Here is a 115,710-nt window from a genome sequence, read left to right as displayed (position 1 = left end):
TCGTGTTTAAAGCGGTTTAACATGTATTTTTAATGTGGATCGAGTCGGTTAATGCAGCGCTCCGTCACAATTGTGACACTTCTTAAATGTGAGGCAAAATCAAGATCTGTATCTTGTTTCTCTGTGTCGGTGGACTCTCACTACTGCCATGCAGACGGACAGCGAGGAAAACAAACAGAGAGACAAGTAAACAGACAGACAGGCATGTAGACAGATAGACAGACAGGTAGACAGACAAGAGTGCTCTCCCCTCTCTGTCTCCAGCCAACCTCCGTCTGCTCTGGTTGTAGGAATCCAGGGACCACGATCGTGTAAACAGAAACCCAATCTAGTCCTCGGGTCTTGGGTTTCGCCCCCTTGTAGACCCGCTGATGATACCCGATCCAGCCCAGCTTTGGGAACACTGCTTATCTGATGCCTCACAAAAGGCCCCTCTCTCCGGCTCTCCATAACAGCGCACATCTGGTGCCTCTGCAGGGAGTGATGTCCCTTTAGGTTCTTGGGGATGGAGGGGGTGGGGGGGAATCCACTTACACAAATGACAGGGGACTAGAGACTGTCTTAAGGTCTAAAGTTACAATCCCTAACATCTGGATAGAATCATAAAAATGGGCCACTTTGTGTATGATTACTTGCATTATTGTCCATGGTTACATGATAACAGTAAATTTAGCCAGTCAATTTGGAAGATTGCATTTGAATATGTGTGTGTCTTCAGAACATAGAACTTCGGAGTTCTATGATTCTAAAACTCCAAGTAATTGAAGTACCGATAGGGGGCAGTGTCGAGCCGATAACCCAACCATAATGCTTGGTCAAGCTCTCTCTCTCTCTCTCTGTCTCTCTCTCTCTCTCTCTCTCTCTCTCTCTCTCACACACACACACACACACACACACACACACACACACACACAGAGGGGTCAAACTCTATTTGCATCTAAAAGTGCAGTACAAAAGTGTAAAAAAAGCACAATTACAATAAAAGACATTTCTCCATAATTCCATATTGGGTTTTCCGTTCCAATTTTGTTTGGCTACATTAGTAAAGTTAATTCATATACCCCCCCACCCCCACCCCCCACCCACCGAGACACTGAGCATTTCTTTCACAAACTAATAAAGCCTAATTGTCTGTATGATATAAGAAAATAATAAAATACAGCCCATGACAGTAGTCCACGGTCTCATGGACTCGGCCACATAAAAACACACCGACTCAGGACCGACTCAAAGAAAGAGCCAGTTGATCTTTGCACCTGCCCTTTTTTTTATTGTTATCACATAAAAAAACAAAAACAATTGCACCTTAACTCGTTTTGGACAATAACCCTTATCTTAAATTGCTGCTGTCTGAGGGATTATTTATAGTTTTTGTGCTTTTGCACCACGGGTCTTGGAGAAACGCTATTTCAATCCTCTGTATGTATGAAACATTTGGCAGTATTGACAATAAAATTGACTTTGACAAATTTCATTTTTAGAAATAACTAAAAGTCACATTTAACCTCCTAATCATCAAAAAATTACTTCCTTGCATGTTATTTTCCCATTCATGTCATTTAAATGTAACCTGTGTTTGGTCCATAGATTGACCATAGAGATGTCTGCTCACAACATAGTCTGAATTTTCTCCGCTTGTTCTTTTCCTATTGTCCCCAAGAAAGAAACTTCATAAAATAAGCCGAGCCCCAAGAAAACATTTATCATTTTATAAAAGTTAGTGTTGTATAGTGTTTGGTTTTTTCCACAGCCCAACACATCTATCAACTGTATCATATTCCAGGAGAGGCTCATAATTCAAGGCAACTGTAATGATAAATATATAGCATTACAGATAACAAGAAAATCAATACAGATGTATTTTAATTTTGATGTTGAGGCATCCCTCAGGGATGCAGTAAATGCTGTACTTGTTGAAAAAGAGCCACAAAACTCACCCCAACTCACAGACCACACCCCTCACAATCAGGCCCAGATGTGTTGATTGAGCAGCACACAGGTGCACTGATTTTCCACCCTACATTTATTGTCTTGCCTCAGCAGAGGTGTTAGTTCTCATCTTTGCAGCACAGTGAGTGAGTACCTGCTTGCTAGTGTGCGGTTTAGAGCCTTTTATACAAGGAGCTTTGTTTTGTGGCTTGACTTATGTCTGATCTTGCTGAACAATGTGAAGTTGTTGTCTGAAACTGATATATGAAAAAAATATTTATGTTCTAGTAAATGGAGGGAAATCTCTTCCTTGTATAACCAAGGAAGTGAACCCCTGTTAATGTGTACATTAGAACTGTTTATGCCTGCCATGGATGAGGTATAGTAATTTCACTTAAATGAGATGAGAACAACTTTATTTATCCTGAAGGAAATTTGTGTCTGAGTTTCAAGCAAAAACATAATAGTAGGAAGGAGGGAGAATAAGAAATGCAGTAAAATATAAATTGTTAAGGCTATCAAGTGTTTTAAGGTCTTAAGTACAATGCTCTCTGCCAAGTAGGTAGTAAGTTTTTTTTTTTCTCTTTAATGAAATGTGGCTTGATTTAGGCAATAACCTATTTCTATAGGTTTACCAAAACTATGCACAAATGTGGAAAATCTGTTCATCCTCCTTTAGCTCCCTTGTCTCCTAGTAACTGAATTGTCATGGTGTATTTTGAAGCGTCCTCCAAGTGACCACTAGATGGCGCTATTGTCCCGTTAACCAGTCTGCCACAAGGCTACTCAACAGGTTGAAAACCTCTCGCCCCCTTGAAGCGTCTTAATATCATTCTCTGCGTGATGTCGCGCTCACCACAATGCATTAGTTCAGGCGGTTTATAAGCCTGCGAACTGTTACCATGACAACAGACTCGGCAATGCTGTCGATGGCTCTGGTTCGACTCACTGGCCCACGTTAGATTTATCCAAGCACCCCCCCCCCTTGGCCCCGCGTTGTCAGAACTAAATGTTGAACGGATGTCTTGTAGCTTTAGTTAACTCTGTTCGCGTGGCTTTTAGATTTTTTTTAATTTACTTTATTTTTTGGGCCTCTCTGATTCAAAATTTCCCTCTGGATGATTTGAAAGCCACATTAGCGGCTGTTTCCACGGTGTCCAGGACCGTGTCCTGCAAGCTACGTCACGGACAAGCAGCTGGTATAAAACGCACCGTCTGGTGCAGCGACCACATTAGAGAAGCAGCGTCTAAGGGGACCGTCGTCCAGCTGGCCAAAGCATCGCAGGAAACATGCCCAAAATGACCATCTTTCACCTTGGAGTCATTGTGTTTGCCATTTGTTTATCAACCCAGGTAGGTTCACTTTTTTTTTTTTTTAAAAAGCGATTTGACTTTTTTTTTCTAGGGGCTTCTGTTCTAGCGATTCAGTTGCTCATCTTAAACTTCTCTAAATGAAGTGTAACCGTCACATTTGAAATGGAAACAGCGTTCTTTATTACGTCTCGAGTTATTACTATAGTCGGAGGTTGTATTGATTTGTGATCAGCGGATACAATGGGGAAAGCAAGCTACGTCGATCGAAACCACTCACCCCTTTTTGTTTCAACCGAAATGTTAGCTTTTAGCTATATTCACTTATGAAACTCGATCACTGCCACTTAGGCAAAGACTCATTTGCCGACCCTCCTGCTATTCCGTTGCTGCAGGTGGTCTCCCAGAACAACACAGACCCTACAGCAGGGGGAAACTCCACCACAAACTCCAGCACGACCACGATGGCCACAGACACCTACAGCAGTTCGACCAACTCTACTTCCCCAACTGGCGCAGGTGTCACACCGCATGCAGGCATCCTCTCCTCCCTGATCCCTTTCCTCCTGGTAGCTCCTCTTCTGCAGTGGTCCTGTTGAGGCTCGGCTCCCCACAGCTCCCTCGCTGCCTTAACACTCCACATGATCCCACCCAGTCCAGCCTCTCCCCTTCACTGCATTGCACAGAGACCACAAGATGAACATGGATGGACTCCACAACCCTCTTCGTCCTCATTGCATTATAACAAAATGTGTAATTCAAGACATTATTTCAATAATGAGGGTGTGACTCTTAGCTGGAGATCCTCAGCATAGCCCCTTGCATGGATTCAGAGGGAATGGCGGGGCACCCGGCTTTCTTTTTGGCTTGCGTTTCCATAGTCATGCTACCAAATTTTGGAGATGCTCAGGGCTGCGGTTGTCATGTCACACGTCTTGATATGCGGACCACTTGAGTGTAAAGTTTCTTCGTGGCTTCAATTCCACCTGGCACTCATTATCAGAAGGGTTTTGTCTGTAAAGTTTGACACATAGTAGATAAATTTAAGCGACCCAAATGGCAGTTGGATTAATGGGATTTTCCGGATTTGGCTAATCTGGCTTTATTAGAAATGTCAAAGATATGTAGCAAATAGGTTGCCACACGATGTGTCCGTTTTGCCTTGTGATTTTTAAAGAGTTATGGTCTTTTACAATGAGGGTTTAACATCTTTCGCCCTTCCTCAAAGGGTTAGACCAGGAGCTGACTATGTGTAACCATATGGGAAGGGTTATGTTAGATTTATATTTCCCTCTTATAGTTTATATTTTGTATCAATGGAAATGTTGCACTGTTTGAATATAAGATGGACAATAAATTGTGGAAAAATAATTGTTCCTGCTTCTTTCCTGGATGGCCCAGTGTTAAGTGACTGCAATAGGATTTCCATTAATTTGCTCCTATGGAAAGACCAGCTCGTCAGGTGACAGCAAGTAAGACTAATGTGAATGAACGCTACGTCGAGTGTTAGGGTGTGGTGATGTCAATCAACATTACCGAGCTGCCAGAGAGTCTAGACAAGCAGCTGGACTCTCGCTCCCTGATGGCCCCACTGATCTCTGGATTACATCCAGAGCTGCATGGACTGCCAGGGTTTGAAACCCTAACATTCGCTATGGTATCATTTTGGTGCTCAACATCTAAACAAATTGCATAACATTTGGGTTGTTTTGACAGGATGGGACTGGCTTCAAATCAATGAGGAAAAGCCCAGAGAATTCAAGCCATTGAGGGGGAAAATGCACCAGCGTGATCAGGTTTTAAAGTCCATTACTGCTTGCAGAGTTATTTTAAATGCACTGTCCCACCATTACTCACAAAATGTGAGCTTACAGGGAGAATAGTAATTCAACTTCTAGTGAATAGGTGGGTTGTTTGCAGCGTCAAATGTGTTTTCCCTATTTCTAAATGCTTTTTTTTTTTTTTACCCCATCACTGTTCTTGGCACAGTGAACAGGCTAACCTGTCAAATGTGGTGACTGAGTGGACACTGGTGGCAGTGAGTGGCGTGCAGCTCGGAAATGCCTCAGCGCCAGTAAAGCCAGCCTCACGGCTCATTATCCCAGACTATTGTCTCCCAATCCTCTCTGCACTATTAACCTCTCCTCGCACAACTCCATCGACCACCTCTTCCCCCAAACCCATTTAAAATCCCTTTTCCGGATCTATCCATTTACTGTCCACCAGTGTGGTCTTCAGGGAAGGCAACTGAATTCTCAATTGTTTTCTGTGTAAATACAGAAGACCCCATCTTAGCTAATTTCTTTTTTTTTTGCTGAGGTTCATAATCTGACAATATGAGCAAACCTTTTTTTACAATCATGTAATCAGACTCTTTTTCATTGTTGTGCCCTGAAGTGGGCAGATAGGATGTGGAGCACATATAAAAACTGTCCTGATGGTTAAGGACAGGTTATTGTCCTGATGGACAATTCGGCTTTATTTACTCTTCCTTAAAAATTTGGACCATGACTTGACTATCTGGTTGAGAAATTTCATATTAAAACAGAGCCACATGGTACTGCGGTAATATGTAAAAGATATTTTCAGTGCAACGCTACACACTCTGTTTTGTTGGTACAGTCGTGGGTACTTACATTTGTGTTGTCAGTTTGTTTTTTCATCTCCCATGTATTTTGCTACTATCCATCTTTAGCAATTGAATCAGTAATTTTTTTTCATGAACTGTCTAAAGTTTTGAGCCTGATAGTATAGGCAAATTAATACAAACACTCATTCTAAAACTGGGAGTATTTTAATATCTAGATCAAATATTTAGTCACAAATTAAAATCTAAGTAAATAATTTAATGAATAAGCAAAATACATTTGCTCAACAATTTTAGATATTGAGTAACAGGTTATACAAAGGTCTAGATGTTTTTCACAGTGCAGGGCCAGGGCTGTTCACTTTTAACTGAAGTCTTTGAAGCCATAATACATATTGTTGTTGTTACCCAATGGCTTTTCACTGAATAGATCAGTAAAATACCCGAGGACAAAATGCAGTCAACAATTGACACAGTGAAATATGACCCAACACAGCGTCACAGCAACCACAGCTGAAACCAGCACCCAAACACAGGGCGGAACCAAAGAATTTTATACAATTAAATTGTATTGCTGTAATGCATTAGATTACATTACAAAAATTCTGTCACCTCCTTTACATTTGTGTTAGAATAACTCATTTGATTCCTTGAAGTAAAATGAAACTTCTATGCTCAACAAAAGTACCCCTTTGAAAGAAGACCTTAAGCTCAATGTGATGATCTAAAATATTCATTACTTTCTGAGCATCTCTTATGCTTAGAGCTATTTACTATCTTTTTTAAGTGAAGCACTTCTCTTTGTTCACATTGTAAGTAGCATCAATACATTTTGATAAATGTCTAGAGAACAGGAAAAGAAACATGAATCAATTTTAAATGTCCTTTTTTCTTTGACAGCTTGAAAGACCATGAGGAAAAAATATGAATGTAGCAGTGATTATTTAATCTCTCATATTCATCTGGTCACATTGCTAATTCACATTAGTTTTCAGAACAAATGACAATAAAAGACATAAGACAGGAAAAAAAAATCTACCTGGAGGCTAAAAACTCAAGTCTTTTCGCAAAAACGGTTTGATAGTTTGAAAGGATGAAAATGTAAGACATGTCCTAAACTTTCAATGTAGGGAAGAGAAAATGATATGGCTCTGTCTTTAGATCCAGATCTACACAAAAGTTACATAGGATATTGGATTCTTTACCTCCAACTCATTTTAATGGATATCAGCCTGACACTAAAAAACAGAAAGAACGTTTAGCTGGGAAAAGAAAGCAGGTAGAAAGAAAGAGAAAGAAAGATTGTGAAATCATCAGCTGAGTATCACTCTTCTTTTTTTCTGTCAGTCGTCCTTTCTTCCTCCTCTATTGTATATTAACATTCATTTAACTTCACCACTTATACTCCATGTTCCACTGTAACAAATTCGCCTCTGTCTTGAGATTTGAGGCCCGACACCAAACAGACCTTTAATCATTGATTGGACTCATGAATAAATAAGATGGGTGTCATTGGGAGTACAACATCCCAAACACATTTTATGTTCTACCTTCAGCCTCTGTAACGGTTCTTTCATGCCTTGTTTGTTTGAGTGTGTGTATGTGTGAGAGCAACTGTTGCTGTCATCGTCACATCATTATTCCAGTTGTGTAATGGAAGAGGGGATTGTGCCAACAAAGAAAACAGTACATTTTTGTGCCCGCACATGTCTTTGTGTCACAAGTGATACCAGTTCATATTACTGTCACTCTGTCCGAGCTAAGAACTCCCCCAACCCCCAATTGTATTCATGACACTACTTTAGTAAGAGCAAGCAGGCTCTAGCTAGACCAGAACTTGTGTTTGTATTCAAGTGCAACTTATTGAAAGTCTTAGTCCGAGGTGTCTAAAACCAAGGTTTTAACCAAGGTCCCTGCTTATGAATATTATTTTTAGGAACTAGACCAGAAGTGTATGGGAGAATTTGTGTGAGGATCATGAATAATTTAGTGCACACCTCAGACAAATGGAAATGTCGCTGCTAACTGGCCAATGCAGGGGAAAGATAGTCTTCTCTCCTGGTTCCAGTCTTTTACAATGGTCAGGTACTCGTTGCAGGTGAGACAGCAGCCAGACCTTTTCCCAGAAGACAGGAAACTGACAAATTTGAGCAAGATGAAATTGAAGCACAAACCTTGATCTCTGGACATTGAGTGGAAGATAACTAATTTTGCACTTAATCCGAAGTGGAATAAAACAGTGCTGGACACTGAAATTATTTTTTCAAGGATGAAGGACACATGATGATATGGACTCTGTGGAGGACAGCCTCGGTCTATTCTTATTGTTTTTTTAAATTTTACGGTTTTCCAAACTAATGGTGCTAGGGTGTAAAGGCAGCGGATTATGTGAAACTTGAGATAAATGTTAATCTCTGCAGCTCATTATTTTCTGTATTTCATTGTCTATTTATTAATTTATTCTGTTTCACATCTTTGACAAGGGGTAGCTCATCCCAAAGTATCCAGTACTTGTCTGGCACACTCCACAACAAGAAATGGCCAGGTGAAGTTTCCTGGGTAACAAAACCCTGCCAGTTCCACACATAAAATGATCTACCTTTTCGCAAATGATTAGTATGAAGTCATTGGTTTCTTTTTCTATTGTTATTTTTTGGGTGCAGTTCACTTCAGGTGTTATTTTTAGACTTAATACAGTTTTTTTAAGTTAAGAAATGTTGGCCAAAAGAATAACAGCCAAAGAAACTGCACACAGCCTTCTCCCATGAGTCAGAGACAGAGACAAAATGTTTTTAAAGCGTTGGTTCATTTCTAATATAAATAAATATTAATGATTTTCACTCATTTTTGACCACAGATAATGCATGTGTTGCAGGTGGGTTGTTTTCCTCCTTTCCTCAGGAACAACATGACAATCAGGGTGGTCATTAGTTACTGTTGGCTGGACAAATCATGTTACCTGGGCACGGCGCAATTCATTTCAGGGTTCTAATCTAAATTTTTTTAAGTTTGTTTTTTCTTTTTTTTTTTAAATCCATATTTGGGACTCTGGGTGTTCCTTCTAGTATGAACCCCCCAGGTTTAGGAAATCAGAATTCAGGATATCCCTTTTCATACAAGAATGAAATGGCTTAAGAATGTATTCTATTTATTCCATGTCGAAAGAGCCAGCTTCTGCACCCCAACCCAACATGGTCTCCTATTCCTGCCACCACATGGCTCACAATGCACCCGGCCCCCTTGGCCCTGCTTAAGGGTGGTGAACTCAAGGGAACGGGGCCCCTGTTGTCTTTTCAGGCAGTGCCCGACTGAGCCCAATGGGTGCAGGCCCGTCACTAGGTGCTCGCCATCGGGCCCCGCCCCCAGGGCCTGGCTTGGGGGGTGCCCGTGTCCAGGCAATGGAAAACGTGGTCCATTTCTTTCAATTGTCAGTTGAAGGTTGACTGAGCCATGCTTTGTCTGGTCCCCTTACCTGGGACCTCTTTGCCTTGAATGACCCTTTCAGGGGCATTAAGTCCCCATCAACTTAGATCCCAGGATCACTGGAACATGCAAACCCCCTCCACCACAATAGGGTGGTAGCTTGAGGAGAGGATTTCAAGTATCTCGGGGTCTTGTTCAGGAGTGAGGGAAGGATGGTGCAGGAGATCGACAGGTGAATTAGTGCTCTGCAGTCTCTGCACCTGTCTTTCATGGTAAAGAAGGAGTTGAGCCACAAAATGAAGCTCCCAATTTTAGGGTGGATGTAGGCTCCTACCCTCACCTTTGGTTATGAGCTGTGGGTAGTGACCGAAAGAACAAGGTCACGGATCCAAGTGGCCGAAATGAAATTTCTCTGCAGGAGATATCCAAACTCTCCCTCAGATATAGGGTGAGGAGTCTGGCCGTCCGGGAGGGGCTCAGAGTAGAGTTGCTGCTCCTCTGCATTGAGAGGAGTCAGATCAGGTGGCTCAAGCATCTGGTCAGGATGCCTCCCTTGTTATGTATTCTGGCCATGTCCAACCAAAGAAAACCCAGAACACGCTTGAGAGACTATATCTCTTTCTGGAGAGGGATGTCTGGATCTCACTGCTTTGTTTGCTGCCCCAGAGACCAAACCCTGGATAAGCGGTAGACTATAGCTGGATAGATGGATGGATGGATTGATGGTACTGTATTTATTAAAAGTTGATGAATAATTTGCTTCTGTCCTATATATTATTAGTTAATCCTCTTTGGATAACCCCTTGTTTTTAGTATTTATCTACTTACAGTACTTGAATAGATGTAAAGATCTCTTCACATACCCTTGCTCCACTGATCAGGCATGTAAAGTTGAGGGAAAATTGGACTTAAATTCAAATTCTCTTGATTTTCGTTCAAGAAGGCACGTATTCAGTTTGTGCATCTTTGAAGTGTTTAAGAAACATATCCCAAAAGGACTGATCTTGTTCCCTTCAGTGAAAAATATCTAGCCACCACATACATTTGACTATTTTTGCATAACAAATCTTCGGTTGCATGGCTAGCAATCAGTTCAATGGGCATAGAACTACACAGTGGCAGGAATTCATCCCTTCTCCTCCAGTAGTTATATGTATAAGTGATGTCTCAAGAAGCTTAAAAAAAATCCTTCACATTTGATTTTTTATGAACTTGCTTTATCAACCTGAATCAATATTCATTTTGTTCATGACTGACTCCAGGCCTAACATTCATTCAGTTATTATCAATACTGCTCATCCTGCATCCTGTGTTGTGGGGACCGTAGTCTATCCCTGCTGTCATTGGTTGAGAGGCAAGGTTCACCCTGTTTTTTTGTTTTTTTGTATGACTGCGGGAGGAAACCCACGTAGATACAGGTAGAGCACGCAGACTCCACACCCACCCTGTTAGAGTCAAACCAAGGTACTTCTTGCGTGGAGGTGGAAGTGCTGCACCACTGTACTGCCCAGAAAGACATCATTTAGAAAAGAAAAAATTGAAGCTCAACACACAAAGAGAAAAAATTTCCCAAGGGCAACAGTGTGTTTTCCAAACACCTCATGTCATTCAAATCACTGGGAGCTCTGATGTCGAAGAACCAAATTCTTTACAGTGCAAGAAGTTAACAAAAATGTACCTTTGTACAAATGCTCACACTTAGATTTCACAAGGTCTCAATTTCAGTTTTTACATGAGTTTTATCACTTGACATTTCTTGATTGTATGCTCTTCATAAAGTTGTGATAAGCCTCTAAGACGAGTAAAGACATCAATTATAGAAAAAGGAAATCAAAATATATGATGCTTATCCTTGTTGAAAAACATCCTTTGATGGACATGGAAAGCATTTAATAGTTTCGGAGAGCAATATAAATTCTCCCATCATTGCAAAATTCAGCACGAATCCCCCGGTTGTCTTGTCGAGTCAAGTCATATTTCATTTATTTAGTGCCAAATCACAGCACAGTTGTCTCATGACACTTTTCATGTAGAGCCATTCTAAATCACACATATAACAATTATTAACAGAAAACCAATATCAGCCATGAGTAAGCACTTAGTTCAATTGGCAAAAAAAATCTGCCTTTTCAGGATGAAACCTCAAACAGATCCAAGCTCAATGATGATGGCCTTCAGTCTTGACCAATCAGGGTAAAGAGAGAGAGACAGCCAAAGCTTAATATAGGCAGTGGGGGCTAAGAGGGATGGGAAGGGCAGGCACAAATACACATAAATCAGTTACTACTCGTTCAGGTAACTTTACAGTTAAGAGGTGAGGTGAGGTTAAGAGGTAAGAGGTGGAATGGTACAAAATTAACTTCATTACTCATTAAAGAAATAGAAATGGTTTACCCCTGGTGAGACTGCTGCAGCACATAAACCCACATGCCGTTTGAGGGCGAGGATATGAGGTTGCTATGATGCACTGATGGTGAGTGGAGATTGGAAGAGTGGCAGGAATGACAGGGGTGCATCATGGGATATCCCTCAGCAGACTATGACAGTATATCTAGAGGCAAGCCTAACCCAACCCTAACAAGAGCTTTCAAAAAAAGAGAGGTTTTGGTCAAGATGGCAAGACTGTCCAGAAAAGAAGAGGTTTACTAACTGAATGCTCTGGCTCCCATTCAGCTTTTGAAGACCCAAGAGACAGCAAGAAGCACTGTGTTCTGGGAGCGCACAGATCTCACCGGATGATGGGGCTCTAGGAGTTCTTTGAGATATGACACTGCCTGGACATTTAGGGCTTAATGGATAAAGAAAATGATTTTAATTTCTATTCTGAATTGTACAGGGAACAAGTGCAGGGAAGCCATTTTAGGAGAAATAAGATCCCTCATGCTAGTTCTTGTATAGCTTTTAACTCAGCACCAATAAGCATTTACCAGAGCACCTTGTTCAACCAAGTTTGTATCTATTGTGTTGCCTAAAAAAACTTAGGGCCAAAGCTGATTAAATGAACCCGAAATAAAAAAGAGATTTTTTTTTTATCAAAAAATAAATTACAATTCTTTTGCCTTTAACCCATCCATCCATCCATCCATCCATCCATCCATCCATCCATCCATCCATCAATCTTCCTCCACTTATCTGGGATCGGGCTGCAGAGGCAGCAGCCGCAGCAGTGAGGCCCAAAACCTCCCTCTCCCCTGCCACATGGTCCAACTCCTCTGGGGGGACCCCAAAGCTTTCCCAGGGCAGCCTGGAGACATTGTCTCCCCTGCATGTCCTGGGTCTTCCCTGTGGTCTCCTCCCAGATGGACATGCCGGAATACTTTCCCTGGGAGGCGTCCAGGAGGCATCCTGACCAGATGCCTGAGCCACTTCATCTGGCTCCTCTCTGTGTGGAGGAGCAGCAGCTCTACCCCAAGCTCCTCCCAGATGACTGAACTTGTCACCCATTGTCTGAGGGAAAGTCCGACCACCCTGCGGAGGAAACTCATTTTGGCCGCTTGTATCCGCAATCTCGTTCTTTCTCGTTCTTTGTGGTTACCACCCACAGCTCGTGACCATAGGTGAGGATGGGAATGTAGATCGACCGGTAAATTGAGAGCTTCGCCTTTTGACTCAGCTACCTCTTCACTACGACAGACTGGTACAGAGTCTGCATCGCTGCAGATGCCGCACCGATCCGCCTGTTGATCTCCCACTCCATCCTTCCCTCATTCGTGAACAAGACCCCGAGATACTTGAACTCCTCCACTTGGGGCAGGACCTCTTCCCTGACCTGGAGTGGGCATTCCACCCATTTCCGGTAGAGCACTTTAATCCATTACATTATATAACCCACAACCATTAGTTGTGTTAAGACCTTAAAATGCTGAATAACAGAAACCCCAATGCAATCTCTTTGACAAGGACCAATATGACATAAAAAGGAAGGAAAAGGGAAAAGATAGATTCCTGCCAAATTGTCTTTTCTGCTTTTTTTTTTCTATCCTGGCCTTTCAACAAAGCTTGTTTATGCATTTATTTTTTCATTATTATATAACATATATTATAAATGTAAGACTCACCTTTGCTGGATCATCATGCAACTGAAATGAATCAATCAGTGGAGAGAGAGGGAGACATCCGTGTGATATTTCTGCTTTCCACTAATCATATGTAGTTTGATAATTAGGCGCCATAAATGGATGCACCCTTCCTGTCTGTGGTTTCATATCCTGAGGCTGCCGTTGCCATAGAAAACAAACAATGAAATGATGTTTGACACAAATCCTTGAAAGTAGTTTTGTGACATTAATGTGGTCTTGTTAAGACCATGCTATGGGTTTTTTTGTGGGTTGGAGTGGGTTTGGAATGAGCACACTTAATAGCATACAAGACAAAATATTTTCTCTGCTGTCATAGAATTTCTCATTCCTCCGTGATTTTTGCATGACCTGCTTAACATGACAGGAGAACAGGACCAGCTAACCTGATTTCACAAGCAAATCAGGTTATATCCCAGTTTTAAAGTGCCACCGTCCCTGCTGTCCATGGCTACCAAACTGTGTCCTCAGAGAGCAGGTCTGATCTCACTAACTGCATAAATAGGACAAACCATCTTCCAAGTCTCCGTCTAACCTTTTGGAAGGACACCTGATGCCACATGATGCCACCTGTTTGCTGGAAATAGCTTCAACCCACACCAAGAGTGATGAAAGATAGCCATATGAGAAGCTCTGCCAGAAACCGACAATGTACATTGACTAATCCTGAACACAATGACTGTTGAATACATTTATGCGTGAGAGAAAGAGCCTGCATGTCTCAGTACCATCTGGTCTGGATGGCACAGAATTGATGTTTTTACCTCAAGCTGCACTTACCTTTCAAAAACATCTGATAAAATTAAAGTTACACACAATAATCTCTCACACACAAAATCAGTTTTTCAGACAGGCTTATCACAGGGACTACCACAAAAAGCAAATGAGACATTAAAATAGTCCATTTCATAACGAAGCAAAAATGGTGCAGCTGGAAAAACACAGACTGAGACATTTAGATGAAAGATTCTAATTTTTTGTAGAAATTTCTGATGTGTTTTAGTGATTAGTGTTACACCATTCTATTGACCCAGTTTTTAAAGCTCATAGTTTGCGTTGGCTTAAGAAGCAAGCTATGGAAAAAAAGACTAACAGGTGATGTATTTTTGACAAACTATTTTACAAGAGTTCACACAAACTTGTTGTATGAAAACACACAAACTGCTGAAAAGCATACTTTATTGTCTCCTTTTTTTCCTTTTTTTCCCTACAGGGGTTGCCACAGCGAATTAGCCTTTTTCATCTAACCCTATTCTCTGTATCCTCCTCTCTCACACCAACTACCTTCATATCTTCTCTCACTACGTCCATAAATCTTTTCTTTGGACTTCCTCCAGACCTGCTGCCTGGCAGCTCCAATTCCAGCATCCGTCTACCAATATATTCACTATCCCTCCTCTGTACATGACCAAACCACCTCAGTCTGGCTACTCCTTTTTCTCCAAAACATCTAACATGCGCTGTCCCTCTGATAGACTTATTCCTGATCCTATCCATCCTCGTCACTCCCAAAGAGAACCTTAGCACCTTCACCTCTGCAACCTCCAGCTCTGCTTCCTGTCTTTTCTTCAATGCCGCTGTCTCCAAACCATAAAGTATCGCTGGTCTCACCACTGTCTTATTGACCTCTCCTTTCATTCTGGCTGACCTTCATTCCTCTTCTTTGCAGAGCATACCTCCACCTCTCAAGATTTTTCTCAAACTGTACCCTGTTCTCACTACAGTTGGCAATGTCATCTGCAAACATCGTGGTCCACGGAGATTCACATCTAACCACGTCCCAACTCTACCTTGAACTTCTCTGTTCTACCTACAGCACACCTCACCACTGTCTCAAAGCTGGCATACATGTCCTGCACCAGTCTAACATACTTCTCTGCCTCTTATACAACCCATAGTTCCTCACTTGGCACCCTGTAACATGCTTTTTCTAGGTCTATAAAAGTGTTATGCAGCTCTCTCTGACCTTCTCTGTACTTCTCTTTTAGTATTCTCAAAGTGAATACTGCATCTGTAGTACTCTTTCTAGGCATGAAGCCATACTGCTGCTCACTATTGCTGACCTCTGCTCTCGCTCTAGTTTCTACTACTTTTTATCATAACTTCATTGTATGGCCCATCAACTTTATCCCCCTATAGTTACTGCAATTTTACCGCTAGCCCATTTCCAATGACGTTGGGACATGGTGTAAAATGTAAATAAAAACAGAATGCAATGATTTGCTAATCACTTTCACCTATATCCTGTTGAATACACTCCAAAGGCAATATATTTAATGTTCAAACTGATAGAAGTTATTGTTGGGGCAGCTGTGGCAGAGGCAACAAAAGACTGGGTAAATTGTGGAATGCTCAGAAAACACCTGTTTGGAATATTCCACAGGTGAATTGGAAAGAGGTGAGGTCGTAATTGGGTATAAGAGGCTCACAAGCAAGAATGTTCACAAGCAAGAATGGAACTAGAAACTGCCAAGGAGAGGCGTCGACCCTCAGGAACTAGAGACTAATGAGGGGAGGTGTCGATCCTCGGGAACTTGGGACTGGAGAGGGGGGACGTGGACCTTCAGGATCTAGGAAGTGGCGAGGGAAGGTATTGACTCCCTGAACTAGGAAATGGTTAGGGAGGTGTCGACTCTCTGGAACTAGAAAGTTGCAAGGGAAGGCATCTTCACCTGAAACAAGGAAGTGGTGAGGGAGGCACTGACCCTCTGGAACTAGGAACTAGCAAGGAAAAGCAAGATGTAGAAAAAAATGGACAATTTGTATGAAATTTGTTGCCACACCTCAACAATAAATCACACAACTATTGATAATTTAGATGGCTTTCAAATTTCAGTCTCATCATGGTAAATTTGCCAAGACAATATCAATAGGGCATACAGTATGTGCTGTCTCCTATTGATATGGAGCCTTATTATTACAAGAATGACAGGCAACCAGAAGAGACAGAGGAAAACTGGAAAAGTTGTTTTTTCCTTTCTTTACATACGAAAACAGGTTGAAAAGAGCAGTTAGTAAGGCTGGGTCACTAACTCACCAGCTGATCACAGGGTAATTTAGACTCGACTGGATGTTTATGGGCTGTGGGGCAAACAAGGGGAAGAGAACATGCAACCTACACAGATTGAATCAAACCATGAATCTTCTTGTTTCATACCCTGTTTACTAAACATAAAACGAACAAACAAGATCCAGATTAAGTCGATTTTTATAAAGTGAGTTGATTGGCACATCTCATGACAGAATTGCAATGGTCAGCAGATTGACACTGCACACTGTTTGCAGTGTCAAAATCAGAGCTTTCAACTCCGTATTATCAGTCCCTGACAATGCATACAGCTGAATGCATTTAAAGAAAGCTAGATATTGTTTTTCCATTTATCATTCAAATATTAAGTATTTCAGAATATAATCCAAAATGATATATCTAGTGATACTCCGTGCTGTTCCTTTTTCTAAATATAAAGGATGGGGGCTTGTCCTATGATGTTAAAACTTAATGTGCACCTCAGATTATGGAAATGAAAGAAGATTGCTGTCATAGACCTACAACACATACACACCATTTCCCTTTTGTGGTGTACAAAATGATACAGCCAATTGCCATGTTAGAAACTGTGCCTCTTAAATAGACTGAGGCACCTTTTTCTTTGATGGTATCTCATTAGCAGCCTGTCAGCTTAACTCAGAGCCCCTCTGCAAGTCCTCTGGGCCCTCTTGTCTGCCTAAACTCAACCAGCCGGCACTGACATTTGTATAATGAATGCGGTCCATTTTCAGATGTCTGCCCAATTATGTGTGAGACACTGTGGACTTTGGAGCAAGTTCTGCTTGCTCACATAGACTAAAAAGAGCTACGTGGATCAGATTATGAATTCTTTTCCAGTGAAAAGTACAATTTTAAAGATAATGAATTCAGTGGAGCTACCTTGAATAAATGTGAAAGAAAACCATGATTTACTCACTGCACAAACACTTCAAATAGTGATAATTGTTATTAATATATTGTTAAAAGTTAATGTTTCAATTTATTAGTTAACAGGATGATTGCTCTTTGGGTGGGCGGCATAGAAACTAAGTGTGGCTTCACCTTGTTTGACTTGGAGTAACCCTAATCCTGAGGGGCAGGGGTTGAAAAATATTTTAATTCATGCAGATTGTCAAGGATGCTTGAACAATTTTGCTTAATTGTAATATTTTGGTTTCAACGGCTAAAGATGGGCAATTACTTTCATCCTTTTCTTGTTCAAACCAAAAATAACCTTATGAGAAAACTCAGGCACTTGACATGTTATTACATAGAGTATAATCTGTGAATGTAAAGACTGTGCTGATGAATATATGCACTGACCATACTGCTGATTGTCATCTGCATTGCGATAATAACAATTGTTATACTATCTTTTATTTTGAGTCAAGCCAGGGACAGTATGTATATATCCAACTTGAGATATCTGAGAATGGAGCCTTGCGGAATCCCTTTTTAATTTTTATGAATTTTAACGACTTCAGACACCACTTGACATAGGGTAGTATTTGTCCTATAAAAAATGTCTAAAATAATTTTAGAATAAAAATCTTTTGATAATTTACATTCATGGTCAGATAATTGCAATTTAGTTACACCCCAGCTCAACATCAATGGTGTTTATTGGCCGTCGAGAGGGCATTAAAACCTTTTACCGAGAAAAAAAAAGCCTCGACCAGAGTATTAGATAATAGGAACTAAGAAAGACAAACAACAATTTCTTGAAAAAAAGGGAAAATGCAAAAGAGCAGTTGAAAAGCTTGGGTTTTTTAAACAATTTTCATCAAAACCACAAAATTTAGGGATTTAAGGTGTTCTTTTAGGTATTCTTTGGGAAAACTGCGTGCACAACATCTTCACTCACTCATTAAAGATATTTCCACATAAAGAATGACCTGGTCAATCATACGTAATATGTTTAAACTTCATTAACTTGCCAAAAAATGTATGCATTGATAATTTGTAAAATTAGCAATTAAGTTTCACCAAATACTAAACTAAGTATTTTTTTTACATTGGCCAGTCAATTGTGTTTCATTTTTTTAATTTGAGGGAGTGTACCATTTGCCTAGAAATGGTCTATGCAGTCCCAGCATATTATGCTCATTGGGCTTTGCTGTTCTTCTTGACATTTAATTTGAGTTACTCTGCCTGATATTTCATGTGCCTGACCACAAATAAGATGGACAATGAAACTGAAAGGCAGACAGGGGAATGAGAATAAACACTGACCAACACATACCCTCTGCTCTTTACAGTATCAATTCGAGAAAAAGGTCTGTTGCATGTAAGTGTGTGTGTGTCTGTGCGGGTGTGTGTGTGTGTGTGTGTGTGTGTGTGTGTGTGTGTTGGTGTGTGTGTGTGTGTGTGTGTTGGATAATGATGCATCAGCCAGAATTTCAAACTGACAGCGATTACTCTAACATCAGCAGATACAGTATAGTTTTCTCCTAATCCCCAGGATAAACAGAGACTGAATGGTGCATTATACATCCACTGCTGCCCATGCAGAGTGGAGGAAGCTTGTAGATAAGATACTATCTGTGTTTCTGTGTTTCCTGTGTTTGCTATAGAGAAGTATGTCATGGGCTGGCTCACTGACTCTAAATAGTGTCATGCTCTGAATATTACAGTGATACTATATAAAGTCATCTAATTTAAACTGTTTTGTGAGACCAAAGTGCTCATATCACAGGGGGGCAATACAGTGCAAATCATTTTGAATCAATTTTAGATCACCAATGAGATAAAATAAAGCATTTCAAAAAGTAGACAACTTTTGTTGTCCTTTTGCTTTTACTCTTTACTATATTGTGTCTCACAGCAGTTTTTAAGGAAAGATACCAACTGTTGACCTCAATTTTTGAAGTCAACAGAAGGTATCTTTCCTTGAAAGATTTCTCATCCAAACTCAATTAGTGAGAGGTCCTCCTTTCTTTCTCTTCAGTAGCACTGTAAAGGCAAGTCCATGACATTTTAAAAAGGGCTTAATCGATCATTATTTGATCAGTGAGATGCCCTTAGGAAGGAAGAATGAGAGGAGACCTCATCTGGTGACCCTGCGGCTGACCCATGGGCACCGGAGGAGGTGCGACAGGCAGGGATGCCCAGGTGGAATTTATAGCTACCTGTACTGTATGTTTACCGATCAGTGCTTTCTGATACTTTCTGAGGAGGCTGAAAAAGTTTCGCATATCGGCTAAGACCAGGACAGTGACTTCTAAAGCTACATTTTCAAGAGCATCTTTACCAGCTGCATCACCATATTGCATAGCAGCATCATTTCTTCGGACCATAAATGCAGTGAGTGAGTACAGTGAGTTGTGATGATTGCAGAGAAGATCACCAGGACCCCAATGCCTGCTCTTGCAGAGCATCTGCCACGACAGAGTCCACAAGAGAGCTGCCTCCATCACAGTGGACCACACCCAGCCCCAGCATGGATTGTTTATATTCCTGTCCTTTGGCAGGAGGTACAGTAGTGTGAATGTTGAACCTTACGGCTATGGAAATTATTTTGCCAAACAGCCATCAAACTCCTGAACTACTGTCAGGAATCAACAATTATGTTCTACCTCACAACAATTAGATGCACTTCATCGTTTACATCTCTGCCCTTTCCTTTTGGCACAAGTCATCCTGCGCTTAAGTGTTCACTGACCAGTTTACAACCAATCTGCACTTTGTGTATTTGCACACGCAAAGCTGCGCTCACCTGTTGACATGTAAATCTGCACTTTTTCAACCTGCAAATCCAGTGAATCTGTGGAAATTTTAATTGGCACTTTCTCAATTTGCACACCTAACACTGTCCTACTATGATTATTATTTATTGTTTCGTCTCTATTAACTTACCTATTTATCTTCTATCCACATTCTATCAAACTATCAGTCTTCACTATGGACAGCAAAGTAAGAATTTCCTTGTACGGGGAAACACTGACTATGCAAACAAAAATAAACACTTTGAATCCTTGAATACTTTATTGCTGATTCACACTTCAAGCTTACCATTTAGCTTTGATGTTTTAAATATCTGAAGGTTTGTTGTTTAACTGGGGTATTCTACTTCTGATTAACTTAAAAATAAGAACCGGTGACAAATATCACCAAGCTACATTACTCAAAGATATTTTACTCAGTATGATCACAGGAGATAAAGGTAATATTAGGAAAGGTTGATATATTTGTAGTCATTAATTAAGAGCCCTTTTCTGTTGACCGCCAATGAAAGACCTCCAATGAAATCAGATTAAACCTCTGATTTTATACAGCAAGGATGATATTTGGGTCACAGAGTTCCACATTGTGACAGAACTTTGAAAATCTAGCATTATTGGGAGGGATTGACCCATGCAAACTCACAGTTATGACAGATGCTGCTCTAGTTGGAACACATTTGTCTTGGCTGGCTTGCAAGGCCCAAATATTCTAGATGTGGGGGATGGCACCCCCTTACATTTAATGTAGAACTGAAGTTTTGTTGAGCAGGAGCCAAGGGTGTGATTCATTAGAGAGACCCACCATAATGAGCCAGGGTAGACAAAGCGCCCAGTTTTCAATGTGTCCTCTTTCCTTTGGGAGCTGTGAGCATAATGACAATACTGTTTGTTGCTTGGTTTCATGCTGACTCATAATCACACAGGACACAACCTTTCATTCCATTTTTCTACACTTATCTTACTTTGGTCTATAGAATATAAGAATATCAGTTATATTGGCAGATAATATAATTTGCATTAAAAAGACATGATATGCTTGACTCATTTCACCTCCCTATAATCAAGATTACTCATTATGCTTCATTAAAGCTCTGATGGGTTGCCACATTTCTCTTGCAGCAAAATACCCTTCCACTACTCTTTAAGTATCAATTGGTTGATTGGTGAGGGTGGATTGACTCTTAGTTTAAGAAAACTTATGAAAACTTTCTGGATAGTTGGGGTATCAAAATGGTGACTCTTTTGATTTCGACATTTTTGACATTTTGCTTTGTTATTTTTCGTCTCTATTTTGTCATATCTGGTTTTACTCATCATTTCCTCTTTTTGTTTTTCTGATGAATGCTGACAGTGTTTCATCATGGGGGTAATATAAGATCTGAAGCAACAACTGGGGTTAAAATCCATCTTCTCACGTTTATTTGGAGTTGGGTTCCGGGGGCACCAGCAGAAGCAGAAAGACCCAGATCTTCCTCTCCCCCTCCACATGGTCCAGCTCCTCTGGGGGGACCCCATGGCATTCCCAGGCCAGCCTGGAGACATTGTCTCCCCTGTGTGTCCTGGGTCTTCCCCGTGGTCTCCTCCCAGATGGACATGCCATAATACCTCCCCCAGGAGGCGTCCAGGAGGCATCCTGACCAGATGCCTGAGCCACCTCATCTCGCCCCTCTCTATGCAGAGGAGCATCGACTCTACTCTGAGCTCCTCCCAGATGACCCAACCTCTCCCCTATCTCTAAGGGTGAGTCCGGCCACCCTGCGGAGAAAACTACCCATAGCTCGTGACCATAAGTGAGGGTTGGAGGGTAGATCGACTGGTAAATTGAGAGCTTCACCTTTTGGCTCAGCTACCTCGTCACCACGCCAGACCGGTACAGAGTCCGCATCGCTGCAGATGCTGCACAGCCTGTTGATCTCCCGCCCCATCCTTCCCTCATTCGTGAACAAGACCCCGAGATACTTGAACTCCTCCACTTTGGGCAGAACCTCTTGCCCGACCCCGAGTGGGCATTCCACCCATTTTGGTTTGAGCCCTATGGTCTCGGATTTGGTGGTGCTGATCCTCATCCCGGCGGCTTCACACTCACACATTCCAGTGAGAGCTGGAGGTCATGGCCTGATTAAGCCAACAGAACCACATCATCTGCAAAAAGCAGAGACTCGATCCTGCGGCCACCAAACCAGATCCCCTCGATGCCCTGGCTGTGCCTAGAAATTCTGTCCATAAAAGTCATGAACAGAATTGGTAACAAAGGGCAGCCCTGGCAGAGTCCAACATTCACTGGTCCAACTTACAACCGGCAATGTGGACCAAGCTCTGATACTGAGACCGAGACAGGGTTTGGTACCCCATACTCCCAGAGAACCTCCGACAGGATCTCCCTCGGGACACAGTCGAATACCTTCTCCTGGTCAACAAAATATATGTAGACTGGTTGGGAAAACTCCCACGCCCCCTCGAGGACCCTGTCGAGGGTATGGAGCAGGTCCACTGCTCCATGACTAGGACAAAAATCACACTGTTCCTCCTGAATCCGAGGGAACCCCTTCTCCAGCACCACTGAATAGACCTTATCAGGGAGGCTGAGGAGAGTAATCCCTCTGTAGCTGGATCACCACCCCGGTCTGCCAGTCCAGCGGCACTGTCCCCGGACTCCACACAATGTGGCAGAGGCATGTCAGCCAGGACAGCCCTACAGCATCCAAAGCCTTGAGGAACCCAGGGCGGACCTCATCCACCATTTCTATGGGGTTGAGATCTGGAGACTAGCTAGGCTACTCCAGGACCTTGAAATGCATCTTACGAAAGCACTCCTTTGTTGCCTGGGCAGTGTGTTTGGCATTATTGTCATGCTGAAAGACCCAGCCACGATTCATCTTCACTGCCCTTGCTGATGGAAGGAGGTTTTCACTCAAAATCTCACAATACATGGCCCCAGTCATTCTTTCCTTTACACGGATCAGTTGTCCTGGTCCCCTTGCAGAAAAACAGCCCCAAAGCATGATGTTTCCACCCCCATGCTTCACAGTGGGTATGGGGTTATTCGGATGCAACTCAGCATTCCTTCTCCTCCAAACACGACAAGTTGAGTTTTACCGAAAAGTTCTATTTTGGTTTCATCTGACCATAGGACATTTTCCCAGTCCTCTTCTGGACGATCCAAATGCTCTCTAGCAAACTTCAGACGAGCCTGGACATGTACAGGCTCAAGCAAGGGGACACATCTGGCACTGCAGGATTGGAGTCCCTGGCGGCATAGTGGGTTACTGATGGTAGTCTTACTTTGGTCTCAGCTCTCTGCAGGTCATTCACTAGGTCCCATCGTGTGGTTCTCGGTGCTGCTCACCGTTCTTGTGATCATTTTGACCCCATGGAGTGAGATCTTGCGTGCAGCCCCAGATCGAGGGAGATTATCAGTGGTCTTGCATGTCTTATATTTTCTAATAATTGCTCCCACAGCTAATTTCTTCACACCATGTTGTTTGCATATTGCAGATTCAATCTTCCAAGCCTGGTGCAGGTCTACAATTTTGTTTCTGGTGTCCTTTGACAGCTCTTTGGTCTTGGCCATAGTGGAGTTTGGAGAGTGAGTGTTTGAGGTTGTGGACAGGTGTCTTTTATTTTGATAACCAGTTCAAACAGGTGCCATTAATACAGGTAATGTGTGGAGGACTATGGCACCTCCTACAAAAGAAGTTACAGGTCTGTGAGAGCCAGAAATATTGCTTGTTTGTAGGTGACCAAATACTTATTTTCCACCATTATTTGCAAATAAATTCTTTAAAAATCAGATAATGTGAATATATGTATTTTTTTTTGCATTCTGTCTCTCATATTTGGAGTGTATCTATGATGAAAATTACAGGCCTCTATCAACTTGCACCATTGATGGCTTACTAAATACTTTTTTGCCCCACTGTAGCTCCCAGGATCACTGGGACATGCAAACCCCTCCACCATGGTAAGGTGGTAGCTCACGGAGGAACTGATTATAGATGTGGTTTATAAATCATAGACATATGCTTTCTAAAACACACCAACGCTTAGTGTCTGGTGACTGAACAACGGCGCTGCTTCCCGCCGCTACCTGCCAGTTAGTCGCAACTTACTAACATGTGTGGCATTTTGAGTGACAGGAAAGGCCTTTTGGTAAAGCTGTATAATTTTGTTTGTTCCTGTAACTGTTTCATGAACACAATTCTCAATTGACAATGTCTGCACTATTTACTTAAATGCTACACAATTGCAAATCTGGAGTGAAGAATCAGATGTTGTATTAAATGAAACTCCAGTGCGAAATTTGCTAATCACAGAACATAATTTCATTTATTTTTGCTGCACCAAAACATATTCAGCCTGTTAGTTTTGAGTGGCTGATACGTTCAGCCATAGGTTCAGTGTGATTTTTTTTTGTGTGATTTTTGAAATAAATGGACCTTTTTAATCAAATACCTTTGCATCTTAATTTTTGTTTAGCTTTCCATAAAAATGAATCATTTTAAATATTAAAATCATAATTTCAAACGAAGTGTTTAATTATTATGATGATTATTATTGTTATTATTATTATTACTATTATTGTTGTAGCTATTCCGTCACGACCCTTTCTGTTGCCTTATTGGCTACAACATTAGGATGGGGACGTCTGATTCGCTACTGCTGCAGGTTCAAAGGTTAGTTTGTTATGTAGCTAGCCAGAGGGACGTCTTCTCCCACATCCTTACAAAATTAATTTGGATATACATATTAGTTTTATATAAACTAACAAAGAAGCGTCGTTCAAGTACTGTGATGTTTACTTAAATCTCAAGATATTTTTAACTGTATTTCGAGTCGCTTCATGTTGGCATAATAATTCCGTAGCTGAGGAGCTAACTAGCTCACGTTGGAGACCGGTGCTCAAGCGGCGTAGCGTTATGTATCTAAAGCTGACCTTGTAGATATAGCTAACTGGGATACGGTTTACGTTCCGTGGGTTCGATCGGAGCAATGGCATCGACCAGACTCCGGCACCTATTCAACTTGAAAGCGGCAAACGCCACCAAAACAGTAGTCGGGGCAGGGAGAGGCGTGTGGTGTAGGAGACATATCTGCAGTTCACCCTCCAAGCTCCAGAGCTGGATGTCCGCCTGGGTAATCGATCATTATGGCTCAAACGGAGTGTTGAGGTACACAGAAGACGTCCCCGTCCCCACTGTCCGATTTCCTACTGATGTGTTGGTAAAAGTCTATGCAGCTAGTCTCAACCCAATTGACATATCAATGAGGGGTAAGTGTATTGTGTTCATTTTCATGAACAATAAATACACTATCTCTAAACTAAAATGTTCAACTTTATGATTTCAGGGGGGTATGGAGCCAAACTTCTTAAACTTCGAAGGGATCCCTTATCTGTCATGGCTAATGACATTGAATTCCCTCTTATTCTTGGCCGGGATGTGTCTGGTGTTGTGGTGGACTGTGGGTCGGAAGTTACCCATTTTGCACCTGGAGATGAGGTATCTGCTGCTACGCGCACTAATCTTTAATGCAACAAACTTAATTTAGGGACCCTTTGTTTACATCACCAAGAAATGTATTAATAGGAAGAGGTACTTAAATGAGAATGATTGTTTAAAAGCTACTTCACATTTTTCAATACATGTTCGAATGTGGTTGATATTGCCACTTTGTAATTTGAAAAAGCAGAATCGGCAGAGTGTATAATTTTATGTAAGCATATTGGGAAATATTGGATTGTTTAGAAAATCAGTGAAGGAAATAGATCCAGCAACCAGTAATTAAACTGAAATTGGACCAGATTCACAGCTTTATGTTCTTGCTGAAGGTTCTTTCAGCAAAAGATTGCATAATTTACATGCTCTATAAATTGAAATATTGCCCACTTCAGTATCCCACCTGGAGGTGGGACCATCTTCAGAGCTCCCATATAATTGTTCACTTGTGAATTCTGGTACTTCTGCTCCTTCAAAAAATGTGAGGTGGCAGAAGCATAAACATACAAAACTTGTGAGGAAGACATCAAATGATGATGATTAAAAAATATTGTCCTGTCCCAATTCCTCTTTCATTTTGATTTTGTATTCACAATGCAGACAGAAATGTGATAATGAGAGTTGTACTTTGATATATGACACAAATTCACATTTTAACATATTTTCTCATGTAATATTCCAGTATCCCATGTTCCATCAGAAAACATCTTTTCAAATGATTAGTGAAATGAGGCGCAGTTGGCAAGGATAATGAGGGAATAATAAGGCTTGGTGGTTTATTGTACTCATGCACAACATTTCATATGTATTTTTCAGGTGTGGGCTGCTGTTCCTCCATGGAAACAGGGCAGTTTTGCAGAATTTGTCACTCTAACAGAGTACGAGGTGATCCATACTGCAGAATCAGCAGAGCATCACTGCAGTATATTTTCATTGTTCACTGACTGGTCAATCATCTGACTCTTAAATAATTAATCATTGCTTAATGTGAGACGATCATTGTTTTTTAAACAAGTGGAAAGATTTGATTGAAAACTCTAACATGAGTGGTAAAAACTGTACTGAACAGAATGTACATCCTGTTGTGTTTTCTTGTCATGTAAGAATTAACACTATGATGCTATTTTGAGGTAGGAGTTGCTTTAGAGATGGTAATTTCTTGTTGAATGGGATTTTTACACGTTATTGAACTCCACCAAGTAGCTCCTAGGCAGCTGCCACTGCAGGACTTCTAGAATGAAGAGAAAAGACTGTTTCCATGTTCTTGTGTTTGTAACTCGTGAATGTCTTGCAGGTTTCCCATAAACCAAAATTATTGAGCCACACAGAGGCAGCCTCCATCCCTTACGTAGCAGGCACAACTGTGTCTGCTCTTGTTCATGCAGGGGGTCTTTGCAGAGACAGCTCACTAAATAAAAGGCAAGCAATGGCCTGTTCTTGCTCTCCCTCCCCCTATTCATATAAAAATATAAGAAGTATAAATCTTTTAATGTCCATGACTGCTGCATCCTCCTTGAAAGTTATAGCTCCCAATTCTGCAAGATCCTTATTATTCCCTGAGGCTTTTCCTTCTTTTTGTAGCTTCACTCAAGCTAGTCACACACTGATTCAATAACCCTTTGGTTGCTGGGCTTTCTTCTAGAGTTTTGATCACTGGAGGATCAGGAGGTGTCGGAACATTCTCTATTCAGGTAAAGTGTAGGGCATTTAACAAGCTCCGTCTACACCTTTTAAACCCTATGTGGCTAGTTGCTGTGTCTGTGTTTATTTCTGTTTCTTTCTCTGTGCTCCTAGTTAGCGAAGGCCTGGGGTGCCCACGTAACTATTACTTGCTCTCAGAACGCAGAGGGTCTTGTTAGAGGGCTGGGAGCCGATGAGGTGGTGGAATACACAGCAGGAGATGTGGTGGAGCAACTGCAAGCATTGGAGAAGTACGTGTTGCTTGACCACTTATTAATGCGCAGGCATGATCATTCTCATATAAGCATCAAGCACAGGCCCCCATTAAGTATCGTCATTGTCAGCTCAATGAATATTGTATTAAAAAGGAAACACTCTCTCACTGGACTGCAAGAACTGTGTATGAGTCCCCCATATAAACTACTCAAATGTGGTAAACATCTCCCTGTCAGCATGGTACACCCGCTCGCTCTTTCACTGTCTAGTTTCCATGGATACCTAGGTTCAAGGCTTGAACAAATGCAAGTTCACTGCTCAAAAATAGAATGGTTAGCCCGGTCTTAAATATGAATACAAAACAAATTAAGAAAGCATCAATGTTATGCAAAGCAAATATGGTCCAAAGTAATTAACTGCCTTTTTTTGGGTCCATTAGATTTGACATAGTTATTGACTGTGTCGGTGGGGATACAGAACAGTGGGCGATGGGCCTGCTGAAGCCTTGGTCCGGGGCAAAGTATGTCACACTGGTAACACCTCTACTCCACAATGTGGATTCCCTTGGCCTGCTGGATGGGATCTTTCATGCTGGATTCACCCTCCACAGCAAGGCCATACAGGTAACATCCCATATAGCTGATGTGAAATATGTTACTGTTCTATGTGGTCTGAATTTTACATTAAATTATCACACAGAATTAAGAGATAACATCAATGCACCTGTGAGTGTGTGTTTGCACTGCGTGGCCCTAACCATGATAAAATGATGTTCGATGTTCAAAGTGTCATGGAAGTACTGCATTGTGTAATGGGTGTGTCCTTATAAAAAACAGTAGAAACGTTACTACTGGACCTTAGTTCCATTTTCGTTGATGTTGGAGTGAGAAATTAAATGAGCTGTAAAATTGTTAAAACAGAGCTCCTTATCAAAGTGTTTAAAAATATTTTAAGTTAACCCCGGTATCTGGTAATTGGTCAAGCTGTGGTGCACATTAGGAGTCGATTTATGAGTAAACAAAATATTTTCCCTTCCTTGTAGCAATATATCTCTCCAGGTTGTTGATTTTTATTTTTTTCGTGAGAATTTCCGAAGAATATGGTTTCAAAGATGAATCTTGCTTCCCTAGTGCCTAAAATGACTTTGAATAATTCAATGGCAATGTCATTTGCAAAAATAATTGCCTTGCTATTCAACATTACCAATAGACACAATAATAAGCAGTGTTTCACAAAAGATACTATATTATATCCCATAATATTTTAAGTGAATTCAGGCATCCATATAGCCAGTATTTTCAAAACAATCAGCAACTCAAGGAAAACTGAAAAAAGCACTAAGTCATCTGGAAAAAATGCCTTTATTATTTTAGGTGAACTGGCACATTTCGGAGTCTGAGTCGACAGAGCTGCATGTGTGCAAGCTTAGTGTGTGTGTTCCTCCTCGCATCGTAGTTACTCTGTAGGTGACTCAGTCATACTGTGTTGGGAAGTGGAGGCTCAGCTGGCAGTGTTGGGTACATGGGGACGTGATTGTGCGTGTGTGTGAGTGTTGAAGTGGGGGCGTTGGTCTGGATATGTGTGCGCATTTTTTGGCTGCTGAACCAGCACTATTTGATGTTTGTGCAGATTGTAGCCAACTATCTCCCCCCAGCAAATACCCGTGTTTGTGTGTGTCTTGCCAAGCCTCTGGGCCCCTTTGTCCATAGGAGCAGCCAGCTGGTCAGTTTCCTGAGGTTCAGCAACGGTGGTCACACCCTTAGAGCTTCTTTCTGATCAGCAGCATCACAGCACAACTGAGCCCTCTAGTGTTCAATGCCTAAGCCTCATTCATGAACCAAGGAGAGCACTAGAAGTCAGGATGGTTGCATCAAGTGATATCACAAAATGTGAACATGATAAATCTAATTTGTAAACCTTTACTTTTTAAAACTACGAAGTAGTTAACAAAGAAAAGTAACAGAAAGGAATTTCCATGGATGAGAGAAAATACATACATATTTGCCTAGATTTGATAGCTTTTTTGAATTATTAAGATAATTCAAGTGTTTGAAGCTAAAAGCATTATCTAAACAGTAAATCTTCACAGTTTTCTTTTCCGGACTACAAAAAGCCCAACAGCCTGAAGTGATAGGCTGAGCCATGGACAACCAGAAGGCTATGATCACATCATCTATGTGTGTGACATCTCTATATGAAAGTGTGCTGCTGCAATATGGCTTTATAGACTTAAAGTCTGACTAGGGACCGGGGGACGTAAAATCTTGGAAGTCAGCATTACATTTTAAAATCAATCTGCAAATATACAGCAAGCCAAGAAAGTGAGGCCAAATTTAAAGCAGTGTCAGCAGCAGTTTGAATCAGTTGAAGGCACTGAAGATAAGCACAGTGAACATTTTAAAAATCTGGTGGGAAACCTTTTGGGAAACCATGCTAGTTTGGCTCTAAAAACAAAAGTCCACAACCAAATAACACCCAATTTTCTAAAATCTGCCACTGTATTTTCCTCAATATATTGTGCCCACATTGTTTTTCTGCTTCCTTATTCCTTTTTGACACAAAGAAGGAACAACCAATGTTAAGACAACTGTTCTGGCTTTAATTGTTACAGTTTTATATGAAAATTAGAGCATAGTAACTGGTCAGTTCTTGAAATGGCTGCTGATTAGATATTTAATGAGGATTCCTTTTTGAAATTTGAAAGAGTATTTGAAAAGTCACTCCCTTGGAATATAGTGTATTTTGGTTTTTAATGACTTTGCTATTTTTTGTAAAATTTCAGCAACAGACTTTCACTGAAGGGTTCACCATGCAAAATCTTGGTGAACATACATTTACCTGTATCATTTCAATCTTTTCTCTCTGAAAGCTTCCAGACCTAGTTAGCCACTGACTTTCCTGATGTTTCCTAATTTTTGCCTTCACGCTGTCTTTTAGAATATTGTGTCAAATGGCGTCTTCTACCGTTGGGGACTCTATTCTCCGGATGGACCTGCCCTGGATGAGATCAGCGAGCTAGTGGATGCTGGGAAGGTACTTCTGTTTTGGCTGAAGACATACACACTGTTGTGGTTGTCAGTCAGTACCAGTAGTAACAACAGAATAGGAACATAAACATTAATGTCAAGCCAAGGAATGAAATTCATGCAGCGATGAAAACTATACAGCAGTATGAATATAAACATACCATAGATTCCATACATGCCATTTTCAAGGCTCCCTTGCTGCTTTGTTTAGGCGTGAGTATGGCATTCCTGCTGTGCTGGTTGGTTGGTAGGTTGGTGGGGTGCACAGTTGGCTGTTGGGTGACTGAGTCAGGCGCCAGGAGACGATGAATGGATTTTAAACAGTGCTGAGCAGCCATTCGCAAAAGCGTGTCGGACCTCGGTGCTTTGTCCTGGGGGCTTATAGCAAGCAGCACATTTTGACCAGTGGCGGGAAGCTACAGACGAACACTGTCCACCTGCACAACCACACCCGCGCACTATCTCTGCAAGTCCTATTCTCAATCAGAAGTGTGGATGGTTTCCAGCGTGATACCACTGCGCTCATTCATTGTTAGCAACAAGAGATGCTGACCAGAATAACAAGCGTGGCTGCCCATGTTGTGGAACCTGATTAGGATTGTCCAGCCTCATCACATTCTATACCCCTCCCTCATCTTTTTGACATGCAAAAAAAATGAAAGCAAGGGTGATATAGCATTTAGAATTTTTGTCAAATATTTGGTCATTTAAATTAAACTATGTTGGGGGAAACTAAACAAACTTTTGAAGGTGTCACGAAAGAAGGAAAAAAATCAGTAGTCACTTTAATGATTCTGGTAAGCAACAACAATATGCAGTTCGTGCTGATCTTCCTCCCAGATCAGTACATCTTTCTGTGCTGTAACTTGAGCTGACCATGTAGGAAACTCCTGTCAAGTCGGGATTCTCAAAGAAATTATGTCAGGGTGAAAGGACCTGGAAGAGGATATTTGGGCATTCAAGAGGTTCCCTAGAGGAGAAAATAATACCCTGACCCACTGAAGTGCTTCAATCACTAAATTGCTACCTGCCAGCTATGTCTCTTAAGCATGTCCATGTTCCAGATTTAGATTGTTCTTGTGAGATCAATGATGAACATGAACCATTAGTACAAGTAAAATATTTTTTTTTAGTATTAATAAACTATTAATATTGTTTCTATACCTCTTTGACTTTCCATTACTTTGAATACAATTATGCCACTGCCAATTTCTAAATCAACAGATTAGAATGGATTTGTGTCCTGAATTTTACCACCCATTGATCACTACCAGAGCTGCATAATAATACCCTCAGATTTAATTGTTTTTTTCATTAGCCACATGCACCCACAGGGTTTCATGAAAATTAGCCAATTATTTGTCCTTAATCTTGCTGACTGGTAAATTAGTTAACATTGTCCAAATGCATAAACCCCCAAGCAAGGGTACTTATGAGGGAAAGCAGAAGCTGAAAATGAAAATTCTAATGCATATCTCGTCAGTCTTCTGAGAGAATGCTGAAGCCGGCAGATAATCTAAATGTCTCCTGATGTATTTCTGCATATCGAGCTCCTGGTGCTGACATTTTTCTGCTGGTTCATCACAGATCTTGCCAGTTGTGGAAGCCCAGTTTCCATTTACCCAGGTGCCCCAGGCCTTTCAGAAGTTGGAACAGGGCCACGCCAGAGGGAAAACAGTTGTCAGGGTGACGGAAGATGACAACGGGCGGGCCGAAGAGGTGGCCCAGAGCACCGGCAGCACAGAGATGGTGGAGTCAGAGCAAGACTTGCAACAAACAGCAAAGCAAACGTAGAAAAATTCTTGATTCATCTAGCCTTGTAATGTTGCTCTGCTGGCATCCACAGAGCATCTGTGGTGAGGAAAATTAGTGGTGTGGCTCAAGTGTGTTATGGAACTAGGCCAAGAATTGTTGTTTTTGTTAAGCTCTTCTCTATTTGCTTCGGGTTTTCCAGCACACTTTTGCTATTTACATCTCAGTCATATGACTGTTATTACCCACTGTGTCCTAATGGAGGCCCAAAGGCTGGCATCCAAGTTGTAATTACAACCAGGCTTTCAGTTGTTTTTCGATACACAAGATCTCTCCTGCAAAGAAGTCAGTTGGAAATATTTACCGTGAGTTCTTATTACGATGCCAGGTGGATGCACAAGCTGGTTGGAAAGAAAGAAGTGAATTGTTTTGTTTTGTTTTGTTTTTTTTTTGCATTTCACATTTTTCTGTTTGTTTGACTTTGCCCATTTGTGTTTATCTGGTAACCATAGGAATCTTCCAGCTTGGTTTCATCTCACAAAATGGGCACATTGGACAGAAGTAAGACTCAAATCTGTAACATTTTATATGTGGTCACAAAATTGTATACTAAATGCATGTGTCTACTGTAAAATGTATTTATTGAAAAATACTTTCATTGCTCTGAAAATAGCAATGTAAGACAAATATTTAAGCTCACCAAATAAAGACTTTCTGAGTGAGTTTTAGTTTCTGCAAGAGTATATTAATGTAAGAACAGACATATATTGGAAAATGCGTTAACATCGTTTAAGTTAAACTAATTAAAAGAATAAAATAGAAAAATTGTAAATCTTCAGAAATATTACTGGTTGTGTAAATACAAATGTTTCAAGTTCAAACCTCACTACATGGGTGTTAAGTGAGTTGTAATACATTCGTACGGATTAAGCTATAAAGTTCACTTCCACGGAGGAAATGCAATCATTGCAGCAGGGTCATCAAATTGGAAGGCACAACTTGTCTTAGGTAATGTCCAGTTCAGCAGCCTACAGTTCAAATGATCTCAACATTCCACCTTTGGTGTAGTTTCTCCGGATCAGGCGTGTTAAGGATCACTAGGTTTTTGTCGTAGTGATGTCCCCCTGGAAGATAAGCATTTTTTCATTAATATGACCGAAACTGAGTAGGATTTTCTTTACTGCATTTGAAACCCTTATGCTTAATATTACTATGATCATTCTATTTCTTTAATGTACTTGCATAACCAGTATAGTTGTAACCACGGTACAATATCTCAGTAAAAATGGACAGCAAATAAAGTGCCATAAAAAAAACTCAAATGCAAGCATCATTAAAAATGAAAAAAAAAAGTACAAATACAATCAAATATGAAAGGGATTGATGGCGAAGGTGAAACAAGGAAAATAACAAAAAAAACCTTTAGAGGGTTATATTAAAAAAATGATGTCAGATATGTGACAAGTTTGATTTTAGGTTAATATTAGAATTTCCAGATCACATGTAGTTGATTTCATAACAGTCCACTGCTGCCTTATGGTTGGTCTGCTAGTATCTTCTTGCCATATTGCATACCTTATTAATGCTCAGACAGTGTAAGCAGCAGTGCATTTTTGCAGTGAAATATAGTTTGTACAGTTGTTATATTTGCCCACAAGGTGTCACTAATAAACAGTCTTCAAAAAAGCCTCCAAGAGGTGGAAAATAAACAAGACGTTGTTTACATTCAGTATGGGTTTGGAAAAAAAGGGTCCTGTCTTTGGATTTTGTGACGAGAATGTGCAGAATTGAACAACTGTAGATAAGAAGACGAATGCCTATTGTTTTGGAATCCAATATGTGACATAATGTTTGTGTTTATTGTTTTTGGGCAAGCAGGTAGAGAGGACCTTGCCTGACCGTCAATCAAAACCTGAATCCAAAGACAGTATTGTTCCACCTTAATTTTCTGTAACTGGAAGGGATCTTATTTAGATCTTTAAAAAAGAAAACATTCCAACTTTTATAATGTCTATCAACCAAACAACAACTTGTTTTATTCAAACCCATCACATGTAGGACTTGGACTCACCTTTGACCTCAAGAACCAGATCAGGGGAGGGCATGTAGCGGATGAAACCCTCTGGGGTGATGCTCCAGGTATGGGTGTGCTTGTTGTCATTAGCTGGAATGAGGCCCACACGGCTTCCAGATAAGATCACACTGCCACTGGGACCCAGTGGGCAGCCATCCAGCAGCTAGAACCCAAGAATCAAACATTGTCATTGTTCATAGCGCCTCCATAATTATACTTCTTTTGAGCCTCAGGCTGTCCTCTATTACTGCCATTGTTCTGTAGTTACGGTGGGGAGAAAAAGTATTTTATACTCTGCTGGTTTTTCAGCTTTTCCCACTTACAAAGCACATAGAGGTCCGTAATTTTATAATCATAGTACATAGGTACTCTTCAACTATAAGTGAAGGAATCTAAAACAAAAATCCAGAAAATGTATGATGTTTAAGAAATGAATTAGCATTTTATTGCATGACATAAGTATTTGATACATAAGAAAAACAGAATTCAATATTTGCTGCAGACACCTTTGTTGGCAAATACAGAGATCGGACATTTCCAGTAGTTCTTGACCAGGTTAGCACACACTGCAGCAGGGATTTTGGCCCACTACTCCATACAGATCTTCTCCTGATCCTTCAGGTTTTGGGACAGTTTCTGGGAAATAGGGATTTTCAGCTCCCTCTAAAGATTTTTGAACTTCTTCCATTTTCTAATAACAGTTGCTGCCTTCTCACCAAGCTGGTTACGTATTGTCCTATAGCCCATCCCAACCTTGTGCAGGTCTACAATTTTATCCCTGATGTCCTTACACAACTCTCTGGTCTTGGCCATTATGGAGAGGTTAAAGTTTGTTTGATTGAGTGTGTGGACAGGTGTTTTTTAGACAAGTAAGGAGCTCAAACTGGTGCAGTTAATACAGATAATGAGTGGAGAACACGAGGGGTTCTTAAAGAATAACTAATAGGTCTGTGAGAGCCGCAACTCCTATTGGTTGGTGGGTGATCAAATATTTATTCCATGCAATTAAAAGCAAATTAATTATTTAAAATTTATACAATGTAATTTTTGGGATACCGTCACTCACAGTTGTAACAATGATAAAAATTACAGACCTCTACATGCTTTGTAATTTGGAAAATATGAAAAATCAGCAGTGTATCAAATACTTGTTCTCCCCACTGTATAAACTTATAGTGGTACCTTGCAACAGAGATGTCCACTGTTGTAGAACCAGATCTGCTCAAAACCATCGGTCTCCTCTGCTTCTTGAATTCGTAGTAGTTTGACCTCCTCCAGATCTCCAACCACTGACATCATCAGCCCTGTCTGCCTGTTCCTTAGACGGAAGTGCACTTTCTTCTACTCAGAAAAACACAACACATAACCAAATACAAAGGTTCACAGCTTTTCCATCAAGAGCATGTTACATTCTTCCTGATCAGTAAGAGAATGCTGAAATGTCATTGAGTTAAGGGTAAAAGAATTCCAAAATCATGATTAACAAATTTCAAGGACAGATTTTAAGACAAATGGCAACACACTGCATATATTATGAGTTAACCAAGGACTTCAAATATATTTCATGACAGTATTATAGCCTGGCAAATACTGTTACACTAATGCTGTAGTGGGTTTTGGTGAAGCAGGCTGATGTTTTATGTAGCAAGAATCATAGAGGCAGATTAGACAGTGTGTCAAGTCAATACTTCTCAGAATAAAATAGTAACCAATTCTACTGCTATTGTCAGGAGCAGCGTACCACAGGCAACTTGTGTAGAGTTATCTTTAAAAGATCCAGGCAGACAATATGTTCCAAAAACCAGGTGACACACCTTGAATGCCAGCAGTGAGTTGAGATGCACTGATTGCAAAACATTAGCAGGATCCCAGGACAGGCCTACTTAACCACTACTGAGGCATTTTAAGAAGATGAGGTACCACAATCGTAATGGGGGGGGGGACTAATGGATATTACTATTAATTTTCCTGAAGTTGGACCTTGAAGACGCATTCAAGCTAAAATTCATTGGGATCGTTGTTGGTATTATTGGTATTTTGAAAGCTGCTTCATGTGCAAGCAGTCACATCAATATCCCAGCACCATGTTGAAGTCACAGTACAGGTTACAGTACATACTGCTATTTTCCAGCAGATGACACTTCCATTTTAGGATTTATCCTCCGAGAGATCGTGTGAATGAGTCACCAGTCAACCGCCCACCATGCCGTCCCCCCTTAAGTCTCGTATTTGGGCAAGAAATTGTTAGTTGAGCAAAAGGTAGGGGCAACCATACAGCTGCATCTTTCTTAATGGTCTGCTGATGAAACTGCCGGGGACAATATTCAGCAAGTCCTGGGACACAATTAGTCTCAGTGTGACCGGAAAAAAACATCACAGGATTTTTAATCTAGGGCCCCGTTTGTGTTGCTGATACAGTTAGTCTTCAATCATTTCATGATGATTCTTTCACTGTTGTGGGTTTTAATAGGAGTCGGAAACTATTTTGCCAGCTCTCCATAGGTTAAGAAGAAACCCAGAAGTTTTATTTTAACTAAGCTAGAAATTATATTGGGATCATTAACCTGTAGAAAGACCTATGGATATGATGTGACAGAGTGGAAGAATAGTGCATTAATTAAGATCCAACACTGTCAGAGGTGCAACAATAAAACTTAGTGCCATTGTCAGACAGTGTTGCACAGACTGTGTGAGTCTTTTGTACCTGCATAAGTGGGCGAAGAGAACCAATCTTGTTCCATTTGCTCAGCTGGTGCCAGTCGGGAACCTCTCCAGGTTTCAGCAAAATCTGGGCACCGCGATAGTTGATTCCCTCATATAAAATCCACCTAATAAAAGAAAGACATAAAAACTGGCAACTGTCAAAAGGTAATAAAACCACAGACCTACTAACAGGGATCTGCTCCAAATACTTCTGTCTGGATTTTTATTTATCTATCTATTTTCTTTCTTCATTTTGAAATCTGCCTGTGCATGTCCAGTACAGGAATCAAGGCAAAAATCACACCTTTCTTACTGATGGTTTTAATCTTTGCAATTGTTGGTTCCTGCAAAATTTCCATGGAGGTTCTCAGTAATCCAGGTCATAGTCAATTTTTGTCAAAATCTTCTTGTCATGGCAACTGGACTTGATTTTCTTCCCTTGAAGATGTTTCGCATCTCATCCAAGAGGCTTTTTCCATTCAAATGGACTTTGGGGAGTTTCCGAATCTAATCGTAACTTACCCCAACCTTAGTGGTTAAATTCAGAAACTCCCCACGGTCCATTTGAAATGAAGAAGCCTCTCGAATGAGAGGTCAAACTTGTTCATGGGAAGAAAAGTCCAGTTGCTACAACAAGAAGATACTGACAAGAATTCCTGTAACATTATCGAATCATTTTCAAGCTTTTAGACTATTAGATCCCGGTTCAATAAGGGTCACAGACAAGGAATAAAATTGAAATATTATTTCATCAGAAGAACTTTTTTCATTGTCAAGCTATTTCACTCTAAAATATACAGTATTCCCAAATATCATTTAGTCATAATTTTTTGTGACTTAGAGTGATCCAGTATAAACATCGTTTTTATGCTTGTGAGAGCAAAGTTTCCGTTTGAAATCTGTCTTTGAGTCCACACCGTCTTGCAGCACTTTGCCAGATAACATAATAAATCGCCCTCAGCCTCATGGTTATCAAATGTTGTGCTGCAAGTTTCCATGGTTTTCAATGGCAGTGTTCTCTGGCTGATTGCCCCTTTCTCCAGCTGCAAGAATGTACCACTCTAGAGATCCCACTGGCAAACTGGGGGCCTTTATTTCCTCAGCCAGGGCTCACACCTACAGTCTGAATTTCACACATCAGCAACAGGTTTATCACTCCATCTGCAAGATAGGATGTGCTGACCCTGCACTCGGCCTCAGAATAACAACCCCAAACTGCTCTACTTATTTACAAAACAAATGAAATAACACTCAGTGCATTTTCTCCAAGCTATTAATTCAAACATAAATATAGTCATTCAAAGCACTTCCTTTGTCTGCAAAGACTTATGATCAATATCATCTCTTTGAATGACTTTTAAAGATGGGGACTCAATGCAGATTGATTCATCCTATATAAATAACTTAGAAAGCTTGAATAAAATATAGGGTATGTCTGGTAGCAAGGTAATAGCTTGAGGTGATGCAAATGAATTAAAGAATATCTGTTGTGAGCAAATAATGATCATTCAATAGTTTGTGCAAAAAAAAAAAAGAGATGTAATTCTTTTAAAATTTCTTGAAGGAGAAAAGGCAAAGAAAGTGTTTTGGGTTTATACTTCACTGGATACACATACACAGACTGTCATGCATGAACCTATCAGATGGAGGCTAGTGCAGAGAACTCAGTTATGGCTGGGTAACTGCTTGATATTCCAACATCTGAGCTGCAGTTCCAGTGTACTCACATGCCTCCTTCCACAAGCAAGGACTGGACTCGACCACAGCCTGTTTGTTTCAGGTTGACGGATGCATCTATCAGGACCACCCGCCTTCCCTGCAGACCACGGCGCTCAAAGAGCGTGATGGATGGCAGTGAGAACTCCTACAGGGTGGGAGAAAAAGAGATGGAACGTACATTAAGGAGCAAAGTGGGTGGAGAGCATCAGGTCATTCAGACTGAAATTAAGGTGGTTCTATGGTTACCAGGGGAACGGCTGACTGCTTAACAGGTGCTTTAACAGATGCTGTAATTAATGTTGATTTGTCTCAACATGAAGCAAATATTGGCCGCAGTTTTGGTTTTACATGGGCATGGTATCAAAAATCAACTTTATGGAATATGGCGTTCAATATTATTTATCCCTCTGAAGGACTTAAGTCAAATATTAAGTTATGTGATTCTGAGAGAAGGCATTACTCCATTACTCTCATAATACTATGTAACCGTCCTTTGGTTCCAACATCTTCCCATAGAACGGTTTGTATTACAAGAAATACTAGAAAACTGGAAGTGAATCTCCCCAAATTTTACAAATCTCATGTAGCAAAGCATGTTGAGACGAAAAGCTGTTCATAAAAGTACAACAGTTAGTAATCAACTCACAAAGCCAACAGGCTGTAGAGACAGGATGGAAGATGTATCACTGACAAAGCCCATTGCACTCAGATCTGCATACTTCCCCTCCTCCAGCAAGTACATTCTGCCGGTGAAGTCCTGGCCCTCAAATGCCAGCCAACTGAAACAAACAAATGGTTCAATTCTTTTATACACAAACATATGCAGGATAAAACTAATTTCAAAGAGCAATCAATGTTCACTTGATTGAGGTAATATTTGCATGAAGTATGGTGTAAATATGGTGAGTACATGCTCAATTATATTGAGCATGTCAGTGGTCAGCTGCCATATTCGAGTGTTATAAACTTAACAAACAAACAAACACAAGATATTGAAGGCCTAACTCTATAGTGCCTCAAGAGTTGTTGCTATGTTATTTACAAGAAGCTAAATGGCAGCAAAGGATTCCAACTACGATTCAGTATCTCATAACAACAAAACATTTCTTTTAAACAGTGCTGCATGACTCACCTGCCGGAGAGAACCTTGCAGGAGCCCACAGAAAAGCCCTCTTGCAGTGAGGCCATGTTGTTCTCAAGTGCAAAGCTTGAGCCTTGAAAATCAGGATCTGAGAAAAGCTGCACCTGGAACACCAAGATCACAGACCTGAGTCGACCACTCTGAACACCACACACACACACACACACACACACACACACACACACACACAAACACAAACACACACACCTCACCAGGCTCTCATCTTGCTAAGAAAAAATCATTGTGGTATCGTCTGCTGCTGTACTCACATACCTTAAACCTGGCCATGTGCTCAAAATCATCCTGAAAAGAAAAAAAAATGGACTCAAAAAAAGCATTAAAAAAAGCAGGACCATTAGAGTCCTGCTGGCTCGGTGCCCTTTCTATAATAATAACCATGGCAGGGATCCTAATGTGATCATGCTGCTTTGAGACACATTCGAATAGAACAGAGTAGAATGTGCCTATAACTGTCTCACAATGGGGAAGTTTCAATACATATAGAGGAGGAGATGTTATAAAAATGAAAGAAATGTTTCAATTTTGATTTAAGTAATTGCAGTAACTGGTAAATGAAATGATGAAACGTTCTTGTGTTTTCCCTTAACTAGGGATAAGCATGATAATCATTTCTCTCCTTGGTGTTCTTGCCCGTTCGCATCCATTTGGTTTGAAACTGGACAGCCTCCTGATGAGTCATCCTTGTAATATGTCATATGACAAAAGTTTTCCCCTTACTCCAGGCAGATTCACTTGACTTTGTCACTCGAAACCAAAATATATTCTTCATCTGTAAAACTCTGGTTGCCAGCCCATGTCTAATTTTGATTTTGGTCACAAGCATAGGCGTTGCAACACTCACATGCCTTGAAACTCCTCAATTAGCCAAACTGCATGATAATGTAAGGGGTAAGAGAAAGCCCATTTATATATATATATATATATATATACATATATATATATATATATATATATATATGTAATGAATCAAACTTCATTGGCAATAATGAGAATAACATTGTTGATATAATGAAATTGAAATGATTAAGCAGCTTATCACAGTTTAAATCTGTTGCTATGAAAACATCAACAGGAAGAGACACTTCTGTCTAAAAAACCCCCGCAACGCAACACAAGGTACAATACAAATTTTTTATAGGGTTGTAGCACTTACCAGTACCACAGGCATTACTGAGGCAATTTTGGGTTGCAGTGCCCCCCAGTCCTCTGGGCATCCATACAGGCCTTTTGCCAGGATGTAGGACTCACCACAAAAGCCTGGCTCTTCAAACACAACCCAGCTAAGACAGACAAAAAGAGAAGGGAAATAACTGTCTCTTAATATTATAATGCCATGTTAAAAAAAAAAAAAAAAACGCCCTCCTTATTTATCTTAATTAGTAATGACAGTCACTTGTGCACAAAGGTATTAGACAGCAAAGAAAGCAAAAGGGTTCACAGTGTGAGCAGCCAAAGAATTCATTGGTTTAGGTATGTCAAAAATTTGTGTTCAAAGTTGAGGCTAATAGCAGCTTTAAATCTGATCGCATCTCAGCAGCTATGCACTGCATTTATGCTCCTGGCAAATGCAACGTATCATGAGCTGCAGTGTGTGCTTTGTGGCCCCTCAGTTATTCCTGGTTGCTATACAGACAGGCCATGTTTGCATTTGGTGTGTATTTGTACTTCTCCTTACATGCAGGACAACAAGCCTGTCTCTAACATCAACAAGGCTGAACCAACCCACTCCACCAATCCGAGGCTCCGGGGGTCAGCAGCGCGACGTGGGCGAGGCAGTACAACGTAATAACAGGTTGGCAGCTCTCAGAAATAACCCTTCGCTGTTTGGTGAGTCTTGCCTCTTAAAGAGAACTAAATGTTCCTCTCGTAATTATTCTCCATTTTGTTCTCCCTGGAGTTGCTGCAATCATGTCCTGAATTTCATTATTCTGGTTGTCCTTCTGGATTTGTTTACTTCTACATTTTTTCCATAATTGTATAATAAATTCAGCCAGTGCAGAAACAGTGTGTCTGGAGTCCATTGAGATGAAGATTTCAAAAGTCAGGAAAAGAAAGGGTTTTCAAACTAAGTAGTAAAAGTATTCTTTTTTTTACAAAAGAAGGCATTCCTACAGAAAAAGCATGTATAAAAGTAGAGTCTGAAGTACCGGTCAAGCAATAGTACAAGCGACTCAACAGACTATGGAACTTTTCTTCATTGCATGTCTTCACTTTAACACTGGTAAGAAAGAGAGGGACGCTCCAAGGATAACTGACACTGACAGAAAGCAGGAAGTGAGGTGCAGCAGACTAAACATTGGTGAACAAGACACATGACTTGACATGTTGGCATGGGCGCATCAGTCATCGTGGTACACACCTAAGCGGTAGAGAAAATTCATTGAAACTGAGTTCCCAAGTAATTATCAGGTTGAAACACGGGAATGCCTCAGAAAGAACGAGCAGTATGTTTTGATCGGTAAGGATTGTCAGACAAACACAGAACAGGTTTGACAATTGTATTCTGCGCCGTGCTGCTGGGAAACCTTGACTGTGGATGAAGCCAATCTGCATCAGCAGGAGGGAAAATACTACAATAAACTGACTAATCATTTCTGTTCAAGCAGCGGGAAAAAAATATTAAATCACTTACACCCCGCTGATTACTTCAACGGACTGGGTCTTCATGCCGTAACCTGTGTCTTCCATGTTAATAACAGGCACAGTTAAGTCGAGGTCCTTTCCCAGCTGCCCAAAATCCTTCTCACTGAACATTTTGAGGTGTGGTGACATAAAATCCTGCAACACAAAGAAACCCTTTAACTTATGAACTTATATTTTGGAGCATGTATAAAATGATATCCCTAAATCTATGGCAGTTGAACCACAATTTTATTATGTGCTACTAATATTCTTTAGAAACCTCACAAAAACATGGGGGGACAATACTCACAACCAGTATCGGTCTCAGTGACAGGAGCTGGTCGGAGCCTCCCCAGTCGCCGCAGTCTGCGTACTCTCCCTCCTCCAGTATGTGCTGCTGGCCCTCAAACCCTGGCTGGCTGTAGCCCACCCACCTGCAGGAGAAAAACATGCAATTCTGTCCTACCGTTTCAACTGTATGAATCAATCTCCAAATGATCATTTGGCAAGGAAACTGGACTTAAAAAAAAACTTTGCTCCAAACAGAGATTACCCCCCATTTGATCATGTGCAAGCAAATGTTGTAAAATATGAAATTGAAAACTCACAGTCCTCCAATTATCTTTAGGGAGCCGACAGAAGTCAGCTTGTTTGAGTCACAGATTCCTTCATCTGGCAAAGAATGTCTTTCACTCTCACCAAAGCTGAAAATCTCACTGTCAGTTTCTAAACAGCAGCCCTCAAATCCAGGCTTCTCATACACCACAGCCTGCGGTGAGAAAAGGAAGAGACTTATATTTTGTCACAGTCTCCTAAACTCAAAAACTTGGTCCTTTTACTTGTTGTCATTGTTAAGTTTGTGATATGAACATAATTTCTGACAGAATAAAAATACCGGGGGCCGGCCCTTTTTCGAGCACGTGTGATTCCCAAACCTCAAATCGACAGTCAAGAATAGACTTAATAGTGAAGAAGGAGACATTTTCACTGCTATGTGACACACATGAATGACATCTGCTTAACTTCATGTTAAAATCTGCTATTTCATCGTTCACATTATCCTAATTTATACTTTATGAGAAAGATGCATGATGACTACCTTGACTTCAGTGGGATTTTCAACCTTGAAACCTCCCTGGAAAAGAGGTAGGGTTGTATCAGCAATGTTTATGAAACAGACACACAAATACAGAGTTGTATTTCACAGAAATGATGACATTATGAAATTGCTGTATGTCAATCATGAGTTTATTTTACACTTTCCTATTGTGTACCTCTATGAAGAGTGCTATACAGAAGACAGTTATTACACAGCCAGAAAACACCATCACAATAATAAATCAATTTTGAGTATCACTCAAGCTTCTTCTATAGACTCTACCAATAACACAGAGGACAAAGGGTACCGTAGAAACACCCTTTACAGTGTCAATATGTAGTTCATACGTTCATAACATATAGTTATGAAGAGAACTAAATCCATTTTTCCATCTCAAGACAACCACTCAGCAGAATATTAAACAAAAAGATTCACTGGACTTTTCTTTCTTCTTCCAAATTGTACAGACGGTGTCAACTGACCGCAAAATACAAGTTTCTGGAGTGAACTGAGGAACTGGGAAACATGTGACCGTTGGCGTAGCTGTGACTTTACAAATTGGCTATTACAGTTTGTGTCCAACCCTTCTGATTGGGAGTTGGAGCACAAAAAGACTGATGAGAATAAAAGATCCGATTGTGGTCTCTAAGTGATGGACTAACATTCATTCAAAAGTTTGAATCTGGTGATAAATCACTGTCAGCAAATATTGTTGCTTCTTTTCATCCCTTATACAGGTAGAGTTAGAAAAAAAAAACCCTCTCTGGTGTTTGTAGTTTCACAAGGTCCTTGAAATATCTTAACTGAAGACACTTAAACAGAATCTAGAAAAATCACATGTATGAAACAGTAAACAACCTCCATAATTGTAGGCATGGTCACCTCAGCTGCTAAACCAGTAATGTATTTTATATGCTGATAAATTTAAGATTTTACTTGCTTGAATTTAAAATCCTGGCTTGAATATAAAATATAAAATCTGTGTTGCCATCGCTGCATTGGAGTTTAGAGATATGTTGTCTGCAGAAAGTCTATTCAGTATTAATTGCAAAATCCGCTCTCTAATAAAAGTGAATGGACTCAGGACCTGCTACCTACCCATCCACTTCATCTAAATGCCATTAATGGCTCATTAGACCTTGAAAACATATTTGTTACATTCTGATCATGGTAGGACCCTGGGAACATTAAAAAAAACACCTGAAAACTCCTGAGAACACCTAAGAATGCAATTTTCAGGTACTTTGTGATCAAGTGTCAGACAAACAAGCCACTCATCAGTAATTGTGAAATACTGAGTGGGGGGAAGTTCAGACAACTGGTATCTGAGGAGAATTTTATATCTCCTCGTCAGAGACCATTCAAGCTCTCATGTTAAATGAAAAAAGTTACCTTCAGAGTAACGTAAAGTAACCCTACTTTGTGACCTTCAAAGTAATGCAATGAAAAGTCATGTTACAAGCTGGTTTTAGTCTTTGATAAATATGACCGGTTAGAGACAATATTTAGATAATATTTAACACTTTTGTTCCAATTCACCAGGTGACTACAGGGAATAAATATTCTACTGAATTGTACACTGTATTGTGATGTATTGTTGTAAAAGAAAAAAAAGTTACAGACCATTTTGAGTGGTCTGAGAGATCCGATATATGGTGATGAGAATCCCCACGCCTCGGGAAAGGGGTAGATGCCTGGCTCAAGCACGGCCAGCATACCCTGGAACCCAGGATCACTGAACACCAGCCAACTAAGGGTAAAATGCATTTAAAAAAAAGATAATTCTTCACATTATGCCTCACAGCAATTAAAAATAAACATGTCTGATTAAATTATGTGGCTTGTGAGTCATTGCTTGGCAAAGAACAGATTGATACTTGAACCAGCACATAATTGTGTCTTCAAAGTACAGATTGACATTTCATTCATACATTAAGCAATCCTTTTGAGCATTATACTTTATTTCGTCATTTGACATGATCTATGGAAATTCTGCTGAGAACAAAAGGTGCTTGTCTTACCACGGAAATTAAATTTTTCTTGATATTTTATTTCACCTTGAGAAGGCTCTCCTGAATGTATGTGAACATATACCATCCGTCGCTGGACAACAAGGTTTATTCTACGACTACTGTATTTGAAAATATTGAGCATTCAACACAGGGCTTCCCTGGACAACTTGCCAATTTCACAGGGGTTTAAGAGACGAGCAAATTAGGCACGAGAATGTTATCACTGAAAACACAATTTTGTGGACAATTTGATAAATGCTGAAACTATTTCTGAAATGTTGCTTTTCGGCCAAAGGTGCCAAGGTAAATAAGGAAAACAAGCTTTGGTGGGAAGCTCTAATTTCCTTCGGCATACGTTCTATCCAAAATGTCTGCAAACATGTAAAAAAAACATTCTCCCTTTGAAGACCTATCATTTTTCCTGGAATTCCAAACATTTTCTTTTTCCATTTTGTCCCATCCTGTTCGTTTTACTTCCACACATCCTGCCTACCGTATGTTCTCAAACAGGTTTCAGCAGGACAGACATTCCTGTGCAGGTAGATTGTTACCTGTCAACTCTGTTTCAAAGTTGATAACTAACGGCATCCAGTTAAAAACACTACTGCGAAGCAAAAGCTTCTGAGTCACCTAAGCCTTAAATCGTAATAGAGCCTTTCTTATGGCAGCCTTTTCTTATTGCAATAATAGAGGATCTGATTTATCATTGTGTTCATTACTACTAGGCTTTGCCAAAACTGATTACTTTAATCAAGTAGCCATACTTACAATCCAGAGTGCACTTGGATGGAAGCAGTACTCAGTGGTATGCCAAATGAGCCTGTCTCTATCGTGTCATCATGGTAGGGTGTTACTCTGCCGTGGCCCTCTGGTTCAGTAAACAGATCAATATGAGGGATGTTGTAATCCTACAGGGAAAGAGAAAAAAACTCTGAAATGATCACTTGTTGCCCAATGCCATTCCCCAAGCCGGTCCTTAAAATATAGCCCAATAAGCAAAGTCCCTTCCGCATCTATTCAGATCTGAGAGCCTGCAGAGAACCTGAATGGGACAATCTTCACATTCTAAACCACATTACAGAAATTTGACTATATTTAGCGTAATGTTGCTGCTGCAGAGAAGGTAAAGCAAAATCTTTAACGGGTGCACTCACAGACACAGCGAGTCGAATAGAGCCGATAACCATTGGTGCGTCCGTCTCCTGCTGAGACTCTGCCCACACATTTGTCAATTCACTCCCCCCCTCCTCCAAAGCGATGGAGCGGCCCTGGAAGCCAGGGCTCTCATAGAGAATCCAACTGTAATGCAGTAAAAGGGGTAATCACTTAGTGAAAACATGTCACTGTAGGTTGAAAAAACACTTGGTCAAATGCACGTGAGAAGAAGGCCAAATGAACAAAGCAGCCCATTTTGCTTTGATTAGATGTGAATATTGATGCCATTCTCCGAAAAAGCAGTTCATACTGGAGTAGCACAAAGGTAAGGCACAGAGGCAAAGGGTTCGGTTGGCTCTGTCCTACTGCACCAAAATAAGACTGATCTTATTGGACGCTAGAGTGTTTCTTGGCTGCACATAGCCATTTCCTGTCTACTGGTTGGAAAGTACCAAATTGGATTTTGCTAGACTAACTGCTTTCCTCTTCTTGGCTTTACGCAAAGCTTAGTTAAGCCAAACTAAACTGTTATCTGTAGCAATAAATGAACCTGACAGATGCCAGCATAACCTCCAAAGCCAGAATGATTAAATAATGCATTTATGAATACATAAATACATATTAATTTATACATTTATAAAGTTGTGATTTATTTGTTACAGATAAAAATGTGTGTGTGTGTATATATATATATATATGTAGAGAGAGAGGGAGAGAAAGAGAGAGAAAGCGACAGAGATGGATATATATATATATGTATATATATGCATATATATATATGTATATATCTTCTATCATCTTAAATATTTTTATTCCTATACTTTTTGATATAAAGACTGAAAACACAATAATATGTAAAATGTAACAAAAACATAGCTGGTGAAATTCATGCAATTATAAAAAGACAATAGGGCCACAGGCTGAGGAACCATGTCACTAATCATTCTTGCTACTCCAGTGTCAATTGAGAATTATTGATGAGTGACAAGACATAGCAAGCATGTGATAATGTTTGTGTTGAATGAATCATTGTGATAGTATGTCAGTATTCCTTGTCCTTGAGATGTGTGCAAGATGTTGAAGAAAAATCAAGTGTGATCGCCGATTGACCCAATAAACATCAACATTACAAGTGTACTTGTAATGTTGTACTTGTCCTTCAAAAACCTTTTCAATAAATAGTCATTGCAATAGTTTGGTTGAATATTACTTACCATCCTCTAATGACCATCACAGATATCAAAGGTGAAAACTGAAGAGAAGTGGCATCAACAACATCCCTGTAAGTCTCATATGTTTGGCCAGTGAACTGAGCTTTCTCAAACAACAGTATCTGCACAGAAACATCAACAGTCAGGATCACCAAAAATACATGAATCAAAGAATAGAATTCAACGAATGAATAGAAATAATCATTTGTAAAAAGTACTGGCCCCCTTGCATTGTGCCAGGATTCAGGAATTGGAGGAATTGACCTGATTGAACTGAGCTTTCCTTTTAGCTTAAAAGAGCAGTTTTGTTGTGTTGGCCTCAATGTAAAAACACTACACTTTTATGTAACTTACCATGTCTAATGAACATATGGAAAACACAGGTTTAGAAATGTGGGAAGTTGAATTTTGGTCTTTGTTTACCCTTAAGAACATCATATGAAAAGCAGATGTGTTCGCAGCACATAGACTTGCCTGTCCTAAAGGCTCACTAAATTTAGTTTATATTGCATTTGAGCAGTGTGGGGCATAATTTACCTTCCCAGGCCGCTTATGAAATCCCTTGGCAGCTCTAATCTGGAAAGCCAAAAAAAGAGAGTGACCAAGACAGTAAATATCTATGACCTGATCAAGTAGCAAGTCTGCATGCTCCCTTTGCTGATGTTTTCATTTCAAAACAGCACGGGGGAGACAACGTTATTGTAATGTTGAACTATCTTAAATTAGTTGTCTGTGAAGGTTCTGTGTTATCCAGGTCATGGCCAATAATTGTCAAATCTTATCATGGCGACTTGGTTTCTCTCCTTGGAGATGCTTCCACCTCTCATCCTCGCTTCTTCAGTTCAGAACTGAAGTCTTCAGGGAGAGAAACTAAGTCCAGTTGCCACAATAAGATTTGGCAACTACCTTAAATAACTGTTGAACTAGATCTATGACGTGTGACACAGGAACAAATGGGTAAAATCCTTGTTTGACTCTTAATAAGCCAGTTGATAAAACATTAATCACAATTACTTTTGATAGGATATTTTAAGATTTTTTAATCTCAATCTCTCTTTGTACATCTCTCTATCAAGTGTGAAGACATTGAAGAGGAGGACTTATATCAGTGGAGAATTTCAAAATATGAACTCCTTAACAAACCCTCAGAAGAAATGTACAACATAAATTGAAAAAAATAACTATTTTCATCCATTTTGTTATAGGTACTGGGCAAACTTACATTATTATTAAGTATCCTTTGTGGCGGAGCAAGGGGCTCCTCAAGGGGCGTTTGACATGTGGCTGGAGGCATACCAGGTAAACATGGAACCAGACTATCACAAAGCCTTGCACCTTGTGGAGCCTCTTCAGTTGAGCCTGGAGGTTTTCCAATGATCTGATGCATGAACAAATAACCATTATATCGAGGTAAGGCCCGTTTGTTCATTCTGCTCTTCAGACAAAACTACACAAATATTTTCTTACACTTGGGGTTTTATACAATCCAATGTTGTAGCTAATAGTATGTACGTCTGCCTTAGTTCCACTTATCTTGGAAATGTTATTGGATTCAAATTCACATTTGTTTAAAGTTAGAGATGATTGCAGCAAACTAACCTTTTTTTGAGGCATATCCTGTCCTTGTGTGCTCTGCACTGCTTCCCGAGGGAGATACTTCTCAAAATAATCCGGCAGCTTGATGTCATTAAAAGAGGGAAGTGGAGGACCTGAGTCACTGACCACAGCCTTTGCAGCCTGGGCCTCGTCTTCAGCAGCAGAAGGCATTCCCTGCTTGGTCAGATTGTCTTTGACTTTAGCTGTTGCAGAAAGCCGGAGGGCTTCGCTGGGAGTTGGAGGGCTTCTCTGGGAGCTTGCGCAGGGTAACGCATCCCCAGTGTTGGTACTTTCTGATTGTGCTTGAACATCATTTCTTGAGCCTCTGAAGCTGGAGTTGGTGAGACTACTGATGACACTGCTCCCTTCTAACCGTGATGTTACTTTAATGTCATCCTCTTTCTCTTCCTTGACATCTTCCTCATCCTTGACAGATGTTCTGTCCTTCAGGTGAGAGTGGGTGTCCAAGCTACTAAGCAATTTATACCTGTCAGCTAAACTAGCCCTGGCAGGCTTTTGCCCACTCTTTGTCTCTGTTCTTTGTAGCTTTGCAATGATGCTTGGAGATGCATCCAAAGAGAACTGTTTCTTCCTCCTCAAGCCAAACTTAAACTCCTCAGGGTCAAATGTCTTCTCAAAGTGGTCTTCCTTTATAGCTGGCATCGCAAAGGGTGGTTGGGGTGGCCGTAGGTGGTTGTGTTTGCGAGGCGGATGGGAGAATGGAGCACAAAGCCTCTTAATTTTCTCAACGAAATTCTCATCATCTAGCTCATTGGACGTGTCCAGAAGATTGCTCTCACTAACTGAAGAACTCAACTTGGGGCCTGAAACTTTAAGTCTCTGTTTGGGAAAGTCCAAATCCAACCAGCTAGACGGGACATCCTGGTGTGTTGCCAAGTCATCTTTGCTTAGTCCTCGTGGCTTATGGAGTTTCTTTCTGGATGAATCCGTAAAAGACACTGGGATCAACATATTAGCCTTTAAGGAAGTAGTATCTGTTACCGTTTGATGTGGCTTGATCTCAAAATTTTCATTTTTGACCTTGTCAAGCTGTCTACCTGAAATGATATCTTCTTCAGCAGCAGAAGATGGCTCTGTTGACTGAGAACCATACTGCTTCTCATCTGTCTTCTCTATCACATTAACTGAGGAGCAAAGTCCTGCACTATCAGAGGCACTTAGTGATATTTTTTCTTTGCCTTTGAGAACAGTACTGTCACTTGTGTTCTGTGATTCCCCAAGCTTTAGGCATCTGGGAGCAGGATTCATTGTATCTCCAGATTTGACGTCCGAGGCCAGTGATTCATCAATTGATCTTTTATTGTCGCCACCCTCGCCTGTCCCCTTGTTGTTGCCAAACTTAGACGTAGACGCGGGAGTGTGCTCCTTCAAAGATGCTGCATTATCAGCCTGCACAGTCGTCAATGGAGGATCATGAGAGCTTTTCAAAGTTGTTTCCTCCACCAGTGTAGCTGCTGCGTTAATAGCCTTTGAGATGGAGCCATTAACTCCATCTGTGGGTGAGTCAGTAACTTTGTTTTGCTCTGAAACACACTCAGCTGTGGGTTCAGCTGCAATTATGACCGGAATTATCCTTGTTCCCGGGCTCTCTGGGAACTTTGTTTGCAACTTAGGCTGATTTGTTGCTTTTTCTCCCTTACTGGACCCCTTGTGGCTCTCACTCCCGCTCCAAGCATTATTACTCTTGGTAACAGCACAGATAACACTCTCCTCTGGAAGCTTAGTTGGTGTCACACTCACATGTTGCGATTGAGTTAAAGGCCCCGATGATTCTGTGACAAGCTCTGGATGGTTGGCTTCAGTTTTTATTTGCTCACTAAGGGACTGTGTTTCCTCTTTTCTACTCGGATCCCTAGCAACGATTTCTTCTTTTTTTGAAATTCCATAATGCCCACCAAGTGCATCGTCATCCGTTACAGTATTTTTTTCCAATAGTGAGCGCTGCTGGGGGTTTTCTTTGCCTCTTTTTTGTGTGTCTTTTTTGTTCACATTCTCTGGCTTTTCTAAGTTACCAAAACCTTTATCCACGATGGGACCTATTATTTCAGGGCCCTTGTTTGGTGTTCGTTCTGTTTGCTTTGTTTCTTTTGCTTTTGATGAAACTGCCTCTAATTTAGTTTTGGATTCAGGCTGCTTTTGTAATTCTTTATCTACACTTGGACCTATGACCATTGCATTTTCTGCTCCTGATGAAGCCTCAACAGGCTGCCCAGGAGAAGGTAAAGGAAGCTCGCTGCTGTTTTTGGCACAATTTTCCATCTCCTGTTTGAATGAGAGGTTGTTTTCCCCTGCTATTACCTCATTTTGGGGTAAAGTAATGGCAGCCTTGTCAATAGACGTCTTTGTTCTTATGCTTGTTGGCGTGGGATCAGGCCCATCGTTGCCAAGAGATGGTTCAGGTAAAACTTCCTGTCTGTTGACCGGTTTACTAATCACGCCTTCTTCAAATGAAGACTCTGCCTGCATGTTTTGGCTATCAACTGCTACCAGATCTTGATTTAATTCTATCTGTCTGGTATCAGAAACATCCTGTTTCTCTTTTTTCTTGGACGCTAATGAACGAGTGCCCTCCATCTGTTGCTGTACAGCTCCTTTAGTTTCAAATGGTTCTGACTTTGCTTTATTGTTGTGGTTACTGGGACTGGTCGGCTCTTTGCTTTTTCTTCTCTTGGGGCGTGATCCCATTCTGCTCGCGTCTTGGGACTGTGGACTTACAGTATTGGTCAGTTCAGAAGAATTGACTGTCCCCTTCGCGGTGCAATCTGTTTTATCACCAGGCTTTCTAAGTTGATTATTTTCCACAGTGGAAACTCCGACCTCATGAGCAGCGGTGTCCTTTCCATCTTTTTTCAGCGTTATCTTTGGCACTGCTGCTGTCTGTTTCTGCTCTTCAGTATCCAGTTTACCCTGATTGTCCTGTTCTAAAGTCTTTGATGCAGTACCTGTGCTAGACGTCGTGGATTTTTTAGTAATTCCCAACATAGTTGACTTTTGAGGTAGAGCGGCTTTCGAGTCTGGCACTGATTCCCCAGCAAAATTTTTGACTCTTTCCTTGATATTTACTGAAATCCCTTGGCTGGGTGATGCAGAGATAGACCTGTGTCCCTCAGCAGATCTCGATCTCTGTTCTGATAAAAAAGCGTCTTTTTTCAGCCTTCCAGAAGCGTTCCTGGCGGGCGAGACATCAGCGCTCCTCGGGGTTTGAAGGGTCTTCATTTGGCTTCTGACAGCCTGGCACTCAAACAGGTTGATCCTATCTGCAATCCGGCCAATGGCTGCCTTTGGCTCCTCCTCGGTTTCCTTCAGGTCGTGCAATCTATGTATAAAGTTGAAGTTAGTTAAGAACTGACCACATTTAAAGTAGTTCTCATAAAAGAGAAAGAAATAATATAATATGATAATTAAGTATTAATTAATGAGCTTAACTTAACTTGACCTACAGCTTATTCTGCTCTCTGCAGTGAAAGTACAGGGCTGAACGGGCTGCTATGACTCATGTCTAAGTTAACTATTGATACACCTGAGACATTCTGTGCATGGCAGGTAACTAACATTCCTGTTTAGATACAATGCTATGACATGATAACGTTGAAAACATCTGGGCCTTGAAATCAAAATAAAGTCTAGTGATGTAGCATTAACACACATTGTAAAGCTTTTAAACTTTAGAGGAAATGTGACTGACTGTCACATTTCCTTGACATTTGGTTTTGGTTTGTTTCATTGTATTACAAATCTCTTGTCTCTTTCATTTAACCGGTCACATTTAAAAGGAAACTTACTTCAGATCAGCCTCTGTTTTCGTCTTCTTGCTTGCTTCCATGTTATCTTTCTGTGATGCATTCAACTCCTCGTTCTCGCCTTTTGAACTTTGCTCTGGTTTCAAAGGGACGCACTTTGGAAAAAGCTTCACCTCACTATGAGAAACCTTAATGCTCCTGCGTTTGGACTCCGGTGTCTCTGTTTTCCTTTCCACTTTGTAAAAAGTGGTACTGTCCTCCTTGTCTGCTCCCTGCGCAGCCACACATGCCCGGGTGTCCGAGGTAACTGAGTTCCCGTCCTGGATATTGTCCACAGGGTTGTTTGATTGAGGGCAAGAATTCTGTCTTTCCCCTCCTCCAGGTGAGGTCAGGGAGGTGGGGTTGTCATTGGAGGGAGAGTTTATTGATGACTGCTCTCCCTTGAGAGATTTTAGACTATTGCCCTCAGGACTGGCTACTGGATTATCAGATGTAGAGAATTCATCTGGAAGTTGAGCGTCGCAGGGTGCTTGCTCTCGAGAGCTGCTCTCCCCATCCGCTTGGCCATTCTTCCTGTATTTCTTTTTGCGTCCCATGCTGTCTTTATAGTCTTTGTCAGGTTCAGTCTTTAACTGCCAGTCTTTCACTGACTTCTGAGTTGCTTCCTCAGGACCCCTGTCATAAATTTGGGACTCGGCAGACGGCAACAATTTTGGAGATTTGTTCTGAGCGGCTGTTGAACTTGAGCTCTTTGATGAGTCAAAGCCTTGTTGCAACTTTGCCTTAGGTGAGACCTGTAAGTGCTCGCTGACTTTAGTGCGAACCACAGCCTGTCCAGTACAGGTGTTCTGGCCAAAGTTAGTCACGCTGGTCTCTTCCAGGTACACATGGAGAGTTTTGCCTGTCTGGGCTCGTGCCTGTTTCTGGGCATGAGGCTGGGTGTGGTCCTGGTCAGGGTTGCATGCCACTCCCTGCTCGGAGGAGGGGGAAAGATTCGTCAGAGAACTGGCATTCTTCTCACAATTCCCACTCACTGAAGCAACTCTGCTAGCCTCCTTGCCCTGCCCTCCTCTCTTCTTCTTGTATTTTCCTGAGCCCTCCTCTTTTGGACCTCCCTCTTCTGGCTCTCTGCAGCCTCTGCGGGCAGACTCTGTGGCGTCCTCCTCTTTACGGGGGAAAATGTCTTTTGAGAGACCCAGACGATTTGGATCGAAGCTTTGTTCCTTCTTTTCCCACTTTTGTGCGCTTGCCACGGCTCTCACAGGCTCCTCACACTTCTCTTCTCCCCCTGTTTTAACTGCCTGATCTTGAATTTGGGGGCCATTTTCAGCGGGACTCTTGGGTCCCTTTCCCTTCCACGGAGAGAACCAGTTCCCGATGCGGCCCAAGACCCCTGTATTTGACGGCTCCTCTGGATCATCAGACTGAAGCACAACAGAAAAATTAACAAACTTTAATGTTTGACTTACGTTCAGTGACAATAAATACACATGCATCCTCATAATCAAAATATGCATGTTTTAGAGTAACGATAAAGTATTTAACACTTGGTAGCTGAATCATAATTTGTCAATAAACAAAATAAGGAGTGCAGGATTAGGATACTACAAGTACTGATTGTTTACTCATAGACTTTTTGATTTCTTTGTTTGCTTGTTTGTTTGTTTATTTTTTAGTACGGCCATGCACCTCACAGCATAGCAAAACATGCAGGAAGGCATATAACCTGAGAGCTTACCGTGGAAAATACCATATCATTCAGACTCTTTATGTAGGTTGTGAACATGATTTTGGTTTAGAACATAAACTCCTACAGAGCATAGAACACAAACAAAAATCATTCCACAAAGACAAACCAAAAGCAGTGAGAGAGTGAAACAATCAACAGGATATCTTGCCTTAGCAGAGTGACAGATCAGAGTGACTGTAACCAAGAGCAACCAGGATCAATTCAAAGATCAACTCACCGATAATTAGAATTGGAAGAAAACTTTTCTTGCCCCTCCACCCCCGTCCCCTTCCTCCAACAGATGAACGGCTGCTACTCTGTATAGTTTCGGATTTGCACTAAACTGCATGTTTCAACGATGATCGTGCTGCGTTCAGTTGTCCTTGCATGCTGGAACTCATCTTAAACTGCCATATGCGGTGGACTGCGGCATCGGAGAAATGCGTGAGGTAGAATTCCTGGCCGGCGGTGTACACTCAGCTCCGCGTTAGATGATGCCTTCAGTGCACCTCGAAAACCTCAGCGACGGTATTCGTTACAAAACCGGTCAGGCGGGAAATAGTTCTCCCCCCCGCCCCCCCTCAAACGTTTACTGCTTGCGACAGTTCCTTATTGTGTTAATTTGGGTAAGTATGCCTATTGTGTTGCTCGCAACTCGCGTTACTTAGCAGTAAAACAAAAATGTACTTAATATAAGTCATAAATCGTACATTGAATTTATTTGACCCGGGGTAATGAAAACGTGAAATGACGCGTTAGAAATGTCAGTCAACACGAAGCAAGCGAGAGTAGTCGACAACAACATTTGAGTTTTATTTTTAATTAACTTGTACAAGACGGTGGCCTGCATTGAGACCGAGACAATAAATGTTCCTGTTTTCAATAACTGTTTCAAACACCTCTGATAAGTTTTCTTTGAAACAGCATTCAAAAACGTCAGGCAAAGTATGGGTCGTTTTTTTTTTTTTTACTGCGCTGGTTCCCTTTAAGAAGTAGTGACAGCTAAAGATTCCATTTTTTTTGTAAACACCTGAAGGCAACAAGAGGTCGTGTTCAAACAAAGTTTTCCAGGGGAAATGACGCACCGGCTGCGTGAGTTCCAGAGCCTTTTGAATTCAGTCTTTGGTTTTCCGAATCGTCGTGCCCTTGATTTATTTGGCGGGCAGCGAAAGTCAGTGTTTCCATGCTGAAGCGACGGGAAAGTTAACCCCAGAATGTCTTGTCAAACAGGTTATTTTTTCGCAGCTTTTTTTTAGCGTTTTTAGCAGCTGAGAGGTATGATACCTCAACTCTAGTAGTTGTCCCCCAGAATTTTATCTCTGAATTGTATCCCTATTTAAATTATTATTCTTTTTCATTTTAAACAATTTGCCCTGCTTAATGCGTAGTACTATCATTTTAAGTAATACTTCCATTGCTTTAAATATTCTTTTTTTCTGTTGTATTAAGACCGCGTTTGTTTGACATTACTCCAGAAACCTTCACTCTGACCTTGAATGTAGAAATAGCAGTGTAGAACAAGGGATGAATGAACAAATCAATAACACAATCCAAATGAAAATTGCTTAAACTGAAAGTTCTTTTTGACAAGCCAGAGAATGCAAGCGAAGGTCTCATGTGTTCTAGCGAAAACAGTTATTTTGTTTAAAACAAAAATAAGTTTCTTGTCAGATTCAAATTCGACACAATAGTCCAATTCATCAGTTGATCAGGACCACAGGTGCCTATTGATTTTTGCTTTTCAAAGGTTATTAAATAGCTGTAGGCTCTTACCATGTCTGTTTTGTTGTCCTGTGTTCTCGTTGTGCCTGGAGCTGACAGCCAAATGCGGTCTTCCTGCAAAAGCAGAGAGAAGCCTCTGTCTCACTGAGGTAAACCAACCCGTCTCAAACGGTGCAGTTGGCTTAATTCATATTTAGTACAGTTAACACCAGAAAATATCAAGGAAGTTTTTCATCTCAGCAGTGAGATCTCATTATGTTGCTTTTGAAATATTTTCTCCTGTTCTAATGGCAGCTGAGCTATAGAGGAATCTGCCCAAGCCAGGTAACACACCCTGAGGTTTTAGTAGCCGTCATGACAACGAGGTAGTACAAGTCTCCATGGCATAATCCAAGGTTAGTCCACGTGCTTTGTAAATCCTTTACTTTCTATGTAGATAAATTCACATTTTATAGCATGTAAAAGGTGACATTGGAGAATCAGCCAAAGGTCCTACCTGACCACCAGCAAATCCAGTGGTATGGGCTCTGTTTATACCCACCTGTCTACTCACACACACGGGTGTGTCTCCTTCACGTGACTCCACTTCTTGAACTTCAGCAAAGTGTTTTTTTTCTGCCTCAAAAAGTGTCTTGAGTCCCTGGTTCAACTCAAAACACACCTGCACCTTTATGCATGCAAGTACTGTCCTTCTCCCTTTCTCTGTTTCTGTCCCATGACTTATATATGAGCTACTTAAGCTGAAACTAGTCTCATAGAACATCCCATGAAAAATGTATACGCTTCATGTTTCATGATTTTTTTAACAAAACATTTGTAAATTTAAACTAAAAAAAATAAATATTGCTGGTACTGTGTTGCATGGCTGCATGGTATCTGAACAATATTTCCTGTTTATGTATAAAGTAATCCTATTCTGTGTCTTGATACATTTTACATAGGGGTGCACAAATACCTTTGACAGCTGTCAGTATTTTTCTATTTGTTGTCTAAAATGATTTACCTGTTTCAAAGCCTTTGTTCTGAAGCTTGTTTTCCACTGTCAAAGCACTGACTATTTTATTAAGATACACATATAAACAGACATTTGGTTTTGTTTGCTGGACCAAACAGTGTAGCATAAATGAGAGGCTGTTTTGTTGCTTTTTGAAAGGGAGAGTTACTCATCCTCCTCATCCACCCAGATGTTACTCATTTGGTGAATATTTTTTATTTGGAAGCAAGATGGGTTTGTGAAGTTGTATTTCACCCTGTTTCGATCACCATGGAAAGACTCACAAGTTCTTCTCTGCCATTTTCATGACTGACCCAATGTGTTGTCATTTTTCCACACGTCACATATTACATTGTGGATGTTTTTGTCCAAACAGTAACTAGTAAGTATGTCAATCTAGCCTTTTAAGACAGTTGAAACACTTTTTTTGCTCAAATTGCGATTCGTTTTAGGGCAAACAATTTAGGAGCGGTGGAAAACTAGTTTGAAAATAAGTAGGGGCGTTGCTGTAGTATATTCACCACCAGTTTGTCATAAGACAAATATAAGACCTATAAAACCTCTACCCAATTTTGTTCTGAAAATTTTTCTGAAAAATAAAAAAAAAGATGTAATTCAGAATCATTCATTTTTGGAAAGATAGAGGAGAGAGGAGCTGAGTCAACTGGTACCACAAGGTTTATGCAATGTCATATGGATGTTTGCAAAGTCTATCTCTCGCTGATTGAGGGCTGGAGGAGAAAGGTGCTCTAATTAGACGGTCAGCTGAACAGCAACATGTCCTTGTTGTTTGGGTAACCTTTGGCTAAACTGCCTATGAATCAGATGTCTTTTCTTATCCACTCATGACTAATTGTTCCTAAACATTCAGTTTCATGGCATTACAAATAACATTTTGTATAAACAGCTTCTGAAGGATCAGTGTTCTGTAATGCCTTCTGTGTATTTTACTTTGGAGGTTCCTCTTCAGGGTTTATCTTTGAAACAGTTAATCTTACCTTGTTGATGTAGTTGGTCTCTGCTGTGTTCCCTTGCTGTTTCACACATTTAAATTAATGGGCTTCATCTTTTATACATTCTATCTCTTAGAGTCTTCGATGATCCTCATTTAAAATCCTCCAAATGTCAATCAAAATGCTAAATGTCACTTGTTGTGGGCATGTAGGTGTAGCACTTACTACAATTATAATAGGGTTTGGACCAGAACTAGATTCAGAGGAAGAGCAGTTAAAATGGTTAAAATATTAAGAGACACCACAGACCAATATTTAGTTTAAAAGCCAGCTCGTTTATCAAAAAGAATTGAAGTATTTAGAAATAGTAGTAACTACAAAGCGGTACCATATAGAAATTTTTACACAGACACAACATTAAGTACAAGAAACCATTTCCATAGATATACAAATAAGTTTCAGTTTCAATCCTTGTTTCCCTTGAAGTATAGAAACATATATGAATTTCTTATTCTTCAATAGATTTAAACTTATTTAGTGTCAGTATCTAACTCTGTTTAAATTCTGTTTTCAGTCGTTGTCCATCATAGGTTCTCATTCAGTTCCTACTTTTAAATGTTTAAGCAGTAAGTTATTTTGTTTTAACTAGCTATCTTTCTTTTAAATCAACATAGGCCTATTTTAGTGTAAAGAAATCCAGTATTGGTATTACCTTCCTAATGGCAGGTTATTTCAACTATAGTAACCATGAAGTTACATCAAGCATCTCAATTAACCCACTAGGAAATGAACACTTTCAACTGCAAAAACACTTCAGATTCACAGGTCAACATATTCAAGATATGCCACAGAAAATGAAACATTAAGTTTCTACAGTAATCAAATCTTGTTACTCAATCAGTCCGTTAATCCAAGTTAGCAAGTGAATGCAAAGCTATCTCTTCTTACGACCATGTTGAGATCCACTCTCGGTAAACAGTTGGAAAACTGTAGTCAATCTTTGCATTTCAAAATCCACGTTCCCCAAAAGCAAGGAGAACAGAAGAGCGGGAAGGTTCTCCTATGGATGTCACATACAGTCGAGTTGATGCTCTAATTGTGGTAGGCTCGCCATCAAGCATTCATTTCCATGCACGGGACGCATGGGCTTCAAGTCTCCCGCAATAGTCATTTAACTGAGCAGGAAACTGTTCAAAGAAACCACAGTATATCAACATAGACAGAATATTAAATGAAACACTCCGAAAGATAAAATAAACATCAGAAATACTTAATATCTGTTCCCTTGTATGTTCACTCACTCGATCAACTCAACAGCATGACTTTCTATATCATGGTTTTTTTTTTTTTTTTCTAATTTAGACATTTTTATATCACTAATATGACTTTCTTTTTTAAAAATGATGAAATTCTACTCAATATTTATTCTTATTTATTCAAGTATTTATCAACTTATGGCGATCTTCACCTGGGTTACATAGAGTAAAAATATTGCAATATCTCTATTGCCCCACCCTATGGATTTTGACATTCACTACACCTTTAACAACCATAAAGAAATAATTGACTGTATCTTGATGTCAAGTATGCATGATTCATTTTGAGAAGTGAAGTCAATTTTGAAACCATCTAAAGCATAAAGAGATATAAACTTAAAAGTTTTCCATAGATTCTCTCATAATGTAGTGAAAACTTCTGCTGCTCCATTCTTCTAACTTATCATTTTTGTCACGAAGGATGAATAAGAAGGAATAAGATGGGGCTTAACAAAGTAATAAGCAGTGTCAAGGAAATATTGCCTCTTAGGGGATGGTGTTAATTTAATAGACAACAGCGGAAACCCAGAGGGTATCTCTCAGCGCTAAAAGTTAGCCTGAGGGTGCACACCCCCGTTATGGTAATTAACAGCACAGGTTAGTGTCACACATCAGACACAACATTATACAATCATTCAACCATGGAGTTCTTTAACATAGAACCAAGAGAAGCTCCCAATAGTCATCATCATTTGCAAAGGGCTCTGGGGTTCCGCTGGCCAGTCTCAGGCCCACGCTGCAATATGATTACCGTATTTTGCGGATCATAAGGCGCACTGCATTATAAGTCACAATATCAATGAACATGTCTATTTTCATACATAAGGTGCATGATAAAAAAAACAGTATATAAAGCGAAACAAAACTATCAGTTTAGTCAAACTTTATTCATTTCATTCATCTTGCTTTGTTCCCTCGAAAACTCTGTTTGGTCTTCTTTACTTGGCTCAACACATCTGCTTGCTTCCTCCACTTCTGTAAAATTCAGCTGCTCTATTCTCAGGATCTACTGCATGACTGATAGACTTGAGTTTGAATCCAGCTTCGCAAGCATGTCTTTTGACAGTTGCCATTTTTGTGAGTCCGCATACGCACAAAGGTTCAGTAATATTGTGTCGAAGCACTGAAGTTAGTATGAGGTTAGAACAACGTTGTATTCCAAGCTCTACGTATTTAGTTATTTAGTGTTGTCTGACCTTGCAATATACATATTTAACCAAGGACCGAGTTCATCACGTCCCCGTGTCTAGTGGGAATGGTTGGACAATCAATCAAGCGGAGAGGCTTCTCATCTACGAACGTCGCACTAAAACTTTTTGACAGATTTATGAGTGCAGTGTGTCACATAAAATTGGTTTGAGGTCAACCCAACAAAAATTCATACATAAGGCACACTGCCAATTTTTAAGAAAATGTAAGGATTTTAAGTGTGTCTTATGGTGCAAAAAATACGGTAGTACAGTATTGTATACAGTGAGTTTTACTTCAAAGTCAACTCTAAAATGCATGTGTAAATCATATCACTTCAAACATCAATTCTGCATTTAATATCTCAGAGATGAAGAAGCAATTGGAATGGGGGAAAACATCTCAACGTTTCCTGCACATCGGTGTTGATAAACTCCAGTCCAACAAATGGTGGGTTTTTGGAAATTACAGCAAAAATGACTGAGGCGCTGCATATTACCAGTAAAAGATAAGTTATTGAGAAAATGCAGTGATAGTTTCATTGTGTAATTGTAAATATTCCTCCTGCGAAATTTCCAAATTAAGTTTTGATTTAGATATAGTTGGTATCAACCTCATGCAACAATTGCTGCTTTCCAATTTCCTCTTTGCATAGAAACAGTTTGCACTAGATGCACTTCAACTCAGTACCAAAATGACATCTTTTGATGTCACGCAGACGTCAGGCAGATTACTCAGTGTCAGCTGTCGTCATACAGGAAATTGAATTTTTGTAATCAGCAATCCCAACTTTAATGGTACTCCCTGAAGAGCATAGAAACTGCTTGCCTTTTAACTAACTTTATACCTCTTACCCTGTGATCAAGTGGCAAGCGGTTCAGGGTGTACATTGCCTCTCACCCAGTGACAGCTGGGATGGGCTCCAACATCCTCATGACCTTAAGTGCAGGCAAAGTGGTAGATAATGGATGGATGGATGGATGGATGGATGGATGGATGGATGGATGGATGGATGGATGGAAACGTTACCAAAGGTAGTTTCCTTATTACATCAGAAAATTTTAATTTGTCATCCTTGAATATGTGAAAAACAAACTGTTTGGGTTGATTGTTAAATGCTGACAGACTCAACAACATTCCTGGAACATCGTCCCACCCCTCCCCCCCAACACATGAGGCTGTTTTTTTTTTTCTGACAAGTGGTAGTAGTAATGACGAGTGTTTCTTTGCATCATTTTCTTTTGTTTTTGCTGAAAGCATGTGATAAGTGACAGTAGTAATGACAAGTGTTTCTTTGCATCATTTTCTTATGTTTGTGCTGAAAGCAGTTAATATGCATTGCCAAAAGAGGATTGTTCTTCTACCAAATGAAGCCAGACACAAAAACAACACATCCCACTTGATTTAAAGAGGTTTTGCGATTGCGTTCATCTGAAATATTTGAATTTGTAGCATATAAATGTATATAGTATACACTCATGTATTTTAGGTCACACATACTTACTATATTTATCCAATCTTCTGACTAGATGTGAATTCTGGAATGAGATACTTTTTTTCCCTTTTTCTTTTGTTGGGTTAAAAAAAAAAACAGCAGATTTTTAAGGCAATTTGCTTCAGGGGGCAGATTATGCTGCAATAGGAAAGGAAAATTAGTTAAAAAGCTGTTTACATGTCCACTGGACATGGAGCTCAATTACATTCATTTTTTAGTCAAATCCCACCGCATCAATGTAAATCCAATTGTCTATAATAAGATAAAGCCAAGAGAGAAGAAATGTATAAAATTCAGACGGGCTTCTTATAAAGAGCAATTGCTTTAATACACATAAGTAACACACCAATGAGGAAACAAAAGTCAAAGCAACATAAAGCAACACTGTCACCATCTATGAGAATTCTGGATCTGGAGCACTAAACACCAGAGGACAACATTTCCAAAAGATTCACATTGTTTCATTATTAGATGAATGTGCTCAATCCAAAACCTCACTCGTTCTCTACAATATGACATAGGATTTACATACCTAGATCACTCATCAAACCTCATGGGGACCCAATGTGTCTTTTGAGGACAGGATTTGAGACATGTTACTCACCACATTTACATATTTTACTTTGCTTTGTCTCTTGTTACTGTTATTTAACACACCGTCAAGTTTAATGTGGTTACTCCTGAGAACCATTGTGTTTAATATTACAAGTTCATGCTATTACTGAGTTAATTCTGAATCCACAACATTCAGAATTACATAATTATTTCACAAAAATAAATAAAAGAAAAAACAACTGTCAGTATATCCATTGTCACGAGTTACTATACAATGTGTTTGACTTTTGCTACTTGGCTAATTTCACAGACAAACGGTACTACTGTTTTTATGACAGAGAATATTTCATTTTAAGATGCATTAATAAGAATATGTTGTTTTTGAGCAGGGATCGGTCCGACCAGAACTGTCAGAGGCACCTGCACATGTTCAATATGATGTTCAGTTTGAAGAGGATCCCTGTCCAGTCCTCCACAGATGTGGTTCAGTCCCTGTGACTTGACCCCTTGATGAAACCTGTGCAGGGATTGTTTTTCAATTACCTCTGATCCCAGGTGATCTCCAAACAGAAACCCCCTACCAACCAGGAATAATCCTTTGATGCCCTTGAGGTACCTGGTGGAACTATGACAATCAGATGATCTGACTCCTCTTGAACCTTCAGCAACATGCAGCCACCACTGGAGAAGCTTGGGGGAGCAGGGTTTGACAGGCAGATGAATCCATTGACAACCAAGGACAGCACCAACAGATGATTGTACAGGCCGTCCCATGGCTGTGAGTCTAATAATATAGCCCAGGAGCTCCAAGAGATCCAGGAGGGGCGTTCCCCCTCCTCTTTAATGTCTGCATGGCAGACTTGACAACACAAACTGCTACAACATCCAGAGGTTTTCTAATGACACAGCAATTGCTGGATTTGTGTCAGAGGGGGTGGAACAGTGATACTGAATAGATCATTCAGGATGCAGTCAACTATTGAGAGGAAAAAAACCCTCACAAGAAAGTAATGATAGAGTCAGTACCAGGCACCATCTATGGTTGCCTGTGTTTACTGATTGGACTGAAGCTATTCAAAATATGCTCCTTCTGAGACTTCTGATGATTCTTTGGTTGCCTCAGCAATCTTCCAAATTGTAGTCAGCTTAAAATGGGGCATGAAGCTTTGTGAGGGTCAGTGGAGGCTGATATGGCTAATTATCCTCCGCTCTGAAAAGATAACGAAAATGACTTTCCATTCACATTAACTCTTAAAGAGGAATTGCACTGTAATTGGTACATCTGTCTTATCGAAGCACATTCCATCTTCTCAGCTTTTAATCTTATACTGCACGTATTTGGTTGTTCATCTTCTGCTTTATTGTTCTCTGACTGAATTACTCACTGTTCTTTATCTTCTACATCTGTCGAAGGGAAAGGGACAAAGTGAATGTTTCATACAGTCTTCACTGCTATTTTCTCTTTTGTCTGTGGAAGTGTGGTACATTGCAGTTCTCAATCAGAAAACCTCAGCATTTAGAACAATTGTTAAGTAATTTTATCTGCAAGGTAAAACTCAAAGAACCCTATCACACAAACAGCTGTGTGAGTTTTAAACCTTTTTCCAAGAATATGCAAGCATTTAATTCTTTATATCATTTGAAATCACATTCACTGGTGGCAAGTACCACGCTTGACCACAATTTTGAAGATGTGTTATATGTCATGACATGAGTTACATGAGGGGTAAGAAGAGGCATAGAGACACAAAGATAGATTGAGGATAGATGCATAATAAGGTTTGAAATAGGTAATGTGTTTTGGGTTGGAGATAATCATCCTTTTTAAATATTGGTATACTTTGGTCACCTCATCTAGTTTCCTTGGTGACCCTGTTGTATTGTACCTTCTAGTTTAAAGTGTTGTTTAATTTCCATTGGCATTCTCTTATATTAGTTAATACATAGCTTAGAGTTCTCTTTTTGCACATTGTTGGCACTTAGTTTCATCACCTAGCCTTTTGATTTTCTTTGAAGAAAGACTTAAGAACAATCGGCTTGTCACTGTCAACCTCACTTACTGAGCAACTTGTTTGATTTTACTTTACAGTACAGATACAGCAAAATGAGTAGGAGGAAGGGGGAAAGTTGAGTGGCTGGTGTAAGGCTGCAGTTGTCCTTGTCTAAACAAGTGATTATATAGCAGACCTGTAACCTCTGTGGGGTGAAGAGCTCAGTGAAGGTCATGGTGATGGTCCTGTGGATGAAGGTGCTGATCCAGTACGACGGCGGGTTCGTACAACAGGTCATCCTCTCCCAGTGATGAACTGTGCTCCAGATTCACAAAGTTAGGGATGTTGAAGTGAGGCAGAAAATGACAGTCCCTGTGTGTTTTTGCCTCCTCTAAGAGTGCTTCAAGAGGAAGGTGTCCAACTTCTTCATCATCCTCTTCCAGCCCATTGCTTGCTGCAGAGCAGATACCCCGAGGCCTGTTGCAAGTCCCCTGATTCGCTTGGGAACTAGTCTCCTTCACAGAACTGTTCATTTCTGCTTTTTGCTTCCTCTGACTATGAGCCCCTTCACTGATGTAGAAATTAAAGTATGAGCGTGACTCTGGCAGCAAAGGACGGGCGAAGGCTTTGTCATTTTTTTCTTCAGGACCACCAATATCTACGAGACAGCTTCCCTGTCGATGCTGCTTCTCAGCAGACTCGAGAGTCCTGAGAAAACAGAGTTTCAAAGTGTATTCGCATTTTGATAAGGCTCTGGAGTGGTTATCTGTCTTTATTGCAAATAGCTAAAGATTTAAAATTAGAATTTCATTTCATAGTTTAATTTTCATATCTATTATGAATACTGCAAATAAATGAATACATTTCACCCAGGAATTACTAATAAAATTAAGATGCCAGAGTGAGGCAAACATGCTCTACAGGTGTTTTAAGTATATAAATGTTTCAAACACATTGTTCATTTTCTTCTACTTTCTAAATCAGTTCTATCTCTGGCTGCTGGCATACCTTTGCCTCATCTAAGTATCACACTGTGGCATAATACCACAGGGTTCCCTCAAACATCTGCCTCAGGTGGCTCCAGTACCCCCTCCACTTGTTTGTGCCCTTGAATTTATTACAGACCATCCTTTGCAAGCAATATATTTTATTGTAAATATTATCAAGGCTCCCCACCTTTGTCCCGTCAAGACCATGTGTGAGTCAGTTGAACCCAAAGAATAACTGAAAGCTTTGAGGTGACACTGTGCTGCACCATGGCCTCTAACCTTGCTTCCCCGAAGTGCACGCTTGCCCTGGGCTGAACATGAATATGACAATTACTCCTTCTCTGCTGCCTCCTCTGAAAGCTCTTAACCCTGCCAACCTCCCCTGCACCTTCCCAGCTGCCATCTTGGCAGCCATCCTCCACAACAGATGACAGGTGAGCAGCCCGGGCAGAGCAACTTTTGTCTTATTCCATTGGTTCTGTGTAATTTTATCTGACAAACAATTAACCCTTTGTTGTGAGTTGGAGGAGAAGAAGAAGTTCTGGAATGAGTTAGATGCGGTGATGCAGAACATTCCCAGGGATGAGAGAGCGGTAATTGGTGCAGACTTCGATGAACATGTTGGTGCAGGCAATAGAGGTGATGAAGAAGGGATGGGCAGGTTTGGTATCCAGGCCAGGAATGCAGGGGGACAGATGGTGGTAGACTTTGCAAAAAGGATGGAAATGGCTGTAGTGAACACTTTTTCCAGAAAAGGCAGGAACATAGGGTACCTTATAAAAGCAGAGGTGGGAGCATGCAGGTAGACTACATCTTCTATAAGCGAGATAACCTGAAAGAGATCAGTGACTGCAAAGCAGTGGTAGGTGAGAGTGTAGCCAGACAGCATAGGATGGTGGTGTGTAGGATGAATGGTGACAAGGAAGATCAAGTGGACAAAGGCAGAGTAGAGGAAAAAGTGGTGGAAGCTGAAAGGGAAGGAGTGTTGTATGATTCTCAAGGAGAAGTGGAGAAAGGTTTAGGGAGGTCAGGGAGAGCTTCCAGAAGACTGGACAACTACAGCTCATGTGATCAGGGAGACAGGTAGGAGAGTAATTGTTGTCTGTAATGAAAGAAGATAAGGAGACTAGGTGGCGGAATGAGGAAATGGAGGAAAAGATGCAGAGAAAGCGGTTAGTAAGGAAGAAGTGAGACACTGAGGGGACTGAAGAGAACAGACAGGAGTACATGGAGATACGGTGTAAAGTAAAGATAGAGGTAGCAATGGCAAGCAGTGGTTAGGACTTTCACCTCACAGCAAAAAGGACTCTGGTTCAATTCCAACAAGGGGACCTTTCTGTGTGGAGTTTAGATGTTCTTGTTGGGATCCGGGGTTATGCGTCTGAATGCAGCTCCTTTCACCTCAGTCCTTCACCAGTGAGCCTGATAAAGTAGGAGACTGATTTCAGCTGGGCTGCAATGCATGTCTGCGGATCATCAGGCTGATCTTGAGAGGAGCATGCTGTCAGCTCTTTGGGGTTAGATTGTTGTCAAGAGTGGGTACTGCCACATGGACCCCTCTCCTGCATGCCATTCATTGCTCCCTGGTGGGCCTTCATCTCCACAATGCCATTCATCCCTTGCTGGTGGATCTTCATCTCCAAAGTAAGATCCATTATCTCTGTTTCATTCCTGAGTCCAGAATTTGACGTCCCTGACCGGGCTTTGTCCTACATCGGTGTGATCCTGACAGCACTCCCGGTGTCTGCGCGGGGTTTTTCCGTGTTCTCCAGTTTCTACGCACAGTCCAAAAACATGCAGCAGAAAAACTGAAAATTGCCCCAAATGTCCATTGTTTATATGGGTGGCAGTGTCTAGATTGACTGGTCACCAATTGAGGGTGTGACTGCTCGGATAGGCTCCAGCATCCCTTGCAACTCTGAGCTCTGAGTGCAGGATAAGTGGCAGAAGATGGATGGATGGCAACACAGAGATAGAGATGAAAAGGATGTACTGCAGGTCTGGGTGATTAAGGATAGAGAGGAAACTGTATCGACAGATGCTAGAAGACTGATGGGAAGATGGAAGTACTTTGTAGCGCTGAATGAGGAAAATGAAGGAGGGAGGGGTAGAAGAGGTGACTATTGTAGACCACAGAGTAGCAGAGATTTGTATAAGTGAAGTGAGGAAGACATTGAGGAGTGGAAAGGCAATTGATCCTGATGATATACCTGTGGAGGTATGACAGTGTCTAAGAGAGGCTGCGGTACAGTTTCTGGCTAGATTATTCAACAGGATCTTAGAGTGAGAAGATGCCTGAGGAATTTAGAGGGAGTGTGATGGTGCCCGTTTTTAAGAATTAGGGGGACGTGTAGAATTGCGGTAAATATAGAGGGATGAAATTGATGAGTCATGGGAAAGAGTAGTGGAAACTAGACTGACAGGTGAAGTTAGCATTTGTGAGCAACATAATGGCTTCATGCCTCGAAAGAGTACTACAGATGCAGTATTTGCTTTGAGAATGCTAATAGATAAGTATAGAGAAAGTCTGAGGGAGCTGCGTTGCGCTATTGTAGACCGAGAAAAAACATATGACAGGGTGTCGAGAGAGCAACTCTGGTATTGTATGATGAAGTCTGGCGTGGCAGACAAGTGTGCTTGACTGGTGCAGGACATGTGTGCGAGCCGTGAGACAGTGGTGAGGTGTACTGTAGGTGGAACAGAAGTTCAAGGTGGAGGTGGGACTTCATCAGTGATCAGCTCTGAGCCCCTTCTTGTTTGAAGTGGTGATGGACAGGCTGAGAGATGAGGTTAAACAGGAAGATGATGCAGATGCAGATGATGCTGTGATCTGTAGTGAGAGATCACAGCATCAAGAGAGGTGGAGTTATGCTCTGAAAAGGAGAGGAATGAAGGTTAGTTGCAGCAAGACAGAATGTGTGTGAATGAGAGGAACCTGGGTGGAATGGTGAGGCAGCAGGGAGTGGAGATCAAGAAGTTAGAGAACTTAAAGTACTTTGGGTCAAGTGTCCAGAGCAATGGAGAGTGTGGAAAAGAGGTAAAGAAACAGGTTCAAGCAGGTTGGGGTGGGTGGAGAAAAGTGTAAGGGATGCCATGTGATAGAAGACAATCAGCCAGAATGAAAGGAAAGTTGTACAAAACAGTGGTGAGACCAGTGATGCTACATGGCTTGGAAACAGTGGCACTGACAAAAAGACAGGAGGCAAAGCTGCAGGTCCCAGAGATGAAGATGTTGAGGATCTCTCTGGGAGTGATGAGGATGGATAGGATCAGTAATGAGTCCATCAGACGGACAGCACATGTTAGATTTGTTGGAAAGGTCAGAGAAGCAACACTGAGATGGTTGGGTCATGTACAGAGGAAGGATAGTGAATAAATTGGTAGATGGATGCTGGAATTGGAGCTGCCTGGCAGGAGGTCTATAGGAAGACCAAAGAAGATTTATGGATATCGTGAGAGAGGATATGAAGTTAGTTGGTGTGCCAAAGTAAGATACGGAGAAGGGTTATATGGAGAAATTTGATTCACTGTAGCGACGCCTGAAGGGAAAAGCCGAAAGGAAAAGACGATTATCGACCCTTCTCTCTGGCTGCTTGTACAGTTGCATCTCAAAAGGTCACCCAGGTGTATAACCAAGGCTGCCCCCCCTCCAGCCATCTGTCTCTTTACAATCCTTAGTAGTTCATCTTCTGTTTGAAGCGGTTCACCTACAGTCTCCATTTTCCTTCGCTGCTTGTTTTTCTCCTTGCCTTAACAAACCTCATCTTGCTCTTCAGCTTGCTAATCTTCGCCAGGAGTCAATCAGTCTGCTTGCCTAAATGCAACTAAACCACTGAACCTCTTTACCCTCTATTACGCTGAGACTCCCTTATTCTCCCATACAGAAATTATTGTTCAAAAATACCCCTAAATCAGAAAGTGACACTCATCTTTTGAACATTTGAGTCCAAATCGAGCAAATCCTCAACCATAGCAGATATAGATATGTGCAGTCATATTTAAAATATTTCCATTTTGACTACTGTAGAGATTGGATGATTTGTGTAAATACTCACTCCTGGTGCGGCGCTCCAGTCTTTGTGAGAAGGGTGAGAACAAAGAACATGAACATGACAAACACTGCGAGCCCAACCCAGAAGCCGATGACGATGGAATCTGCAACAGGGGGGAAATGAGTTTTAAGAGTGCATGGGTTTAACTGCCCCTTCACCCCACCTACATGACTCCCTGTACTTGTTGGTGTTCTCTCTCTTTCTCTCTCCCTTTTTTCCTCCCACCAAATTCAGGAGATTGCAAACCAACCCTTTCCATTAAAAAAAAATATTGCAGGAGCTCAGTTCTCCTTCATTGTACCTGGACAGACGTGACATGCAAAGATGCACGTGTATGCAAAGGCAAGGCCTGAAGAAGTGTGTGTGTGTGTGTGTGTGTGTGTGTGTGTGTGTGTGTGTGTGTGTGTGTGTGTGTGTGTGTGTGTGTGTGTCGGGAATCCCAGCTCACATCTGTGTGCCTTGAGTCCCTCGAAAGACACTGGCTCCTCATCGTCGTAATATTCATACTGCCAGACGTAGTCACTGCGTCGTGCACTGGTTTGACTTCGGTTGTGGAAATCTGACATTTCCAGTGCGAGGCTGACAAAACAGAACAAAAAAAAAGATCCACACCGGAGATAAGGCATTAACTGATAGTTTCAAATACTACGGATGCCACAAAGTTTTCCAAACCTGGCAAAGGCTGCGTCGGTAATTTTCAACCGCAGAATGCAAGGATTCAGCCCAAAAAATACGTGCGCGTCCGAAGTGTGAGTCGGTCAATGAAAAAGCAATCCGTCGCTTTAACGTTTTCCTCGAAACTCTCATACGAGAACCGCACACCAGCCGGCGCTCACTGCGAAGCAGCCCAGTGTGCATCGCTGTCATCCAACCCAGCATCCCTCCCCCTTACTGCTGCCTCCTCTCCCTCACCTGCTCCACCAAGCCTGGGATCAGACTGCAAACGAAGGGGCGGGATCAGCTCTACTGGATCTGTGTTTCGGTTGAGGGAAATACTCCCCCCCTCTCGTTTTACACAAAGGATGGAGGAATTAGCAGATGGGTTCATTAGTGGGAGAATGGAGAAATAAGGATTGTATAGTGCTCTAATCAAACAAGATTTTTTTTCCTGATTTAAGCCCAGTTTTGCTTTAGATTAGTCAATTCCCTGACCCATGCACGCAGTATACGTATGCGAGGTTGGTTGAAATTTCCTTACTGTGGGACGATATAAGGAATAATCTATTCACTTCATTGTTCCCCGGATTTGGAAAGGAGACATAGAATGGGGATGCAAAAGGAGAGGGGAGCTGTGCCTTCTAATGCAAATGTGGAAAATGTGTTTTCCAGATTAGATGTTACAATAAGAAAAAAAAAAATCTAACCCAGATGCGGTTAAAAAAATAGCAGATAGAGTGGTGATGCTCAGGAATAGAGCCTGAGTCACCACCTCTGAGACCTTGGAGAAGAACAAATTCAATTCCAGTCTTATATCATGTTTGCAACCCTCCGGGACAACAAACCGACCACAAAGAGCTGTTCCGATATAAATGTCAGAAAATAATGTTGTTCGTAGAAGAAATATGAGCATGTCAGACTTGACCCGACATTCAATGCAAATCCGAGACTGGCAAAAGAATGTTAAAAGACATTGTTTCTATCTTAATAGTCTTCTTTGGCTATTCATATAGCAAAATTTTGAATTGTCAACAGCACATCCAGTGTCCCTGCAAGAGTAAAACTGGTTTCCATTTCATCAGTAATACACTTTCTTTGGAGGAACCACTGTATTGTACACTGAGAACATCATGCAGTGTACTTTTTATAGAATGTATAAATGAAATAACACTAAGGCGCTGAGGTTAATAATAGAATATCTCAGGTGGTCTCTGGTGATGAGTTTTGTAAAAGCAAACCGTGCTTTCAATTTTCCACTCACCAAAGGTTTTAGGTTTATTGAAAGAATTCAAAGCAATTATGATAAATGCCCCTTTTGATTATTCACGCCGAGGACCATTTTAATTCTTTGCCCACCACAAATGTTCTTCCATAATTTTCACTCATGCTGGTTATTTAGTTATATTAACAGAAATCCATTTGAGCTTAAATCCCACTCACATCGTAATGAAAATAGACATATTTTATATCTTTTAATTTTGCCATCTATCATATTAACAGATAGATCCCAGCCAGTACCATTTCATTTGGCAATGACCAAAAACAACCTGATAATTAGAAACAAATATTAATCTTTTGCTGTTTTGCAATGACCTCCTTGTAGAGCAGCTCATTGTGAACATGGTCAAAACCCATTGTACTATATTTCTGGACTTGCAATATAAAGAAACTCCATGTTACAATGTATCAGCAGAAGCATGGAAGAAATTGTCCTCTGCAGATAACGACAAGAGAGAAAAGGTCAAACAGGGGGAGTGTTCCGCTGGAAGACGGGGAATTATTCATCAGTTTCTTGGTAAGACCTTTGGATTATGAGTTTCCCATGTAATTTATATCAAACAAATTATTTGGTAGGCAGCTATCAATCAAAACAAACACCCAGAAGGAGACTCACTGAATGTAAAAAAGACTTTTCCTTGGAAGAGAAAAGACAATTGATTAAAAAAGAAAGAGTCACTCCTTGAATTCGGTAATTGTCCCATCACTATTTTGTTTGTCGATGAAGCTGTAATAGCCAGGCTGGAGAGCAGCACTTTCAGCAGGGACACACCAAATAGTTAACAATTCATCAGTAACAATCTTTGTCAGAGCCTCAAGCTCACTCCTCTTTTCATCCTTTTCATAATTTAGAAAAGTAATTGAAACACTAATGGCCAATTTAACTTTGAATCTCATAGGAGAGATCAAAAAACAGTTAAAAAAAAAGTTTATTTATATAATCAATAAGTAAGAAATTGGATTATAATCTTCAGACATCTATGCATTCAGACTCAGCAATGTTTGGTTTGAGCTGCCAGTAATGTTGGAAGCCATTTTATAGTTCGCTGACCAAATTCACTATTGGTTTTACAAACAGTCTAAACCTGCAGATGTCCTCACCTGCCAAGTTGAACTTTTTTGTTTCTAGTAATTAGATTAATTTACTAGTATTCAAATTAACATGAAAGAAAACTGGCTCACAACGTCATGGTGCCACATGTTGCGACTTTGGCTCAGTTGGTTGAACAGGCGTCCCTCCAATCTCGACGCTGAACCTGAAATTGCCCCTGACGTCCTTGCATGATAGCGCTGCTGCGGTCGGTACATCTGTGAATTGGTAAATGCCATCTACTGTAAAATGGTTTGAAACCGCAAGGTGATAAAATGCAAAATAAGTTGAGACCGTTCACATCTTGTCCACACCATTACTGAAACCCACCGCTTTTCAAAAACAAATGGCATGACAGCATACTGCTGCTTTGGCAGGGAGCTGATGATTTTTAAATACCCAAATGTACATCTAAATGGTATTATAAGACAGCTGGAGAAGAGCTTCAGTTTCTGAAATGCACGTGTGCACCAGCAAATACACGCATGCACGCGCACGCGCACACACACGCACACACACACACATAGACACATTCTCCCGCCATAATCGAGAATCCAGTAACAATTATAAAAGTACTTTCTAAAATTAAGTGAAAATGATTGTGCATCATCAGGGACAGCAGGATGGGGTGGCAGCATGATCAGACAGGCTTGTCAACACATAGAAACTGTTAATGGAGTTTGCATTTGCTTTGGGAGAATTAATCTAATTTGTTGAATTCTTTTTAAAATCCAACACAGAATGGCCCACTGCCAAAATCAAACCAGTGAAGCTCTTGCTGTGTGTAATTGTGCCGCCTGCATCATAATTCTAAAGGCAAAACTACAATTAAGGGGACATCGATAAAAGAATAAAAAAAAAGTCCTGGACGCTAAGAATCATGATGAGGTCACCAAAATTGTAAAACGATGTAAAGAGCAATGGTTATTGATTAGATGAAAACAAGAACATCTGTAAATTTAAAAAATGTTAGAAATATTGATTCCTCATCCTGTATGAAAAAAAATGACGAAATATTAACAATCCCGCTCAATGTTGCAGGTGAAAAGTTAACTTATTGTAATTTTTTCCTTTTCCACAAATTTAGTTGAAACAGAAACCAATGAGCTCCCTTTTCACAAGAGCTGATGAGGGAAAGCATTGATGTGATTTGTGAATGCAAAGCAACCAAGGTCAGTGTCTGGAAGAGAATGATGGCGATCCAACCTTTGTGTAAAAATCAAAATTATAGATATTTTAATTATGTCCAGTGAAAGATCTTTGTGCAGAGTCCGTTGCAGAATACACTGGCTTCCTTTTACAGTGCTCCAGAATTGATAATTAAACATGCATCTTTCCAAACTGCAATAGCAGATTTTTCTCACTGTAACAAGCCATCTCATGGACAAAGCATATTTAAAAAATGTTACTTTCTCTTCAGTTAGACTGCAACAATGAATCTTTTTATCAGCTTTTCAATATTAGTGCAATTGTTAGTAGAGATATCATTTATGCGGGGATTGTTTTCTCTCTGCACAGTTAACAGAGAGCGTTGAATTTAAGCCACAGGACTGTCAGAAAAAGAACAAGCTTTAGAATTTGATTACAGGACATTTGCAGCCAGTTTCAGCAACAAAGATGAGAGTGAAGAATTTAAATGAGAATACCTTCAGTACTGGATGGTGAACCACAACAAAGTTTAAAAAATAAAATCATACATCATATGCCCAATGTTATTTTTTTCACATGTGAAATGCAGAAAAAGGCAGTGCAAAACTGTTTCATTGCTTTGTATTTTGGTGGGTTTGCTTTAACGTGTAGCATTGTGTTTCTGCAGCCATGTTGACTGCCACTCTGCCCTGCAGTGCACGAGCTGAAGGCTTTGATCAGAGGGAATGTGTCCAAAAGTAGCCCGGTAGTTAGACTTTCAAAGTACATGTTAGTGAAGCAAGAAAAGTCTGTTTCTGAAAATACAATTCCCCTCGTATATGTCCTTCTGTTATCTGTTTTGTGCACCAGACAATATATTCTATTATTGATGAAGAAGAAAAAAATGAGCATTCCAACTCCCAGTTTCCAGTGTCATTGGGTCTCAATGACAGATGTATCGCAGTGTAAGAAAATAGTTCTGGGGCTTGGCAGAAAAATTAAAGGGAAATGTTTCTACACCTGGTTAGTAAAGTTCTTTGGCTGCAATTTCCTTGAAAACCACATGAGCACGTATTTGACACAAATTATATATTTCCAACTCTTCTGTGTAACTTTGAATTAATTGTTGGATTTTTTTTTACATTCAGACTGAGAAAGACTATCAACTGCCGAGTGAGTGAACTGCAATGGTTTAATATCATGGATTAAGTGTTAATAACACCAACTTTTAGTTGCTACTGTAGACATTTCTACAAGGGAGAAATTGCCAGTTATAAGTGAAACAGTGAAGAACATCACAAATGACATGCATTAATCTTCAAGGAAATTTATTCAACTGAAGCTGGTTATATCCCATTCAGGGGAAATGTGGACCAAATATAAAATACCCCACATTTCTGGACAAAATGTCAGTCGACTTGCAGGCTACAAAGTGTAAAAAATTTTTTTGAAAAATTCGAGTGTTTCTCCAAACGGCATGATATAGATATATTTCACTTTACATTCACCAACAGGCCTTATTGAACATACATAATAACCAAGACTTTGGACATAGAGTAAAATATCACATTTGATTGGACAAGCCTGGAGTTGGAATAAAGCAGGCAAGCAGATTTTTTTTTTCTTAAATAATTTTGTTTTCTATTGTTTCCATCTATTATTTCAAAAAAGGACCTACATCAAACCGTACATTGTTTTGAAGAAATCCCTTTATTGCATTTGTGGAAAACTATTCTATGGTCTCTATGCTTATAGTTTTCTTTAGAATGTCAAGATGGAAAACAACAAGCAAAACATCATGACTCAAGGGAGTCCTATAGCTTTGTAAAACAGTAGAATTGTGGTTAATTAACAATTTTGTGGGTGGGGGAGATTTTATTATGTATTTATCAAAACTTGATTGAAGTGAAGGCTTAGCATTGTAGTCTCTCAGAAAGAAAATCTTTGGTTCGGGGCTGACAGTCTTCTTGTGCATACTCTCCTCCACAGTTCTGTCTTCTTCCCACAACCCAAAACCATCAGTAGGGCATTAAAGACTTTTGTTCACTGATGTGAATGGTTCGATAGCTTTATATATGGCGTTGCGATTGACAGCGGGCCCCTCTCCATGTTACTGCCTGCTTCTTCTCGCTTGGAGTAGCTCCATCCCCTCCATGCCCCAGTGTGAAGGAAGGTGAAAGATTGATTGTACGTTGAGTTAATTGCTTGGTCTGTCTTTATTATATTTTATTATTGTTGAAAAGTTTGATGTGTTAAAATTGTGCTGATCGTCTTTCTTTTCAGTTATTTATCTTTGTTTGTATATATAAGTTCAAGTTAAATTAAAAACTTAAGAAGAATTAATTTTTCAATATAACAAAACACAACAAATTAAAAACTAAAATGAAATGTAAAAATGAAAACAGGTTAATTTTTTTTTTTTTAGGACGAGATGTAAACATTGCCCCGGATGTGATGAAAGGTTCACTGAAACATTCATTCTGTAGTTTAGAAATGTTCTGTGATTTTTTGATAACTCGTTTTATATCTCATCTGGTGCCTTCTGAAAAGCAAAAAAACGAAAACATTATTTTCCTTGCTCTTCTCAAAAGTTTTTAGATTTTAAATTATATCACAATAACATAATCATCCTCTATGACAGTGTCTGATTTTTTTTTTCCCAACCACAAACTGGAAAGCGCAAGCCATTTTGAAAGCAAACTCTTACCCTTCAGACCTTTCTGAATGTTATCTCTTGTCAAGGACATGCACGATACACACACATTGACACATTCTTTGAAGATACACTTTGCATGATTGGGCTAAATGTACGTCATGCACTTTTCTCAACATTTGCAAAGCAAACCTTGTCTATTCAGTGATAAATAACAAGACATGCAGTCTATTATCTCAATACACACATTGCTCTTAATTCATAAGAGCCTTGTTATCATGGTACAGCCTACGTACTCTCTACAGTTCTAACATTATGGTTCACTCCTTCTTCTCTTTTCCTCATATTTGTCCTGGAACCGTACTTGGGGCTACATGTAATGCATTTTGTTTCCAAGGGAACACTCAGGGCTTCAATTAAGCCAAGATCGGGATCAGGCTGACCTGTGGAGCTTTTCTCAGAACATAACTCAAACCTCACAGAAAACCGTATCAACTCTCCAATAAACCATCTGTCTTCTATTTATCAAGGCAACTATTGGATATAATGTGTTACATAGAATATTACTGCTTGATATCATATGCTTACAGGATGCCCCATTTCTTCTTCTTTTTAAATGATCTTTGACCAAAACCTTTGCCCTCACGTTAATGGATCAATTGGTATTACGCCCAGCTTTCCCTTCAAAATTCATCTTGCATCTATTTACTCTTACAGTTAGAGGGGAATAGGACATTTGATAATTCATTATGTATTTATGCACGTTCAAAAAAGAGCAAGCGCTAATCATCACTGAAGAGGGAAAAAGAGAACACAAGAGCAAACAGCCCCTCCACATTTCTTTCTTTCTTCAAAACAAACAAACAAACAAACAAACAAAAATAAATAAATAGGTAGATGGATGTGTTTCTTCAAAGACTATTTTTTTAATACTTTTTGAGTTCACATAGACAGCCTCTGGAAAGAATAGCACATAGCTGGACCAGAATCAGAATTCCTTTATTGATCCCTGAGGGAGGAAATTGCTCTCTATTGCAGCAGCCTTTACTCACAGGGTAAAGATAGATAATAAAAGTATCAATATGAAAAGAAAACAAAATAAAAGTAAAAAATAAAGGTATATAAAAGTATATAGGGTACTAGTATATTTACAAGTATATGAATATTGTACAAGTATATAGACTGCATGACACAAAATGAGTCCAGCGAAAGCTAGTGTCTGGGTTTTCCAGTTTGTTCAGTTTGATGGCCACAAGCAGGAATGATTTCTTATGGCGCTTTGTGTTATATTGGGGCACAATCAGTCTGATGCTAAAAGAAGTCTTGTATCTGACCAGCCCGTCATGGAGTGGGTTGGACACAGTGTCCACGACAACCATAGCTTTGTGAAGCATTACCCTATTTGACACCATCAACAGCGAGTCCGGCATAACTCCCACAACATTGCTGGCCTTGTGGATCAGCCTGTTCAGTGAGTTAGCATCCGCTATCCATAGCCTGCCGCCTCGGCAAACTACAGCATAAAAGATAGAGCTGGCTACCCCAGGCTCATAGAACATTCTGAGCATGGTTTTGACCTCATCTGCCCCAGATAATGGAGGCGGCTCTGGCCCTTCTTGGAGAGGGTGTCAGTGTTCTTCTCCCAGTCCAGTTTATTTTCCAGATATTTGTAGTCATCCGCAATGCCCACACTGACCCCCTGGATGAAAACAGAGGTCACCAGAACCTTGGTCCTCCTCACGTCCACTACCAGCTCCTTTGTCTTTGCCACTTTGAGCTGTGGATGGTTCTGCTCATACCATGTGACAAAGTTGTCCATGGCACCCCTGTGATAAAACCTCATCATCCATGCTGATATATCCAACCACTGTCGAGTCAACAGAAATCTTCTGGAGATGACAGGTCTCTGTACAGTCTGGGATATAGAGGGTGAAGAGTAAGGGAAAGAGGACGGTCCCTTAGGAGGTCCCAGTGTTACTGATAGCTTTGTGTTGCAGGAAGCACATACTGTGGTCTGGCAGTTTGGAGGTCAACAATCCAGGACACAAGGAGAGAGTCTACCTGCACCGCAATCATCTTCTCACTCAGTAGAGCTGGACAAATGGTGCTGAAAGCACTGGCAAAGGATCTGCAAAAAAAGGATGGAAAGTTGATGTATAACACAGATAAAATTCTCTTAATGACTCAGCTAACCACCTGAGCTCTGCTTGAACCTGATGAACTCATGTATTTCGGGATTATGATGTTTTCAAGAATCAATGTCAGTTGTCACTACAGCCTAATTAAGTGAATAAATGATTAGACATTCAAAGACACCATTTGGCTCAAGGGACGCACAGAATATAGATCGCAGGACTGACTGTATAGACTCAAGCAAACAAGGTGACTGACAAAATAATAGCAAGGAACTGAACTCGCCACTCTCAGTAACACGCTGTGTCACGATTCAAATGGTAGCTAAAGTGCATTAAAGATTTGTACAGTTTCTACATATTGCATTAATATCTTTTTGCGGGCTGATCACAACCAACTGCTTTGTGTTCATGTCTCCATTTCTCACTTGTTTAACCCTTTATAAAATTGACTGCCCTTGATCCTATTTTTTCTCTGTTTTCTTCTGCCTCACATTACAGAAAGTAATTATAAAGTTGTCTGTTGTACCCATGCTTAAAAATATCACATATATAAGTATTCAGCTTTTATTTGAACAAAAAAATGTGTCAAAGATTAAAGCATCCTCTTTTCTCTGGGTGACCTTTTCCTCGCTATTGAGAGAGAGAGAGAGAGAGAGAGAGAGAGAGAGAATTTAGTTAAACAATTTAAAATTGAATACCACGAAAAACATTAGGCCTTTAGAGAGGAGTCAGTGGAAGTGAAGATTTCGTGCAACAAGGATACTGATCATGGGTAAGAGATACATAAACCAAACAAAAAAAAAAAATCAGCAAGTGTCTGTGGAGGTTCTCAGTCATCCAGGTCATGGTGAATTTTTGTCGAAATCGTCCTGTGTTGAAAAAAGAAATTCAAGTCTAGTTGCCAAGACAAGCAGATTTCAGCAAATCCAGCAAGTATTTCAACAATCAATCCCTTTTTTCTCTCCTGCCACGGACACAAAACTGTTGACGATACAGAAGATAACTATGATGATGTGACTGACTTCGAGATGGTAAATGCAAAGAACTTGAAAGGCGATGTGTTTTTAACCACATGTTGGAAAGCAGATATGCAATACATGATATTTGGTGAATTCATCAACATGAATTTTGTCTTCTCAAATGTAGCCTACTTGGGCAACAGGGGGAATATATTGTTAATGCAAATTTGAGAGAGACTACATTTCTGCTGCACTTTGCACTTCACCAGCAAAAGGACTGATAGCTATAAAAAGGATTTTTCATCTTTTTTTGTTATGCATTTAAAGTGCTTTTTAGTTCATTGCATGACTTTTGACATTTCTTTTACATCCTTTTGCTCACGAGTTTTAATTAAGAAACAATTTATTGAAAATTGGATTCAGGGTTTTATATATATATATATATATCATGAAATTTTTATATATGTGTGTATATGTATATATATATAAAAGACATATAAACTTCATGATTAATTGCCAAATAATAAGATCCGCCCCAATTCTTTGCCGTTAATAGGAACAAAAACAATGACTGAAACCATTAACACTGAATGAACCATGAGCTGACAAGCTCAATGCTCACTTAGGGCAATACCTGCCACCTAAAAATATTATTTTCAAGTAGAGAACATTGCTTGTGATAACCTGAAGGGAAAGGGTCCAGACAAATTTGATTTGTTACCATGGAGATGTGAATTCTACAGATGAGTTGGGGAAAAGTGTGAATGACATGGAGAGATAAATGGAGAATATAACTGGTGAATAATGGACCATCGACTGGATAAAAATAAGTCAAAAGAGCATCAGTAAAAGAGATAGGAGTTCAGAGTGAGGGAGGGACATTTAAAGGAATTAATATTACTGAATATTACAGACAGACACATGAACAAACACATCCTGAAACTCTGACTCATCTAGTTATTATTTTAAATATTATAATTGTATAATATAATATAATATAATATAATATAATATAATATAATACATAATTATACATAATCTAAATTTAAACAAGTGTCCGTTTCAATGTCCATTGACATACTTCCTTTTGTTAGGTGGAGTTAAGAGTTTCAGGTTTTTCTGCATCTGAAGCCCCACACACATGCTTGCTGTCCTCGTTTTTTTTTTTTGTATTCACTCTTTGACATGCGATGTGACATGCAATAGGGTGTTTGTGACCCATATTTACTAATTGCTATCCTTTAACAATATGTCCCCCATATCATTTTGCATTATAATACAAAATGTATTTGAATAAGGAGATGAATTGACTGAAAATATAAATAAACGTCAAATTTTCTCAGGGAAAAAACACAAAATCAATGAAAAGACAGAAGAAATTGTTTGCGGACCCTATTCACGCCAGGCTCTGACTCCCTTTTCTCTGAAAAGCTGTTTTGCTGCAGGAACAAAAAGTTAATAAATAAACTGACTTTGGATTATGCTAGGGAAAATGAGAGGAAAAAAGACAAAAAAACAAAATGTATTTATTATCTAAACCACTTTTCCTGCACTCGCAGTTAAGGAGGGAGCTGGAGCCTATCCAAGCTGTTATTGGCTGAGAGTTGGGTTTCAACCTGGAGCAGCTACCAGTCGATCACAGGGCCGCATGTAAAGTAATACAACTATTCACTCTGATTCAAAATTTAGAGTATGTAACTGAACCAACTGCATGTTTCTGGACTCTGAGAAGAACCTGGGGGAAACCCCTCGAGACCTGGGGAAACCATGCAAACTCCAAACAGGACGGCATCCCTGTTAGAATCAGAAAAAAAAAACTGTATTTGTCAAAGAGGGGTAATTGAGGGGCACATGGGGTAGCAGCATCAAATAATGAATAATGAACATCAATATATATATATAATAGGTATGGGTATAATAGGTATAATAGGTATAACAAATACCAAACAAAATTGTGCAAATTGTACCATTGGCAAATGTAAGCTGCGCTCTGCATTTATATCATAAATACATCATGAGCGGCATTATACTCGGCGGGGGCAGGAGCTGGTATGGTGATGATGGGTTTGCAGAATGGTTGCTGGAAATTGAGGAGTTGGACGGCTCTGGGGACAAAGGTTGCCCTTCTCCTCTGGGTTTTGCAGGCGGGGCAGTGGAGTCTGCGACATGAGGGGAGCCACTCGAAGGCTGGGTGTAAGATGTGGGACTGGTCTGCGTTTTTAGCATTTAACTGTCATGGAAGCATGCGAGAGGTCTGAGGGGGTGGACGGTTATTTTGGAGCAGACACAAGTGGTGCGCTCCAGGCAATTCCCGTCGTGTTGGGTGATGGAATGGAACCAGCAGTTGAAGGAGAAGGTCATTACTTTCTCAATGAAGGCGTAACAGAATTTGGAATGGAATCAGGAATCTCTCAACTACTGCACCATCATGCCCTAAATAATAATTTGCAGTGATAATTCTCCTGAAAACTGAGGGTTAACCAAGCAGCGTGGGAGCTGGCTGAGTGGGGGCAGAAAGACTGTGGGTGTTCAGACAAAAGATTCATGCAGCAACCAAATACAAACGCTGCTTCTGAAAGGCCAGTGGGGAATCAAAAGAAGATAAGAGGTACAAGATACAAGTCAGCCATGAACCTCTGAGTCAGACCCAGATACACAGCCAGCGGGCTCAGAGAATTCGCTCTGTTGTGCCACTCTGGCTGCATCCCAGACAGACTTCAGCCCAAACCATCGCCAGGCACCAGACTTTTATTCTTGATCTCCTATTCTTGACCTGCCTATCAGACCCCCACTTAGAGGTGGATGATGCCATCATCTACCTGCTGAATTGCACCTATGCCCACCTGGACCGGCCTGGAAGCACTGTGAGTCATGTTCTTGGTTCCTCTAGTGCCTTTAACACCATCAGGCTGTTTTTACATGGTGCTGAGTTGTCAGCCATGTAGGTTGTTGCCTCCCTTGTGTCCTCGATTGTGAACTACCTCACTAGCAGAGCACACTATATATGCCTGGCGGGGTGGTCAGGCGACACTGGGGCACCACAAGGAACGATCCTCCCCCCTTTCCTCTTCACCTGCCACACCTCTGATTTTAGACAAAGCACTGAATCCTGCCACCTTCAGATTTTTTGCTGCTGACTGGTGGTTTGATCCATCAGAGGAGGTGATAAAATGGACTACTGGGTGAACAGAACCATCTGCACCTTTCATATCTAAGACAAAGGAGTATATTGTGGATTTTAGAAGGTCAAAATCACCTGTTATTCGAGTTTCTCGCCATGGGGTTGATGTGGACACAAATACCTGGGCGCGCAAATTGACAGCAAACTGGACAAAAAACTCAAATGCAGTCTATGAGAGAAGCTAGAGCCGCCTCTGCCTCATGAGGCAGCTGAGGTCTTTCAAAATCTGCCAGACAATAAACAGGATGTTTTATGAGTCTATCGTGACCAGCGCTATCCTTTTCGCTGTTGCATGCTGGGGCAGCAGGTTGGCACCAAAACGAATAGTAAACAAATCCTTAAGGCCAGGAAGGTTATTGGGTGGGAGTAGGACTCTCTGACAGTGCCGTCAAAGAGGAGAATGTCAAATTGTCCGATTATCCAAGATGAGGGCAATTCTCGACAACACTTCTCCCCCACTTCATGACATGCTGACCAATTACAGGACTTCGTCCAGCAGCAGGGATTCCACTGAGGTCAATTCCCGAATGTCATTCTTGCCTGTGGCGATCGGGCTGATAAACCCGGTCTGGTGAAAACACCCCACTATCTCCTCTCCTCTCACCATACATTGGATTGTGTTTTGCTCTTGTAACTTATTTATCCCAAACCCAGACACTACTTATATTTTATTATTTTTATTCATGTACTCATTTCTGTTTCTCTCATTTTATTGAATTCATTTGCATGTTCACTTCTTTCTCTTTAAGGCATCTAGGATCACACAATTTACTCTAGGATTATAACATGTTTCAGATTCAAGAAGGAAGGAAGCCTTACACTGTCCCCTACTGGCGGACCCTTATATTCTGCACACGAGTTGGGGTGGGGGAATCCATGGCCTTACAGTAGGTGAGACGCACACCCCACACCCCACACCCCACACCCCACACTCCACACCCCACTCCATCACACCACGGGTGCTGACAAGAGGGCACGTGTGTCTTCACACCCCGTGGCCAAATGGCACCACGGATAATGACACGGAGGGGTTGAGGGTATGACGTTCTGTTTTTTAGTATCGAAAATAACAGGCACAATAAAATTTCACAGTTTGAGAGAAATAAAATCACCTCATGAATTGTTGTCATTTTATTTTTGGAAGGCAATGTCTGTACAAAATCTTTTGAGGCATTTTTGAGGCTTAAGATGCAATGAAGGAGCAGAGAAACAAGTGTCCACCACACGATTTTTTTAAAAGATTAAAATCTCTATATTAGAAGTATTTTGATTTTCTTTACCTTTCCTTAACATTTGAATGTCAAATCATTTCATATTAGATCTTGACCAAATGGTTGGAGTTTTGCTCACGTGTGACTTGGCACCTCCACGCCGTGGCGCATGGAAACACTTGGGGACGCGTGAAAGCGCAATTTGGCCCGTGCTGCGGGGCCCTGATAAATAGGAGGCTCCTGCGCTGCGTGGCACACTCTCGGACCACTGTTGTGACAGGACTGATCACCCCACGCAACCATGAAGACCGTCACCTGTGGATTAAGTGTTTTCACCATGGATAATGCAACCCAGCACACCCGTTTGTGGAGACCGTGGACAGGAACTGGGAAGAAATCCGCGCCTCGCAAGGTAGGTTTAGACGTCCCTCCATGAAACTGCATAATTTAAACAGGAAAGGACGGATGGAAAGTCTAATCGCCCTTTCCCCCTTTAAATTTCAGACAAAGTTCAAACAAGGAGATCTCTCAGACGCGGAGCACCTCAAAGCCTCCAGGGTCGTTCATCCCGTGAAGTAAGCACTTCTATCACGTTTTGATTACGGGAAAATCGTGCCTTATTCAAAGTATCATACTAACAATTCCTATATTCTTTCCCACTCGGAAGGTTGTACTGGCCAAAGTCGAAATGTTTCGATTACTTGTACCAGGACGCAGAGACGCTGCTCCGCAACTATCCGGTCCAAGCGACCATCTGCCCGTACGAGGACTCCAGCAGCGATGAAGATAGCGATGATGAAGAGGAGGGGATAGAGAAAGCACCGAACTGAGTGTCGATCCATGAAGACTTTCATAAAATCATCAGTTTCATTATGTGATAATATATTTTTTTTATTTATTTTTTCTGTAAATACTGTGAATAGTCCATGCCCCTATGTCTATACCGAATAAGAATGACAAATGATTTAAGTTATTCCTTTTAACACTTCTACTTCCTGTGTATTTTGTTGATCGCTGCAATAAAATACGGAAAATTGATATCTTGGTCTCGGGCCTGTGCTTTTCACGCGAGTTTCCTAAATGTGGATAATCCCACGGGTTTGAGGAAAGTGAGCTGAAGTGCAAAGGTTGAAATAAGATCTAATGGAAATGCACGCTACTTTGCATCAGGCGCCACATCTTGCGCCTGATTCTGACTTCCCTCCTTTTTTAGTGACCCCTCTCAATTTTTAATACTCCATTCCCGAACCTCTTATGGGGGACGATCCAATACCCCTAACTAAAAAAAAAAAAATTAAAAAAAAAAACCAAAAACACAACAACAACAGTAAATGTGGTTCTTTTTTTTCCCACGTTTACGTGCGAAATAGTAAACGCACCATTTCCTGCGCAGTGTCGCCCTAAGTGTGGAAACTGCGTGACATGTGGATCGTGTCAGTCTTGTCACGACTGCGCGCACATAAAGATTCGGTCAGAGATAGTCAGTGGGGGGAAACTGAGACATCACGTGGCGCTGTTTAAAAAACGCACATAAAATATAAAGTTTGAAACCGAACAGACTCGACAAAAATAGGACCATGGAAGTTCCACTTTATGTCAGTCATTCTTTGGCAAACCATTTCATTTATCATATTGTATCCATGTAGATTATGGGTTTGTTTTGATTGTGGGTTATATGTTGGTGCTCTTAGAATTTGGTTTGTCGTGGTCAGCAGTTGCATAAAGAGGTGCATTGGTTCTGCCTGCCCTTGTTTTGTTGGGACTTGTTTTGCTGACGCGCGGGTGAGAGGGCACTTCGGTCCAGTTGGTCCTGACAGACCTGGAAGTAAGTACAAAATAAAGTCTCCTGTCCTGTCGTTACGGTTTCCTTTTCATTGGAAGATTCTTTAGTTCTTTATTTTGTAACCTGAAACACCCAAGGTCCTGGCACGCTACCCCTTAAAAAGTTAGGGTTACACATCCAACTCTATCAGGGGGTTTATAAGGGGACAGTCTGTCAGGTCAGTGCTTCTGCAGGACAGTGTAGGTGTGCAAACTTTGCACCCTCAAAAAAAAAAAACTAATGGAGATCCAGCGGCTCCCATTGTAGGCTTTCCAAAGCTTCCCCAGGAGGAGTTGAGGAGCTCAAGACTCCAATATTCAGTGTTCTAGGTTTTTAAAAAGACAGAAAAGGAGGGAAAAATTATACACAGCATAATGGTGAATCCCATGAACGTATGAGAAACATGAAATACTGCAAAGAACATCAAGACATCTAAATCTATACATCCAAGTATAGTTGTTTGCTTGTATGTATGTATGTATGTATATGTGTATGTGTGTATGTATGTGTATGTCCATGTGTAGATATTTACACATGGACATATCATTGAAATTGCTTTCATGTATATCTGAGGGATTGGGTCAATTATACTTCAGAATAAGAATCATTTATTAAAGGCCACACAACAGCGTTGGTGGAATTTGTTTTCGGTACAGCACATAATGCTCACATCTCTCCTGTGTCAGTCCCATCGTCAACAATACATACAGAAAATCATGATTAGCAGACACGATACATCAAGACATTGATTGATTCAGAGTCCGTATTGCTATTGGGAAAAAGCCGCTGATCCCGCAGCGATACAGCATATATTTCTTGACGTTTTCGTTATGTTTTTTTATATATTCATATTATTGTATGCTGTTCCGTCTTGAACTCTTCAACTCTTCCTGTTGTCTGCATTTCAAGCCTCTTCCATGGGAACTGCTGGGGTCGTCCTCAAGTGTTTATCAGGGTGCAAACTTTCCACACCTACTCATGAGACACTATGCCCCGTTGAACTAGTAACCCCAAGACCAGAAAGACTGTCCTTTTATGGAAACATTAAGTTTTTGGAGTAGGTAAACACCAATATATATGTACATATTTTTAAATGTATTTTTTTTTTATTTTTCTGTCACTAAGGTTTCAAGATGACTGAATATGTATTTGGCAGCATAGTAGGTGTATAAGCATGGGTATTTATCCAAATCAGGTGGTGCCATAGAGGCCATCAAAGTTGGGTTTTCCAGCAATACTGGAAAACCTTTAAGTTAATGTGTTTCTATAACAACAAAGGCCTGATAACATCTTCAACCCCGGGCTAGCTGGGACTTTCCCAGGGTTGGGTGTCAGAGCTGGGATAGTAATAGTAGTGTCACTTACTTCGGTGTGACATTTACTCACCTATGAGCCAGGGACTCATGCCTGATCGAATGAACCCTTAACCCAAACTGCATAGGCCAAAAGGTCAGATTTTTCAAGCAAGTATCTGTTACTGCGCCTGGGTATTTTGGTTATTTTGTTTCAGCCAAAGACATCCCAACAGTTGCAGTTATTCATATGAACAGTTATCATAAGAACACTCAAATATTGCTAGATACATATTATATAGGAATGTTTATCAACGTATGTCTGTCAATGACTGGAAGCAAAATTCAAATTAAAAATATTGTATTAATATTTTTCTTTTTTACACATTTAAAATCACATTTTTGATTTGATCTAATGTGATCCAATTGTTTTGTGGCATGACGTTGTCGTTGTGAACTCTGATGAACTCAGGACATTTTACTTTTCAGGCAAGTGACATATTACCTCAGGAGTGGTTGTGAATAAATGCAAAGAACACACACTTTGAAGGGTGCATAGACACAAGCCCAGTAGCCCTCTGCGATCAACAAGTCACATCTTGTGATTCAAAAATAGCCCATAATAAGTCAGTTGGCATTGTGCAATAATGTGGATGGCAATGCTTCTTGACTGCTTCTTCTTTTCCTTTTGGCTGTTCAACATAGCCACAGCAAATCATTTTCCTTCATCTAACCCTATTCTCTGTATCCTCTTCCCTCACACCAACTAATTTCATCTCTTCTTTTACTAAATCCGTAAGTCTCCCCTTCAGGTCTTCCTCTAGAAGTCCAGCCACAGCATCCTTCTACCCAGATATTCACTCCCCCCTGCCTCCCCCTATGTTAAACTCAAACATGTACATGTATTGTAATATGTAACCTTCTGATTTCTTAACATTGGTCTTAAATTGTAACAAATATTTGTGAGGTAAAAGTACTGGCCGATGAACCTCGGCTGAGCTTGTGGTGTGATCTCTGACACCAGGAGAGGTGGCAGCGTGCTATCCCACAATTGAGCCTGAACCCAGCGTGTTGTTTCCCACGGTCACACCTCTTCCTGTCCGTGTCTGAGGAGGTTGTAGGGCAGGGTTGTCATGACCACAGGTGCCACAATATATAACAGAAGCTAGTGCCTTAGAATTGTTATAGAATACAGAACCTGCTGAAAATGATCATGAGCAATATATATATATAGCAGCATACAGTTCTGGTCAATATTTTTTAACAGTAATGAATTCATACTGCATGCGATGATATTCAAAAAGTTTTATTTTATTATTTATTTTACAACAAATGTGCTGTAGTTTAGATTCCCAAACCGTACACTGTTATAAAACAAAAAAAAAAACAATCAAAGTTAGATGAATTCCAGAATCCCATAAATGTGTGGTTCAGATTTTGGTGCAATATTAGATTTTTAATAACCTGCAAATATCTGCAAATATCTGCCTTCAGACAGTTGCTTGTGTGTATATATATATATATATATATATATATATATATATATATATATATATATATATATATATATATATATGTATGTATGTGAATCCGACTTACAACCAGCAATGCGGACCAAGCTCCAACACCAGTCATACAGGGACCGAACAGCCTGTATTATGGGGTTCGGAACCCCATATTCCTGTAGCACCCCCCACAGGATTGCCTGCGGGACACGGTCAAATGCCTTCTCCAGAGCCATAAAACACATGTAGACTGGTAAGGGCAAACTCCCATGCCCCCTCGAGGACCCTGCTCAGGGTATAGAGCTGTCCACTGGACCAAGACAATGGAAGCACGGAGCATGGCCCATTAGGACTCAATGTTCCCCACCTCCCTTGGGATGTGGTTGTAGTTCTGCCAGATTTGGGAGTTGAAATTCCTTCAGACAGAGGACTCTACCAGAGGTTCTGGGTCTGCCAAGTCTGAGCAGCATCCTCCCTCACTATGGGAGCCAGCTCACTACCAGGTGGTGATCAGTTGACAGCTCTGTCTTTCTCTTCACCTGAGTGTCCAGGACATGTGCCCACAAGTGTGACAACAGGACCGCAAGGTTGATCAAAGAACTGCAGCCTAAGGTGCGTTGCTGCCAAGTGCACATTTGGGCACCTTTATACCTGAACACGGTGTTTGTTATGGACAATTTGTCACAAGCACAGAAGTCCAGTGACCAAACACCACTTTGGTTCTATTCTGGGGGACTGTTCCTCCCAATCAAGCCCTTCCAAGTCGCACTGTTGTTGCTCATGTGAGTGTTGAAGTCACCCAGTAGAACAAGGGAGTCCCCAGTGAGGGCACTCTCTAGCAACCCTCCTAGGGACCCCAAGAAGGGTGGGTAAGAGCCAGCTTCTACAGCCAAGGGTCAGACTGCCAAGGTTACCCGCTCCGGCCACCGCCCAGCTTACACTGTACCCGACCCCCTTGGTCCTTCCTGTGGGCGATGAGCCCAGGGGAAGAGCCCATGTCGTCCTTATGGGCTGTGCCCAGCCGAGTCCCATGGGTGCAGGCCTCGTGCACCAGGTGCTTGCCATCGTGCCCCACCCCTGGGCCTGGCTCCAGGTAGGGGGGGAATTGGGGCAGGGGAAAACTGGGTCCAATTGCTTTCTTTGTCATAAGGGCCGTACTTTATCTGGTCCCTCACCTGGGACCTGTTTGCCTTACGTGACCCTTCCAGGGGCATAAAGCCCCTGACAACATAGCTCCTTGGATCACTGGGATACACACACCCCTCCATCGCAATACGATAGCTGCTCAAGGAGGGGCTGTTCTTTTGTTTCCATAAACTCCTTTTATTGCCATTGCATGAAATCTTGTCACACGCACACAAACACACACACATGCAAACTTGCTCTTTGTGTAGTGAAAAAAGAATTACATTTCAAAGTACTGTGGAATCGCATTCTGTTTTAGTGATGAAAACTAGTCTTTCTTAAAGCAAACATACAACTGTTCATTACATTGTGACATTTTCATTAACCGGAACCCCCTTTTAACAGATTGACAGTGATAGTGAAAATGTTGATCCAATGAGTGGAATACACTTTTTGTCTTTCATTCAACTTCTCATTCAGCTGCTGCAACATGGTGATGAGAATTGAACAAGTCACAATGATGTTGTTTGACCAGCAGGTGGAACAAGAGAACCAAAAGTGGAATCTGGTCTATGATGCAATCTTACAGAAAATCCACCTGGGGGCTGCACTGCACTTGCAAATGAATCTGACTTTTTCCGAGTTAGGATGTGAAGTAATCCCATCAGTCTGATATTTGCAGGTTATCAAAAATCTATTATTGCACCAAAATCTTAACCACACATTTAATAGCCCCTTTTTCGTCCAAAATAGTCCAAATAAAATGTACATTTTCAAATCTATTTGGAAATTCAACCTCCAATTCATCTTTTGTCTGTTTCCGGGAAACATTGTATCTGAAATATCAGAAATACAGATATTTTATACCAAGAAAAAGCATATAACAGATGTCAACCAAATTTTAAAGGACTTGAACATATTATTCAACCTAAGGATTTTGGAATAAAATAAACAGAAATTAAAATATAAGAATGTTTACAATTTAAAATGACGTCATGTTTATAATGTTTCTTTACAAGCATTCATACATAATTTTAATAATAACTGAATATGGTAGTACATATAATTATTATGTTACTCGGCCATGCTTTATTAACACACACACAATTTACTTTTGATTTCATTTGTAGATCAACCTAAGTGAAAGTGAAAGTTTCACATCAGTAACAAAGAATTCTTACCAAACTATTAGATGTGTGAGGTTCATATTCATGATATAAAATATCCACATTTTCATATATATTTAATCAATTGTGCTTTTTTTACTCTGTTATCTTACCCTCCACCTAAATAGTTTGTTTGGTCTTTTCTTGCTGAGATGTGTGCAGTGGAGATAATTACAATTTCAGCAACATTTGCCAGGTGATTACCTCATAATCCCCTATTTCATTTGATAAGTCACGCATTGATTTAACTCAGAGTTGGACCTAATGGAGTATCTCGTCCACGCCACAGTGATTTGTATGCTTGGGCGAAAGGACAACGCTGGATTGGAGGCAGAAAAACAGCCGCATGCCATTCCTGTTCACTCAGCGATGAAAGATGAGCAGCAAGAAGGCAAGTTTAATCACAGCAACTCGAATGCAAACAGTAAATCACTGCTGATACAGTAGCGTGTGGTGGTTAGAATGGCTGCTCTTACATAAAGGCTTCCTGTTACTTTTTTATATTCGCTCTTCTTGTTGGCAGGGAGGGGGATGGAATGATGACAACGGTGGATGAAAACTGTAGGGAAGAGAGACCTGCTTTGTATTCACCTGCCTCTTTGGATCAATAAAAGGTAATTTGGGATGATTCCTCCCCGTAGGCCTCTTAGCAGACAGAAGGGGAGAGGGGTCAGCCACTGCTGAGCTGCAAGGAGCTGGAATAACTTAGAAAACACACTCTGCAAATTACTGCCCCTGTTTGAGAATCTCTCATTCAGTGTTTCCTCTGCCTTGACAAGAGCTGCAATATTATGCTGAGTCCTCAAACATATTTGGCTGGAGGAGCGTATTAAAGCTTTTGTACCGTATTGAACATTCATAGAAAAGGCTAGCTCAACTTTAGTGAAAACCTGCAGATCTTGCAGGGAAAGCTAAAAACAGTAACCTTCACCCTGACCTTGGGCCAAAGCCGAGAAAAAAAAGATTGGGAAAACCAAAAGTTTGTCATGACTATCACTTTTCACATTCTGGGCTATGGAAAGCTGTGATGACTACCCAGCACCATTCATACCCAGCATTTATAACCAGTAGGGGTTATGATACAGGTCAGATATCATAAATGATCATGGAAACAGGAAACAGGTTTAATGACAAAGAACATAACCAGTCTATGCGCGCACACACACACACACACACACACACACACACACACACACACACACACTTACGTCTTTGAGTACACTCCAAATTGGGTTTTATTTATCAATTGCATCAACTTTATTCTCATTCTGTATTTTTAAATATGTTATAGATTGTATTTTTCATGGATCTCCCCTCTGTCTTGCATTCTGAATCTGAACCTCTGCCTTCCAATCTCTTGGGGTTGTAGAGGGTTTAAATAGTTGCTTATAGGCATGGAGGATGTCGTCCGTCATGTGCGATCACCATTCTGGGTGGAATGTTCCATGTCAGTGATGTCAGGGGTGAAAGGGAAATCCCAAGGGAGACAAAACCCACAAGGAGCAAACGCTACCTGTGGTAAGTCCCTGGTGTTTGCAAAGGTTTTCATCACCTGTACGTACACACGCACACACACACACACACACACACACACACACACACACACGTATACACACCAGTGACGTGCAGTCAGTAGAGGCAGGGGAGGCCGGCCCTCACCTGTCATCATGGAAAGAAAAAAATGTAAAATGAAAAAATAAATTAAATGGTTATATTGATTTGTACTATAAAGTTCCTTTCCACTTAACTACACCATTTTTAGTTTTTTTTTTCAAAATCCCTTAAAAAAAATTCACATTTAACATTCAAATATGAAGAAGAGACATGTGGTTATGCTAACTGTGCTGGCAGACCGTAATATGTATGTCACTATTAAAATTTTCAAACACTTAATATATGAACTAAATTTCCATAGTTTAGCTGATGTGTATAATGTTTTTAGTCAACAACTGTAACGTGTTTCTTGTAATCATAAAACAACTGCGAAGAGACATTACGTGAGGCACGCAGTGATTGTGCCTCATGGCAGGGGGACCCTGGTGATCCCAGGGATCCTTCTTACTACTCGGCTACAGAATGATATCATTAGCAATAGTGAGCTACAGTAAACAGTTACCAAGTCAAGTGCAGCCATCCAGTTATTTTTTCCCGATCTCATCGGGCTGTATAGCTCACAAATGGTGAGGGATGAATGTAGATATCCTGGACAGCTTCTCAACTTTTTGACCCAGAAGGATCTCATCCTAACTGGTCCTGAGGCGACAAAGTTGCTCTGGCTGGTGGTCACTGTTCCGGCTACGACAGCATCGGTGGAGCGGCCATTCTCAGCACTGAAAAGACTCAAAGCATACAGTCGGAACAGGACTGATTAAGGACGACTGTCTTCACTGACAGTGATTTCCATTGAGACAGAGAGACTTTTAAAACTGAAGGAAGACTTCTACAAGCAAGTTACCAATGCCATTCTTCAGAAGGAGCGGCGCATGGACTTCATTTACAAGTAAAGGTAAGAGATAATAACGTTGTTTTTTTAAATGTGCTTTTTTTCTATGCTACTTGTATATGTAAAGAATGTTGATATGATATTTTAAACAAAAGACGTTAACTGCTGCCAGTGAAATGGCGAATAAGCTACTCTGTAGGGTTCATATGTTTGTAAATCTGACTGTGATGACGTCAGTGCCTCACTAACCATGAACCTCGCCGCACGTCGCTGTGTATCACACACACACACACACACACACACACACACACACACACACACACACACACACACAACACACTAATCAAGTCTTTCAAGTCACATTTTCAGTAATGTTTATGGCTTGTCTTTGACTTGTCTCTGATTCCTCTAATGTCATCAAACATACATCAACAAAAATATCTTGATGTGTGAATCCCAAAAATGTTTTTGTTGCCAACTGAAAAAGTGAATGGGAGTAGACATATATTTCTTGTTTTGTCACCAAAAAAAGGAAAAGGAACAAGACACTAAAAAATGTTGTGATAATTCAGTCACTATTTTTGGATTTCACAGAACAAATCGTGGCAGTAGTTACAATGCTCTGTACTTGAGCTAAAAAAAACTGTAAATACTGGTCTTGGGTGAAACATAACCATGCAATAAAAGTCCTGTGATAGCGTCAAGTGTGAAATATGATTAATAGTCTATTTTGCCATCCATATCCCGCTATCAGACTTCAATTATCTTTCAACATCATTAATTGTTTCTTAAGGAAGCACATATTAATGGTCCAACATGTGCGGAACAGTTTGAGGCCGACTTAGCTGACAAGTCATTTCCATTCTAGTGCCCCGACCTAATCACCATATCTTATTATCATTCACATGAAAACACTAATTATAAAGGCAGGGTGAACCTGATTTATGCTAATGGAAACGTGAATATGTGACAGATGCATTAATCTAGAGTATAGGACCCTGTACTGGCGTTAACTGTGATTAGCATGTGATTACCATAGCATGGGTTATATCTACTGGAAGCCCTGCTTCTGATGGGCTTGTGAAAATCTCTCTACTCACTGGCAGGAGTGAGACTTTGACTGTTCTATTGTAAGAGGAAATTTTATACAAAATGAGCAATTTTGATTGTTTTCCTCTTTAAAAAAAATAGGCAATTAGCATTGTGTTTCAGGATGATAGTAAGATGACGATAAACTAATATGGGCTGATTCAGAGTTTTGAACAAACGGTGTGTCTATTATTACCCTCAATAATCCTATCACATCATCCATGAATGTAATCAGTATTTTTGTTATAGAAACCATGGGTATGCCCAGAGCAACAAAGTGTGGTCAATTTAGTCTATTCCTAAAGTAATTTAAAATGAATGTTCATAATGAGTCTGTTCAGTGATGTGACATTTGGACACTACTTATGAGGTGAATAGATTGACTTGTTTTAGACTTGTTCCAGACCTATCATGGCTCCAGCATGTCACACACCCAATAGAGCCCTCATATTTGTCATCCTTATGCGGACATGAGGATGTGCTGAATGTGACACTTTCATTTTTGCGGAGTGCAGGTGTTTTCTAGTTGCAGTTCTCTGCACCATCTGTCCCTGCTTTCAGACCACCTCTGTTGCTTCCAGAAGACAGGAGGATACGTTTGTTTTAGGAGACACAAGAGCACAAAGAGAGGGGCCCATCCCTATATCCCTACTTTGATCTGGCCATTGAAAGGACCCAGACGTTTCCCTCTTGTGGCGTCCCTTTGGCTTGTGCCTGCCTGGATGGCTGGGCTGATGGCTGTGGCTGGGGTCTGGCGCACCCGTCGTCCTACACATGGCACTCCAGCAGAATGAGCCTATTGACGAGGCAACAGATTGGCTTTGAGTGTACCTGATGGTTATCCCCCACTTCTCCCCACGGGTCCCCCTTCTCTCTCTCTCTCTTGCTCTCTCTCTCTCTCTTGCTCTTGCAACCAACCAAAGACAATCCCTGTGTCTCAGTCATTCTAATACAAATTGTCAGTGTGTAGTGGATTTAACAGAGTGGCACAAGCCATTGTTAGGTAATCTGTATCAAAAGGGAGAGGTGATGTTGAGTGTGGTTCTTTTCTTAGTGAGGATTAGACTTGGTTTTTCTCTGCTTGCTGTCTTTCGGTGATGCATTTGGATTCGGTGGCAGCTTAGCAGAGAATCGGATTCTGTGATGGGTACCAAACCAGCCAGTTTGATGAATAAAATTGTGACAGTATATTTTTGTGTGCGTGTGTGAGGAGTTTGTATGAGTGTGGATTAGTCATTAGCCGAGCAGAGGGTCATCTGGCTTTAATAGGTGTTCGCAGGTGTTGGTTCTGATGTGTGCACCAGTAGTGTTGTTTGCTGTGGGGAATCAGTTCCTTGCTCTACCCCTCCCCCTCTGCCCTCCCTCTGCCCTGCTCCAGTCCCTCTGCACCCCAGCTAATACCAGGCTCATTACACCGCTATCGATCGGCCCTCACCACACACCAAAGGGCAAAGAAGTTCTCTTCTCCCTTTATCTTTTTGGTCATCCTGTCCCTTCTTACACCCTTTATATAATCTGCTGTTTTCCCTGAGTCCGTCCTTCTCCCATGACATCCAAAGTAGTGATATTTCCTTACTCATAATTATGCTTTTGTCAAAATATCTAAACATAAATAACATAAATAACTTCCATGGCAAGACACAATCTACATTGAAATAAAAGCGGATGTCCAGATCCTTGTAACAGGCAACTTTTTGTTTTGGGATTCTCTTCTGCAGTAATTTCACTTACTATGATGCAGGAAGAAGAAAGTGCTTTATTTCTCAATACAACCTCCCTCTTTTTAGCTTACCTCTTCTGACTTCTGACCCTCGCTATCTTTAACCACTACAGTTCTAACCTTTCCTTTTTCCTCTAAATTGCTTGCAATTTTGTATCTTGAAAAGTAATACCAAGTTTTCTATTTGGCTCTGTGTTCAAAAAAGTACGCAGGGTTTTACAAGCTGTACTATTTGGTGCTGTGCCTGAAAAACAAGGCTTGAATTGCATCATTTTCTGATGCTGTTTGCAGGGATTTAGCATGAGGATGCAAGATGCAGTGTCATACACATGTGTCACAGCTGAATGTCAAACATTTATGAGGGAAAATCCACTCTTTCAAATCTGTGAAAAAATATATTTGTCTCAAGAGCTTCACATAATATAATCATAATGTAAACATTTATGCAAACTGAGTTAGTAAGCAATTAGAGTTAAAAAAAACTGTATCTGTAAGTAACTTGAATTTTATCATTATAAAGACAAAGAAGACAAAATCAAAAAGTACAGGCATAAGCGCAATAACGTTTGGATTATTTTGTCAAACGATTAATCCAGGGCAAAATGAAAAAACAGAAAGCAATAAAGCAATAAAGCGGCAAATGAAAGATATACATGCAATATAAAAATGCATCTACCCATCAATTGTATCCTGAAACATACAAGTGGTTCTTTACCCTTTTTTGAATATAAACATTGCACTGCTGTTTTTATGCTCTCAAAAGTGTTTCCAAAATTATTTGCATTTCAACTGCTACAGTAACTCAGCAAGGGGCTCTCTGTCCTCTGACCTCACAGCTCAGAAGCTGCATTGCCTGTTTAACCATAATTGCTTGCATACCATATTACAATGTAGTTCTTGACTTTGCATTTGCATCCTCTGGTACCCTGGTTAAATATATTACACAAGGGCTCTACCCAGCTTACAGTACATCTTAAAAAAAGTGGACTGCTCAGCACTGTCTTAAGGAGGTGGTGCTGGGTCGCCTGTTGCTACCCAGGTTGGCTTCCTCTGACCCACCACTACCCCTACATCTTTGTTTCACGGCTGACAGAAGGAGTGCCAGAGCTCCTCCATCTCGGGTGATTTATGACCAGCAGCTGCTTTTGCAGCCCATGACCCACACAGCTGGGTGTCAGATGTGGCCTCCCTGTAAGCAGAAATGTATCTGGCAAACCAACATCAGTCGAGGGCTGGACATAGACTAAGGCGGGTTACTGAGAGGGGCAGACGGCAGACCAAGTGGGTAAAGATGAAGTGTTGAGACAGATCTTTGAGAAAAATGGGAGTGAAAAGAAACAGACAAGAGCACAAGATAGATGAAGAGCAAATACACAAAAAATACTCATTATACAGATTTGAGAGGGATTAAGTTTCTTTTAACCGCAAGAAAGTGAGATGTGGTGCAAGACATTTGATTTAAATTCACCAGCCAAACTCGTCATTGATTTCTGCTGGTGTAGAGAAAGAAAATGTTTGTATTATTTCATAAGCCAATTATCTGCAAGGATACTCCTCTCCCGGTGGGCCTATTGACCCACAGTCTGTGGCGACTGCTTTATTGTCTGGGGGGAGCTCTATAAAGGATCAATATCAGGCGAGTGATTGAATTATGGGGTAATCAATGCATTGTACTAATATATCACCAGAGTGATTACAGAGCACTGGCTAATCACAGGCCTTAGAATGCTATAATGACATCACACTCCTGCTGGGAGTCAGGAGCAAAGTGTGTGTTTAAAATAAAGTGCTGCGGGGATAAAATTATGCATGTATATGTATGCACGTGCATGTTACATATGTACATATGACTGTGTGTTTATATTTGAGTGCAGGGGTTGGAGGGGGGTTGATGGGCTGATTTCCCTGATTCTCAGAGCAGCCGAAGAATAGTACTACCAGATGGGGCATGATAGCTTGCATAGAAGAAGTCATCACCAGATTCCTGTTGGGAGTGGTGCAGGCCTCCATTCTGATGCTGAGTTCAGTGCAACAACATCTGGAAAAAAACAAAACAAAACATTTCAGTATAAAATGTACTGCTCAAAACTAATTTCCTCTACTTTTCCAGTGCATTTTGTTACATTACAAACATAATCAAATCGGGAATGCTGATAAATACTACATGTTGTGTATGTTTTGCGCAGGATAGATTTTAAAAACTGTCACCTGTCAAACCAGTAATGAATTCTCCTTTTGTTGCAAAAGAGCAGAAAATCTAAATAAAACTAGGCGCCACTAGCAAAAAGCTGCCAGCTGGTGAAGTTGTCTATTGTCTGCTGGACTGAGAGGAGAAACGTGACTGGCAGCCTAATCTTGTTAGACACTCAGCACGAGAATGCGATGAAAGTAATGATGTAATGATACTGATGAACTCTTTCACTAGTAATTATACCTGTTTAACAACATGTGCCACACTGTTTGCCATAACTGATTTCATCTCTTCACTGCCATTCATCATTGCTTTTATTTACCAAGTGTGTAAAAGCCGCAATTAGACGAGATGCATCAAATGTCTGCCAGAGATGCTCTGCAAGTAATGCGACTTTATCCAGTTTTTTTCTCAGACACAGAGGAGACTGTGGTGGAATGAGTGAGACATAGTTAAACACCTTAAATCCTTTTTAGGTAGCCTTTCTTTGGCTTCGTCTTAGCTGCATTTGTCCCATGTCTTCTTCTCAAACACAAGACAGAGACATGATTTGGTCCCAGCGACTTGCACTGAGGAGCTAAAGTTCCTCTTTGATCAAGAATTTAGGAGGCTTTTCTATGATGAATTCTGGAAGAGCTTGAAAATTGAATAATGAGTAAAAGTCTTTTCATCCGAGAGAAGAGAAATGAATTTGTGTCTTGAGTTTTTGGAATACATTTGAAGAAATGTATTTTATATGTCCCTCAAACATTTTTTACCAACTAATTCTTCATTGCTATGTAATTTTATTCTAAATCAATAGTTTATATCAAGAGGGAAGATTTCAATAACTACAAGATTTATGTCCAGTATTTCATGCTATTTTCCGAACCGTCTCAGCCCTGACAATAGAGAGCTCTGCATGACATCAAATGTTTATCTGTATGCTGAACCTTTTCCGGTGACATGTACATCACAGGTTTGTCCATCAGCCAGAGGCAGAGTTGCCCGTTTTTCTCTGCTGTCAGTTTCCCCACTGTTTAAGCATCCATTTAAAAGCTGCTCTGTCCCAGAGGGTTTGTCTTTTACCCATCAGGCCTGTCGAAATCACTAATCATTCACAAAGCTCGGGGAGTGCGCCATGCACTTGTTAGTCCTCATCCCAATCTTCTACCACATCCCCCTTTGACATCCACACAGGCACTTAATTCCGCCCTATTATGTTCTTATGTTTCTATAGCCTCCTAATGAGACAAGAAAGAGGAGTATCAGGTTGTGTCCATTGATGCGACAGGCTTGGCGTGTATTGAATGTGTGTGAATGCCTGTGCGGATCCTCTGAGCCATCTGCCCATTACACGAACATGGAGCGTAATAACAGAATCATGACTGAGGAGATCAGCATCCTGGTAGGGAGCCTTGCATTCATGGAGCTTTGAAGGCAGCCATGCAACACTGATCAGACACGCCCAACTGATACCCCCCTCTCTATTTCTTTATGTATTCCCCCAAACTGCACATACCCCCTGATTCCATGGGCCTCAGACTCCATGTTGCCACGGGTGACTGGGCCATCAGGGTTAGAGGTGATTGTTGGAGGTGAGGTTCAAACATTGGCCCCATCTGATAGGACCATCTGGACAAGTGACCTTACATAATTAGTTATTAATTCTTCTGAAGGGAGACAAGAGAGGAGGTGGTTTGGTGCTGTAAGCATTAGTGCCACATATGTACTGTGTGTTCTACTGTTAGAGAGAGACAAATGAGAAAAAAAAGACTAATTCTAATTGTACTTTGTATTTGGTAATAAAAAAAAAGACTAATTCTAATTGTACTTTGTATTTGGGAATAGATTACATTACATTACATTACATTGCATTTGGCAGATGCTTTTATCCAAAGCGACTTACAATAGAGGACATAGGGACTGCAAATACACTTGCAAATACACGATGCACAGGAAAAGATAGCGAATGTAGCCAAAGATATTATGTTTTGAGCTAATTTGGCATAACAGTGAGACACCTCCTGGAGCAAACTACCCTGCGCAATGGTTAATCAACAACAAGTTTAGGTGTCAGTTTCTTTCAGTTGAAGAGAAAGTTAACATTACGAGTCAACTGCGCCCAAGAAGAAAGGACTACTGTACTTCCATTGGTACCATTCACAATGCAGCTGTACAGTTTAGCGCAGGCGCTTTACTATTCCCTTTCTGCTTGATTAGTCTTAGCAAGAAAAACAAGAAAAACAAAACATCTGACCCTTTCACGCTATCACCTTCATTGTTGCAACTACTAGAAGGCAGAAAGTTCTGGGGCCCAAAGATACTCCATTTAAGTATAAGTACAGACAAATGTGTTTAAAAAAAATACTTTTTCAACTTCTTCACTCAAGTCAATACTTAAAATATGTGATCTTATGTAAACTCTAACTCAAAAAAAAAAGATTATTCCTGTCAAATACATTAAAACGGAGATCTAATTAACTAAACAACTAACAAGCATGTTTTGGAACTGTGTATATTTATGAAATTTAGAAAAAACACTCAGAGTTTTAAAGCAGTAATCAAACAGTATTCTGAAAATGAAGCAATTATTAAATGCTGTGAAACTATAACAGAGCAGGATATATATGTAATAAATTATACAGAAAGCTGAAATAATTAGGGAAATATGTTTGACCATAATTTATTAGAATTCACATTTGATTTTTTTAATTAGATAAGAAAATGGGATAATAACCGCCTCATTTGGTATATTGTTGATACAGGGAGATAAGCCTTGAAAACATTTTCACCTTTCCAGCTTGTTTTTTATTCACTTCCCTGTGTTTTGCTGTGGCATTCTGCTGTTCAGAAGTGTGTAATGTCAGTACCAAGGACTATGCTTGTCTAGTGTCAGCACTGGCCCCTCCTGCTGATCTGCTCCACTGCTGCTGCTGCTACTGCAGGGGAATCTCCTCATTGGCATGCAGGCAGTGACTTGGAGCCATAGAGCACCAGCACCCTCTCTCTGGGGACTCTCTTCCCTCTTTCCTCTCTCCTTCTTTCTCCTTGTGTGTCTCCTGTGCGCTCCCTCTTACCCCCCTCACACAGCTGTCACAATATCTGCCAGGCACGAGTGCCAGAGGGATCGTAGGAATAGAAGAGCCCGGCTGATGTGTTGCTTTAGAAACAGAATATTTCAAAACAGAAACACAGAACGTCCTCTCATGAGAGGCATTAAATCAATCTTAAAAATTGTGAATGATTTGTAACACGCATGTAGTATAGTTGTCAATGCACAAGGGATTATTTTTACAGCACTGTAGACGATTATTTAATCATACTCTATTTTTATCCTTTTGAAGTACGTATTGGACTAATTGTGCTTGCACATCCATCTAAATGACTTGAAACAATATAAATGAAATGGAAAAAAAAAAAACAGTCTGCCATGACTGGATCTTGGCAGGCTGATAAGATGTTTACTGTTCAAAGGCTCGAGAGCCAAACAAACTAACAAACAAACACAACTCCCTGACATATGTTGGAGAGCATTTCAAAGAGACGTTAAAGGGAACGGTGGCAGACAAGAGTAGAGAGAGAAAGAGAGAGGAGACACGGATCCTGCATGGCTCTGTGGATTTGGCAGGAGTGAAAGCAGTGAGAAGAACGCTGATACCAGGCAGTCTCAAGCTGTGGGCAAATCAAGCATGAAATCAGGAACAAAGGGATTCACAGGATTGGAGGGCATTAGATTCACACTGTCTGAGCCTTGGTGGTGTGTGTGTGTGTGTGTGTGTGTGTGTGTGTGTGTGTGTGTGTGTGTGTGTGTGTGTGTGTGTGTGTGTGTGTGTGTGTGTGTGTGTGTGTGTGTGTGTGTGTGTGTGTGTGTGTGTGTGTGTGTGTGTGTGTGTGTGTGTGTGTGTGTGTGTGTGTGTGTCAGTGTCAGAGGTTTGGGATATTGTACTTGTAGTCTTCTTTAATAGCCTTATCTTAAAGGGATTAATGAGTTTAAAATTAAGGTGGTTTTGTAATGCTTTTATGAATCAGATGAAGCTTTTGTGTGGAAAAAAACAAAAACATATTCCATTCCTATGTTAAGAGGTGATATCCTATTAAAATGACTTACAAATAGCTGCAATCCAAGTTAAAAGTTTATGGGATTTATAGTATGTCTATTTCTTTATGGCCTTGATACTCATGGGTACTTACACTAAAGTATTTGTGGACATGCAATAATAACATGCATCTGGTCCATTCACTTCCACAAATTCATTGATTTAAGTCAACACAGGTAATGTGAATCAACTATCTATCTATTGTTGAGTTAACCACTGTTTTATATAAAAAAATGTTTATAGTTTTACTATTCTTCAAAAAATACAGAGTATATTTTTCTTATTTTTTAAATGAAACCTTTGTGTTTATCTGTGTTTTTGGAAAAAACTACATTACTGTAGTTTACTACAGTAAAACATTACATTACTACATTACTGCATATCCTTATTCGTATTTGTTAACATAAACATTTTGAAAGGAGCAGCCGAAGAGCTGTGACTCAATGAGGAGCCTAATTTCTTCCTTGTTTTGTCGAAACACAACATTCTCTTGGCTCAACCAATCACATCGACCAGGTGACCTCAATATCCTGCTCCACCCAATCAGAACATCTAAATGTGTTCCTGTGCAATGAGATCTCATGCAGAGGTTTCACTAACTGCAGTGACCTGATTAAGTGTTTTTTTTTTCCGAGGCCCTATTTATTGCTCCTGAGCGGACTAATTTGCAGATGACTTGCTACATGGAAAGAAAAAAATAAAAACAAAAAACAGCATTGTGTAATGCTTTTTTTTCTTTTCCACTTTATACATTTGGATAGGAAAAAAGAGACGCACCAAAATTACACAATTATACAATTTCAGTTTACACCGAGAGGTCGTAAAGTTCACACGAACAAAACACATGTTGAAACATTTTCCTTTGAACCAGCCCAAAGTAGTTTCACGAGAATGGCTCTTCATTTAGCACCAAGTTGAAATATGGAGGCACCGTAGGAGAGACACTTTAATTGACGTATGAATATGCAATTATGCCCCAGCTTTTGGGCCTGAAATCAATCAAGTAGACATTCTGGCTGTTCCGAGTCTCACCACAAGCACACTTCTATTCTGTGGTGGTGTAGAGAGTTAGAATCTATTTATCCTTTACTGCAGTTGCAAAAACATGGGATCTTGTATTTGTGAGTCAACCACATGACACTGCCAACATCTTCATTCCCTATGCATTATGGTGTAGACAAAGCTGATGTGTTTTATTTGCTAGAGCATCATGCATAAATCAAGTGCAAATGCTTTAATTTGTTGTGCTGGAGAAAGAAAATGATCTACATATTTGTTCTTTGGTTTACATCCAAAGATCCTTTGTTTAATTTCTGATTGATCTTATTATATCCCTAACGTCTGTAATCATCACATGGCTTTGAATAAATCCTTAATAAATACATAAATACATAAATAAAATTAAACCCATAAAGAAATCTGTCTTCTGCTAATGTGGTAACACTGTGTTTTAAAAGCACCAATGAAAAATAAAAAAAAAATCCTTTCTTCTTGCACACACAGCATTGGAATTAAAAGAGATGCTGCTATTTTTGAAATAGCCGTGCTATATTTTTGCTTACAGTTATATAGCATTCTAAAACAAGCATTATGAAAATGGATTTAATATATACATGTTGTATCTTTGATATTAATTACTAATAATGTTCTTATTGAGTTCCTATCAGAAAGTTTTACATGCCTATTTGGCATGCAAAATATTACCTCTCATGTTGCATAACCTGTGCTTTTACTTTTGACCATTAAGGAGTTGCAGAGTGCATAAGTGGAGGTGGTGGAGAATGGGGGGTTGGGGTGTCTTGCCAGGTGTGGTGTATGCAATTGTGCAGAGTCTGGGCAAAAGGCCAACTTTGTGGCCCCATTTGAAGCTGACTAGGAAAGCCTTAAGGCCACATCAAGCAAAAAGCCCCATTGTTCAAAGGAAAAAACTAGGTCCTATTAAAATATCTTACCAATAAAATACAAACACACTGTTCTTGAGCTTCTGTGATGTAAACAGCGGAGAAGAACTGGCTCCACAGCCAGGAATGACAGCAGCAGTGATACCTGGCACACCATCACATAGCCATGTCAGCAATGACTGATGGAAGCTTTGCATCCAGACGGTGTCCAGGTCCCTCTCAGCTCAGACGGACAGGCGAGCCAGTGCTCCAGCGCGCATGTGAATAACTTCCATACATTAATATACATGGCAGAGAAATTGCTTCTGAGCAGAGGTCAGAGCGACTAAATGTGCAAGCTCAATTGCTCAAAAGAAGGAACTTGTTGCAAGTGCATTTTTAACCGGACTGCTTACTATATTACGGCTATTTTGCTAATGATTGTTTGGGATAGTTGTTGGTTTGAATTCCTAGCTTTAATTAAGGTATTTGTTCAAACCTCCAATACAAGATTTTATTACTTAACATTTCTTTTCATGTCAAACTGGATCCCCATACAAGACCAAAAACAACAAAGAGCTTGTCATATTCCCTGCATTACCAAAGTCACAATTTATTTTTCCTACATAGAGCATATTACAATTTTTGTGTATTTTTCTTTTTTCTTATAATGAACATGTCAATTATTGTTTTATTTTACCTCCAAAACCATAGTTATTTGAGGTCCTCACATATAATTGCTTTGAAAGGTCTCTGTAAAACACACTGATGCACAAGGCCTCACTGATATGACCAGGTCCAGAGTGAGCTGAACGGGTCTAGCCACAACATTGATTTTTTATCAATTCAAATAATTTTCTAACTTTAAGCACTTGCTTTTGGGGGAAAATTGACAACATAAACACATTTTTTTAAACGTAATTTTTATGTGTAAATACACACACACACACACACACATATACGTGTGTGTATTCAGGTATATATGTATGTGTGTGTGTGAGTTTGTGTGTATTCACCCAGCAATGCAGTATAAAGACAGAGGATGTGGAAAAATGTGGCTTAGCCAACTGAACAAAGTTATAAAAATTCACTTCAAAGAAGTTAATGTGCATATATAGCTGAAAGGAGTGATTGCTGTTTAGCCTCATATAGCATTATTTGGCAGATATTTGAATGATGGCTATCTGAAATGCATTACAGTAAAAATGATATGTGCTTTGTATTAAAGCTACTGACATAAAAAACATTTAATTAAGTTTAAAAAGCTTCTACTTCTGAATAACTCTCCTCTTGAGGCAACACCTGGCTAGAATTATTGTACATTTGATTCGCTTCATGCAATTTTTTTCAACATTCAAAATGACAGGACTGTTTATTCGTGATACTCTCTGGTGCTACATGCATTGTAAGTTTTACCTTAAGTTTGTTATTTACCCTCCATGTTTTTCGTTATGATTTGTTATGATTTTAACTTTAAAAGTACTACCTTGATACTTGAATCTCTTAGCAAAGTTCTTCGCGTTTTCTTTCAGTTTTTCGTCTCATTAGGTAGATATTTTTTTCCGAACAGACAGATGTCTTACAATACGGCATTTTTCAGCCTCTATATACATGCTGTTTAGGTTGCCACCTCGTTTCTGTAAATATCATAAAATTCAGTCATTTAAGCTGAAAGGCATATCGGCTTGCAGCACCAGGGGTCTTGCTGAGTGGTTACTGACTGGGGTAAAATCTGGATCCGCGTTCATTGTTCTTCGGGAGGACTGAGCTTCTTTGGACGATGTGGCTCACAAGCAAGCATCCGAAAAATTAGGAGAAATGAATGAATGATGATGATGATGATGAAAGTGGCAATTGCAATTCTGTAAACTGCTCTACAACAGATGCTTGAAGGCCATCATTCTTTCTTCCAGAAGGTTGAATCTTGTTACAGTCTCTTTTTCCTCTAAAGAATCTTAAAAGCTTACATTCTTCCATCACAAACACGACCTTAACATTTCTCCCCACAATAAGCCCAGTTTAGTGTAACAGGGAAATATTTAAAACATAATTTTTTCATCAAAATATTAGGGATACAGTATTAGAATATTTTATCCGTCATTTTCCTCTTTTGTCTGAGTCTAAAACAACTGTGAGTGTCAGACATGGATACTCCACTCCAGTTCACTCAAACAGTGATGCTGGAGTGATGTAAAAAGTGACTCGTTCAATTTAACTCAAATTAGTAGGCAATAAAGAGTGATGCGATTGCTTCATCAGCATCAATTATTGAACAGTTCTGCTTCATGACGTACCTTAGCAGATCCTTAGCAGTCCTTATCACAGATCTCAAAGAAGAATCTGGCAACACTTGAAGCTTGCATCAAAATGGAGAATCACTGCTGTTTGTTTTGTTTTGTTTTGTTTTTGAGAAAACTACAGGTCACAATTGCCGAATTTTACTGGACATAAAATTTTGGGTTACAGTTGCAAACTTCACATTTAAGTGAGTATTTTATACTGTGGCACCTAGTACCAAAGCCATTTCATTATTACTGGCATTGAATTAAACCTGTCAGCAAGAGGCATTTTGCTTTAAGTTGCTATTTTCACCATAGTTTTAATAAAAAATATGTATTTTATTTTTATATTTAGTTTTGTCATCTCAGACTGACATTATTTCTCCCTCTCCCTTTGAAATATGTCGTAGTGGTCAATTTCTTTGGTAAGCATGCATTACTAAACAGGAGACAAGACCTAAATCATCGTCATACCAATGTATTTAAACTGCAAAAAGAAGGCCAAAAAGATTGATGTGATAAAAATACAAATAATACTGTTGAAGAATATCCCAAAATATAAAGTGTTTAAACAAAAGCAACTCACTTTGAGATGACCAGTTATTAAACCTAATCGGTAGCAAACAGACCACTGCGTTAAGTTCAAAAAGATTACCATGACCACTGAAAATGCACTATTAAAGCTGAAAGTTTTTTTTTTTTCAAATAATATATGATGAGTAGTCACTTGGATTTAGGTTCAATGAATACATCCGATGAAATATTTAATTACATTTAAGTAAAAGCAATATTCATGCCCTTCACAAATGTATTTATTTTCCAGTGAGAAGGAAATATTTACTTTATACAATGGAGAAGAAAAAAAACGTGTCTGGCCTTTGTTCCCTTCTTATAATAAATACTGTTTGTTTCTATAGTGGCAAATTTGGAAAAGGAAAAAAAAATCCACAGTTGTCTGAAAATAAAATCTGAAAATCAAACCTTATAATGACTAAGAGGTGTGCGTGTCTTGTTTTGAAAGGCAACAATGAAATGAACACAGACAAAACTTTGCAACTGTATTCAGATTTTTAAAACTAATTAATAAATAATATTGTCACTTCTTGTTCCAAAGATGATTTTGTGATTATATTTACATTATAAATTAAATAAGACAGACTTAAAACATTCAACATATTTATATATTTATATATAATATATGATCATTTTATGCCCTCCAACTGTCAAAACAAGGAAAGTTTCCCCAACTGAATGTGGAGCAGGATTTAAGCACATTATACATAAGCTAACAAGGGAGATAAGGATGGAGAAAACTATATTCTTATATGCACTCTACATTTAGAGTGCTTTGGAGATTACAAATGAAATTAGTTTTCAATCTTGATGCCTTTTAAGTGAGGGCATTTCACAAAATTTCTCAATTTAACCTGCATACTTTACATTTTTACAAATCAGAATAATGTCAAAAACCGTTTTCCAACATCCACCTTATTCATTGTTTTTTTAGTGTTGATGGAGTTTGTACTCGAAACACCAAAAGTACTTTAATTGCACCATTAAAGATTCTACTTGGACAAAAAATGGCACATACGTAAAACAGCCTACTGACAAATAAATACAAGGAAACATTGACATTGTACACTAATGAAATGCTTTTCCCATGTTGCACCTAACTTGTCAACACTACACTCTGTCCAATGGAGTTTAAGGTGAAGGGGCAATGGAGCAACACATTTTCTTACTGCCTATGGAAATTGAGTCCAGGACAGATTAACAAAGCCAATTGTGCATGAGAAATTTGAGCTTGAAGTGCTGGGTGGATGTTTAACCACGCTCAAAACCTTGGTCGCCTTTGCAGGGAGGGAAACTCAGTCACACCATTAAAATTACACTTCTTTCCGGTGTAATGGAACAATCCTTCGCCCTATTCTGCAGGACATACCAAACATCAGTCCATTATCATTAGGTCATCACTCTTGAAAAATCATGCTCCAGTGACAAGAAAAGAGGTGTCTCTTACAAATATCTCACAAGCACAACTTGTGTAAATGAACCGCAAAAGATGCATCCTTTTAAGGAACGTTGTTTTCATCATCTTGCCTTTCTTGCCAAGCACCCAGTGTGACTTGCAGGTGCATACATTGACACCTTATAGGAACATCCTTGGGTCAGGAACATATCTGCATCAGATAGCGTCAGCTCCCATTGGTTATTATAACTGAGGTGGCCTTGTGTCCTTGCATCTGCTCGGCTTGCATCCTCACATGAGAAGCCACATCATACTGCACTCCCCCACCCACCAGACCCGAGTAACTCCGCAGACACTCTGGGTCATACAGATGTTCCAGGGAGTACCCAGTCAATGCATAAGCTGCTTGCCTGTCCAGTTGCTGTCTCTCCTGGGCAGAGTAGAGAAGAGGGCTCCCTTGGGATTGAGGTGGGTGTGGAGACATGTCTGCCTGCAAGTAGTCTTTGGTGACGGCGATGCCCGACCTGGGGATCCCATCAGAGCTCGGACTACTGAGGCGAGACAGCGATGTGGGACTAGTTGTGTTTTCATCATTGTCTTGAGGACCATGCACTTTGATGCTGTCCCTGTGATGGAGGCGTTCAGAGGGGAGGTCGATGCTGGGGGCTCCTGGGCCTCGACACACCACACTGGGCATATTTATCTGGGAGTGTGGGGTTAGGGAGGAGGGGAAACATGGGCTGTGAACCTTGGTCAGGCTTGAGACATCCAGGGGTCCTTTGTGTTGCTGCAGACGGCTCTCTTCCTCTTTAATCATCTGCTGTGTGGCTCGAATTAGGGTCTCCATTTTGCTGGGCTCTCGAGGACTAGTCCGGAAATGGTCCCCATGGTATCGCTCACCTGAATCACTGGTGGACCCTCCACCATCAGGTGAACTTACAACACTGTCTTCATCCCAGTGACCCCGTCCTGTAAAGAGAGTATATAAGGTATAATTGATAAGAGTGAAAGAATCTGTAATTTAAAAAAAAAAAAAAAAAACTTTACAGTGTGACTGAAAAATCCCGATAGCACGACCTTAAACAATGTGTGTGTGTTCTGACATATGTGTGAAATTCTGCTTTAAATTTGTTTATAACTATGGTCTGTTACACCGAGTATCTTGGCAGAACCAAAGTGGGGGATATTCAACTGTTAGAGGATGTGAAATGTGAAATAACTTGGCTTTCAGCTTCAGGGATTTTTTTTTCTTTGAACAGATGGTAGCAATCGCTACACTGGCAAGAAACAGAGTAAACAACTTATCATGTCCCATAATAACATTTGGAAAACAACTAACAGGAGAGGCCGGGTCAAAGCTATTTTCAGAGACAGATGGTGCTGGTCCCAACCCTAACACCTCACCGTGAAAGGCTCCATGGTAGGATGTGATTTCATAGCCCTCGCTGTTCTCCACAGAAGATTTTGGTAGGGACAGCACAGAGCGTGTGGCATCCCACCACACCTCTCTTCCTGACTGCGGGGTTCCGAGGAAGTAGCGTCCACTCTGGCAGCGCACACGGTCACAGGTGGTAGTGTGAGGATGAGCTTGGGCATGAGCGAGATCCTCCTCTGACAGACCCAGGCCGTAGCACAGGGAGCCCGAGTCTGGATATAGTCGGTAGGCGCAGGATGCCTCAGTGGCTTCGATGGGATCTAACAGCTGGGGAGAGGCTGACTCTGTTAGTGGGCTTCCTCCCCATTGGCTGTCTTGATCGGACTCTGAACGCTCAGGATTGTAGGCGGAAAACTGCTGGGTAGACAACAGAATGTCAAAGAAAGTGACAGGAAGTTTTTGGTAACAAATAATCCAGATCAGTAAAAGAGACATTTTTATTACCTGTGGGTAGGGTGATACTCTGACTTTGGCTTTTGCCTGTGTCAGACGTGACTTTGTGCTCTTTCTTTCTTCACTGTGACTTTCAGCATAGGGGAAAGCGGGCTTGGTTGGGCTCATCTGGTCCAAAGATAGCTGCATTCCCTTGTACTCTGTATCCCTTTTTATGCACAAAAAATACATGTTAGGATGAGAATCTAAATGTAACCAGTGCTCCAGGCTATGACTTGTTAGGCGTCACTATTTTTAGAATGGGGGATATCTTGTCACTGAGATTTTTACAAGTTTTGAGAATTCCATGGAAATGACCTGCATTGACTTTTGTGTTACCCCGAGTTGTCCAGAGAGGAATTGGTTTGTGGTATTGAGTCCATTGATAGTTTAAATGATAAATGAAAACAAGTGCTGACATAGTTAATGAAATTCAGGATTGCTCTCATATGGAAGCCGGTTTTGTTTACCATGTAAGTCCACGCATCACTTTTTTATTCTCTAAAATAGGTCGACGAGATTCTAGAATAAACATTTTCAGATGAAATCAGCATCAGTCATATTGATGGTTAATAAAGCATGTGTTCTTGTATATTTAACATGATAACTTTTACAACTCCCTGTCCTATGGAAACATTTTAATCTAGATGTTGAGGACTCAGTGCTATTTCCATCCCTGTTTTTGAACATGTCCCAAATACATAACCGTGCCGGTTTTATTGCATGAAATGAGTAAATAGCTAGCTCTCCCTGTATCAGCTGTTAAGCTGTGAATACATCTGGAAATTTAGACACCGAGGAGAGTTAATGATTCTTTTATTCTGTGCAACCATTACCAGAATACTGCCAGCAACACGCCAAATGCGCGCAGACAAAACAAAAGTTTAGCTAGTGCTCTAGTAGTAGATTCATGTTGAAATTAATTCTTTGGATTATTGTACTCCTGTTCACTTGTATGTCTACATGCTGCTTGTACACCACGTCTGGCATTTTAACTCACTGTCCTGTGACTGAACTCGGTCCAAGTGTCACTGCTGAGGGAGTGAAAAGGCTCCTGTGTCAAGCGTTCAGCAAACATGAGCCTATTCTTAACTTATCACATCAACAGTATGTAATAGCAGCAGCCTGGCATTTTAAATCCTGTGGCCCATCCCTGACCCTGCACAGACCGCCACTTTAATGTGACTCTAAATATGACCCATTCTTTATGTACAACACCTTAGGGGAAAGGGTGTGTTTGGATAGCCTCTACAGAGTGTTACTGTTATTTGCTCTTGCAGGTATAGTGGCTGTGGCTGATTCTGCATCCTATCTGTGCCCCGGCTGACTTATGTCTGAGCCAATAATGTTGGCCATTGTGCAAACTCAGCTGTGTTAGCCAAATTCCACCTCAGGGTCAATGTCAGAGCACCTAGTGTCTGAAATGTGCCACCTAGTCAACCTCCAAACACATTTTATAAAGGCATCCTTTTTGGGTTAAAATACTGTCAAGGCAGTGTTATTGAATTGCAGTTATTTATCTTTTTTATTTGGCATTGTAATTGTTTTTCATGGACTCGCAGTGTGTGAGAATACAAGTATTCTGTTGTTAAAAAATATGCATGTAAAAACTTTGACACTATTTTAATGTAGTCACTTTGTTTTCTCCTTACTGCATTGAAGCAATCGATAGCTGGAGTGCAGCTTTATGCGTGGATATACACAGGAGACCCCCCCTCCCACACACACACACACACACACACACACACACACACCAACACACACACACACACACACACACACACAAAATCTGTCACAAGCACATGCATTGCAAAACCGCATGTGGATCAGGCAATCCTAACAAGGGAAATCCAACATGTGCTCCAGCTATGAGATGGTTATTGATTCCTAGTTCACCATTCGATAGTTTTTTCTTTCTTTAGGCTACAGATCGATGGTTGACGGTGAAGGTTTTTTGATGGGGTTGAACCCTGATGTTTGTCTTGTTTTCTCAGAGGGTTTGAGTGTGGCTTGTGTTCTCAGAACTACCTGAGCCTTGCAGCTGCAGTACTTTGTGTGCATTTGTTGAGAGAGGCTACAGACAGATCGGGGGAATGATTTCTTCTCTGAGAAAGAGATCCGTCATCATATAGTAAGTTTCAAGAATGAATCATAGGAGTGCATCCCGTGATTTAACTTAATTCTGTCAGATATGCTCAGATGTTCCTTCGACTCACAGCAAGCACTCGATTCAACACAAGAATGTTGTCGAATCGTAGAAATTTGTGAGCTTGCAAAAAATGTTGTGTTGTGTGCATGCATATACATATATTTATACATATATTAAAACAAAAATGTATCAAATTGAATATTAACAACTATTCAAACAGAGTCTCTAATAATCGAGATAAATCTGTCACAAGACGTTCTCTTTGTCTTTCATGTGATTCAAGACTCACGTGAGGACATAGTTGACACTGACTATGCAGTGGGGTCTTGAAGATCGGCTGTTGTGGACAATTGTGGCGTAACTCTGGACCCAGACCCAACCACCGTGCTTTGCCAAGAAACGGTAATACTTAGTGGTGACTTGGCCTTTTACCAGCACTGGAGGAGAAAAAAAAGAATCAGACAGACGACAGAGATTAACATATTAAACAACACACATGTTTGTGAGTGAGAGATGTGTCTGCTTGTGTGAAATTGTTTGCATGTGGTGGCTGCAGCAGGATGCCTGATCAGTTACTGATGAAGCAGCCTGTTGCAAAAGCGTGGCGAAGCAGGTCTGTAACTCACAGAGGTGGTGTGCACAGCGGAGGTGGAAGATGTCACAGCTGTGGACGTGATGGTACAGAGTTTTCTCAATCAGGTCCTGTGGCTCATAACCTGTCAGCTCTGCTACCCTGGAGAGGAATTAAGCAGTTATTCTAAAATTACCAGTAGAGTGCTATCTTTATTCTTTAATTCTTTATATTTTTGAATTCATTGTTTTGGGCTTCTGGGAAAATGCATTTACAGACATTCAAATGCAACAAATCTACATGCAGTTAAGACAGGAAGTAAAAGATTAATAATCAAACGGATGTTTTTTCCATATACCTCGAATCAAGGAAGATGAGTTTCATGTCAAGACTGGCTCTAAACATGAACATGTTACTGTGCAGTTTGATCTCGGTCACGGCGCTGGGTGGGAGAGAATGTCCAACCGCTACCAAGCCCACATTTTGGAAGCAGCCCTCAAATGGTGACATGTCCAAACTGTACTGCCGAATCTTCAGGTAGCCACTGCAATGTATAACCTGCGTCGAAGAGGGTGGAATGTAAGAGTCAACAATTAATAAAATACTGTTTTAAAAAGTAACCAAACATCCTTTACTCTTATCCCTGTAATATATGGACATAATGCATAATTTATATAACATTTAACATAAATGTTGAATCAAAAGAATGCAATGTGAGGCCACATGTATCAAAAACATGTGAATCAATTCTTCTAATAATTAATCACTAAGAATAAAAAACTTCACTTTTATCTGATGAAGATTCTCAGACCCGGTGCTGAGAAATACTTGCGTTATCTTCTATTTAACATAAAATAATATATTGCCATTAAATTCATCTGATCCAATACAAGATTTATGACAGTTTAACAATGGAGTGGTACAAGTGACTGATCGCCCACCTTGTATCCTCCGCTGGTAAGGCCTGCATTTCTTTTTGCCAGCACACATTTCATCCGCAGAAAGAAAGAGCGCTCCATTTCATACTCTAAAAGACAAAAAAAAAATTAAGTAACAACATAAACATGCGAAAATAAATAGAACGAAAAACAATCGTCAACTTGATATAAATTGTTTGATGAAATTCGTGTGCGATTATGACCTTTATTTTCGTTAACTAATTTATACATTTATAATGTATAGCCACACACGAAAAAATCGAATTACATAAAAAAATAAATGTCTGATTGAATGTATATTTATATTCCACACAAACGCTATCTTCCAAATGCACTCAATCGTCAGTCTGCGTGGAGCGCGACTTGCAATTTTATATTTAAACCGCATTTATAACCGACCGGCTCGAGGTGACATGAAACTATAGTTCAGATGAATTAATTTTTATTTCTTTTATTACCCTGCACGAAATGCGAGTGGTAGGGCTGGTGCGGCGTCAGGACCGCGGTCATCTCGTCATGGTCGGCAGGATGGACGTATTCATAAATGCTGTTTCCGGTCAACTCTACCTGTTGACAAGAACTCAGGTTGACGCCATTCTTATACTCTTTACCATACCGTCCATTTGGAGAAAAAAAATAGTGCAAAAATATAATGATATTATACAATAAATTAATACAACAAAGAAATTAAAACAAAAAGCTCGGAATAAATAACACCAATAGCAGACCTGAGAGAGTCCTAAATGGACCGACGCCGTTTCTGAAATGTACATGATCTTCCCGTCCGGAGCGACGACGAAGATGAAGCCATCCAGTGTCTGAAAAACAAATAAACAAACAAACAAACAAACAAAACAACACAAATAACATTTAAAAATAATAATAAAACAAAGAGCATAAACAGTAATTCTAGAAGGTTTTATAACAGCCCAGTGACTTGCGTTCAATTGAATAACAACAACAACAACACCAACAGAAACAACAATAATA

The 115,710-nt window shown here is 40.4% G+C and overlaps 5 protein-coding genes and 2 long non-coding RNA genes across 9 annotated transcripts in view; 4 read left to right on the top strand and 3 right to left on the bottom strand.

Annotated features, from left to right (window-relative positions):
* Positions 1 to 3,163: 3,163 nt before the first annotated feature.
* LOC147222881 (uncharacterized) lies at positions 3,164 to 4,608 on the top strand. The gene is made up of 2 exons (XR_015107678.1): positions 3,164 to 3,282; positions 3,636 to 4,608. It is a non-coding gene; the product is annotated as an uncharacterized LOC147222881 (long non-coding RNA).
* A 20,133-nt stretch (positions 4,609 to 24,741) lies between these two features.
* Positions 24,742 to 32,970, top strand: LOC147222880 (NAD(P)H oxidoreductase RTN4IP1, mitochondrial-like). Of its 2 annotated transcripts, XM_086166830.1 has the most exons (9): positions 24,742 to 25,345; positions 25,423 to 25,574; positions 26,388 to 26,456; positions 26,866 to 26,990; positions 27,214 to 27,262; positions 27,366 to 27,502; positions 27,907 to 28,090; positions 30,405 to 30,500; positions 32,081 to 32,970. In XM_086166830.1, the coding sequence occupies exons 1-9, from the start codon at positions 25,066 to 25,068 to the stop codon at positions 32,285 to 32,287; spliced, it is 1,299 nt and encodes a 432-aa protein (XP_086022956.1). In that variant the 5' UTR covers positions 24,742 to 25,065; the 3' UTR covers positions 32,288 to 32,970. The 2 variants fall into 2 exon arrangements, with proteins under 2 accessions (XP_086022956.1, XP_086022958.1); XM_086166832.1 differs by lacking the exon at positions 30,405 to 30,500 and having other exon boundaries at positions 24,748 to 25,345.
* On the bottom strand, positions 32,969 to 55,479 carry LOC147222879 (uncharacterized). Its single transcript, XM_086166829.1, has 23 exons — positions 55,327 to 55,479; positions 55,098 to 55,169; positions 53,402 to 54,783; positions 49,602 to 52,935; positions 49,225 to 49,380; positions 48,540 to 48,578; positions 48,006 to 48,124; positions 46,791 to 46,935; positions 46,405 to 46,544; positions 45,248 to 45,374; positions 43,625 to 43,660; positions 43,134 to 43,294; positions 42,836 to 42,959; positions 42,536 to 42,681; positions 41,057 to 41,183; positions 40,156 to 40,185; positions 39,874 to 39,986; positions 39,388 to 39,520; positions 38,750 to 38,886; positions 37,024 to 37,147; positions 35,502 to 35,660; positions 34,317 to 34,482; positions 32,969 to 33,369 (listed from the first exon to the last, which is right to left on the bottom strand). Exons 2-23 carry the CDS (start codon positions 55,143 to 55,145, stop codon positions 33,281 to 33,283), a joined length of 7,035 nt encoding a protein of 2,344 aa, XP_086022955.1. The 5' UTR covers positions 55,146 to 55,169; positions 55,327 to 55,479; the 3' UTR covers positions 32,969 to 33,280.
* Positions 55,480 to 56,885: 1,406 nt separating this feature from the next.
* On the top strand, positions 56,886 to 84,261 carry LOC147222877 (uncharacterized). Of its 2 annotated transcripts, none has more exons than XR_015107673.1 (3): positions 56,886 to 56,959; positions 57,105 to 57,205; positions 84,220 to 84,261. It is a non-coding gene; the product is annotated as an uncharacterized LOC147222877 (long non-coding RNA). The 2 variants fall into 2 exon arrangements; XR_015107674.1 differs by lacking the exon at positions 84,220 to 84,261 and adding an exon at positions 63,701 to 64,357.
* LOC147222878 (melanocortin-2 receptor accessory protein 2B-like) lies at positions 64,598 to 71,219 on the bottom strand. The gene is made up of 5 exons (XM_086166833.1): positions 71,016 to 71,219; positions 70,792 to 70,922; positions 70,347 to 70,446; positions 65,499 to 66,010; positions 64,598 to 64,715 (listed from the first exon to the last, which is right to left on the bottom strand). Exons 2-4 carry the CDS (start codon positions 70,907 to 70,909, stop codon positions 65,524 to 65,526), a joined length of 705 nt encoding a protein of 234 aa, XP_086022959.1. The 5' UTR covers positions 70,910 to 70,922; positions 71,016 to 71,219; the 3' UTR covers positions 64,598 to 64,715; positions 65,499 to 65,523.
* Positions 84,262 to 84,787: 526 nt separating the features above from the next.
* LOC147222876 (protein ripply2-like) lies at positions 84,788 to 85,778 on the top strand. The gene is made up of 3 exons (XM_086167422.1): positions 84,788 to 85,047; positions 85,140 to 85,210; positions 85,303 to 85,778. The coding sequence occupies exons 1-3, from the start codon at positions 84,937 to 84,939 to the stop codon at positions 85,463 to 85,465; spliced, it is 345 nt and encodes a 114-aa protein (XP_086023548.1). The 5' UTR covers positions 84,788 to 84,936; the 3' UTR covers positions 85,466 to 85,778.
* Positions 85,779 to 109,421: 23,643 nt separating this feature from the next.
* LOC147222875 (single-minded homolog 1-like) overlaps positions 109,422 to 115,710 on the bottom strand; it is a 7,869-nt gene continuing 1,580 nt past the window's right edge. The window contains exons 3-11 of the mRNA XM_086167145.1: positions 115,449 to 115,538; positions 115,179 to 115,287; positions 114,724 to 114,809; positions 114,141 to 114,340; positions 113,838 to 113,944; positions 113,501 to 113,648; positions 111,075 to 111,231; positions 110,600 to 110,987; positions 109,422 to 110,164 (exon numbers count right to left, since the gene is read on the bottom strand). Coding sequence (XP_086023271.1) covers positions 109,422 to 110,164; positions 110,600 to 110,987; positions 111,075 to 111,231; positions 113,501 to 113,648; positions 113,838 to 113,944; positions 114,141 to 114,340; positions 114,724 to 114,809; positions 115,179 to 115,287; positions 115,449 to 115,538 — 2,028 coding nt within the window. The remainder of the gene's footprint in view (positions 110,165 to 110,599; positions 110,988 to 111,074; positions 111,232 to 113,500; positions 113,649 to 113,837; positions 113,945 to 114,140; positions 114,341 to 114,723; positions 114,810 to 115,178; positions 115,288 to 115,448; positions 115,539 to 115,710) is intronic.

Source organism: Fistularia commersonii, chromosome 20 (genome assembly GCF_037954325.1).
Source record: "Fistularia commersonii isolate RoL2024-O1a breed Wild chromosome 20, RoL_Fcom_v1.0, whole genome shotgun sequence".
Lineage (NCBI taxonomy): Eukaryota > Metazoa > Chordata > Actinopteri > Syngnathiformes > Fistulariidae > Fistularia > Fistularia commersonii.
The sequence above is the reverse complement of the archived record's forward strand: the minus strand, read 5'-3'. Positions and strand labels throughout refer to the sequence as shown.

Bases quoted from the DNA above. Each gene is read 5' to 3' on its own strand.
- LOC147222880 (XM_086166830.1), top strand. From the start codon at position 25,066: ATGGCATCGACCAGACTCCGGCACCTATTCAACTTGAAAGCGGCAAAC. The intron at 26,457-26,865 runs GTGATCCATACT...AATGTCTTGCAG, and splicing joins TCACTCTAACAGAGTACGAG to GTTTCCCATAAACCAAAATT. The intron at 26,991-27,213 runs GCAAGCAATGGC...GCTTTCTTCTAG, and splicing joins GACAGCTCACTAAATAAAAG to AGTTTTGATCACTGGAGGAT.
- LOC147222879 (XM_086166829.1), bottom strand. From the start codon at position 55,145: ATGTTCACAACCTACATAAAGAGTCTGAATGATATGGTATTTTCCACG. The intron at 49,381-49,601 runs GTTAGTTTGCTG...TTCATGCATCAG, and splicing joins AGGATATGCCTCAAAAAAAG to ATCATTGGAAAACCTCCAGG. The intron at 33,370-34,316 runs GTGAGTCCAAGT...CTTATCTTCCAG, and splicing joins TCTGGTTCTTGAGGTCAAAG to GGGGACATCACTACGACAAA.
- LOC147222878 (XM_086166833.1), bottom strand. From the start codon at position 70,909: ATGTCAGATTTCCACAACCGAAGTCAAACCAGTGCACGACGCAGTGAC. The intron at 70,447-70,791 runs GTGAGCTGGGAT...CCCCTGTTGCAG, and splicing joins GGGACTCAAGGCACACAGAT to ATTCCATCGTCATCGGCTTC. The intron at 66,011-70,346 runs GTGAGTATTTAC...CTGTTTTCTCAG, and splicing joins ACTGGAGCGCCGCACCAGGA to GACTCTCGAGTCTGCTGAGA.
- LOC147222876 (XM_086167422.1), top strand. From the start codon at position 84,937: ATGAAGACCGTCACCTGTGGATTAAGTGTTTTCACCATGGATAATGCA. The intron at 85,048-85,139 runs GTAGGTTTAGAC...TTTAAATTTCAG, and splicing joins AGAAATCCGCGCCTCGCAAG to ACAAAGTTCAAACAAGGAGA. The intron at 85,211-85,302 runs GTAAGCACTTCT...CCCACTCGGAAG, and splicing joins AGGGTCGTTCATCCCGTGAA to GTTGTACTGGCCAAAGTCGA.